The sequence below is a fragment of the Salmo salar genome, chromosome 09 (assembly GCF_965601325.2).
Source record: "Salmo salar chromosome 09, fSalSal1, whole genome shotgun sequence".
Classification (NCBI taxonomy): domain Eukaryota; kingdom Metazoa; phylum Chordata; class Actinopteri; order Salmoniformes; family Salmonidae; genus Salmo; species Salmo salar.
In genome coordinates this window covers 133,252,165-133,396,343 of record NC_138299.1, presented here as the reverse complement: position 1 = coordinate 133,396,343, position 144,179 = coordinate 133,252,165, and the positions used below count along the sequence as shown (strand labels likewise).

General features: G+C 44.2%; 5 protein-coding genes across 6 annotated transcripts; 2 read left to right on the top strand and 3 right to left on the bottom strand.

Annotated features, from left to right (window-relative positions):
• Nucleotides 1–12,699: 12,699 nt before the first annotated feature.
• Nucleotides 12,700–31,008, bottom strand: LOC106612850 (geminin coiled-coil domain-containing protein 1). The gene is made up of 5 exons (XM_014214424.3): nt 30,619–31,008; nt 26,794–26,968; nt 25,827–25,915; nt 20,743–20,859; nt 12,700–14,856 (listed from the first exon to the last, which is right to left on the bottom strand). Exons 1-5 carry the CDS (start codon nt 30,619–30,621, stop codon nt 13,960–13,962), a joined length of 1,281 nt encoding a protein of 426 aa, XP_014069899.3. The 5' UTR covers nt 30,622–31,008; the 3' UTR covers nt 12,700–13,959.
• A 19,645-nt stretch (nt 31,009–50,653) lies between these two features.
• LOC106612851 (beta-crystallin A1-2) lies at nt 50,654–55,184 on the bottom strand. Of its 2 annotated transcripts, none has more exons than XM_014214426.3 (6): nt 55,051–55,184; nt 53,917–53,980; nt 53,579–53,697; nt 52,857–52,998; nt 52,234–52,376; nt 50,654–51,203 (listed from the first exon to the last, which is right to left on the bottom strand). In XM_014214426.3, the coding sequence occupies exons 2-6, from the start codon at nt 53,953–53,955 to the stop codon at nt 51,056–51,058; spliced, it is 591 nt and encodes a 196-aa protein (XP_014069901.1). In that variant the 5' UTR covers nt 53,956–53,980; nt 55,051–55,184; the 3' UTR covers nt 50,654–51,055. The 2 variants fall into 2 exon arrangements, with proteins under 2 accessions (XP_014069901.1, XP_014069900.1); XM_014214425.3 differs by having other exon boundaries at nt 55,042–55,128.
• A 5,342-nt stretch (nt 55,185–60,526) lies between these two features.
• Nucleotides 60,527–65,936, top strand: LOC106612853 (beta-crystallin B2-like). The gene is made up of 6 exons (XM_014214428.3): nt 60,527–60,638; nt 61,687–61,760; nt 61,951–62,069; nt 64,000–64,132; nt 64,454–64,596; nt 64,707–65,936. The coding sequence occupies exons 1-6, from the start codon at nt 60,542–60,544 to the stop codon at nt 64,873–64,875; spliced, it is 735 nt and encodes a 244-aa protein (XP_014069903.1). The 5' UTR covers nt 60,527–60,541; the 3' UTR covers nt 64,876–65,936.
• Nucleotides 65,937–69,011: 3,075 nt separating this feature from the next.
• On the top strand, nt 69,012–99,998 carry LOC106612852 (protein unc-119 homolog A). Its single transcript, XM_014214427.3, has 5 exons — nt 69,012–69,568; nt 94,888–95,001; nt 95,557–95,650; nt 96,451–96,623; nt 96,760–99,998. Exons 1-5 carry the CDS (start codon nt 69,280–69,282, stop codon nt 96,870–96,872), a joined length of 783 nt encoding a protein of 260 aa, XP_014069902.1. The 5' UTR covers nt 69,012–69,279; the 3' UTR covers nt 96,873–99,998.
• Nucleotides 99,999–101,835: 1,837 nt separating this feature from the next.
• LOC106612922 (forkhead box protein N1) lies at nt 101,836–128,501 on the bottom strand. The gene is made up of 8 exons (XM_045687092.2): nt 128,341–128,501; nt 126,934–127,302; nt 126,456–126,563; nt 125,614–125,681; nt 105,130–105,226; nt 103,304–103,511; nt 102,465–102,929; nt 101,836–102,161 (listed from the first exon to the last, which is right to left on the bottom strand). The coding sequence occupies exons 1-8, from the start codon at nt 128,476–128,478 to the stop codon at nt 101,836–101,838; spliced, it is 1,779 nt and encodes a 592-aa protein (XP_045543048.2). The 5' UTR covers nt 128,479–128,501.
• Between the last annotated feature and the right edge of the window lie 15,678 nt (nt 128,502–144,179).

The following is a 144,179-nucleotide window of genomic DNA, read 5'->3' as shown; positions in this document are numbered from 1 at the left end:
ATATTTTTTAAAATCCTGTTTATCTTATTTTCCATAATTAGCTATTCATATTTGTAGTAATGTAGGCAGTTTATGCAAAGGATTTTTACCTCTCACCAGTCTCCCCATTATCAAAATTACATTATGGCAAGCAATTATTATTGTAGCAAACAATTATTGTGATTCATCCTATATTGCCCTTAACATATTTTACTCCAACGCAACAGTTGTGAGATACACACACACACTCATACACACTCAACCCCTTTCCCCCACAACAACCATAGACTCAGATTCTCAACAGTTGCACCATCCCAGAGCCCAACTCAAGAAAGGTCTTGATTTACGAATGCATATACAGTTGCAGCTGTATGAGAAAGTCTGCAAAACTGAGCAAATAAATTGGGCAGAAATGGGGAGATTTCATTAACCATTGTCACGTCCTAGGTGGAGGTCAGATATATCCCCTTACCCCTTACCCTGAAACACCCACACATGGTCCCCCGTAGTGACCATATTCCCAAGCATCTCCGTGCAGTCAGACCTTTGATTTTGTGCCACCATGGCCACAATAATATGCCCCCTCTCTGAATGTCCGAGTGTGACCCCCTCCCCATGGGTTACTGCAGCTAGTGTTGCCCACACTGCCACTGCCTGAGTGGGGACACCCCACCGGAATCCCTACCGGCTAGGTACAAGGTCGTCAAGGTTCTCATTAGCAGCTTTGAGAATTTCCTTGTATATTCTGCTCTCCCATCAGGGGGCTTTGGCTCTGCAGGACCAACCCTGCCAGACAGGCTCAGAATATTGAGGGGGCGGTGCTCCTCTAGAAGGTCTCTGACTGCATTTTGGCTGCATACAAGCCACTTACAGCAGGCCCATAAAACAGATAGGGACCTCTCCTTAGTATCTGGGTCGTTCAGGTGGGTGTCTAGGGTATAGGGTTGTGCACCATTCCATAAATATAGGACCATAAATAAACAAATTAGATGTATAATTTATTTTTAAAATGTAGTTCCCCATGATAGGACAATAACTAAATTAGATGTATAATTTATTTAAAACGCTATTGCACCATGATAGGACAATAAAAAATAAATAATATGTATAATTCATTATAAAATGTATATTCCTCATCTGCACAAAATTGAAAGCTCTCTCACAACCCCTGCTCACAGACATACATTGGTTCTGGGACATGCGACCATTTCCTTTCTCACTCAACCCCACACTTTCCCAAACACCAAAAAACACACACCACACCATCCATCTCAATACATTCACACATACTGTGCCTTCTGTCTGCTGTGTTTTTATCTCTACCATGTTGAATTACTGCTTTTGTGTTCCAATTAGTTATATTTGAGGATAGATAGAAAAGCTATATTTTTTGTTGTATTATTACAATCCATAACATGGCTAGAACTGTGTGTTTCATTATTTGGCTCCTCTATGAGAACTTTGTCATTTTTAGAATAGCCATGGAGTAGTCTTTGTGTCTCTGAACAACTGGTTATTAATATACAGTTTATCGACATGAGAGCTACACGTTTCCCTTTCGATCTATTTTCCTTGAAAATTGGATACAGAAATGTGCGCCTTTCTGCAATTTCCTTCGGGAACTGGTCATTCATGCCTATTTTCGTGCCAGCAAGTCTTTTACCCAGGCTTAACTATTATTTTATCTTTAAAGAAAGCAAATTTGCGAACGATTTGGCGTTCATACCTCTGTCCAAAGCGGTGTACACGTTCGAGTTGGATTTTGTCGATAGCTTTGCATGGGATCTGAAGGGCTGTAAGGAGGAACTCTCTAACTACATATTCAGGAACTTCTCCTTCTTTCTCTTGGATACCTGTAAGTACCAGATTTTCTCTCATGAATCTAGTCAGTGTGTCAAGTAAGGCTTCTCTCAGAACGATGTTCTCCTTTTTAAGTTCATTAACTTCGGTTTCAATCTTATTGACTGTCCCTTTTAGATTGTTTGTATCTTTCTCCAATGTCGCAGCATTTTCACTCCTCTCGAGGTTTGCCTTCAACTCTTTTATATCCTTACTGACTAGTTCAAGTATGCCCAGTTTGTAATTTATTGATTTTAACAGATCGGTTTCAACCTTTACCATTCCCGGTGGTAAAAAGATTAAATCGTCTGTGTCTGTAGAAGAGTCATGATTTCGTTTTGAAATAGCCTTACTCTCCGTCATGTTTGGGTGTTGCTTGTTTTCGTAATATTTGTCGATAAATTTCTCTAGTCTTATGATTTGTTTTGTGGTGTTACCCAGATTGAAAGTTATTACCCACCAGATTGTGTAGTGCGAATATTTAGTCTAACTTACCGATATTGAATATTACGTTTTTATCTTGAGGTGGTCTACATAGCTGAGTTCAGTCCACCATCTTGGTTTTCCACAACCTGTTGCCACAAAGTTGGAAGCACAGAATCGGAGCGTAGAGGTTGGTAATGTTCTCTAGTTGCGCCGTGATTGGCTCAGTGTTCTGTCACTCATGGGGACACTACGTCACCGCAAAATCTACAGGGAGAGCTCGAAAACTCAAGCCCCTTGGGTGCTGCCATAGAGTTACATTAGAAGTGCCCATCCAAGAAGGCTCAAAGTCATTGGCCACAGATAAAATGACGTTAAATCACATTATATCTACAGTAGCTTTGATTGGACTGATCATGTCAACATCATACTTTCAAAATCTTAGCTAGCAAGCTAGCAGTCTTCATCATGAATCAAGTCAACAATCTACTGGCAAAGAGAAATTATGAAGAGAAATTATAGATAAAACGTATCGGTGCTCATCGCAATTAGACAAACATTACACAACAAGTTGGAAATTGAAAATTGAACAATGAGTGGTTTGGAAGGAATCAGTGGCTAACTACAAGCATTGCAAAGCAATCACTAGCCTGCTATTCAGTGGAGTGGATGTGTGGTCCAAGTCTGGGTTTAAGGGTCTCTTTTCCAAGCATAAAATGATAAACATTCAACATTGGCCATGCTGTCATTCCAGCATGACTTCTGCTGCTTTCAAACCAACTGGAAACTCTGAACTGGGAAATCTCAGACTTCAGAGAGTTCAAGACAACCAGGAACTCTGAACAAAACCAGCTTCAACTGGGAAATACATTTAGAAGAGTCATCCAACTCGTAATTCCAAGTCGGGAAATCTGGCCTCTTTTTAGAGCTCCAACCTGAAGATCAATAACGTCATGATTCAACCTTGTTTTTTTACGAGTTCCCACTTGTCTTGAAACCAGCATAAATCCAGAGAATGCCAGACTTTAATGACAAAGTTTGATGAGAACATTTGCCCAAGAAGGACCGCCACGCCACCTTTCTGTTCTACTGAGCACAGCACAACAAGGTTAGTGCAAAAATGTCTTGTATGCTGCTGCACAAATAATGTAATATGCCAGGGAGATATGTATACTGTAGATAAGAAAGTAATACTAAGTGTATGTTGTGTAGTAAGCTGTTAGTAGCCCATGTGCCTCACCCTAATAATTTGGTCCCTTTTCCCCTCATAATTTAGCCTGCTGTTCTGACTCGGTGGTGCACATGTAGCCTATAGTCTGTTTTGGAGAAATTTCATGGTCTAATATTGTAAGAGCTTTCATTGCTTATATGCCTCCTGTCAGCGATTTCTAGGAGTGGTGGTAGGAGTCAGGCGCAGAGAGCAGAGGTAAGGAAAGATGTGTTTATTCCTTAACAACGAAAAAACGGTCGACGCCAACACAACCGGCGTGAATAGCGAAGTGCCCAAATACAACGGGTCCACAGTACGCATATAAAACAACACAAGCAGATCGCCAGCACATCCAACAACAAAAACACTCTGACGAAAATAATCCCGCACAAACCTAGGCGGGCTAAACAGGCTTAAATAACCATAAATCAAGAGACACAAATAAGGAACAGGTGCCAACAATAAGACATACCAAACGAAAAGGAAAAAGGGATCAGCGGCGGCTAGTAGGCCGGCGACGACGACCGCCGAGCGCCGCCCGAGCAGGCAGGGGAGCCACCTTCGGTGGGATTCGTAACAGTACCCCCCTCCTGACGCGCGGCTCCTGCAGCGCGCGGCTCCCGCAGCGCGCCGCCACCGGCCTCGAGGGTGACCCGGAGGACGAGGCGCAGGGCGATCCCCATGAAGGCGGTGGAATTCCCTCAGTAGTGAGGGGTCCAAAATGTCCTTCCTAGGTACACAGCACCTCTCCTCCACGCCGTACCCCTCCCAGTCGACGAGGTACTGTAGGCCCCCCGCCCGAAGTCTGGAGTCCAGAATGGCGTGTATCTTATACGCCGGGGACCCCCCAATGTCCAGCGGGGGTGGAGGGACCTCCGGCACCTCACCTTCCTGCATGGGACCAGCCACCACCGGCCTGAGGAGAGACACATGAAACGAGGGGTTAATACGAGGGGGTAGTAAGATGGAAGTTCTAACCGGTAACACACCTCGTTTATCCTCCTCAGGACTTTAAACGGCCCTACACACTGCGGGCCCAGCTTCCGGCAGGGCAAGCGGAGGGGCAGGTTTCGAGCCGAGAGCCAGACTCGATCCCCTGGTGCAAACACAGGGGTCTCACTGCGGTGCTGGTCAGCGCTCTTCTTCTGCCGTCCACTCGCCTTAGTGAGTGCGTCTTGGACGGCTCTCCAAGTGTCCTTCGAGCGCTGCACCCACTCCTCCACCACAGGAGCCTCGGACTGGCTCTGGTGCCATGGAGCCAGGACCGGCTGGTAGCCCAACACGCACTGAAACGGTGACATATTGGTCGATGAGTGACGTAGGGAGTTTTGGGCTACCTCTGCCCATGGGACGTATCTCGCCCACTCCCTGGGCCGGTCCCGGCAATACGTCCTTAGAAACCTACCCACCTCTTGGTTCACTCTCTCCACCTGCCCATTACTTTCGGGGTGGAAACCCGAGGTCAGGCTGACCGAGACCCCCAACCGTTCCATGAACGCCCTCCAAACTCTGGACGTGAACTGGGGACCCCGATCAGAAACGATGTCCTCGGGCACCACGTAGTGCCGGAAGACATGGGTAAACAGGGCCTCCGCAGTCTGCAGAGCCGTAGGGAGACCGGGCAACGGGATGAGACGGCAGGACTTCGAGAACCGATCCACAACGACCAGGATTGTGGTGTTCCCCTGAGGTAAGGGAAGGTCGGTGAGGAAGTCCACTGACAAGTGCGACCACGGCCGCTGTGGAACGGGGAGGGGGTGTAATTTCCCTCTAGGCAGGTGTCGAGGAGCCTTGCTCTGAGCGCACACCAAGCAGGAGGAAACATAAAACCGCACGTCCTTTACCAAGGTGGGTCACCAGTAATTTCCCCTCAGGTTCCGCACTGTCCTCTCGATCCCAGGGTGACCTGAAGAGGGGAGATTATGGGCCCATCGAATCAATCGATCACGGACACCAAGCGGCACGTACTGAACACCTGCCGGACACTGAGATGGTGCAGGTTCCAACCGTAACGCCCGCTCGATCTCCGCGTCCACCTCCCATACCACCGGTGCTACCAAGCACGACGCTGGGAGGATGGGAGTTGGATCGATGGCCCTCTCCTCGGTGTCATATAGGCGGGACAGTGCGTCGGCCTTCGTGTTCTGTGAACCTGGCCGATAAGAGATAGTGAAACGGGTAAAGAACATGGCCCACCTGGCCTGACGTGGATTCAGTCTCCTAGCTACCCGGATGTACTCGAGATTACGGTGGTCAGTCCAGATGAGGAAAGGTGCTTAGCCCCCTCAAGCCAATGTCTCCACACTTTCAGAGCCTTGACCACAGCTAACAACTCCCGGTACCCCACGTCATAGTTCTGCTCCGCCGGCCCGAGCTTCCTAGAAAAGAAAGCGCACGGGCGGAGTTTGAGTGGTGTGCCTGAGCGCTGTGATAGCACGGCCCCCACCCCAGTCTCGGACGCGTCCACCTCCACTATGAATGCCAAAGAGGGGTCCGGATGAGCCAGCACGGGAGCGTCGGTAAACAGCTCCTTCAGACGACTGAACGCTCTGTTCGCCTCTGCTGACCAGCGCAAGTGCGCCGGACCCCCCTTCAGCAGTGAGGTAATGGGAGCAGCCACTTGACCAAAGCCCCGGATAAACCTCCGGTAGTAATTGGCAAACCCTAAGAACCGCTGCACCTCCTTTACTGTGGTCAGAGTCGGCCCATTACGCACGGCTTTAACGCGGTCACACTCCATCACCACCCCCGAGGTGGAAATGCGATACCCCATGAAGGAAACAGCTCGTTTCAAAAACACACATTTCTCAGCCTTAACGTACAGGTCACGCTCCAGCAGTCGCCCAAGCACCTTGCGCACCAGGGAGACATGCGCGGCGCGTGTGGCGGAATAGATCAGGATGTCATCAATATACACCACCACACCCTGCCCGTGCAGGTCCCTGAGAATCTCGTCGACAAAGGATTGAAACACAGCTGGAGCATTCTTTAACCCATACGGCATGACGAGGTACTCATAGTGGCCCGATGTGGTACTAAATGCGGTTTTCCACTAGTCTCCTCCCCGGATACGCACCAGATTGTACGCGCTCCTGAGATCCAGTTTCGTGAAAAAAACGTGCTCCGTGAAATGATTCCACCGCCGTAGCGATGAGAGGTAGCGGGTAACTAAACCCTACTGTGATGGAATTTAACCTCGATAATCAATGCACGGACGCAGACCTCCATCCTTTTTCTTCACGAAAAAGAAACTCGAGGAGACGGGTGACATGGAGGGCCGAATGTACCCCTGTCTCAGAGATTCCGTGACAAATGTCTCCATAGCCAACGTTTCCTCTTGTGACAATGGGTACACGTGACTCCTGGGAAGTGTAGCGTTTCCCTGGAGGTTTATCACGCAATCCCCTCGTCGATGAGGTGGTAATCGGGTCGCCAACGACACCAGGGGAATCCCTAGCCTTAACGCGAGCCCACAATCCATAAAGTTTCCAGCTGCGCCTGAATCGACTAGCGCCTTATGCTGGAAAGAGGGAGAAAACTCAGGGAAAGTTACAAGTACAAACATATGACCAACAGGGAGCTCTGGGTGAGGTTGGTACTTACTCACCTGGGGTGAACGAGGAGTGCTCCGCCTGCCATCCCGATTCCCAGAGGAGCTCCCCCAGCACCGGTCGGCAGTGTGTCCTCTCCGACCACACCGGGTACAGGAGGAGCCTCCTCCTCCGGTTCCCCTCGACGCGGCCCCCCCTAGCTCCATAGGGATGGGAGGTGGAGGGCCTGGAGGTGGAACCAACAGGACCCGGTCTGGACGCCCGCGGGCAGCCAGCAGGTTGTCGAGACGAATGGACATGTCAATTAGTTCATCCAGTGAGAGGGTAGTGTCTCGACAGGCTAGCTCCCGGCAGACATCCTCCCGGAGGCTACACCGATAGTGGTCCATCAGGGCCCTGTCGTTCCACCCCGCTCCAGCAGCCAAGGTCCGGAACTCCAGAGCAAAGTCCTGTGCGCTCCTCGTCTCCTGCCGCAGGTAGAACAGCCGTTCACCCGCCGCCCGGCCCTCCGGTGGGTGGTCGAACACGGCCCGGAAACGGCTGGTGAACTCGGGGTAGTGATCCCTTGCCGAGTCTGGGCCATACCACACTGCGTTGGCCCACTCCAGGGCACGTCCCGTTAAGCAGGAGACGAGGACGCTCACGCTCTCCTCTCCCGAGGGAGTCGGACGAACGGTAGCCAGGTACAACTCCAACTGTAGCAGGAACCCCTGGCACCCAGCCGCCGCTCCATCGTATTCCCTGGGGAGAGCCAGGCGTAGAGCCCCGGGTCTGGAGGCCGGAGGAGGGGTAGCTGGTGGAGGGGGAGTAGGTGCTGGGGATGCGGTAGGGAGGCCACTCCTCTCCCATCAGTCCATCCTCTCCATCATCTGATCCATCGCTGAACCGATTCGGTGGAGAATGCTGGTATGATGGAGGACCCTTTCCTCCATCAATGGGAGAGGAGGTGCGGCTGCTCCTGCTGACTCCATAATGTGGTGCGGGATTCTGTCAGCGATTTACATTTTACATTACATTTTAGTCATTTAGCAGACGCTCTTATCCAGAGCGACTTACAGTAGTAAATGCATACATTTCATTTCATGCATTTTTTTTTGTTTGTACTGGGCCCCCGTGGGAATCGAACCCACAACCCTGGCGTTGCACACACCATGCTGGCGTTGCAAACACCATGCTCTACCAACTGAGCCACAGTGAAGGCTTAAATAACCATAAATCAAGAGACACAAATAAGGAACAGGTGCCAACAATAAGACATACCAAACGAAAAGGAAAAAGGGATCAGCGGCGGCTAGTAGGCCGGCGACGACGACCGCCGAGCGCCGCCCGAGCAGGCAGGGGAGCCACCTTCGGTGGGATTCGTAACACCTCCTTTATTTATCCTACGGTTATGACTTGGTGTACAGGAAGAATACTGTAAGAACGGCCCACGTTCTGAATTCTGTCGCTGTACATTTCAAAAGTGCTGAACAGATAGTTATATTGACTACGTCCGTCCTAGCTCGCTCATTAATGTCTTAATCGAAATTACAGATTGCCTCTTATCCGCTCGTCGTCCCCTTATGCCATAGTTTGTACATCTCAATGGTCAGTAAAAACCAAATTTGTTTAAGCAAGTCAGCCATATCAGCTATGTTTTTTTAAAAGGCAGTAAATGAGTGAACTGTTTTGCTGCCAGACAAGTCTTCGCTGATAGCCAGGTGTAACAGTGGATAAAGTGATGGGACTGCTGTCGGGACTCTGCTGTAGGCCCTAAATGTTTGTGGGCACCGTTTGTCACCATTATAGTCCATGTCATGTATTGTTTAGTGTTGTGTTGTGTAGTGGCTTTGCTGGCATGCATCTAAAAAAATAGTTTTGAGTTTGCCCCACCAAGATTTACATGCTAAAATCGCCACTGCAAAAGAGCAAAATGAGATCATCAGAAGATAACTAGGTAAGATACTCAAGTGAGAGAGTGGTGTGGAGCCTTCCTCTCTTTCCTTCCTCGAACATCTCTGCAGAACAGCTCGGCAGAACATCTTCGTTACGGCGGCGACAACACCGCTGCTTGACAAGACCGCCACTTACAGCTGCTGCTGAAAAAAACAACAATTGCTGATTGCCTAGCAGAGCACAAAACACCTACGAATTAGCAAGACGATTACACAAATAGCCCTTAAACTAATCTAAGTCCACAGCAACAGTCACAAGTACTAGGCAATCAGACAGTTCAAACAGCAATGATTAAGTAGAGGGGTGTAATGGTTCACCAAACCCATGGTTCGGTATGTATTGCGGTTTTGGGGTAAAAGTTCGATTCGGTTTAAGTACAGCTGGAAAATGAAAAGCCATTCACAGTGTTCAGCATTCACAATGTTCCTTGCATTGTCTGTTGAGAAAGGATTTCTATGTTGGACCTCATACGTTTCCACTCTGATGTTGTGTTTGTAACCATGTGAGAGGTAGGAATTTACCAGTGGTGAAGTCGTAAATACCAGTTGGATTCATTCATGTGATGGGAGAAACGTAATTTGGCAAATGACCAACAAGCTGCGTCAACCAAAAACTAATAGTACAGCTATCATGCTTGTAAACAAATTATAGACTTAAAAAACTACAACAATAGATTGCTTTTTATAGATTATGTTTTGCTGTTGCATTTAACTGCTGAAAATGCTGTTATAGAGGACATTTCCTTAGTAGGTGACATCAGAGGTCAACATGTGGGAGAAGTGGGTGCTCAGGATGATAGATGAGTTGCCCACTAGCAATTACCAGTTGGAGGCCCGTTCAACTGGACTTTCCCACTTTCCATGACAATGCCTCCTTCAGGGCCAGATGCGCAGTTGTTACTGTCATGTAGGGGGCGTGTCTGTAGCACGGTACATTTCCCACTCTGGGGCAATGTGATGGACTGTCACTTAAGTAAACGCAATACTGGGTGCATTGGTGTCACGTCCTGACCAACAGAGGGAGTAGTTGTTTAGTATTTGGTCAGGACGTAGCAGAAGTTGTGTGTTGTATGTAGTTTCTAGTTGTTCTGTTTCTGTGTTAGTCTTGTGACTCCCGATCAGGAACAGCTGGATATCGTTGTTCCTGATTGGGAGTCATATATTAGGTGTGTGTTTTTCTCTTGGGGTTGTGGGTTGTTTTATTTTACACTGCTAGATTTATGTATAGCCTGTAAAACTGTCACCGGTTCATTCGTGTTTATTGTTTTGTCCGTGTACATCATAATTTATTAAAAATGATGTTGAGCATGCAATCCACTACGTATTGGTCCACTTTTTCTGACAGTGATTTTGAGATATCTTCAGACGAAGGAGAATACTGTGACAGAACAACCCACCTTAAAAGGACCAAGCAGTGGAGGAAATCTGGTGAGGACCGGGGAACACGGCTGGTAAGGGAGCCCGAGAGGCAGCCCCAATAATTTTTTTGGGGGGGCACAAGGGTAGTTTGGCTGGGCGTGGATGGAGCCCCAGGCCAGCTCCCCGTACTCTTTTTGGGCAGAGACATACTGGACAGGTCCCGTGCTTTGGGGTGATGGATGCTGTGGCGAGGCCGGGTATTTTCAGGCCGGTACGCGCAGTACCAGCTCCCCGCATGTGCCAGGGGAAAGTGGGCATCCAGCCAGTAGGGGTGATGCCAGTCCTGCGCTAGAGACCGCCAGTGCGCCTCTACGGTCCAGTGTTTCCCGCTACACGCACTAGCCTTGAGGTGCGTGTCTCCAGGCTGGCACGTCCAGTACCAGCCCCACGCATCAGGCTTCTAGTGCATCAGCCCAGCCTCGCCAGTCTGGAACCGCCAGAGCCGCCCGCCAGTCTGGAGCCGCCAGAGCCGCCCGCCAGTCTGGAGCCGCCAGAGCCGCCCGCCAGTCTGGAGCCGCCAGAGCCGCCCGCCAGTCTGGAGCCGCCAGAGCCGCCCGCCAGTCTGGAGCCGCCAGGGTCATCAGCCAGGCCGGAGCCGCCAGGGTCATCAGCCAGGCGAGCGCAGCAAGAGTCGCCCGCCAGCCGGGCGCAGCCAGGGTCGCCCGCCAGCCGGGCGCAGCAGGAATCGCCCGCCAGCCGGGCGCAGTCAGGGTCGCCCACCAGTCCTCCGACGCGGCCAGGGGTGCCACCTAAGTGGGCGACGCCGAGGGTGGAGCGGGGTCCACGTCCCGCACCTGAGCCGCCTCCAATATAGGTGGGTTGGGGAGGGGGGGTGTAGCACAGGTGCCGTCGTTGACGGCAGCCACCCTCCCTTCCCTCCCTTTTTTGTTTAGGGGGTATTTTTTTGTTTTTTTTGTAGTATTGGGGGATTTTTTTTGTGTGTTTTCTTTTAAGGTGCATTCCGGGGTCTGCACCTTTAGGGGGGGTACTGTCACGTCCTGACCAGCAGAGGGAGTAGTTGTTTAGTATTTGGTCAGGACGTGGCAGAAGTTGTGTGTTGTATGTAGTTTCTAGTTGTTCTGTTTCTGTGTTAGTCTTGTGACTCCTGATCAGGAACAGCTGGATATCGTTGTTCCTGATTGGGAGTCATATATTAGGTGTGTGTTTTTCTCTTGGGGTTGTGGGTTGTTTTGTTTTAACACTGCTTTATGTTAGCCTGCTAACTGTTCCTGTCGGTCTATTGTTTCTTGTTTTTTGTGTTAATTTTATTCTAATTAAATAGAAAGATGAGCATTCACATCCCGTCTGCGTTTTGGTCATCCATTCACCACGACAGCCGTGACAATTGGCTAATTCATTGAAAACATAGTCTTTGGCTTGCTTGTATAGAGCGGGTACTACCTGTTTGCTGAAATGGGTGCAAGAGTGAAGTTCGTAACGTCGCTCGAGCACTTTCATGAGGTGCTGAAACCCCCTATTCTCGACCACAGGGAATGGGTATCTATCCACGGCTATAAATCAAAGACTGTAAAAAATATAAACATAGCCTACCTACCGCTCTTGTCATTTATTTTCAAGGGCTGCTTGAATGCAGAGAAGAGGCGATGTTGTGTTGTTTCTTTACGTTTCAGTCTTTCTCCGGTATACTGGGAGTGATGTCAGCGTAAATGTGTCAACATATGAGGTATTGGCAGCTGCATAGGATATTCTCATTGAGCAAAGCAACATACTGTTAAGAGTTTTATCCGCAACTCTCTGGCCATCGTGGTTGTAATCTACTGGGAAGCCAAAAAGTTTATCAAACTAGAGATTTAAACGATGATGGAGGACCCTCCAATTCTGGTTTATTGACCCCACCACTCACCATTGTACAGAACTAGTTCCCGGGTGCGCCTAACAAAAGGACAGTATTAAAGGCGCCAATTAAGATAAAAAATGTGATAACAACAAAAGCGCATAGGCTTTAGTTGTTTTAACAGAATAACCTGAAAAAAATGTTCAGCTCAAATTTATTTAAGAGGCATAGGGTAGGGCTGTGGCGGTCACGAAACTTTCAGCCGGTGATTGTCAAGCAAATAACAGCCGGTCTCATGGTAATTGACTGTTAATTAACATAAACCCATTTAGCATCTACTGGCTTCCACACATAACCTACAAGCCACTGATGCAGACCTTTGGAACATCTACATTTTAAAAAGTCTAATAAATCCATGTAATGTAGCCTACACCTTCACCGAATCACCGTCCCTCCTCTCTCCGCTGAGAAAAGGGGACACAGTCTTCCAGCTTGTTAGCAGTTTATGTTATTCTTCAATAACACAGACCCCAAAGCAAATCAGGGGGAGAAAATAGCTTTATTTGAGAAGGACAAATCATAGATGTTATGCTGAGAAGTAGACGTTCAGTCTTCCCTGTCCTCAGTTTTAATCCACAGAACAAAGAAACAGGATGACACTTATAACGCCCCACCCTAGCCTGGGGTTGACCAATCAGAAGTCCTTGCAGTACAACTGGGCCAATGGCCAAATAACAAGTATCCTGTTCCAGACTCAATGTACAGACCAATGAAAACGTGACACACGTAGCTCTGAGTTCAGGACTGACATTCCACAGATTCTAAACAGCTGTTGAACTGAAAACCAACTATTTCCATTGAGAATTCCCTATTGATCATTCATTCTAGTCCTCTCGTCCTCTGCGTTGTGTATGTATCTACAAAATATTCTTATAAGCTGATGGCAAAACTTAAGTCACACAGTATTATTTCTGCCTCATGCATCAATTCATGTTACTCCTATGAGTGAAATATTCCACGATATTAAAAAAGACAAGCCAAAAATAATAAAAACATAAGTTTATTGAAACACTTTGCTATACTCATTCATTACAGCTGCAGTGCTGGTTGTGGTGTGAGTGGAAGTAGGGATAACACACATTTTATGGCTTATAAAACGTATAAGTGTTGACGGTGCTGAATAACAACTTAAACTTACTCATTTAAAAAAGTTGCTCTTTGCTGTATTTGTTGAGTCTCTCTCTAGTCATGGTTTTTATAGTTTTGAAATATTACATTATCAACTTTGCTGTGTGTTCAAGGAAATTGTGCAGACACTGTGATCTGAGCTATCTGATTGGCCACCTAATAGGTGCACTTGATTTGTTCTCTGGAACTGCTGGGTAGGCGGTGTTCTACCTTCAGACACATTAAATGGTTCAACATGGGAACACTTTGCATTCCTGGCACTAGGGCTGCTGAATCAAGTCAAGATCGTGATCGACTAGTGGGTGAGCACTGATCTAGGGAGTTTTTCCTTGGGTACTGGTTTGATTGAGCTCTGATTGGATGACAGGCTCGGTTTCTGGTCTGTAGAAGGGGAGTAGGATAATAGCTAGGGTCACAAGTCTTTCCTATCCAATTGACCTGACCATGAAAAACTCTGGTCCCTATACAGGAACACAGGAAGTTCTTACCGACATCACTGCTATCATCATTGACACTCAAAATAGGGTTAATATGTTTTTGCTATCCAACTACTTAGGGTCCGCACTTTGCATAGCTAATTGTAGAGCTTGCGTTTGTACGTACGTAGGGTATAAATGAGGCTTACGGGCCTTGTTTGGGGACCCAGGTAAAGTTCCAGCCTCCCTGGGTGTTCTTGCGGACGAAGGCCTGTCCCTGAGGAAAGCTGTGTGTATTGAGTCTGACGCTGCTGGAAGGGTTTAGGGATATGCTGAAGGCCAGCTCTGTCTGGCTACTTGGGGTAGACAATGGGGTAGTCATCACGTCACCCCCTATGGGACTGGAGGGGCTACCGCAGTGCAGGCTGGGAGTGTGGTGCAGTCCGGGACTCCTGTCCTGAGATAGGTTGGGTGAGGAGGCTAAGATGGGCCTGAATGACTGTATTGGATCAGGTGGCGAGAGAGCGTTGACCGATTGGGGCAGTGGAGGTTCATAAGGGTTGACATGGAAATTGGGGGGGACTTCTATGCTAGGGCTGTATAGGACAGACAGCACAGTTCCAGTGAAGTCAGAGCCGGAGTCTGTAGAGACACTGTAGTCACTGTTGGTGTTAAAGCAGTAATCATTGGATAGTCCTATACTGGCACCATTGCACAGGCCATCAGTAGGTGAGTCATAAGCTGTGTTTTTATGATCGGTTGTTTGGCAGTAGTCACCAGAGGAGTCTGTGACGGAGCTACATTTGGTGAGGGAGCTAATGGAGCAGTTGAAGCTGTATTCAGTGGATGATGTATCGATGGTGTCCTCGTCCTTCAGGCCCAAGGTCTGCAAGATCCACAGGTCCACAGAATCGGTGCAGGCTAGCTCCTCTTCGGAACAGAACTCCAGGGACAAGTTCTGGCAGGTCCGTTTCACCTGAGAACCAAGGAGCAGCTGACTGGCACTGAGGTTCCGGAATTCTCCAACACCATGCAGATTCTGGATTTCAGAATTCCGCTTCCGGTTCCTCCTCCCATCGCCACTCTGAGCAGAGAGAAGGCTCTATGGAAAAGGAGGAACACAAGCGAAAGAGACAGTTTGAGAGAAACTATACCTATGTAAAGTGGGAATATGAAGTAAATGCACCATCATGTTGCAGGCAATATTCCCTAAACAAATGTTAGGCACTGACCAAATTTCAGGTCTACTGAGCACAAACTTGAATGTTGTAAAATTCTGTGCAACTTCCAGGGCACATTTACTGTGAACACTGAGGCTGTTCCTGCTTTAAGTTACAGTTAACAGTGGCCTACCTACTAAAACAATGGAGAAAATGCATCCCATAACATTTTAACATGGAAATAGCTGTTCTATAATTCAGCCTACAGTAGTAGCCAATGTGTGGTGTTCAATGTACACCTACATTCCATGAGAAAACATGCAGGGCTTGACATTAACCTGTTTATCCACTTGTTCTTCAGACAAGGAGGTGACTGAAAATGTTGTGTTGTTTGATGCAAGAAACCACTTCACAAAATAAAATGCATTATTATTCCCATACCATTATTTAAGAGAATCAGACAAATTACGCTACCCTCTGCCTATTGGCTACTTAGCTTATTGAAGCCTGTCTCAAAATACACCACTGTCCCTTTAAAAAAAAAAAAGCTTGTTACCTGAAGCAACCACTCCCCTATTGCTGTCACGTCCTGGCCAGTATAAAGGTTAATTAGTATTGTAGTTTGGTCAGGACGTGGCAGAGGGTATTCGTTTTATGTGGTTCGGGGTGGTGTGTTTGTTGAAGGGGCATTTGATTTAGTATTCCGGTTTTTTTTGGCACTGTTTGGTTTCCATGTATTCTATGTTTAGTATGTCTGGTTCTATGTTTGGTTAATTGGGGTTGGGACTCTCAGTTGAAGGCAGGTGTTGTCTATCTGCCTTTGATTGAGAGTCCCATATATTAGGGTGTGTGTGTGTTTGTTATTTGTGGGTGATTGTTTCGTGTTTAGCGTAAGTAAGCCTAACAGGACTGTCAGTTTATCGTGAGTTTGTTTTTGTTATTTTGTATATCCATTTTGAGTTTATTAAATGTTCATGAACTATATCAACTCTGCGCGTATTGGTCATCTTTTTCCGACGATGATTTCGTTATATCGTCCTCTGACGAAGAAATCCCTGACAGAATCACCCACCAAACCAAGACCAAGCAGCGGAGAAAGGAGCAGCACGCTCAGGATACGGACTATGTGGAGAGATGGACATGGGAGCAGGTTATGGCCGGAGAAGGCCCATGGAGTATGGCTGGTAAGGACCGGTAACGTTTCCGAGGATCAAGACTGGCGTTTAAGCACGAGAGGCACCCCCAATAATTTTTTTTGGGGGGGGCACACGGGTAGTTTGGCTAGGCATAGGAAGAGCCGGAAGCCAGCTACCCGTGGTTATATGGAGGAGCGTATGGGGTGGAGAGCGCCATGTTTCGCTGAGGAGCGCACTATCTCACCCATACGCACGCACAGTCCGGTGCGCGTTGTTCCAGCCCCTCGCAGGTGCCGTGCTAGAGCGGGCATCCAGCCTGGTAGGAGGATGCCTGCGCAGCGCATCTGGTCGCCGGTACGCCTCCGAGGACCAGGCTACCCAACTCCCGCTCTACGCACGGCTACCATCAGGCCCCTGCACAGCCCAGTCTGCCCTGTACCAGCACCCCGCTCGTACAGGGCTACTAGTTCCATCCAGCTAAGACGGGTTGTGCAGGAGGTAAGATCAAGACCGACTGTGCGCCTCCATAGCCCTGGGTTTCCAGCTCCTGTCTCTCGTGCGGACCCGGAAGTGCATCAACCCAGTCCGACTCGTCCTGTTCCCGCTCGCCGCACTAGCCTTCAAGTGCGTAAACCCAGCCACGCCAGTCAACAGTCACCAGAGCTGCCCGCCAGTCAACAGTCGTCACCAGAGCTGCCCGCCAGTCAACAGTCGTCATCAGAGCTGCCCGCCAGTCAACAGTCGTCATCAGAGCTGCCCGCCAGTCAACAGTCGTCATCAGAGCTGCCCGCCAGTCAACAGTCGTCATCAGAGCTGCCCGCCAGTCAACAGTCATCATCAGAGCTGCCTGCCAGTCAACAGTCGTCAGAGCTGCCCGCCAGTCAACAGTCGTCAGAGCTGCCCGCCAGTCAACAGTCGTCAGAGCTGCCCGCCAGTCAACAGTCGTCATCAGAGCTGCCCGCCAGTCAACAGTCGTCATCAGAGCTGCCCGCCAGTCAACAGTCGTCATCAGAGCTGCCCGCCAGTCAACAGTCGTCATCAGAGCTGCCCGCCAGTCAACAGTCGTCGGAGCTGCCCGCCAGTCAACAGTCGTCGGAGTTGCCCGCCAGTCAACAGTCGTCAGAGCTGCCCGCCAGTCAACAGTCACCGGAGTGGCCAGACTGCGCTGAACTGCCGGAGTGGCCAGACTGCGCTGAACTGCCGGAGTGGCCAGACTGCGCTGAACTGCCGGAGTGGCCAGACTGCGCTGAACTGCCGGAGTGGCCAGACTGCGCTGAACTGCCGGAGTGGCCAGACTGCCCTGAACTGCCGGAGTGGCCAGACTGCCCTGAACTGCCGGAGTGGCCAGACTGCCCAGACTGTCCCGAGTGGCCAGACTGCCCAGACTGTCCCGAGTGGCCAGACTGCCCAGACTGTCCCGAACTGCCAGACTGCCCAGACTGTCCCGAACTGCCAGACTGCCCAGACTGTCCCGAACTGCCAGACTGCCCAGACTGTCCCGAACCGCCAGACTGGTCCGACTGCCCCCCGGCGATGCCAGAGTGGCCGGACAGCCTGGAACGCCCGGAACCAGAGCCACCTCCAGATATAGGTGGGTTGGGGAGGGGGGGTGTAGCACAGTGCCATCGTTGACGGCAGCCACCCTCCCTTCCCTCCCTTTAGTAGAGGGGAATTTTGGTTTTGTTGTTTGGGGTTGTTTTTTTTATTTTTTTTAAGGTGCTTCCGGGGTTAGCACCTTTAAGGGGGGGGGGGGGTACTGTCACGTCCTGGCCAGTATAAAGGTTAATTAGTATTGTAGTTTGGTCAGGACGTGGCAGAGGGTATTCGTTTCATGTGGTTCGGGGTGGTGTGTTTGTTGAAGGGGCATTTGATTTAGTATTCCGGGGTTTTTTGGCACTGTTTGGTTTCCATGTATTCTATGTTTAGTCTAGTATGTCTGGTTCTATGTTTGGTTAATTGGGGTTGGGACTCTCAGTTGAAGGCAGGTGTTGTCTATCTGCCTTTGATTGAGAGTCCCATATATTAGGGTGTGTGTGTGTTTGTTATTTGTGGGTGATGTCGTGTTAGCGTAAGTAAGCCTAACAGGACTGTCAGTTTATCGTGAGTTTGTTTTTGTTATTTTGTATATCCATTTTGAGTTTATTAAATGTTCAAAATGAACTATATCAACTCTGCTGCGTATTGGTCATCTTTTTCCGACGATGATTTCGTTATATCGTCCTCCGACGAAGAAATCCCTGACAATTGCTGACCACAAATGATCTATAACTGGGCTAATAACTCACGAACTAACAAAGGATATTAACAAAATGTGCACACGTGGCTACATGCTACTCTCGCTTTGATCTCAAAACAAGCGCATCTACTCAAGACTGCTCATGCTTTAAACAGTCCAGTTCAAAGTAAATGGCACAGATCCATATATGGTAATGGTTTATTTGCATTTACAGTGAGGGAAAAAAGTATTTGATCCCCTGCTGATTTTGTACGTTTGCCCACTGACAAAGAAATGATCTGTCTGTAATATTAATGGTAGGTTTATTTGAACAGTGAGAGACAGAATAACAACAAAATCCAGAAAAAAGCATGTCAAAATTGTTATAAAATAATTTGCATTTTAATGCGGGAAATAAGTATTTGACCCCTCTGCAAAACATGACTTAGTACTTGGTGGCAAAACCCTTGTTGGCAATCACAGAGGTCAGACGTTTCTTGTAGTTGGCCACCAGGTTTACACACATCTCAGGAGGGATTTTGTCCCACTCCTCTTTGCAGATCTTCTCCAAGTAATTAAGGTTTTGAGGCTGACGTTTGGCAACTCGAACCTTCAGCTCCTTCCACAGATTTTCTATGGGATTAAGGTCTGGAGACTGGCTAGGCCACTCCAGGATCTTAATGTGCTTCTTCTTGAGCCACTCCTTTGTTGCCTTGGCCGTGTGTTTTGGGTCACTGTCATGCTGGAATACCCATCCACGACCCATTTTCAATGCCCTGGCTGAGGGAAGGAGGTTCTCGCCCAAGATTTGACGGTACATCGTCCCTTTGATGCAGTGAAGTTGTCCTGTCCCCTTAGCAGAAAAACACCCCCAAAGCATAATGTTTCCACCTCCATGTTTGACGATGGGGATGGTGTTCTTGGGGTCTTAAGCAGCATTCCACCTCCTCCAAACACGGCGCGTTGAGTTGATGACAAAGAGCTCCATTTTGGTCTCATCTGACCACATTACTTTCACCCAGTTGTCCTCTGAATCATTCAGATGTTCATTGGCAAACTTCAGACAGGCATGTATATGTGCTTTCTTGAGCAGGGGGGACCTTGCGGGCGCTGCAGGATTTCAGTCCTTCACGGCGTAGTGTGTTACCAATTGTTTTCTTGGTGACTATGGTCCCGGCTGCCTTGAGATCATTGACAAGATCCTCCCGTGTAGTTTTGGGCTGATTCCTCACCGTTCTCATGATCATTGCAACTCCACGAGGTGAGATCTTGCATGGAGCCCCAGGCCGAGGGAGATTGACAGTTCTTTTGTGTTTCTTCCATTTGCGAATAATCGCACCAACTGTTGTCACCTTCTCACCAAGCTGCTTGGCGATGGTCTTGTAGCCCATTCCAGCCTTGTGTAGGTCTACAATCTTGTCCCTGACATCCTTGGAGAGCTCTTTGGTCTTGGCCATGGTGGAGAGTTTGGAATCTGTTTGATTGATTGCTTCTGTGGACAGGTGTCTTTTATACAGGTAACAATCTGAGATTAGGAGCACTCCCTTTAAGAGTGTGCTCCTAATCTCAGCTCGTTACCTGTATAAAAGACACCTGGGAGCCAGAAATCTTTCTGATTGAGAGGGGGTCAAATACTTATTTCCCTCATTAAAATGCTAATCAATTTATAACACATGCGCTTTTTTGTTGTTATTCTGTCTCTCACTGTTCAAATAAACCTACCATTAAAATTATAGACTGATCATTTCTTTGTCAGTGGGCAAACGTACAAAATCAGCAGGGGATCAAATACTTTTTTCCCTCACTGTATAAACTTGGTGGGTTGAGCCCTGAATGCTGATTGGCTGACAGCCGTGGTATATCAGACTGTATACCATGGATATGACAAAACATGTATTTCTACTACTCTAATTATGTTGGTAACCAGTATAAAATAGCAATAAGGCACCTCGGGGGTTTGTGCTATATTGCCAATATACCACGGCTAAGAGCTGTGTCCAGGCACTCCGCGTTGCGTTGGGCATAAGAACAGTCGTTAGCTGTGGTATATTAGCCATATACCACACCCCATCGGGCCTTATTGCTTAAATAAGCCTACTGCAGTTCTGATTGGTTATGCAGCACCGGTCTGTGTAGAGCATGTCAATACTAATATTGTGTTGATTTGATCACAATTGCCACAGTAAATGGAAACGTTGACAGTGTTAACTAACAAGAAAAAATCTAGAAAATTGAGTGAAGTTCAATCTCGTGCATCTCTCCATGGGCTGATACTGTATTTCTTTTATCCCGCAGTCAAAGGGGAGCTGCGCGGCAGTCTCGGGTCTGCTGCGTGCCGGGGCACGCGCGCCGTTTAGAGGGAACATTGGTTGCAGGCTTTCCAAAGGGCAACCTTATTTACTATGCTATGTTTAGAGATGAAACTTTAGAGCAACTCAGATGAAATTAATCAACCAATTCATCTATGAAGTAATTACCTTAGTTTTTTTCTCCAAGGCTTTCACACTTGAGGAGTTTAAGAATTCTTTGAGATTGTTATTTTCCTCTTGCAGTCTTGCCAGTTCCTCCTCTCTTTGTATCAATGTGTCTTGAAGCTTAGGAAAGTTGAGGAAAAATCAGTAAATATCAACAGGACAAATTATATCTTCATTATTTTATTTACTCATTTGAATATATATATATATATATATATATATATATATATATATATATATATATATATATATATATATATATATATATATACACATACATACATACATATACACACATATACACAACCGTTCAAAAGTTTGGGGTCACTTAGAAATGTCCTTGTTTTTGAAAGAAAAGCAAAAAAATGTGTCCATTAATATAACATCAAATTGATCAGAAATACAGTGTAGACATTGTTAATGTAAATGACTATTGTAGCTGAAAACGGCAGATTTTTTATGGAATATCTACATAGGCGTACAGAGGCCCATTATCAGCAACCATCACTCCTGTGTTCCAATGGCATGTTGTGTTAGCTAATCCAAGTTTATCATTTTAAAAGGCTAATTCATCATTATAAAACCCATTTGCAATTATGTTAGCACAGCTGAAAACTGTTGTTCTGATTAAAGAAGCAATAAAACTGGCCTTCTTTAGACTAGTTGAGTATCTGGAGCATCAGCATTTGTGGGTTCGATTACAGGCTCAAAATGGCCAGAAACAAAGAACTTTCTTCTGAAACTCGTCAATCTATTCTTGTTCTGAGAAATTAAGGCTATTCCATGCGAGAAATTGCCAAGAAACTGAAGATCTCGTACAATGCTGTGTACTACTCCCTTCACAAAACAGCGCAAACTGGCTCTAACCAGAATAGAAAGAGTGGGAGGCCCCGGTGCACAACTGAGCAAGAGGACAAGTACATTAGAGTGTCTAGTTTGAGAAACAAACAGACACCTCACAAGTCCTCAACTGGCAGCTTCATTAAATAGTACCCACAAAACACCAGTTTCAAATTCAACAGTGAAGAGGTGACTCCGGGACAGTGTCACCAGCAAAGCACCCTCACACCATAACACTTCCTCCTCCACGCTTTACAGTGGGAAATACACGTGCAGAGATCATCCGTTCACCAATAGCACATCTCACAAAGACACAGCGGTTGGAACCAAAAATCTCCAATTTGGACTCCAGACCAAAGGACAAATTTCCACTGGTTTAATGTCCATTGCTCATGTTTCTTGGCAAAAGCAAGTCTCTTCTTCTTATTGGTGTCCTTTAGTAGTGGTTTCTTTGCAGCAATTCAACCATGAAGGCCTGATTTACGCAGTCTCCTCTGAACAGTTGATGTTGAGATGTGTCTTGTTACTTGAACTCTGTGAAGCATTTATTTGGACTGCAATCTGAGGTGCAGTTAACTCTAATATACGTATCCTCTGCAGAAGAAGTAACTCTGGGTCTTCCTTTCCTGTGGCAGTCCTCATGAGAGCCAGTTTCATCATAGAGCTTGATGATTTTTGCAACTGCACTTGAAGAAACGTTCAAAATATTTAAAATTTTCCGTATTGACTGACCTTCATGTCTTAAAGTAATGATGGAGTGTCGTTTCTCTTTGCTTATGTGATCTGTTCTTGCCATAATATGGACTTGGCTTGTTACCAAATAGGGCAATCTTCTGTATACCACCCCTACCTTGTCACAACACAACTGATTGGCTCAAACGCATTAAGAAGGAAAGAAATTCCACAAAATAACTTTTAACAAGACACACCTGTTAATTGAAATGCCTTTCATGTGACTACCTCATGAAGCTGGTTGAGAGAATGCCAAGAATGTGCAAATCTGTCATCAAGGCAAAGGGCGGCTACTTTGAAGAATCTCAAATATATTTTGATTTGTTTAACACTTTTTTGGTTACTAGATGATTCCATATGTGTTATTTCATAGTTTTGATGTTTCACTATTATTCTACAATGTATAAAATAGTAAAAATAAAGAAAAACCCTGGAATGAGTAGGTGTGTCCAAACCTTTGACAAGTACCGTAAGTATTCAGACCCTTTGCTATGAGACTCGAAATTGGGCTCAGGTGCGTCCTGTTTCAATTAATCATCCTCGAGATGTTTCTACAAGTTGATTGGAGACCACCTGTGGTAAATTCAATTGATTCGACATGATTTGGAAAGACACACACCTGTCTGTATAAGGTCTCACAATTGACAGTGCATGTCAGAGCAAAAACCAAACCACTACTAAAGGAAATAAAGGTGAAATAAAAATAAAAGAGGTCTAAGGAATTGTCCGTAGAGCTCCAAGAGAGGATTGCGTTGAGGCACAGATCTGGGGAAGGGTACCAAAAACATTCTGCAGCATTGAATGTCGCCAAGAACACTGTGGCCTTCATCATTCTCAAATGGAAGAAGTTTGGAACCACCAAGACTCTTCCCACAGTCGTGGCCAAAAGTTTTGAGAATCACACAAATATTAATTTCCACAAAGTTTGCTGCTTCAGTGTCTTTAGATATTTTGTTAGATGTTACTATGGAATACTGAAGTATAATTACAAGCATTTCATAAGTGTCAAAGGCTTTTATTGACAATTACATGAAGTTGATGCAAAGAGTCAATATTTGCGTGTTGATCCTTATTTTTCAAGACCTCTGCAATCCGCCCTGGCATGCTGTCAATTAACTTCTGGGCCACATCCTGACTGATGTTAGCCCATTCTTGCATAATCAATGCTTGGAGTTTGTCAGAATTTATGGGTTTTTGTTTGTCCACCCGCCTCTTGAGGATTGACCACAAGTTCTCAATGGGATTAAGCTCTGGGAAGTTTCCTGGCCATGGACCCAAAATATCAATGTTTGTTCCCCGAGCCACTTAGTTATCACTTTTGCCTTATGGCAAGGTGCTCCATCATGCTGGAAAAGGCATTGTTCGTCACCAAACTGTTCCTGGATGGTTGGGAGAAGTTGCTCTCGGAGGATGTGTTGGTACCATTCTTCATTCATGGCTGTGTTCTTAGGCAAAATTGTGAGTGAGCCCACTCCCTTGGTTGAGAAGCAACCCAATACATGAATGGTCTCGGGATGCTTTACTGTTGGCATGACACAGGACTGATGGTTGCACTCACCTTGTCTTCTCCGGACAGGCTGTTTTCCGGATGCCCCAAACAATCGGAAAGGGGATTCATCAGAGAAAATGACTTTACCCCAGTCCTCAGCAGTCCAATCCCTGTACATTTTGCAGAACATCAGTCTGTCCCTGATGTTTTTCCTGGAGAGAAGTGTCTTCTTTGCTGGCCTTCTTGACACCAGGCCATCCTCCAAAAGTCTTCGCCTCACTGTGCGTGCAGATGCACTCACACCTGCCTGCTGCCATTCCTGAGCAAGCTCTGTACTGGTGGTGCCCCAATCCCGCAGCTGAATCAACTTTAGGAGATGGTCCTGGCGCTTGATGGACTTTCTTGGGCGCCCTGAAGCCTTCTTCACAACAATTGAACCGCTCTCCTTGAAGTTCTTGATGATCTGATAAATGGTTGATTTAGGTGCAATCTTACTGGCAGCAATATCCTTGCCTGTGAAGCCCTTTTTGTGCAAAGCAATAATGACGGCACGTGTTTCCTTGCAGGTAACCATGGTTGACAGAGGAAGAACAATGATTCCAAGCACTACCCTCCTTTTGAAGCTTCCAGTCTGTTATTCGAACCCAATCAGCATGACAGAGTGACCTCCAGCCTTGTCCTCGTCAACACTCACACCTGTGTTAACGAGAGAATTGCTGACATGATGTCAGCTGGTCCTTTTGTGGCAGGGCTGAAATGCAGTGGAAATGTTTTTGGGGGATTCAGTTCATTTGCATGGCAAAGAGGGACTGTGCAATTAATTGCAATTCATCTGATCACTCTTCATAACATTCTGGAGTATATGCAAATTGCCAACATACAAACTGAGGCAGCGGACTTTGTGAAAATTAATATTTGTGTCATTCTCAAAACTTTTGGCCACGACTGTAGACCTGGCCGCCTGGCCAAACTGAACAATCGGGGAAGAAGGGTCAGGGAGGTGACCAAGAACCGGATGGTCACTCTGACAGAGCTCCAGAGTTCCTCTGTGGTGATGGGAGAACCTTCCAGAAGGACAACCATCTCTGCAGCACTCCACCAATCAGGCCTTTATGGTAGAGTGGCCAGACGGAAGCCACTCCTCAGTAAAAGTCACATGACAGCCTGCTTGTAGTTTGCCAAAAGGCACCTAAAGGTCTCTCAGACCATGAGAAACAAGATTCTCTCTTTGGCCTGAATGACAAGCTTCACGTCTGGAGGAAAACTGGCACCATCCCTACGGTGAAGCATGGTGGTGGCAGCATCATGCTGTGGGGATGTTTTTCAGCGGCAAGGACTGGGAGACTATTCAGGTTTGAGGGAAAGATGAATGGAGCAAAGCACAGAGAGATAGATCCTTGATGAAAACCTGCTCCAGAGCGCCTTCCAACAGGACAACGACCCTAAATACACAGCCAAGACAACGCAGGAGTGGCTTTGGGACAAGACTCTGAATGTCCTTGAGTGGCCCAGCCAGAGCCCAGACTTGAACCTGAATGAACATCTCTGGAGAGTCCTGAAAATAGCTATGCAGCAATGCTCCCCATTCAACCTGACAGAGTTTGAGAGGATCCGCAAAGAATAATGGGAGAAACTCCTCAAATACAGGTGTGCCAAGCTTGTAGCGTCATACCCAAGAAGACTTGAGGCTGTAATCGCTGCCAAAGATGATTCAACAAAGTATTGAGTGAAGGGTCTGAATACGTATGTAAATGTAATATTTCAGTTTTCTGAAAAACTGTTTTTGATTTGTCATTATGGGGTATTGTATGTAGATTGATGAGGAAAATAAGAATTGATGAGGAAAATAGAATAAGGCTGTAACGTAACAAAATGTAGAAAAAGTCAAGGGGTCTGAATACTTTCCGAATGCACTATAACAGGGTTAAGTGCCTGGTAAGGGGCTTGAGTGCCTTGAAAGGACCCAACAGCAGGTAGCACATGAGATTCTGATGAAAGAACCCCTCCAGTTTTTTTGTGTAAATACCTGCTTGTTTCTCTGCAAATGTGGCGACAGGTGGTCATTCCAGTTGGGGTCAGGTGGAGAGGTCCCACAGTCCAAGCAGGAGAGGAGTTCTAGGTGGGAGAGGAGACAGAGACATGACCCTAAATATAAAACATATAATTCCAATAACAGCAAATTGCAGTAAAGGCTTTTGATAGATTTACTGACTAAACTCAACCGCATGATGTACATTACATCCATGGAGTTGAGTGGAGACTAACCTCCAACTACTTAGAGTCGCTGTGTGTCCTACGTAGCTGCATGCCTTTCTGTTTGCTGAAACCATACTTTTTAATAAAACGTTAATCAAATACAACCACTGCTGCTGTTGCTCTAAATGGCAACTAAGTGCGAATGTGCCAATTGAATCTCAACGAGCAAACAGTCAGTGGTTGTATTTGATTAACAATTTACTAAAAAGTATGGATTTCAGCAAAGAAAGAAATTCACTCAGCTACAGTGGACCAACATAGGTACACAGTAAGGGTTTAAGAATTTACAATTTTAGAAGTATTGATTGCACAGCGACTCAAAGTAGTCAAAGATTCACTTCACAAACTTTAGTCTCGACTCAACTCCGTGGATGTGATGCACATTTTGGAGTTGAGTTTAGTCAGCAAGAGATAGACAGGCCTACATTAGTAAATAATGTGTACAGTATAAAGAAAAAGAAAGAAAGAAAGAAAGAAAGAAAGAAAGAAAGAAAGAAAGAAAGAAAGAAAGAAAGAAAGAAAGAAAGAAAGAAAGAAAGAAAGAAAGAAAGAAAGAAAGAAAGAAAGAAAGAAAAAGAAAGGAAACAGTCAGAAGACTTAGGACAGGACGTTAGATCAATCATATTCTGTGACATCCAAATGCGGATAATTCCAGTGATAAACGTGCTAGCCCAACGGAGTCTCACGCTGAACATAGCATATTGCTGCTAAGTAAAAATGTATTTCAAACAACTTACCCCTCTGTGTCGGTTCCTGCTGGCAGGCTGTGTTGTCCGGGGAACCAGCGGCCCAAAAGGAGGCCAGAGTCACCGTGGAAACATCAACACTGTCTGCTGACGTTGGGGCGGGGTAAGGGCAGTCGTAGAGTTGGCCCCCTACGAAGCTCAGATCTTGGCAAGTCTGGGCAGTGCGCTGTAAAACAAATAGGCACGAGGGATAGCTCATCAATAAAGTCATAGCTTATCAATTTTTTAATTTTTTTAATTTTTTTTATTTTACAAGGTAAGTTGACTGAGAACACGTTCTCATTTTACAGCAACGGCCTGGGGAATAGTTTCAGGGGATAGGAGAGGGATGAATGAGCCAATTGTAAGTTGGGGATGATTAGGTGGCCGTGATGGTATGAGGGCCAGTTAAAGGCCTTATAGTAGATAGCCTAAAGTAGACCATATTTGTTCAGTCGAACTATCAAAAATGTCATATTGGAAGTATATCATTGTACATTATAACATGTTCATGATCATCAATTGTGACAATAATTGATCACCTAATGCAGATAGATGTAATGAATTGTGATCTGTCTCTCTTGTATGGAACTATCACAAATTGGCTTCAAGGAACCTTAGATGCAACATCCTTATTTGATGTGAATTCCAGTTAGATCGAATAAATTCAACAACCAGATGTGTTTAAAATATAACTAAATAAGTAGATTGTCTCAAGCTATCTGCAATTTCCCATGTCGTAATATGAAATGTGTAGAAGGTTCCTCAACAGTTGTAGCGATCAGCATCATCTACCTGTTTTGTCCAACTTATCCAAACTGTGCAAATTCCTGATCCCTTGGCACGTTCACAAAATCTCAGCACTTCAGTCAACAGTGTAGGCCACGCTATGTTTTATAAAACTTTGAATCAAACTTAAATACGGTGCATTCCGAAAGTGTTCAGACCCCTTGACTTTTTCCACATTTTGTTATGTTACAGCCTTATTCTAAAAAAATTGTTTTTTAATTCTCTCCTGATCAATCTACAGACAAACTTTAATTTGGGGATAATAACATAATAACAAAGTAAAAACAGGTTTTTAGAAATGTTAGCAAATGTGTGTGTATATATATATATATATATATATATATATATATATATATATATATATATATATATATATATATATATAAATATTACATATACATAAGTATTCAGACCCTTTACTCAGTACTTTGTTGAAGCACCTTTTGGCAGAGATTACAGCCTTGAGTCTTTTAGGTATGACGCTACAAGCGTGGCACATCTGTATTTGGGGGCTTCCTCTCATTCTTCTCTGCAGATCCTATCAAGGTCTGTCAGGTCAGATGGTGAGCATCGCTGCACAGCTATTTTCAGGACAAGAGATGTTTGATCGGGTTCAAGTCCGGGCTCTGGCTGGCCCACTCAAGGACATTCAGAGACTTGTCCCAAAGCCACTCCTGCGTTGTCTTGGCTGTGTGCTTAGGGTCGTTGTCCTGTTGGAAGGTGAACCTTCGCCCCAGTCTGAAGTCCTGAGCGCTCTGGAGCAGGTTTTCATCAAGGATCTCTCTGTGCTTTGCGCCGTTCATCTTTCCCTCGATCCTGACTGGTCCCCCAGGCCCTGCCGCTGAAAAACATCCCCATAGCATGATGCTGCCACCACCATAACTTCAAACATGGTTTCATCAGACCAGAGAATCTTGTTTCTCATGGTCAGAAAGTCCTTTAAGTGCCTTTTGGCAAACTCCAAGGAGGCTGTGATGTGCCTTTTACTGAAGGGTGGCTTCCCTCTGGCCACCACCCTGAATGCCTGATTGGTGGAATATTGCAGAGATGGGTGTCCTTCTGGAAGGTTCTCCCATCTCCACAGAGGAACTCTGGAGCTCTGTCAGAGTGATCATAGATTCCAAATTTCTTCCATTAAACAATGATGGAGGCCACTGTGTTCTTGGGGACCTTCAATGCTGCTGAAATGTTTTGGTACCCTTCACCAGATCTGTCCCTCGACACAATCCTGTCTCAGAGCTCTACAGACAATTCCTTAGACCCCATGGCTTGGTTTTTGCTCTGACATGCACTGTCAACTGTGGGACCCTATATAGACAGGTGTGTGCCTTTCCAAATCATGTCGAATCATTTGAATTTACCACAGGTGGACTCCAATCGAGTTGTAGAAACATCTCAAGGATGACCAATGGAAACAGGATGCACCTGAGTGCAACTTTGAGTCATTGCAAAGGGTCTGAATACTTATGTAAATAAGGAATTTCAGTTTTTTTTATTTTAAATAAATGTGCAAACATTTCTAAAAACCTGTTTTCGCTTTGTCATTATGGGGTATTGTGTGTAGATTGTTGACAGAAAACATTCATTTAATCAATTTTAGAATAAGGCTGTAACGTAACAAAATCTGGAAAAGGGGAAGGGGTCTGAATACTTTCCGAATGCACAGTACATCTTTTTAAAATAAAACTAGTCACATGCAAGTCTGCAATAGCACTAAATTGCCGGTGAACACAATCACAATGTGCTGATGAACATTAAAGGCCCAGTGCAGTCAAAAATGTGATTTTCCTATGTTTTATATACAGTACCAGTCAAAAGTTTGGACACACCAACTCATTCAAGGGTTTTCTTTACATTTTTGTATTTTCTATATTGTAGAATAATAGTGAAGACATCAAAACTATGAAATTACACATATGCTTGGAGTGTACAAAGCTGTCATCAAGGCAAAAGGTGGCTACTTTGAAGAATCGCAAATATAAAATATATTTTGATTTCTTTAACACTTTTCTGGTTACTACATGATTCCATATGTGTTATTTCATAGTGTTGATGTCTTCACTATTATTCTACAATGTAGAAATTAGTACAAATAAAGAAAATGTCACGATCGTCGTAATGGATGGACCAAGGCGCAGCGGGTATGTGAATGCTAATTTTATTTAACACGAAAAAAAACAAGAAAACGATGAACAGACGACAAACAGCCTTGTAGGCTCACACAGCAGTACAAAGAACAATCTCCCTCAATCCCCAAAACAAACAAACTCCTAATTATAGGACCTTCAATCAGAGGCAACAATAACCAGCTGCCTCCAATTGAAGACCCCAATCCCAAATACTAAACATAGAAATAAACACCCTAGAAACAGACATAGAACTGTACAACATAGAACTAAACCAAAAACCCCGGAAACATAAATAAAACGACCCTCTACATAAACACACACTCAAAACCATATAAAACAAACACTCCCTGCCACGTCCTGACCAAACTATAATAACAAATAACCCCTTTACTGGTCAGGACGTGACAAAAAAACCCTGGAATGAGTAGGTGTGTCCAAACCTTTGACTGGTACTGTATACTTCCACAGTTAGAATAATACTGTGAAATTGTGAAAACGATGATATTGCACTTTTGAAAAGACTGTTTGAAAAGACTGCCTGAAATTTCAGCCTGTTTTGGTGGGATGACATCACCAGGCAGTAAATTGGTTAATAGACCAATAAGAAAGAGAGTTCCAAACCTCTCTGCCGATAACAGCTAGTTTTCAGTTTTCCCCTCTCCACCCAGACCACTCCCAGACAGTCTTAGCAAAAATCTTCCTTGAGAAATTGATCTTTACCAAGAAGCCATTTTTGTTTCTTTTTGATAATTTTAATTGAAAAAAAAAGAATCGCAGTCACCCAGATATGATTTGACATTGATATAAATACAGCTGTATTGGACCTTTAACTCAGGAAAAAGTTGATTTTAATTAGGAAAATGGACAACAAGACATTCATAAATGTTTAAGTGTCAAATGATGTGACCAGGACACTCACCATTGATCTGGTAGGGTTATACGGAGTAGACTGTGTGGGGCTTCGGGAATGCTCCGAACCTGTAAAGAGAGCTGCTGCTGGGTTGGGGGTCAGTGAGTATGTAGGCTACAACTAATCTTCATTTTGCAGTAGCAGTGACGCCTGAGCCCTATATCCCCTTTTCTCCAAGCAATCTAATTTGAGGATCTAAAGCTGTTAAACTTGTGACGTGATATATTGGACCGTTGGTGTCATTGTAATCCACATCTTTGCCGCCTGTTTCATTAAATCAGAATAAATCAAGTTAAGTTATGCACGTCACTTAATGCAGTAGCATACACCAATACTTATTCTATTTCGCAATGTGTGTGAGTGTATAGCCGAATCATCAAGTCATTCTGCGAAGGAGGAGATATGATGGAGAGATAAAAATCCTCAGAGCGCACCTGTGCGCAGGTCTCTGTCTATTGGATGGCACCGAGTTAACGTTTAAACCAAGAAGAGATAGTTAAGAGACATGAGGAATTAATTTAACCAAATGTGTGTCATGGGTAGACATGCATATACCCACACCTCCACTCAACTTGCAGTTAAATGAAAGGTACCTTTGAGTGACACATTAACATGGTCTTGTATGAGAGATGAGGTGAGAGAGCGCGAGGGGGGGGGGGGGGGGGGAGAGGGTAGGGTTGTACTGTATTAATTGTAATGATGCTGGTGGTATATTTTCTGAATGATTTCTAGCTAAATATGTGCACTCGATCAATGGAACCGTATAAAGTTCGCTACATAATTGTTTATCATTTTTTCACCCCTCAAATGAAGGAAGGTCCTGCGCCCTTTGGGGGGCTCGACCAGGGGTTTAATTGGTCCAGGTCCCACCTATGATCCAAATGAGAGCCAGGCGGAGCTGACACCCGGTACCTTTGGTTAGTTGAATTATCAAATAAAAAATGGTTGTCCACATGTAATTTTCCACAGCCAACAACACAAGTAAGTAACAGCAAAGTCAGACAATCCCACAGTAGAACGAATAGTATACCTATTCAATTGCTCAGCCTGTCGCATTCTATATGAGAAAACAATATTCCTCTCGAGGCTCATTGAAATTGCAAGTGCCGCACACGGAGAGAAATATACATGCCCAGTCATTGTACAATGTTCTTAATGTAGTCGTGGGAAAACACGACTATGAAAGCCGTTTTGATGCCCACTGTTAAAAGAGGAAGATCACAGAGCTTTATTGTGTTAGTAGGCTACACTTATTTCTCAAATCCAAGAAATTAATAAAATACACAATTTTAGAACCTGCATGGTCATGGTTTGTGGGTGTTAGCGCTCACCAATGCCGTTGAATGCGTAGGGAAGACGGGCTAAATCTAACCAGGGTCAGGTGTAACAGGTAGGCCCTAAATTATAATCACAGTACATGATACTTAGTTGGCTGAGTGCCAGTGGAATGTTTTTTGTGGGGGACATTCAACTCATCAATATGTTGCTAACTACACTGCTCAAAAAAATAAAGGGAACACTTAAACAACACAATGTAACTCCAAGTCAATCACACTTCTGTGAAATCAAACTGTCCACTTAGGAAGCAACACTGATTGACAATACATTTCACATGCTGTTGTGCAAATGGAATAGACAACAGGTGGAAATTATAGGCAATTAGCAAGACACCCCCAATAAAGGAGTGGTTCTGCAGGTGGGGACCACAGACCACTTCTCAGTTCCTATGCTTCCTGGCTGATGTTTTGGTCACTTTTGATTGCTGGCGGTGCTTTCACTCTAGTGGTAGCATGAGACGGAGTCTACAACCCACACAAGTGGCTCAGGTAGTGCAGCTCATCCAGGATGGCACATCAATGCGAGCTGTGGCAAGAAGGTTTGCTGTGTCTGTCAGCGTAGTGTCCAGAGCATGGAGGCGCTACCAGGAGACAGGCCAGTACATCAGGAGACGTGGAGGAGCCCGTAGGAGGGCAACAACCCAGCAGCAGGACCGCTACCTCCGCCTTTGTGCAAGGAGGAGCAGGAGAAGCACTGCCAGAGCCCTGCAAAATGACCTCCAGCAGGCCACAAATGTGCATGTGTCTGCTCAAACGGTCAGAAACAGACTCCATGAGGGTGGTATGAGGGCCCGATGTCCACAGGTGGGGGTTGTGCTTACAGCCCAACACCGTGCAGGACGTTTGGCATTTGCCAGAGAACACCAAGATTGGAAAATTCGCCACTGGTGCCCTGTGCTCTTCACAGATGAAAGCAGGTTCACACTGAGCACATGACAGACGGGACAGAGTCTGGAGACGCCGTGGAGAACGTTCTGCTGCCTGCAACATCCTCCAGCATGACCGGTTTGGCGGTGGGGCAGTCATGGTGTGGGGTGGCATTTCTTTGGGGGGGCCGCACAGCCCTTCATGTGCTTGCCAGAGGTAGCCTGACTGCCATTAGGTACCGAGATGAGATCCTCAGACCCCTTGTGAGACCATATGCTGGTGCGGTTGGCCCTGGGTTCCTCCTAATGCAAGACAATGCTAGATCTCATGTGGCTGGAGTGTGTCAGCAGTTCCTGCAAGAGGAAGGCATTGATGCTATGGACTGGCCCGCCCGTTCCCCAGACCTGAATCCAATTGAGCACATCTGGGACATCATGTCTCGCTCCATCCACCAATGCCACGTTGCACCACAGACTGTCCAGGAGTTGGCGGATGCTTTAGTCCAGGTCTGGGAGGAGATCCCTCAGGAGACCATCCGCCACCTCATCAGGAGCATGCCCAGGCATTGTAGGGAGGTCATACAGGCACATGGAGGCCACACATACTACTGAGCCTCATTTTGACTTGTTTTAAGGACATTACATAAAAGTTGGATCAGCCTGTTGTGTGGTTTTCCACTTTAATTTTGAGTGTGACTCCATATCCAGACCTCCATGGGTTGATAAATTGGATTTCCATTGATTATTTGTGTGTGATTTTGTTGTCAGCACATTCAACTATGTAAAGAAAAAAGTATTTAATAAGATTATTTATTTCATTCAGATCTAGGATGTGTTGTTTAAGTGTTCCCTTTATTTTTTTCAAAAAAAAGCTTATTTATTTTTGTTACAAGCCGTGTTTCGTTAAAGCCTATTTATTTTTGTTACAAGCCGTGTTTCGTTAAAGCCTGTGTAAAGTTCATTTGTTTCAATGTACCGGTAGGTACCTGTGGCTTATAGACATGTGCGGCTTATTTATGTTCAAAATAAAAATAAAAAAAATTATTCAGTGGGTGCGGCTTATAAAATTACGGTACTTTTGAATCATGTTCTTTCCATAGAGCATTCTTCCAAGAGTCTTGTTGATCATCCAGGTGCTTCCAGGTGCTTTTTGGCAAACTTGAGTCAACTTTTTGGATGACTTGGGTCCCATTATGCCTTGCGAAAGAGCCTCATACCAATGGTCAAGCATGATGGTAGTGTGATGGTTTGGGGATGCTTTGCTGCCTCAGGACCTGGACGACTTGCCTTAATAGAAGTAACCATGAATTCTGCTCTGTATCAGAGAATTCTACAGGAGAATGTCAGGCCATCCGTCTGTGAGCTGAAGCTGAAGCGCAGCAGGGTCATGCAGCAAGAAATGATCCAAAACACACAATCAAGTCTACAGACGTGGCCAAAAGTTTTGAGAATGACACAAATATTAATTTACACAAAGTTTGCTGCTTCAGTGTCTTTAGATATTTTTGTCAGATGTTACTATGGAATACTGAAGTATAATTACAAGCATTTCATAAGTGTCAAAGACTTTTATTGACAATTACATGAAGTTGATGCAAAGAGTCAATATTTGCAGTGTTGACCCTTCTTTTTCAAGACCTCTGCAATCCGCCCTGGCATGCTGTCAATTAAATTCTGGGCCACATCCTGACTGATGGCAGCCCATTCTTGCATAATCAATGCTTGGAGTTTGTCAGCATTTGTGGGTTTTTGTTTGTCCACCCGCCTCTTAAGGATTGACCACAAGTTCTCAATGGGATTAAGGTCTGGGGAGTTTCCCAAAATATCGATGTTTTGTTCCCCGAGCCACTTACTTATCGCTTTTGCCTTATGGCTCCATCATGCTGGAAAAGGCATTGTTCGTCACCAAACTGTTCCTGGATGGTTGGGAGAAGTTGCTCTCGGAGGATGTGTTGGTACCATTCTTCATTCATGGCCGTGTTCTTAGGCAAAATTGTGAGTGAGCCCACTCCCTTGGCTGAGAAGCAACCCCACACGTGAATGGTCTCAGGATGCTTTACTGTTGGCATGACACAGGACTGATGGTAGCACTCACCTTGTCTTCTCTGGACAAGCTTTTTTCCGGATGCCCCAAACAATCGGAAAAGGGATTCATCAGAGAAAATGACTTTACCCCAGTTCTCAGCAGTCCAATCCCTTTACCTTTTGCAGAATATCAGTCTGTCCCTGATGTTTTTCCTGGAGAGAAGTGTCTTCTTTGCTGGCCTTCTTGACACCAGGCCATCCTCCAAAAGTCTTCGCCTCACTGTGCGTGCAGATGCACTCACACCTGCCTGCTGCCATTCCTGAGCAAGCTCTGTACTGGTGGTGCCCCGATCCCACAGCTGAATCAACTTTAGGAGACGGTCCTGCACCACCCTCCTTTTGAAGCTTACAGTCTGTTATTCGAACCCAATCAGCATAACAGAGTGATCTCCAGTCTTGTCCTCGTCAACACTCACACCTGTGTTAACGAGAGAATCGCTGACATGATGTCAGCTGGTCCTTTTGTGGCAGGGCTGAAATGCAGTGGAAATGTTTTTGGGGGATTCAGTTCATTTGCATGGCAAAGAGGGACTTTGCAATTAATTGCAATTCATCTGATCACTCTTCATAACATTCTGGAGTATATGCAAATTGCCATCATACAAACTGAGGCAGCAGACTTTGTGAAAATTGATATTTGTGTCATTCTCAAAACCTTTGCCACGACTGTACATGAACATGTCTAAAAAGCAACTAATTGAATGTTTTGGAATGACCTAGTCAAAGTCCAGACCTAATCCCAATTCACATGTAACGGCAGGACTTGAAATGAGCAGTTCATGCTTGAAAACCCACAAATGTCGCTGAGTTAAAGCAGTTCTGCATGCAAGAGTGGGCCAAAATTCCTCCACGGAGATGTAATAGACCAATCAAAAACTACAAGAAGCATTTGGTTGCAGTCATTGCAGCTAAAGGTGGAACAACCAGCTATTAAGTTTAAAGGGGCAATTACTATTTCACACATGGGAATTGGGTGTTGCATAACTTAAATAAATAAGTATAAATTTTTTTGTTATTTGTAAACTCAGGTTCCCTTTATCTAATATTAGGTTTTGGTTGAAGATCTGATAACATTCAGTATCAAAAATATGAAAAAGTAGATAAAATTAGAAAGGGGTCAAACCTCTTTACAGCACTGTACACACACAGCGTGATAGTGACAAACCCTCCTCTGTTCTTCGGAACCTCGGGGCCCATAATCTGACCTGATACAAGCCCCGGGCAAAGCCCCCAGCTTTCACAGGTAAGATCTTTACATAATATAAGAAGGGAAGGAGATAGAGGTTGTCTGGGGTTACATGCAAATACACTAAGCCTGTTAGGCCTACTTTCTTTTTACTTACAACCACAGGCTTTGAAGTGGTAGAGGACAGAGAGGTAGGCAAACAGGAATTCATGTAAGACTACTGTTATAAGCCCTTGTAGTGGTTTGTAGGTTTTTGGACATTTTGATTCCGAAACTTGTGAGTGTAAACCAGTTCTGGGTTCTTTCAAACACTTTCTGGGTTCTTTCAAACACTCAACTTGATTTGAGCTTCAATTGATACATTTTCCAATGCTAGTAAAAATATAGCCATAATGCATAACAAATCAGTTAGGCCTATTGTCCAATAGCCTCCCAGGGAGATTTTGTACATTAACTTCATAGCCCGAGTAGATAATTGACTAACTTTGATAATCATAAGAGGGTTCAGGCTTTCTACCAAACCCACTACAAGACTCACAACACAAATGGGAACAGATTATCCGAACAAAATAATAAACATAGAAATTCCACAGAATTGGCCTCATCATACTACCATCCCATATCTAGTTCTCTGTCTGTTTGCATGAATGTTTGTAGCATTAGGCCTACTTAGACCTATTGCTTTTCTCAACTAGCCTGTTCTCATTCGCCAGTAAAGAATTGATTCATTTCAGAATCCAGACAAAAGCTACAAACACATAAATCTGCTAGGCCTATGAATACAGGGTACCTTATCTGGCTTTTAGGAAAACAACCCTACTTTGAATAACACCCAGTTTAGAGCTGGAGCAACCAGGCCTTCAGAAATGTCTGTACGTGAGGCCACATATGGTGGGTATCATAAGTATTCACTCCTTTGGATTTTTTCCACATTTTGTTGCGTTACAAAGTGGTTTTGAAATGGATTTAATTGTGATTTTTTTTGGTCATTGAGCTACACAAAATACTCAATGTCAAAGTGAAAATAAATGTATACAAATTAATAAAAATGAAATAAAACAATTGCTGTTTCATAAGTATTCACCCCCTTTCTTTAGGCATCCCTAAATTAGTTCAGAAGTAAAACGTGGCTTAACAAATCACATAATAAGCTCCATGGACTCACTCCGCGTGAAACAATAGGGGTTGAGATTTTTGTTGTTGGACTAACCTCTGTTCTGTACCCCATACATACAACATCTGTAAGGTCCCTCAGTCAAGTATTACATTTAAAGCACAGATCCAACAACAAAGACCAGTGAGCTTTTCAAAATCCTAATAAAGAAGGTAGAAATTGGTAGATGGGTAACAATAACAAATCAGACATTGAATATCACTTTAAGCATGGTCAAGTTAATAATTATGCTGTGGATGATGTATTAAACTACCCAGACAAATCACAGATAGTCATTGTTCTGAACTGAGCCGCAGGACAGGAAGACAACTGCTCAGGGATGTCACCATGAGGCCATTGGTGATTTTAAAACAGCTACGGAGTTCAATGGCTGTGATGGGTGAACACTGAGGATGGATCAACAACATTGTAGTAACTCCACAATGAGTTTGAGTTTATTTTAATTTTTAAATTACATTAATCAACATTTTAGTAAAAGTGACGGTTTCAACCTCAGTCCCTGGGCATGTTATTCAAAACAATTACAACAACAATACAGACAAACTGTCATGAGTGCTGTCTTCAAATTCCCTGTCATAAAGGAGCCAAGGCGCAGCGTGCCGGTAATTCCACATCTTTATTGAAGGAAACCGAAACCAAAACAATAAACAGGTACGCAGAAAGAAACTTAACGCACTGTGGCGTACACACACATAAATAACAATAACCCACAAACACAGGTGGGGAAAAGGCTGCCTAAGTATGATTCCTAATCAGAGACAACGATAGACAGCTGCCTCTGATTAGGAACCATACTCGGCCCAAAACAAAGAAATACAAAAACATAGAATGCCCACCCCACACCCTGACCTAACAAAATAGAGAAATAAACCGTCTCTCTCAGGTCAGGGCGTGACACAAACAATGAGCAGTGAGCACATGCAGAGCAACATAGGACAAGCAACACGTAGCACGCAGACAGAGCAATAGCACAAAAAGCAGCAAAACAAAATACATAAAGGCAACAAAGTGTTTCCACACCTCACAAGCTACAGACAACAGATAACATGGAAAGTGACAATTCACAGCTAGGGATTATGTTCACAAGTCTGATTGTCCTTTAGCCATGTCTTTATGTTTTATGTGAAGGTGTGATAGGTGGTGCAAGACATGGGAAGCTCTCACAGAGAGCATACTTGCAGACAGTTTTTCTCACATTGAGATGCAAACATGAGTCACTGAGCCACTTTGTAACATGGACCATTAAAGTAGTGGGTTTTTGTGCGGCTTGTCTGCTCTTTGCATGCATATACAGTGCATTCGGAAAGTATTCAGACCCCTTGACTTTTTCAACATTTTGTTACGTTAAAGCCTTATTCTAAAATGGATTAAATCCTCATCAATCTACACACAATACCCCATAATAACAAAGCGAAAACAGGTTCAGAATTTTTTGCAAGTGTATTACAAATAAAAAACAGATATCCCTTATTTACATAAGTATACAGACCCTTTGCTATGAGACTTGAAATTGAGCTCAGGTGCATCCTGTTTCCATTGATGATCCTTGAGATGTTTCTACAACTTGATTGGAGTCCACTTGTGGTCAATTCAATTGATTGGACATGATTTGGAGGTCCCACAGTTGACAGTGCATGTCAGAGCAGAACCCAAGCCATGAGGCCTAAGGAATTGTCCGTAGAGCTCAGAGACAGGATTGTGTCGAGGCACAGATCTGGGGAAGGGTACCAAAACATTTCAGCAGCATTGAAGGTCCCCAAGAACACAGTGGCCTCCATCATACTTAATTGGAAGAAGTTTGTAACCACCAATACTCCTCCAAGAGCTGTCCGCCCGGCCAAACTGAGCAATCAGGGCAGAAGGGCTTTACTCAGGGAGGTGACCAAGAACCCGATGGTCACTCTGACAGAGCTCCAGAGTTCCTCTGTGGAGATGGGAGAACCTTCCAGAAGGACAACCATCTCTGCAGCACTCCACCAATTAGGCCTGTATGGTAGAGTGGCGAGTCGGAAGCCACTCCTCAGTAAAAGGCACATGACAGACGTTTGTAGTTTGCCAAAAGGCACGTAAAGGACTCTCAGTCCACGAGAAACAAGATTCTCTGGTCTGATGAAACCAAGATTCAACTCTTTGGCCTGAATGACAAGTGTCACGTCTGGAGGAAACCTGGCACCATCCCTACGGTGAAGCATGGTGGTGGCAACATCATGCTGTGGGGATGTTTTTCAGCAGCAGGGACTGGGAGACCAGTCAGGATTGAGGGAAAGATGAACGAAGCACAGAGAGATCCTTGGTGAAAACCTGCTCCAGAGCGCTCGGGACCTCAGACTGGGGCGAAGGTTCACCTTCCAACAGGACAATGACCCGAGGCACACAGCCAAGACAATGCAGGAGTGGCTTCTGGACAAGCCTCTGAATGACCTTGAGTAGCCATCCAAAGCCCGGACTTTAATCCGATCTAACATCTCTGCCTAGACCTGAAAATTGCTATGCAGCAACGCTCCCCATCCAATCGGACAGAGATTGAAAGGATATGCAGAAAAGAATGGGAGAAACTCCCCAAATACAGGTGTGCCAAGCTTGTAGCATCATACCCAAGAAGACTCGAGGCTGTAATCGCTGCCAAAGGTGTTTCAACAAAGTACTGAGTAAAGGGTCTGAATACTTATGTAAATGTGATATTTCAGTTTTTATTTTTTTATTAATTTGCAACCATTTCTAAAAACCTGTTTTTGCTTTGTCATTATGGGGTATTGTATGTAGATCATTCCATTTTAGAATAAAGGCTGTAACATAATAAAATGTGGAAAAGGTCAAGGGGTCTGAATACTAATGCACTGTATCATCTGCATACATTTGAATTTCAGACGAAGTACAAAAAGAAAGCAGATCATGAATGTACAGGCTGAACATGAGGGGCCCCAGTACTGACCCTTGGGGCATGCCCACACCATAGCTGGGAGTGGGCAACAGCTCGACAGTCTGCCTTAAAAGTATGATTTCATCTATCTCAAGGCATCTGGGGAAAAGTTGAACTTAAGACAGTTTTGTGATGAGAACCTCATGATTAACAGTATCAAAAGCTTTCCTTAGGTCTAGAAATACAGCCCGAACAACGCCCCCTTTGTCCATCTTGGACTTCACATTTTCCAGAAGAAAGCAGTTGGCCGTTTCTGTGGAGTGTTTTGCTCTGAAGCCAAACTGCATGGAGTGTAATGTGAAGGGGCTGTTGTTGAGGTGGGCAATCAGTTGTTCTGCTACACACTTTTCAACAACCTTCGACACCACAGGTAGTATACTAATGGGCCTGTAGTTACTCACGTCAGCAGGGTCAACTGATTTAAAGATGGGGTTATTATGGCCAACTTCCAGACCCTTGAAAACACCCCCTGACCAATAGATGTGTTGGTGACCTTAGTAATTGGGCCAATGAGTGACTATGTATTTTTTTAAGAAAGGTAGAGTCCAGCCCAAACACATCTTTGGCTTTAGAGTTCTTTAGTGAGCTAATCACCTTGTTCACCTCTGACTCAGAAACCTCCCTTATGATGAAGACAGTTTGAGTGTCATTCACTGGCGCTGAGCACAAGAAACCAGTGGAGGGGTTCTGTGTCAGTACCTTGACAGTCAACAAAGTGTAATTGAAGGCTGTTGCTATTTCGACTGCATCCTGTGTTAGACTGTCATTCACATTTATTTATTGTCTTTCTGCAGTGTTACTATGGTCTTTGCCTGTTAACTTTTTTAGATTCTCACAGATCATTTTAGAATATCCCTTTGCTTCAACAATTATGTTGATAAAAAAGTTTCCATTGGCCTGTCTGATTTCTTTCATCACCTTATTTATCAACATGGTAAACCTACGTCTGTCATGCTCTAATTTGGACTTTAAGGCTGTTTTTAGAGCATGAGCTCGTTCTTTCATCAGTTTCCAGATTTCTCCATTTAGCCAGCCAAGGAAGAGTGCTCTTTTGGCCAGGTTTGGATTTCATTTTCTTTAGGAAGCCATTTATTGTAGTCTGGATTGTGGATAGAAAACCTGGCTATCCGCTTCCACATTTGTATAGGACAAGAGATCATTACAGTTAATTCCCTTAATTATGTTTTCAAAATAATTTAATTCACTCTTACGTATTCTGAGCTGATCAGGCTTTCTAAAAGTAGAGAGGTTAAACCTGTTCTTGGGAAAGCTTTCTGGTTATCTGTGTCAGATTATGATCAGACAGCCAAGTAACCATATTGAATGATTTAGTCACTCTGTCTGGTTTATTACTGAACACCAGATCAATCTGTGTTTTAGAACAACAAGTCACCCTGGTTGGCCCTTTAACTAGCTGTGTAAGGTCAAAAGTATTAGTGATCTGTTGGAGGGTTTTCCTACAAGACTTGTCTTCATAATTCATGTTAAAACCTCCCATTTAAGATTTCCTCTTTCCCAAATCACATTCCATAAGCATGCTATTAAACATATTAAAAAAAAACACTTTTGGTGGAAGGTGGTCTATACATTCCAGTAATCCCTTGGGGTTAGCTCGTGGGTCCCAGATGACTCGAGCGTAATTGCCACGTTGAAAAATGTTCAGTGACCAGTCAGGATTGAGGGAAAGAGGAACGGAGCAAAGCACAGAGAGAATCTTGATGAAAACCTGCTCCAGAGGGCTTAGGACCAAGTTCACCTTCCAACAATGACTCTAAGCTCACAGCCAAGACATAGCCAAGACAACACATGAGTGGCTCCGGGACAAGTCTCTGAATGTCCTTAAGTGGCCCAGCCAGAGCCCGGACTTGAACCCGATCGAACATCTCTGGAGAGACCTGAAAATAGCTATGCAGCGACGGTCCCCATCCAACCTGACAGAGCTTGAGAGGATCTGCAGAGAAGAATGGGAGAAACTCCCCAAAAACAGGTGTGCCAAACTTGTAGCGTCATACCCAAGAAGACTCTCTAGGCTGTAATCGCTGCCAAAGGTGCTTCAACAAAATACTAAGTAAAGGGTCTGAATACTTATGTAAATGTGATATTTCCGTTTTTTTTATTCTTATACATTTGCAAAAAAAAATCTAAAAAACAGTTTTTGCTTTGTTATTATGGGGTATTGTGTGTAGACTGATGAAGAAAAATAAATACTTAATCATTTTTAGAATATGAGCGTAACGTTTACAAAATGTGGAAAAAGTCAAGGGATCTTAAAACCTTCCAAATGCACCGTAACAGCATCTGGAGGAGAAGCAGCACCTGCTGCACCGCCCTCCTTTCGGACTGCCATTGCGATGATTATCAATAATGACTTAAATGACAGAGTGAAAAGAAGAATACAAATATACAGAATAAAAATATTCCAAAACATGCATCCTGTATATGCCAAGAAATAATATAATTTTTGATCTAATTGCAAAGCCTTATGTTTGTGTCAAATCCAACACAACACATGTGAGTAACTGACTACTTATTTTCAAGCATGGTGGTGGCTGCATCATGGTGTGGGTATGCTTGATAATGGAAAAGACTTGGGAGTTTTTCAGGGTAAAAAGAAACGGGATGGAGCTAAGCCTGCTTCTGATGCTTTCCACCAGACACTGGGAGAGGAATTCACCTTACAGCAGGACAATAACTTACAACACAAGGCCAAACCTACACTGGAGTTGCTTACCATGAAGACAGTGAATATTCCTGAGTGGCCAATACAGTTTCAACTTAAATCTGCTTGAAAATCTATGGCAAGACGTGAAAATTGCTCTCTAGCCACGATCCCCAACACCTTGACGGAGCTTGATTAATTTTTTTAAGAATATTGGGCAAATATTGGACAATCCAGGTGTGCAAAGCTCTTAGAGAGTTACACAAGAAGACTCACACCTGTAATCACTGCCAAAGGTGTTTCTAAACATCAAATAAAATAAAATGTTTTTCTCACATGCTTAAATGCTTACGGGCCCTTCCCAATGCAGAGAGAAAGAAAATAGAGATATAATCGATAAGTAAAAACACATAATAATAAATACACAATGAGTAAAGATATCTTGGCTTTTGTAGCTGTCTCAGTTCTGCAATCCAGGAACAGACTGAACTAGTTTCAATGTATGGAATCACTTGGGAGTTTCTGGATTTTGGGTAAACTTCTCATTTAACAAACTGTTCCCTAAAGAGCATTATCAGTGGTCTGATGGTTTAAGCCAAATAGCCTAAGTCAATAAGGAAAAAGTCTTACACTGCCCGGTTGGTGATGTCTCGTCGGGGGTTCAGGGCACTTAGGCTCCCTGGTCCTCATGACGAGGTGGCTCTTGGCGTAGGTCATCGGCATGTGTTTAAACAGGTTGTCGTCCACAGAGCAGCTGTGGTAAATGCAATCATCAAATCAAATGTATTTATATAGCCCTTCGTACATCAGCTGATATCTCAAAGTGCTGTACAGAAACCCAGCCTAAAACCCCAAACAGCAAGCAATGCATGTGAAAGAAGCACGGTGGCTAGGAAAAACTCCCTAGGAAAAACTCCCTAGAAAGGCCAAAACCTAGGAAGAAACCTAGAGAGGAACCAGGCTATGAGGGGTGGCCAGTCCTCTTCTGGCTGTGCCGGGTGGATATTATAACAGAACATGGTCAAGATGTTAAAATGTTCATAAATGACCAGCATGGTCAAATAATAATAATCATAGTAGTTGTCGAGGGTGCAACAAGCACGTCCGTTGAACAGGTCAGGGTTCCATAGCCGCAGGCAGAACAGTTGAAACTGGAGCAGCAGCATGGCCAGGTGGACTGGGGACAGCAAGGAGTCATCATGCCAGGTAGTCCTGAGGCATGGTCCTAGGGCTCAGGTCCTCCGAGAGAAAGACAGAAAGAGAGAATTAGAGAGAGCATACTTAAATTCACACAGGACACCGGATAAGACAAGAGAAATACTCCAGATGTAACAGACTGACCCTAGCCCCCCGACACATAAACTACTGCAGCATAAATACTGGAGGCTGAGACAGGAGGGATCAGAAGACACTGTGGCCCCATCCGATGATACCCCCGGACAGGGCCAAACAGGCAGGATATAACCCCACCCACTTTGCCAAAGCACAGCCCCCTCACCACTAGAGGGATGTCTCCAACCACCAACTTACCGTCCTAAGACAAGGCCGAGTATAGCCCAAAACGATCTCCGCCATGGCACAACCCAATGGGGGGGGGGGGGGGGGGGGGCGCCAACCCAGACAGGAAGACCAGTTGAGTCAGTGACTCAACCCACTCAAGTGACGCACCCCTCCCATGGACGGCATGGAAGAACACCAGTAAGCCAGTGACTCAGCCCCTGTAATAGGGTTAGAGGCAGAGGATCCCAGTGGAGAGAGGGGAACCGGCAAGGCAGAGACAGCAAGGGCGGTTCGTTGCTCCAGCCTTTCCGTTCACCTTCCCACTCCTGGGCCAGACTATACTTAATCATAGGACCTACTGAAGAGATAAGTCTTCAGTAAAGACTTAAAGGTTGAGACTGAGTCTGCATCTCTCACATGGATCAGCAGACCATTCCATAAAAATGGAAAGATAGGTAGGAGCAAGCCCATGTAATGCTTTGTAGGTTAGCAGTAAAACCTTGAAATCAGCCCATGCCTTAACAGGAAGCCAGTGTAGGGAGGCTAGCACTGGAGTAATGCGCTAGGTTGTGGCTGCCAGTAATGCGCTAGGTTGTGGCTGCCAGTAATGCGCTAGGTTGTGCCAGTTACCAAGGGATGTCTGTGTATCGCATACATTTGAGCCCCATCTCACAATCTGAATCAAGCTATAAGAAATCTATGCAAAACAAACACACAAGTCTATGCAAATAGAAATATTTTTTCTCCGGGATCAAATTAATGACAATTGTAACCTCGGGAATGTTGGATGTTGCTGGATGTTGATTTTTGTCAAATTGGTCAGAAAAACTTCTGTTGAGGTCCAATTTCTGGCGTTGTCTTCCACAGAGCAGCGTCCCCCTCTTTGGACCTCTTGTACCCGTCTGGGTTTATACTGGGCATACTGGTACAGTGTTCGTCACTAACTACGTGAATTAGCGGGTCCCCTCCGTTCCTCGTCAGCAGGTACTCCGCAAGGTACACCAATACCTGCCTCGTGATAGTTTTGTCTCATAGAGATGGATAGAGGACTCATCTTTGTATCTGTGCCTTTATAGTGCCTGTGAGTAGTCCATTTTAAAGTAGTCAATTTTCTTCATGATTGTCTGATCCCTCCGGATGACCCTGTTGGACATGACCCAGTTGACTACGTTCAAATGGTGGAAGCCCTCAATTGCGCTGCCCATGCTGAAATAGCCTTTTGGCCACTAGAGGCCTCTATTATTCTCTATGTTTCATTTCCACGATCCCCAGGTATTTACAATTGGGGTTTCATGGTAGCCTACCTCACCGTTGCATTCCATTTGTGATTAGCATAACCCACAAATCCCAGCCCTGCCTATATAGGTCAGGTTGGCGATGTGAGGGTACTTCAGGACCATGGACTTCAGTAGCCGGGTCATTTCCACATAATTGTAGTATTTTTTTTATTGTCTTCTACCCAGTGCGGCCAATTTAGCGAGTTTCCAGGCCGCTCCAGCGACTTCTATTGGTAAAAGAGACCTCGTAAATTGATAAATTCCGCTTAATTTGCAGGCTGCCTTTGGGGAGTTTTGCTACCGGGTTTTTATGGTTTTGATAGCATTTAGCGACTTTTCCCACTCAATTCTGCCGCAAACGAGAGTGTGAGAAGCTGTCTGTACAACATAAGTCACAGAAACGGCGCACACAGTCAGGGAAGCACAAGTGGAGGGGATGTGCGGCTGGAGGGGGCGAAAATGCTACGTTGGGGACCGCAGCTGTGCAGCATCAAGGCTGGTGTTGTGACATCGTCGCGGCAATGGCAAAACGTTATCTAGTGACTTCTAGCGAACAATTAAGGAGCTAGCGATTCTCACGGAAAATATATGGCAACACTGCGTTCTACCTCCACTTTCGCCGCTTAATGCCGCGTTCATGTGCTAGTCAGAACTAGTGGTGCTTTCAAGACAGCTGGAAACTTGGAAATAACCAAGGTTAGGCTAAATCATGACATCGTTGATCTTCAGGTCTGAAATTCGGAAGCTCTAGAAAGATGCTCGAGTGTCCGATTTGGAATTCCGAGTTGGATAACTGTTCAAAAAGAGCTCTCAGTTGTCTTGAATGCTCTGAAGTCGGAAATTTCAAGTGTTCAAATCACATTTTATTGGTCACATACACGTGTTTAGCATATGTTATTGCGGGTGTAGTGAAATGCTTGTGTTTCTAGCCCCGAAAATGCAGTAATATCTAACAAGTAATATCTATCAATTTCACAACATATACCCAATACACACACATCTAAGTAGTCAACTCTAAGACTAAGATACAGTAGAATAGTATAGAATACAGTATATACATATGAGATGAGTAATGCAAGATATGTAAACATGATTAAAATGACTAGTGTTCCCAGTTGTTTTGGAAGCGGAACATGAAACTCAGAAATGTCCGACTTGCTAACTGGTTATAGTTATTCACTTGCCGAGTTCAACCAGTTAGCAAGTCGGAAATGTCTGTTTCCTAGTTTCAACTAGCACGTGACCGTGGCATTATGCCAGGTTAAAAACAAATAGGAACTGATGCCGTGTTCAAAACAACTGGGAACTCGGAAATCTCCGACTTACGATTTCAGTCTGTTCAAGACAATCGGGCACTCTGGAAAAAACAAGCTCAGACTGGGAAAAAACGTTTTGAACAGTCATCCAACTCAGAATTCCAAGTCGGAAACTCTGGCAGAGCTCCAACTTTCCAACGTGAAGATCACTGACCTCATGATTTGACCTCATTTTTGTCTTGAAAGCACCATGAGAACTCGGAAATCTCGGAATTCCAACTTCAGTGCATTCAAGATTGGAAAAACGAGCTCCGACTGGGAAAAATAGTTTTGAACGGTCATCCAACCTCAGAATTATTAGTCGGAAACTCTGGCATCTTTATATGGCTCTGACTTTCCGACCTGGAGATCACTGACATCATGATTTAACCTCTTTTTTTTTTTGTTGAGATCCCAGTTGTTTTGAAAGCACCATTAGTGTTGGTTCTGACAAGCCTCACCGATGCTCAGAGCCGTTATCCCAATGGCCTTAATCAGAAAAAAAAGGAGGAAGATGAAAAGTGAGACTCATACTGTACCAGTCAAAAGTTTGCACACACCTATTCATTCTAAGGTCACAAGCAGCAGGACTGATGGACAGCTTATCGCACTCTCAAAGCTTTATTTTCTCCAATCAGAATTCCCCCATTGCTTCTTATCCCCTAAATTGCAATCCCCTACTCCAGTCTCTTGCAATGACCTCTCAACTTTCTGTGTCTGATAGAGAGTGTTATAGATGTGTACACAGTCTAGCATACATAAACACACACAGACCTTCGCTATGGGACACATCTGATGTGGCCTGATCTAGACAAAATAAATGCACAACCAGTACAGTATATAAGGGCCAGTAACAATGAGTGAGATTGAATGTCTAGTCAGTGTGTTCTCAGTCAGTCAGCTAAAGAGAAAAAGAGAAAGGGAAAGAGAGAAAAGGAGAGACAGAAAAAATGAAAAGAGCGAGAAAAAGAGATAACGAGCATCTGCTTATCTGCACTTCATCTCATTGACATTTACAGTACCAGTCAAAAGTTTGGACACACCTACTCATTCAAGGGTTTTTCTTTACTATTTTCTACATTATAGAATAATAGTGAAGACATCAAAACTATGAAATAACACATATGGAATATGCAGTAACCAAAAAAGTGTTAAACAAAGTAAAATACATTTTATTTTTAGATGTCGATTTTGCTGCACAGAACCACTACTAAAGGACACAAATAATAATAAGAGACTTGCTTAGGCCAATGAACACGAGCAATGGACATTAGACTGGTGGAAATATGTCCTTTGCTCTGATGAATCCAAATTTGAGATTTTTTGTTCCAACCGCCGTGTCTTTGTGAGACGCAGAGTAGGTGAACGGGTGATCTCCACATGTGTGGTTCCCACCGTGAAGCATGGAGGAGGAGGTGTGATGGTGTGGGGGTGCTTTGCTGGTGACACTGTCTGTGATTTATTTACAATTCAAGGCACACTTAACCAGCATGGCTACCACAGCATTCTGCAGCGATACGCCATCCCATCTGGTTCGCGCTTAGTTGGACAATCATTTTTTTTTCAACAGGACAATGACCCAACACACCTCCAGGCTGTGTAAGGGCTATTTGACCAAGAAGGAGATAGATGGAGTGCTGCATCAAATGACCTGGCCTCCACAAACACCCAACCTCAACCCAATTGAGATGGTTTGGGATGAGTTGGACCACAGAGTGGGAAGTCGGGTAGGGACATCCCAAGGAGCTCAGATAGGACTGACTTTTTTAAGGTGGCTTGAAGAAGCTAGAATTTGAGACTGCATATACAGTAGTACAGTGTACAGTATTTTCGTTTTGTACAATGATATTTGTCAACATTAGTCAGTAATATAATATGCAAAAAATAATGCATTGTATGAATATTTCTGAAACGTGGTAGGCTGTAAATTGCCATTGTTGTCTCAATATTACCATAGTCTCAATTTCCCAAACATATTCCTCATACAGTATAGGCTATTGCTACCAAATTGCATGGGATAGCCCTGACAGACACCATGCATTTAGGCAAGATTTTTTCCATAATGGTCAATATTTCAGATGGAGAATGGTACTGAATTGAGACAGACTGGGTTTTTTAGTGTTGCCTGGAGGGCTGTGTTGGATAAACACTTCATGACTTCTTAATGGAGCTAGGTTTAATTGAAACATTTTTTAAAATTCTACTCATGATTGAAGCTTTCTATTGTCTTTTGCATTATGGCAAAAATGCGTTGAGATTTCTGGAATTTGTAATTGTGTGCTGTGGTATAGGGTGTAATAAGGGGTATAATTATGTGTCCGTTTGCTTTCAGTATGAATGTCCATTTAGTAGACACTTGATATTTATATTTCCTACTGTATATTTTTTATAATCAAGGGTGAAATTGGTTTGTTCAAGGTGATGAGACTACTGCACATAAAATTAACTGACATTATAGGGCCATTTCAACTAAGTATTATAGCTACTTGTCTGCCACTGTAGGCTTGTTAGGGTAGGCCTAGAAGTGGTGGAATGCTGTGGTGTAACTCCAGCCCAATTTGCAGTGGTGGAAAAAGTACCCAATTATCATACTTGAGTAAAAGTAAAGATATCTTAATTGAAAATGACTCAAGTAAAAGTTTAAGTCACCCAGTAAAATCCTACTTGAGTAAAAGTGAAAAAGTATTTGGTTTTAAATATACTTAAGTATCAAAAGTAAATTAATTGCTAAAATATACTTAAGTATCAAAAGTTAAAGAAAAAGGATAAATCATTTGTAATTCCTTATATTAAGCAAACCAGATGGCAGTGGTGTAAAGTACTTAAGTAAAAATACTTGAAAGTACTACTTAAGTATTTTTGGGTGGTATCTGTACTTTACTTTACTATTTATATTTTTGACTACTTTTACTTCACTACATTCCTAAACAAAATTATGTACTTTTTTACTCCAAATCTTTTCCCTGACACCCAAAAGTACTCGTTATATTTTGAATGGTTAGCGGGACAGAAAAATTCACACACTTATCAAGAGAACATCCCTGGTCATCCCTACTGCCTCTGATCTTGCAGACTCACTAAACACATGCTTCATTTGTAAATGATGTCTGAGTGTTGGAGTGTGCCCCTGGCTATCCGTGAATTAGAAAAACAAGAAAATTATACCACCTGGTTTGCTTTAAATAAGGAATTTGAAAAGATATATACTTTTACTTTTACCTTTGATACTTAAGTATATTTGAGCAATTATGTTTACTTTTGATACTTAAGTATATTTAAAACCAAATACTTTTAGACTTTTACTTAATGCTAAGCATTCAAAATGTAATGAGTACTTTTGGGTGTCAGGGAAAATGTATGGAGTAGAAAGTACATTATTTTCTTTAGGAATGTAGTGGAGTAAACGTCAAAGTTGTAAGAAATATAAATATTAAAGTACAGATACCCCAAAAAACTACTTATGTAGTACTTTAAAGTATTTTTACTTAAGTACTTTACACCACTGCCAGTTTGACCCCAGTTTATAGTGACCGGGAAACCTGATGCTGAACAGTAGATTATAGCCCTTTTAAATGGTAGGCAGGTGCATATTGACATAACCAACTCTTCTAACCTCTAATACAGATAGTGAAGCCTTCATTACAAAGTAGTAGCCTACAGAGGAAAAGGCTGAGACTGCTGAGAAAAGATGCAAGTGGAGAGTAGAGAGAAAAGACAGTGAAAAGAGTAAAGACACCAGAGCAGGTTAATAGCACTCTTGTATCACTGTTTATTGTTGTTGCTCATTCTCTCTTTATTGATCACTGTGGCTGTGAATTCCCCGTGACAACACTGAAGAACAGCATCAAAGCCTGAGTCGTACCACCCGAGACCCTTCTCTCCACTCGCTGTGGGGCGTATCCGTCACTTTTATTTTCTTTCTTCTCTCGTTCTCTCGTTTTTATACTTTAGGCGATGGAAAAAAACAAAAGTGCTGTAAACATGTTTGTCGCTGTGGAGCACCAGAAGCTTCAGGAACCGTTGGTCTTGGAGGTCTGACAGGACTACTGGCCAAGCTTGGAATGATAGGGTGGAGGAGGGATAAGAGGAGGAGGAGAAGGGAGAGGAGAGGAGGAAGGGTGAAAGAGGGAGAAGGCTGTGGAAGCGCTCACTGTTGGATGCGGCGCAGAGACTGGACCTGGAAGGTCTGAGCGTGGGAGCCCCACTCCCTGTAGTGTTTGTACTCTCCGCCATGACGGTCGCACTCCATGATGTACTGGTAGCCACGGTAACCGGGGAACTGGTAGCACACCCAGCTAATGGGGGAGAGGGAGAGAGGAAGAGAGTGAAGTGATAAAATACCAAGAAATAAGCCCGAGCCATTACCCTGTAGAGCAAGGGTGGGCAAACGGCGGCCACTTTTGTACGGCTGCAGATCAAGTTCCACAAAAATTTGGTGCAATTTCAGCAGTTTTTCTGTTGTTATGTCAGTCACTGACAGTCACTCAATTAGCCCATGTCAGCTAACATATTTTAGATTGGTAAGTTATTCTAGCGGCCAGCTATTTAAACTTGTAGTAATCATGGTCGAATTACCGACCGGTGGTCTCCCATTGATCATCAGATATCATATTAAAAATTGCCATTTTTTTTCTCCGCCCAATGGCAAAATGAGTAGAATTGCAGGAAATTAACTCAGAAACGTTTGTATTCGCTGTCAAGCGGAGGCCGCTAAAATGTTTTGCTCGCAAGCTGGGGGCGCAACAAAATTTCGCTAAGGGCCTAAAAGTGGGGGTATGGATGTGGGTATGCAAAACCCCCAGCCACTATGGTCCCTCATGATGGTGTTCCGATTTTGTTTGTGGCCCCCACCCCCATCAAAGTCGTCCATCCCTGCTCTAGAGTCTAGACACTTGTAGATTAGAAAGATTTGGCCTCTACAGTACATGTTAGTCCTCTGTATAATATCCAGGGACACCATATAATAGCTCATTGTTTCAAATTTTTCACCATAGTGTTCCTTTAACACATTTGACAAAGGGAGGTCAGTAAGGTCACCTGAACTCATTTAGATAATTCATCATTTCAGGCCTGAAATTATTTTTCGCTTAGTTCTATTATGATCAATGACAGAAAGGATTATCCTCTCAAAGTTTATCTAGTTATTAAAATAGATTTGAATTATATAGTTATTACAATGAATTTTGTTCTTACTGCACATTACACCTTTTTAGCAGTTTGTCTTCTGACCTCTAGACACAACTGATTCCTCTATTTCTGATTGTTATGAGCATAATCTTCTGTAGTGTGAAAAAGGAAGCCAGGGCTTTTACTTCTGCTACTTACGCTCCACTCTGGACCTGCATGGATCCGATCTCGTTGTTGCCCCAGCCCATGGCCTGCAGGGAGGGGTAGTCATCGTTCATCTCCCACTGCTTGCCAATGAAGTTCTCCCTTTCAAACACCACAATTTTGGACTCCTTATGGTTCTATGCAGTTCAGAGAGAGGAGTGGGAAATTTCAGGTTACATTTAACCTGTTTCTCTCATAACTATTTACAAAATATACACTGTGTAGAATTATGAGGGAAAGTAGGAAATCTTTATAAAACAGTGTTTTATTCACTTTGTTATTTAGTGCTTTCATTAACGCCGGTAGAGGCTACCAAGGATAGCTACTTGTATCTGTTAAATGTAATAATGTCAGTGTCATTAACATTGAGTAGACCTAGACTCTGTCAGTGTCAGTCACAAGAGCCAGAGACATGGACTGAGGCCAGAACCTGGGCTTCTGTGCCAATATCAGGCCTCTGTTCCATTATCTGTGCTAGCATATTATGTGAATTAATCAATGTGTTGGGCATTCTAAGTGGAATTCTTCAATGGATATTGGAACGTAGCCCACAGAAGAGAGTGTCTGTCTGGCCTGGTCTGGCAGGAACAGGAGGTAGGCTTGACTAGTACACTCACGGCAGAGCAGACTGGGCGGAAGGACATCAACCTCTCAATGTGGTAGGCGTTGCTGCCGCTCCAGGACTCCCAGCGAGGGTACTCTCCACGCTCCAACACAAACTGCTGCCCAGAGAAGCTGGAGTGCTCGTACCCAACCCAGCTACACATACAGAGAGAGAGAGAGGGGGTAGATAGATAGATAGATAGATAGATAGATAGATAGATAGATAGATAGATAGATAGATAGATAGATAGATAGATAGATAGATAGATAGATAGATAGATAGATAGATAGATAGATAGATAGATAGATAGATAGATAGATAGATAGATAGATAGATAGATAGATAGATAGATAGATAGATAGATAGATAGATAGATAGATAGATAGATAGATAGATAGATACAAAGAGTCACAGAGAGACATGGAGAGGGATAGAGAGACAGACAGACAGACAGACAGACAGACAGACAGACAGACAGACAGACAGACAGACAGACAGACAGACAGACAGACAGACAGACAGACAGACAGACAGACAGACAGACAGACAGACAGACAGTTCATGTGGATAGATGCAAGGGTGGGACAAGACTTGTCATGTTTTTTTTTTTTAATTGTGTATGTCCATGATACAGTATATGATACAGTATACAGTATATGTCTATCAGTATCCCTTAGAAATAAATATCCTTCAGTATGTAGATGTCTTTGTATTTTGGGGGGCTGGCTGACTTACGCTCCACACTCGACCTTCAGTGAGCGAATGTTGTCCGCGCCACACTCCATGATGTTCTGGCAGGAAGCAGTGAACTCCATACGCTTTCCCTGGAAGTTCTCCTGGTCGTAGACTGTGATCTAGAACAGAGGATATAGTGCATATTTGCAATTTTCCAACCCACTATTGATGTTTTTTCCTAACTGTTTTTAACACAACCAACCAGTGTCTCTGCTAGAGAACGCACTGCCGTGTGCAAAGATTTCCTTTTCCTCTTACGACTTTTTATGAAAAATGTGAAAGGTTGTGGAACGTAGTTAAATTGTTGTGGAAACATGGTATACATAACATTGACTCACCTTCCATGGTCCCATTGGGTTAGGAGTAGTCAGCGCCATGTTTGATATCTCAGTAAAAATTGACCTGCAGTGCAGAAAGCACACAGTCATGCAGAGTCACATTTCTGTTTGGTCTTACAGGGAGACCAGGGCTGACATGACTAAACCACCATGGACCTCATCCTCAGTCAGCTCTTGCTCTTGCATCAGTCTGTGCCCAGCAGCTATTGCCCAAATATATTAATGTTATGGTTATGCTAATGTGGTAGGGACTATAGACTATGCTAGAGACAAACCCAAACAAAGCACTGCCCTGTGCTGTTGCTGATGATAATGCAATGCACATAGGGGTGAGGGAGGAGAGGCACACCACAAAAACAGCTAGCTAAAGAGAGGCACACCACAAAAACAGCTAGCTAAAGAGAGGCACAACACAAAAACAGCTAGCTAAAGAGAGGCACAACACAAAAACAGCTAGCTAAAGAGAGGCACAACACAAAAACAGCTAGCTAAAGAGAGGCACAACACAAAAACAGCTAGCTAAAGAGAGGCACAACACAAAAACAGCTAGCTAAAGAGAGGCACAACACAAAAACAGCTAGCTAAAGCCAGAGCGATGATAGAAAGCAGGACACAGATACCAACCGAGAAGTGCAAATACTATAGTATAATACTGAAACTCCTCTTTAATACATTGGTCTGGTATCTAACATTGGTATGTAATACCACAAACAAAGTAGTACAATGCAAAGCATCCATCCAAATTTCTGAATGATATGTCATAATGATGTTGTGCTTTATTAGTTGCTATAAATTCTACATGGTGAACCATTGTATCATGTGCCTGTAAGTCATGCCATTGTTACACTCTGAGTGTGTAACGTAAACTATGCTGTTGATGGCGTCACAGCATACATACAGTAGCATTCTAGTGTGATGCATGATGTTGACTGTGATGACAATTGGTGTGTCCATTTAGAGTATGTGTGTGTGTCCTATGTGTTTGTGAGCGTATGACCCTTTCTATACATTCCCAAGACTCAGCAGAAAACAGCAAAGGAAAAAAACAGGACAATGGACAATGTAAATGGACAACAATGCTGGCAAAAGGCTATAGGCTGAACGGTCTAAAGATGGAGGGCTTACCTGACCTACCCCAAAAAATAGCTGTGTAGCGCTCACGGGGGGCTCCACAAAACGATGTCCTGACCCCTGACTAAACGGGCCTATTTATACACAGTGGTGGTGAATGGAGCCCAGGCCTGCTGGACGGGCTAGGAGTCAGCACATTGCTGGGCCCTCCATTGTTCCATACTGAGCCACAGGGCTTTAGGCTCTCCCCCGCCTGCCATGGTGTGTTGGTGTACTGGTCTGGACGCAGGGCACCGTGCCCAGTGCCGATTAACACAAGCCCCTGGACAACTGTCCGGACCCCATGATTATACAGACATAGACTACACCCAGTCCTGGCCCAGCCCTGCCCTGGTCATAGCCCAGCCCCTAACCCACGACATGCTTGCAGTAGTTAATGTATATGCTGTTGAGGAAAAAGATAGGGACACACGTCAGAAGGTAGGATGTACCAAAAATCTAACCATTTAAAAATGTGTTTTTTGGATGACAATTGGTCAATATTGAACATACTGTTATTGTAATGCTGTGAACATAACCATCAGATTAAAATCATCCATCAAAAAAACGAATTAAAAAAAACTCAGCTATACCCTATCAGATGTTCTGTGGCACCTATGACTTACACTTACACTCTCATGATGAGTGATACTAACTTTTATAATTAAAGAAAACACGTGTGCTCAATAAACTAACAAGATCTCCAGTGAACCAAGAATTTCATACTCACTAACAGCGCTGTTCAGAAGCCCTTCCCAAATGAAAAAATACTATAGTATACTATGGTATAAACACTATAGTATTCACTTTAGTGTTTTTGCTAACTTTACTTCAGTATTTTTTTTTACCAGGTAAGTTGACTTTGAACACATCCTCATCTACAGCAACAACCTGGGGAATAGTTACAGGGGAGAGGAGGGGGGGGGATGAATGAGCCAATTGGAAGCTGGGGATGATTAGGTGGCCATGATGGTATGAGGGCCAGATTGGGAATTTAACCAGAACACCATGGTTAACACCCCTACTCTTACAATAAGTGCCATGGGATCTTTAGTGACCACAGAGAGTCAGGACACCCGTTTTAACGTCCCATTCGAAAGATAGCACCCGACACAGGGCAATGTCCCCAATCACTGCCCTGGGGCATTGGGATTTTTATTTCATTTTTTGACCAGAAGAAAGAGTGTCTCCTACTCGCCCTCCAACATCTCTTCCAGCAGCATCTGGTCACCCATCCAGGATCAACCCTGTTTAGCTTGAGAGGCAAGCCAGAAGTTGGATGCAGTGTGGTATGCTGCTGGCTCCATTCACTGTTGTGAGGACAGACGCTGGGAGACGTCCCACCTGGGCGAGCATGACAGGCCGGCCGTGGCGTGGGAGCCGGACGAGCCGGCTGAGGCATGGAAGCCCGACAAGCCGGATAAGGCGTGGGAGCCCGACGAGCCGGCTGAGGCGTGGGAGCCCATCGAACCGGCTTAGGCATGGCGTGGGAGCCTACCAAGCCGGCTAAGGAAGTCTGACGAGCCAGCTGAGGCATCCCCGAGTTCCTTTGGCCGCGGGACCCAGACCCGACGTCGCCAAACAAAACAAAAAAACTCCCTGATGCTTCCAATATGGTGTCAGCATTCTGTGAGGACAGACGCTGGGAGACGAGAAGGTTGAGAACATGTAATGAATAACGGACATGAAACGAAACAAGGACAGCTTCTGGACAAGGGAAACATAATGACAATAATGCTGACACGGGGATGAAACTGAGGAATAGACAGATATAGGGGAGGCAATCAAAACCGTGATGGAGTACATATGAGTCCAATGAAGCGCTGATGCGCGTAACGATGGTGACAGGTGTGCGTAATGATGGGTAACCTGGCGCCCTCGAGCGCCAGAGAGGGGGAGCGGGAGCAGGTGTGACAACTGTAGTGTTTTTGATAACAAAACAGTACAGTGAATACTGTAGTAAAAAAACTGTAGTATATACTATAGTAATTAATGTAGTGTTTTTGCAGATTGTAGTATACTGTAGTATTTACTGTAGTGTTTTTGCTGACTGTAGTATACTATGGTATTACTGTAGTATTTTTGCAGACATTTCTGTAGTATTTACTGTAGTGTTTTTGTTTTATTATCTTTGACATGGAAGTGCAGGATTTCTCCTTGAGGAAACCTACTGGAGAAATACTAAAAGAGAAAATGTTCCTTAAAGGGTAACTCTCAACCACAATTTCATCCTTTGCCAAACACCTTCAAATTTAAAACAAAATGCATTCAGGTGAGAAGTTGTGGGTGGGGGGAATTGTTCATAAATTCCCCTAACCCTAAACATAACCCTTTAACCTAACTCCTAAATGTAATCCTATCCTTAACCCTAACCCCTAGCCTAGCTAATGTTAGCAGCTAGCTAATGTTAGCCACCTAGCTAGAATTCTTAACATATTACATGTTTTGCGAATTCGTAACATATTGTATGTTTTGCATATTCATAACATATAATATGAATTGTAATTCGTAACATATCATATGAAATGGGTGATGGACATCCACAAATTAATACATACCATACGAAACATAACATATCATACTAAATGGAGTGTCTTGGATTTACGTACAGAATAATACAAAATGCTCTGAGACCAGGTTGCTTACCAAGACCTTTGCCAAATAAGGCGCACTGTCATGTGCTTTTATAGTAAGCCTTGAGGTGGTACCACCCAGCACATCTAGAAGGGAGTGTATTTCATACTGAACACCTTCCTTTTGATGACATAGAGGCACCATAACGATTTCAATGGTAGAGTTGAACCGTATGGGCTTCGTCTCAATCCAGCGCATCCACATCTGCGGTGGAAGGTGGTCGAGCTACAGCGGTGTTTGTCAGACCATGAGACATCCCGAAAATCAAACCGTTTGGGCTACAAACTAATATGACTCCATAAATGTCACAGACTCGTCTGAAGGTAACCCATACAAATGAATGGAAGTATGGAGGTAGTTTTGTTCCAACAAAAATAAGGGGTTAAATATGTTATATATATTTTTTAAATATATATATACACTGCTCAAAAAAATAAAGGGAACACTAAAATAACACATCCTAGATCTGAATGAATTAAATAATCTTATTAAATACTTTTATCTTTACATAGTTGAATGTGCTGACAGCAAAATCACACAAAAATAATCAATGGAAATCCAATTTATCAACCCATGGAGGTCTGGATTTGGAGTCACACTCAAAATTAAAGTGGAAAACCACACTACTGGCTGATCCAACTTTGATGTAATGTCCTTAAAACAAGTCAAAATGAGGCTCAGTAGTGTGTGTGGCCTCCACGTGCCTGTATGACCTCCCTACAACGCCTGGGCATGCTCCTGATAAGGTGGCAGATGGTCTCCTGAGGGATCTCCTCCCAGACCTGGACTAAAGCATCCGCCAACTCCTGGAAAGTCTGTGGTGCAACGTGGCGTTGGTGGATGGAGCGAGACATGATGTCCCAGATGTGCTCAATTGCATTCAGGTCTGGGGAACGGGCGGGCCAGTCCATAGCATCAATGCCTTCCTCTTGCAGGAACTGCTGACACACTCCAGCCACATGAGGTCTAGCATTGTCTTGCATTAGGAGGAACCCAGGGCCAACCGCACCAGCATATGGTCTCACAAGGGGTCTGAGGATCTCATCTCGGTACCTAATGGCAGTCAGGCTACCTCTGGCGAGCACATGGAGGGCTGTGCAGCCCTCCAAAGAAATGCCACCCCATACCATGACTGACCCACCGCCAAACCGGTCATGCTGGAGGATGTTGCAGGCAGCAGAACGTTCTCCACGGCGTCTCCAGACTGTCACGTCTGTCACATGTGCTCAGTGTGAACCTGCTTTCATCTGTGAAGAGCACAGGGCGCCAGTGGCGAATTTGCCAATCTTGGTGTTCTCTGGCAAATGCCAAACGTCCTGCACGGTGTTGGGCTGTAAGCACAACCCCCACCTGTGGATGTCGGGCCCTCATACCACCCTCATGGAGTCTGTTTCTGACCGTTTGAGCAGAGACATGCACATTTGTGGCCTGCTGGAGGTCATTTTGCAGGGCTCTGGCAGTGCTCCTCCTTGCACAAAGGCGGAGGTAGCGGTCCTGCTGCTGGGTTGTTGCCCTCCTACGGCCTCCTCCACGTCTCCTGATGTACTGGCCTGTCTCCTGGTAGCGCCTCCATGCTCTGGACACTACGCTGACAGGCACAGCAAACCTTCTTGCCACAGCTCGCATTGATGTGCCATCCTGGATGAGATGCACTACCTGAGCCACTTGTGTGGGTTGTAGACTCCGTCTCATGCTACCACTAGAGTGAAAGCACCGCCAGCATTCAAAAGTGTCCAAAACATCAGCCAGGAAGCATAGGAACTGAGAAGTGGTCTGTGGTTACCACCTGCAGAACCACTCCTTTATTGGGGGTGTCTTGCTAATTGCCTATAATTTCCACCTGTTGTCTATTCCATTTGCACAACAGCATGTGAAATTTATTGTCAATCAGTGTTGCTTCCTAAGTGGACAGTTTGATTTCACAGAAGTGTGATTGACTTGGAGTTACATTGTGTTGTTTAAGTGTTCCCTTTATTTTTTGGAGCAGTATATATATATATATATATATATAATCCTGAGCTATCTTATGTCTCCTAGATATAGGACAGACACTTCAAAACCTTATTCCTTATGATACATGTTTTACTGTCTTTATTTCCATTTATGAATGTGTTATTCAATGCGTCCCCCCCAACGGCTTAGACTTTTAGAGTATATTAAGCATCATTATCAATAGGCCCTATTTTTATCCTAATCCACTTGACCACTTATCTTTGATATGATGTACTGTAGCTATTATATAATGTGACACCTTTACCAAACATGCTTTCTTCACCGTAATGTACCTGATGATTTCAACTTAGGCCAGGAAAATAATAGCTATGTCATGCCTCCAGCAGACCGGTTCTGCCTGTTTCACTGTAAACCATTCTAGGATTGTAAAATGACATGGGAGTCAAGTCCTTTTGCTGTGTTCCTCTCACTGTACTATATGTTAGCAGTCTGGCAGACACTACTGTCCCGTTGAGGTGTCCCACACTATAGCAGAAAACAAAACCTAGCAAACACCTAACTGTGTGTAGTTTGTGTGCGTGCGTGCGTGCCTGCCTCCCTGCATGCAGCTTCCAACTGAACAGTAGCCTGCCTGCCCGTTCGCATTACACACAATAGGTCAGCACATTGCTTGCTCAGAGAGAGAGAGACAGAGAGAGAAAGAGAGAGAGAGAGTGAGTGCGTGTAGTTGGGTACATTCTGCTGATGATGGTGGCTGTGTGTCCAGGACCCCACAGTAGCGCAGGACAACAAAGCGAGCAGCCGACTCAGCACGGCTCAGTGGAGATCAGCATACATGACCCCTGACCCGCCCTCCGCACCTAAAGAGAACCCCGCTCATCCAATGACGAGGTGGGATCCCGGCCCAATAGTCGGCGTGGGGATGTAAATGTATATATATCCCTACTCTGGGGGCCTGATTCCAACTCTTAGGCTTATCCATCTGGACGTCCGTTCCTCACCTGTACCTGACAACCAGCCGCTTGGTGAGATTCACGCTCAGGGAAGGGGGTTGTGAGCGAGAGAGATGGGGGGCAAAGGTGGGGTCTCTTCGTCCCTTGACCTAAATCAAGGACTGTCATAAAGCTTTTAACTTCAATTAACTCTGGGAATACTCTATCTTATATCAAGAGAGCGATGTTTTGCATTACTTTTACATTCTGTCTGTTCTGTGGTTCATTTAATGGGGAAATGGCAGTCAGATAGATGCGAGGCCATGTTAGATTGTGATCTCCTTTCAGCTCAGTAATATTACATGACAAGCCTCCCTGCATCTGGCAGATGAAAGTGTGCTAGGTGCCACTGAATTTAGTAATTGTAAGAAAAATATGCTTGAACACTTTGTTTAAAAAGGATTTTTGGAGATTGCATTTTTTCACAGAGCAATTGCTATTTACGGAATAGATATAATATTTAGTGGGGGTAAATTGTGCAGGCAAGTCTCTTAGAACAGGCTTTAACATCAAAATGGGTTTTGGAGTAGAGTTAATGAGAGACAAAAATCCTCTAAACCAGTATAGACTAAATACTTGAGTGACAAGATAAAAGTAGATTATGTTCTTATTAACAGTTTGGGTGGATAAGTGAGTTTTAATATGGATTTTTGCCAAAAGACGAATATAAAAATTTGGTTGGTATTTTTTTCTCTGGTAGGAAACATTCTTCTTTACAATCTCTCATTGATATCTATTCAGCTGTACAGATATATGACGCTAGGGGGCCGGGGGCCTGTTGAATAGATACACAGCTGGGGGGTGGGTTGCAAGTAGCTTAGCATTTAAGGGCATTGTGCCATTAACCGAAAGGTTGTTGGTTCGAATCCCTGAGCCAACTACGTGAAAAATCTGTTGATGTTCCCTTGAGCAAAGCACTTAACCCAAATTGCTCATGTAAGTTTCTCTGGATAAGAGTGTCTGCCAAATGACCAAAATGAGTATCACAATATGGATGTCAAATGAAGTTGTTTTTCCAAGAGGCTTGGCTTTAACCTCTCTCCCTCTTTATTTCTCTCAATCTCGTCCTGTTTGGCCACAGATTCGACCATGTCCCACTCCGGAACACAGGGCAGCATTGGGAGCCACCCAGCCATGGGGCTGCGTGCCCACAAAGTAGGTCTTCACATTTATTTTACAAACTACTCTAATAATGCAATCTCTAGCGAAGATACAGCATTTCCAGTTGTTTTAAAGACCCTAGACAGGCGTCTTGATCAATGATATCCATATCAAATAATTAACAGTGTTATATTATAGCTTATTACAGTAAATAACCATACTGTGATATTGTCTATCTTTTCAGATGTACCTGTTTGAGTTTGAGAACTTCCAGGGTCGTATGATGGAGTGCACCACTGAGTGCCGTAACCTGTGTGAGAAGGGCTTCGAGAAGATCGGCTCCATCAGGGTGGAGTGTGGACCGTACGTCATGCCTAACTGCATCTGTTTACATAGAAGATAGAAAGTATTCAGTGGGATTCATACACTATATATACAAAAGTATGTGGACACCACTGTGTATTTGGCTATTTCAGCCACACCCGTTGCTGACAGCTGTATAAAATCGAGCACACCACCATGCAATCTCCATAAACAAACATTGGCAGTAGAATGGCCTTACTGAAGAGCACAGTGACTTCCAACATGGCACAGTCATAGGATGCCACCTTTCCAACAAGTCTGTTCGTCAAATTTCTGCCCTGCTAGAGCTGCCCCGGTCAACTGTAAGTGCTGTTATATTGAAGGGGAAACGTCTAGGAGCAACAAGAGCTCAGTCGCGAAGTGGTAGGCCACACAATCTCAAAGCTGTATGGCCTACCACACAAAATGAAGTGCGTTGCGTTTAAAAATTGTCTGTCCTCGGTTGCAACACTCACTACCGAGTTCCAAACTGCCTCGGGAAGCAACATCAGCACAATAACTTTTTGTTGGGAGATTCAAGAAATGGGTTTCCATGGCCGAGCAGCCGCACAAGCATAAGATCACCATGAGCAATGCCAAGCGTCAGCTGGAGTGGTGTAAAGCTCGCCACCATTTGACTGGAGCAGTGGAAATGCGTTCTCTGGAGTGATGAATCACTCTTTACCATCTGGCAGTCCAACGGACAAATCTGGTTTGGTGGATGCCAGGAGAACACTACCTGCCCGAATGCATTGTGCCAACTGTAAAGTTTGGTGGAGGAGGAATAATGGTCTGGGGCTGTTTTTCATATTTCGGGCTAGGCCCCTTAGTTCCAGTGAAGGGAAATCTTAATGCTACAGCATACAATGACATTGTAGGCGATTCTCTGCTTCCAACTTTGTGGCAACAGTTTGGGGAAGGCCCTTTCCTGTTTCAGCAACCTTACTAATGCTCTTGTGGCTGAATGGAAGCAAGTCCCCGCAGCAATGTTCCAACATCTAATGGAAAGCCTTCCCAGAAGAGTGGAGGCTGTTATAGCAGCAAAGGGGGGACCATCTCCATATTAATGCCCATTATTTTGGAATGAGATTTTCAGTGAACAGGTGTCCATATACTTCTGCTCATGTAGTGTATTATTTGAGTATTAGAGTAAAGTTGTTAGCTGCAGCGTGTCCAGAAGAAAGCCTGCAGAATCATTCTTAGCAGGTCGTACACCAGCTACCTCGAAACACTCAGAATCATATCCTTGGACAGAAGATGGGAGCAGATCTGCCAGACATTTGCTAAATCCCTGCAGAATTCCCAGTTTGCAGACCTGGTCCCCCCTACCAGATACCAGATTACTGCACGGGCAACCCGCAACAGCCACAAACTGAACACTCCCATGACACGTACAGGCCACTATCAGGACTCGCCCATTCCATACTTCACCAAACTGATCAATGCACACACCATATAGCCCAGGGGCATTAGAAATGCCTTCATAAGAACTCTAAAGATGCCTTTTCTAAAGCTACAAACCTTGTCATAGTATTGTTGTTTTGTATACAGTATATTGCACATTTTAAGATATTAATATATTAAGTGTTTTGCAAGTTTAGGATTTTACTATTTGATAATTATATGTGATTGATGTTATGATTGTAAATTGGTTGACAATTCAGTCTATGACTGCGAGAAACCAATAAAACCTACAACTACTACTACTATTAAAGTTATCTTAGTCCAATGAGACACTTGAAACATAGTTCATTTACAACATGCAATCTCCAATGAATCATAACTTTTGCAATGAACATGTGACATCTAATGTGATGTCACCTAAGAACCTTGAAATCACTTAGCTATCCCTAGCCTTAAGGCTCCTGATCATGTTTATAAGAGAGTTGTGTTAATTCAGTATAAGTGTGTTATAGTTGTGCTGTAACACTTGTATAATGTCCCCATACAGCTGGGTGGGCTATGAGCAGCAGAACCTGAGTGGAGAGATGTTCATGCTGGAGAAAGGAGAGTACCCCCGCTGGGATACCTGGAGCAACAGCTACAGGTGTGACCGCTTCATGTCCGTCAGGCCTGTTCGCATGGTGAGTCCATCCATTCATTAATCCATCCATCCATCCATCCATCAATTCATCCTTCCTTCCTTCCTTCCTTCCTTCCTTCCTTCCTTCCTTCCTTCCTTCCTTCCTTCCTTCCTTCCTTCCTTCCTTCCTTCCTTCCTTCCTTCCTTCCTTCCTTCCTTCCATCCATCCATCCATCCATCCTTCCTTCCTTCCTTCCATCACTACATCACTACATCAATACTCTAGTCTAAGTGGCTTCCCCTCCTCGTCTGAGGGCTGTGGCTGAATAAGTGGGTAAACTCTATTGCTGACGTCCCTCTCTCTGTCCCTCTATACCTACAGGACACCCAGGACCACAAGATATGCCTATTTGAGTGTAATAACTTTGAGGGCCGTAAGATGGAAGTTTGTGATGAGGATATCCCCAGTCTGTGGTCCTACGGCTTCCAGGACCGTGTGGCCAGCATCCAGGTCACTGGTGGAACGTGAGTTGACACATTAACTTATCAATCAATCTACCCATCCATTTGATTTAAGGCGTTGTTAACTTCCATTGCTCTCTCTCATTTTCTCCATCCATCTCTCTGGGTGACAGTTGGGTTGGCTATCAGTACCCCGGTTACCGTGGCTACCAGTACGTGTTCGAGTGCGCCGTCTTCAAGCATTGGAACGAGTGGGGCGCCCAACATCCCCAGATCCAGTCCATCCGTAGAGTGAGGGACATGCAGACACATCGCAGAGGCTGCTTTGAGTGGACCGCCTAGAAGGGGCCAGGCAGGCGATGGGTTGTGGGCCAGCAAGACAGAGTGGAAGGGGTCTGGCTAGCCCTGGAGCTAACCAGTCCAGAGTCTGGAGTTCCATCTTGGATCTCCACACAGCCAACATAAGCTAACAGCTAATAACATAACATCACTGGCTCCACCTCAATCACTTACTAGTTGTAACATTCAGGGTGCATGTAATGTAATGCACAATCCCTGAATGAAGACTTTGCCACCTACTGGGAAAAGGTTGTTACTGCAGTTCACCTGCAGCTCACTTCCACAATGCCTGAATATAATAATACTGGTGAAACTGATAGCTGTACTCTCTGTTCCAAGACCAGATAGAATTATAGCATGAGAAGATTTATGATGGGGATTTTAATGGGGGAAAGGGAATTAGTTAACAAAGATTTTAATAAGTTATATAGCTTCATTAGTTTGTGTTCACTAGTTTGTTTCCATATCTGCAAACCCATTGATTTTATACATCTTACTTACTTGTTTCTTAGCTATATACCAAATGATGCCGAATAAGCCTGTTCATTACAATGCTCTACCCTCCTGCAATCTGTGAATGATTTTAGAGAGTAGAGATACTAGACACTCCACTCAAGCCAGTCCCTAAACTACCATGGACAACTACCATGGACAGCTGCCAGCTCTCTGTGCTCTGTCCGTGCCCTACAGTGAGCTCAATCATCCACAGGGAGACACTGTTTACCAATGTACTCTCCCCATGGCCACCATCTAGTCTAGGGATTCCACCTCAACCATAACTTCCCTAATGACATTCTACCTTCAAGTCTTCAAAGCTATTCCCATGACACACTCAGTTTAAGGCAGTGAGGATGTCTGAAGGAGGATGTGAGCTAGGGGGTATGATTGGGAGACAAGCTGCTGTAGGCTACCTGGTAGTGTTTTTCTGGACATGCCAACCTTTTGGGAGACCCCTCCCCTTCTTAATGATGGGGTTGCAGAGGAATGTTGTTATATACACTATATATTTCTCAGGGATGCTGGCATCTGGAAAGCAACTTTCCAATAAAAAAAATGAAATGAAATGGATAAAGCTTCCTAACCTCAGTGCTGGACATGCAGTCAGTGGCTCATGTCAAGTTACTTGTTTAACTTTTTGTTCTCTTGTGTTTTATGATTGTCTGTGGTGTTTGTCCCACATTTTAATTTAAACTATGCTGAACATTCAAACAATTATTATACTCAATATAGATATCCTCACAAAGGCAATCCTGCATCAACATCAACAGAGACAAATTGTAACCATGTCATGTTCATGCAATCAGACAAATAGTCCATGAGCCAGACCCCAAAATTTAAGCCGTCGGGCTTGTTGGGCTGATGATTTCTCATAGTGATTTTCTGGAAAGTCTATGTCCATAGAGTTGGAAAATGTGTGATAGTGCAGCACTGGTAGCTTTCTGTGTGTTGTTACTCTATCTTTCATCCCTCCATCCCAATAATTGTTTTCCCATTGGGAATTTACCATATGACAAACAATGTAAGTATACAACAAGCTATTTCTCGCTTATACCCTTTTAATCATATATAATTGGAAAGCTTATTCACAGTTATCCATCAGACACATTTTCACAAAGGTCAGGTCAACAGACATTTGACATCTGTCCTCTATTGTACATTTCAGAATTAATTACCTGTATAAATGGCTTTAAAACAGGAACCCTGATACATTTTAAACTTTGTTTGACAAGTGGTTCTGAAAGGCCACGAAATTACCATTCAAATTATATATAATATAACCAAATTAGAAAGAATCAGCTGCAACTATTGTTTAAATATCACCCATATTGTGCCATTGACATTAGAATGTTGGAAGTTTAGCCATAGAATTCCATGAAATGGGGCAGCTACACTACAGGTCAAAAGTTTAGAACACCTACTCATTCAAGGGTTTTTCTTTATTTTTACTGTTTTCTACATTGTAGAATAATAATGAAGACATCAAAACTATGAAATAACACATATGGAATCATGTAGTTACCAAAAAGGTGTTAAAAAAAATCAAAATATATTTTATATTTGAGATTCTTCAAAATAGCCACCATTTTCCTTGATGACAGCTTTGCACACGCTAAGCATTCTCTCAACCAGCTTCACCTGGAATACTTTTCCAACAGTCTTGAAGGAGTTAGCACATATGCTGAGCACTTGTTGGCTGCTTTTCCTTCACTCTGCGGTCTGACTCATCCCAAACCATCTCAATTTGGTTGAGGTCAGGGGATTGTGGAGGCCAGGTCATCTGATGCAGCACTCCATCACTCTCCTTCTTGGTCAAATAGCCATTACACAGTCTGGAGGTGTGTTGGGTCATTGTCCTGTTGAAAAACAAATGATTGTCTCACTAAGCCCAAACCAGATGGAATGGCGTATCGCTGCAAAATGCTGTGGCAGCCATGCTGGTTAAGTGTGCCTTGAATTCTAAATAAATCGCAGACAGTGTCACCAGCAAAGCACCCTCACACCATCACACCTCCTCCTCCATGCTTCACTGTGGGAAATACACATGCGGAGATCATCTGTTCACCCACACCACGTCTCACAAAGACATGGCGGTTGGAACCAAAAATGTCCAATTTGGACTCATCAGACCAAAGGACAAATTTCCACTGGTTTAATGTCCATTGCTTGTGTTTCCTGGCCCAAGGAAGTCTCTTATTATTATTGGTGTCCTTTAGTAGTGGTTAATTTGCAGCAATTAAACCATGAAGGCCTGATTCACACAGTCACCTCTGAACAGTTGATGTTGAGATGTGTCTGTTACTTGAACTCTGTGAAGCATTTATTTGGGCTGCAATTTCTGAGGCTGGTAACGGTAATGAACTTATCTTCTGCAGCAGAGGTAACTCTGGGTGTTCCTTTTCTGTGGCGGTCCTCATGAGAGCCAGTTTCATCATAGCGCTTGATGGTTTTTGCAACTGCACTTGAAGAAACTTTCAAAGTTCTTGAAATGTTCCGTATTGACTGACCTTCATGTCTTAAAGTAATGATGGACTGTAATTTCTCTTTGCTTATTTGAGCTGTTCTTACCATAATATGGACTTGGTCTTTTACCAAATAGGGTTATCTTCTGTATACCACCCCTACCTTGTCACAACACAACTGATTGGCTCAAACGCATTAAGAAGGAAAGAAATTCCAAAAATTGACTTTTAAAAAGGCACACCTGTTAATTGAAATGCATTCCAGGTGACTAACTCATGAAGCTGGTTGAGAGAATGTCAAGAGTGTGCAAAGCTGTCATCAAGGCAAAGGGTTGCTATTTGAAGAATCTCAAATATAAAATATATTTTGATTTGTTTAACACTTTTTTGGTTACTACATGATTCCATATGTGTTATTTCATAGTCTTGATGTCTTCACTATTATTCTACAATGTAGAAAATAGTAAAGATAAAGAAAAACCCTTGAATGAGTAGGTGTTCTAAAACTTTTCACCGGTAGTGTATGTTCTTGGATTGTAACTTTGGTGATAGAGGCACCAACTTGCACACATACAGCTAGAACAGGGTTTTACAAAGATTTGTACATATAGGGCCCTTTTCCAAACAACTTAATGGCGTCTTACTGGACAATTTCGCATGACCATACCTGTATGAAATTGTGTATGAAATTGTAGTATGGCCAGAAATATCTTCAAATCTTCATGGTGATGTAGAATACACAACCACATGAGCCAGATATATAAGGATGTTACATTATTCACAGAATTAATTATGGTAAGAATGTGCCCAAAAAGCTGTCTGAATCGCTGATTTCTGTAGATATTATAAATAACTGCAATAGTTCACCTTCAAACATGTAAAATGGATATGAACATGTGGACAGTAATGGATGTGAGCTGATTAAAAAGGGACAAACTGCTTGACATAACCTACACTGGCTAAGTGGCCGTTTTTACAGTTTCTGGGAATCTTGTAATGATCATGTCATAAATCGATTGGAAGTTACAGTAACAAATACATTAGTCATAGGCTGTTCAATGCGGGAGCGCATTTCCATGTGCTGGTTGGCCACAGCAGACATGCATGCAGGGTGAAACCATTCCGTTTGTGAGAATATCTTGCTCTCAATTGAGTTGATATGTATTTGCATGAACGGCTTATGTGCTTTCGTATGAGCGCTGACGACCCACCGCATCCTTCCTTCCTCTCTCGTTCTGCATTATGTAAACCGTCATCACCACCGCACGCGCGCTCCAAGCGCAAGGGCTATTCAGCCGCCGCACACAAACAGTCACGGACCGACGGGTTTAAAGAACTGAGGATTTAAATTAAATACCGAGTGTGAGAGACGTTGAGCCTTGGGTGAGGGAGGGAAAGAGACTGATTTGTATCTTCCCCAGATCGGGAGGGGGAGGAGGCACGGAGAATGAGCTATTATTGTACCAGCACAGAGGCTGTGTGTAATAGCCAGGACGCACCTAACGCCAGTGCGAGGAAAGCAGCTACTAATAATACGAACCGTGGCAGCGAAGGTCTCGAGAGCAGCAGCACCACTAGTTCACGGCAGTCGCAACCCCAACCGCTCGTGGCCATGAAAGTGAAGAAAGGCTGCAACTCGACAGATGCTGGGGTCCCGGTTACAAGTGAAGACGAGTTGCTAAGAAACCCAGTAATATCGCCTGAGGATGTACTTGGGTTACAGAAGATCACCGAAAGTAAGTAGGCTACTAATTGGTATTAAGGGTAGCTTCATAGCTACCTGAACCGTTCTGGGCGCAGCGCACCTGCTGTTGCTCTGTCGCCTGGCATTAAGCATCCGGTCCACAGCGACAACGTTACATTGTTAACGGGTAGCCATCCATCCATTTATCCATCCGCGTAGTAACATATTAGTTGCCCTAGTGCCAGGTTTGTCATTTTTCAAGGGTCTACTTCCAGTGCATTGGACAACGACATAGAGGGACATTAGGCTACAGTAGGATATTTGTGGGGGTGGAAATACAGATTATATAGGCTAGTGGAATTATAGTCTAACTAAATGTATACTTGAATGTTTCTGTGTGGGCAATCTGGGCATAATAGATAATGATATGAGACAGGAGAGTAGGCTATCAGCCTCTAGCTCAGACAGGTTTAGTAGACGGTACATAGGTATGCACACAACCCTGTGTGTGTGTGTGAGAGAGAGGGGGGGGGGGGGGAGAGAAGGAGCTAGAAAGAGAGATAAAGAGAGAGAAGGTTGCAGGAAGCAAAAGGGAGAGTGTGTAAATATTCCTTTTAAACCAGACAGGCAGGTATTAATGTGATTGTTCTTTCTAATGCCCCCTGTTGTCCAAGTTGATGAAAAAATGAAAATCGGACTTTTATTAAATCCTTTCCTGAACCTGAAGAATCTGTTTCCTCTTAGGTAACAGGTGATCAGTGCTCTGTGCCTGCGACTGAGATTGAGACAGTCAGAACCTGTTTAAAGATCTGCATTATATTGTTACAGCACATAACAACACAGCTACAGTCACGCAATAGATCCATCTCAAATGCCACCCTATTACCTAAATAATGCAAAACAATGTACCAGAACACTACAGCCCTGGTCAAAGTAATGCACTATAAAGGGAATAGGGTGCCATTTGAGTAGCAAAATATGTATGTTTTGTAGTTATTGTATAAAACACATCCTCACTCTGTTCCTTCTGCATTCACACTAGGTTACTGGTGACTGGTGAGCTGTAAAATACATTTAATGTGGTCATCTTCATGTCAACCACCTGAGTGCATCCTGGTTCTATCAAGTGTCTTTTGTCCTGACTGCTCCTCAGGTTAAAAGCAGTTGCGTCAGCCTCACAAAGTATATAGCCAGATGGCTGTTATATTGCTTTCATCAATTCGCCTTTCACATCAGTAGAGGATATACAGTACAATAGAACGAAGGCCAGGTATACTACGGTACTACTCTGTATGCACCTGACGTCTAGGCCACTTTGAAGACTTGGGATGCATCCATATTGACACTCTAGTTCTATCTTATATCACAAACTAATGTCCTATGGCTGTTGGTTAGCTAGATGGTAATAAAGCCTTTATCCTTAGCCTCCATGTACGAAGAGTCATTTCAATATACATACAGACTTGTGTCTGAATGATTTGGTTACTATCCAGAGTCTCTGCTATAAGCAAAGGGCATTTCTCATCATCTGGAGCAGTACTCATCCCAAAAGGCACACTAGCCCGCCGACATCATCCCTTTAATCCATGTTGTTGTCCGATAGAGTTAGCTGTTTGGTTCTGTAACCTCCAGAGGTAGAGCAGAAGAGCAGTATCGGGCTGCAGTGGCGAGATAATACAGAAATCACTGATGATGGCTGCCTAGTGGTAATCTCTGCTCTCCGCTGACATGTAATCTGGATTATGTCAGAAAGGAAGGGAATGTGGCGCTTCAACGACCTGATAGACTCTAGTTAATTAATGCTTCAGAGTCAAGCAGCATGCAACCAAACACTCAATGAAGAACGCATCCGGACATTTGTTTACAAGGCATATCATTTCTGATTAGAAAGCAAGTTTAGCTGATACTGTATGTGTTACATTTGCTGTGTTCACTGTCTCTGACATTGTGTTTTGGTCTCTATTCCCCATAGCTGCAGTGTAGGATACATTCAGGAAACCATAGATCAAATGGCATTAATGGCATTTCCCTCACAAATGCTTTATGATAGCCACCTGCTATGGCATGATAATTATTTGATTTATGATCATTGTATAGAATATCATTCTCCTCTCTTTCACCCCGTCCTTTATGACATGCAGTCGTATTGAATTTGGTCCTATGGTTGCCTTACCGTACTCCTTTTGTATCAGCATTAATGAACCAAATCGGTATTCAGTCGATACAAATGCTACATGTATACCAAGACTGTAAAGAGATCCATTTTGTAAATATTTTGCTCAACTGCCAGTATATGGAGGAGAAATAAACAGTGAAAGACTGAAGGAGAAAATGACAAGGCTTGCTGTGTAAATGACTTTCATGGCAGTGCTTTGGGAGGAAACTGCGTCCATTTTGGGGCGGCAGGGAGACACAGTGGCTCAGAGCTGGTAAGAGAGGGAGACAAACTGTTTCTCTGAGACAGGCATGATGAGGAAAATAAGTGTAATCTAGCCCATGGAGAGAGAGGGTTTTGTGAAATGAGAAATGGTTTCTTATCAGTGCATGTGCATGTGTATGTGTATGCTGCATGTGGCGTATGATATAAGGGAATGAACAGGGATCATAGTATATGTAGAAGGCACATCAAATACAGTATTCACAGCAGGAATTTATTCAGCTGATGAAACAGTAGTTTACATACACTTAGGTTGGAGTCATTAAAACTTGTTTTTCAAACACTCCACAGATTTCTTGTGAACAAACTGTAGTTTTGGCAAGTCGGTTAGGACATCTACTTTGTGCATGACACAAGTAATTTTTCCAACAATTGTTTACAGACAGATTATTTCACTTATAATTCACTGTATCACAATTCCAGTGGGTCAGAAGTTTACATACACTAGTTGACTGTGCCTTTAAACAGCTTGGAAAATTCCAGAAAATTACGTCATGGCTTTAGAAGCTTCTGATAGGCTAATTGACATAATTTGAGTCAATTGGAGGTGTACCTGTGGATGTATTTCAAGTCCTATCTTCAAACTCAGTGCCTCTTTGCTTGACATCATGGGAAACTCAAAAGAAATCAGCCAAGACCTTAGAAAAAAATGTCTGGTTCATCCTTGGGAGCAATTTCCAAACGCCTGAAGGTACCACGTTCATCTGTACAAACAATAGTACGCATGTATAAACACCATGGGACCATGCAGCCGTCATACCTCTCAGAAAGGAGACGCGTTCTGTCTCCTAGAGATGAATGTACTTTGGTGCGAAAAGTGCCAATCAATCCCGGAACAACTGCAAAGGACCTTGTGAAGATGCTGGAGGAAACAGGTACAAAAGTATCTATATCCACAGTAAAACGAGTCCTATATCGACATCACCTGAAAGGCCACTCAGCAAGGAAGAAGCCACTACTCCAAAACCGCCAACAAAAGCCAGACTACGGTTTGCAACTGCACATGGGGACAAAGTTCGTACTTTTTGGAGAAATGTCCTCTGGTCTGATGAAACAAAAATAGAACTGTTTGGCCATAATGACCATCGTTATGTTTGGAGGAAAAAGGGGGATGCTTGCAAGCCGAAGAACTCCCTCCCAACCGTGAAGCACAGGGGTGGCAGCATCATGTTGTGGGGGTGCTTTGCTGCAGGAGAGACTGGTGCACTTCACAAAATAGATGGCATCATGAGGCAGGAAACTGATGTGAATATATTGAAGCAACATCTCAAGACATCAGTCAGGAAGCTAAAGCTTGGTCGCAAATGGGTCTTCCAAATGGACAATGACCCCGAGCATACTTCCAAAGTTGTGACAAAATGGCTTAAGGACAACAAGTTAAGGTATTGGAGTGGCCATCACAAAGCCCTGACCTCAATCCTATAGAAAATGTGTGGGCAGAACTGAAAAATCATGTGCGAGCAAGGAGGCCTACAAACCTGACTCAGTTACACCAGCTCTGTCAGGAGGAATGGGCCAAAATTCACCCAACTTATTGTGGGAAGCTTGTGGAAGGCTACCTGAAACGTTTGACCCAAGTTAAACAATTTAAAGGCAATGCTACCAAATACTAATTGTGTGTGTATGTACATTTCTGACCCACTGGGAATGTGATGAAAGAAATAAAAGCTGAAATGAATAATTCTCTCTACTATTATTCTGACATTTCACATTCTTAAAATAAAGTGATGATCTTAACTGATCTAAGACAGGAATTGTGAAAAATTGAGTTTAAATGTATTTGGCTAAGGTGTATGTAAACTTCCGACTTCAACTGTAAGTATTCAGACCCTTTACTCAGTACTTTGTTGAAGCACCTTTCAGCCATTACAGCCTCAAGTCTTCTTGGGTATGACGCTACAAGCTTGGCACACCTATATTTGGGGATTTTCTCCCATTCGTCTCTACAGATCCTCTCAAGCTCTGTCAGGTTGAATGGGGAGAGTCGCTGCACAGCTATTTTCAAGTCTCTCCAGAGATGTTCCATCGGGGTCAAGTCCGGGCTCTGGCTGAGCCACTCAAGGACATTCAGAGACTTGTCCCAAAGCCACTCCTGCATTGTCTTGGCTGTGTGCTTAGGGTTTTGGAAGGTGAAACTTCCCCCCTGTCTGAGGTCCTGAGCACTCTGGAGCAGGTTTTCATCAAGGATCTCTCTGTACTTTGCTCCTTTCATCTTTCCCTCAATCCTGACTAGTCTCCCAGTCCCTGCCACTGAAAAACATCCCCACAGCATGATGCTGCCACCACCATGCTTCACCGTAGGGACGGTGCAATATTTCCTCCAGGCATGAAGCTTAGCATTCAGGCCAAAGAGTTCAATCTTGGTGTCATCAGATCAGAGAATCTTGTTTCTCATGGTCTGAGAGTCCTTTAGGTGCCTTTTGGCAAACTCCAAGCTGGCTGTCATGTGCCTTTTGTGTGAGGAGAGGATTCCGTGTGGCAACTCTACCATAAAGGCCTGATTGGTGAAGTGCTGCAGAGATGGTTGTCCTACTGGAAGGTTCTCCCATCTCCACAGAGGAACTCCTGAGCTCTGTCAGAGTGACCATCAGGTTCCTGGTCACTTTCCTGACCAAGGCCCTTCACCCCCGATTGCTCAGTTTGGCCGGGCGGCCAGCTCTAGAAAGAGTCTTGGTGGTTCCAAACTTCTTCTATTTAACAATGATGGAGGCCACTGTGTTCTTGGGGACTTTCAATGCTGCAGAAATGTTTTGGTACCCTTCCCCAGATCTGTGCCTCGACACAATCCTGTCTCAGAGCACTACGGACAATTCATTCGACCTCATGGCTTGGTTTTTGCTCTGACATGCACTGTCAACTGTAGGACCTTATATAGACAGGTGTGTGCCTTTCCAAATCATGTCCAATCAGTTGACTTTACCACAGGTGGACTCCAATCAAGTTGTAGAAACATCTCAAGGATGATCAATGGATGCACCTGAGCTCAATTTCGAGTCTCATAGCAAAGGGTCTGAATACTTATGTAAATAAGGTATTTCTGTTTTTTATTTTTTTATAAATGTGCAAACATTTCTAAATACCTGTTTTTGCTTTGCCATTATGGGATATTGTGTGTAGATTGATGAGGATTTTTTTATTAAATTAATTTTAGATTAAGGCTGAAACGTAACAAAATGTGTAAAAAGGGAAGGGGTCTAAATACTTTCCCGAATGCACTGTATATCTGCCTCACTGTCAGAGAAAGAAGTAGTGCTGCTAGGTTTTACACAGTCAATTGAATAAATAACTACATTTTTATTAAATGAATGTACAAATGATACTGTACATTTATGAAATCGATATAAAAAAATATAAAAACATTCAATACAGTAATATGAGATCTGTGTGTAAAACATTTACATTTGATACTTATCCAGAACAACAAGTAAGTGCATTGATGTTAAGATCGCTAGGTGGGAAAACCACATCACAGTCAAATACACAGGATACGAGCATTCCATTCCAGCTAAACAACTGACATATACAGTGGCAAGAAAAAGTATGTGAACCCTTTGGAATTACCTGGATTTCTGCATAAATTAGTCATAAAATTTGATCTGATCTTCATCTTAGTCACAACAATAGAGAAACACAGTGTGTTTAAAACGTCTTCGGGATAGGGGGCAGTATTTTCACGTCCGGATGAAAAGCGTGCCCAAAGTAAACTGCCTGTTACTCAGGCCCAGAAGATAGGATATGCATATGCATGGTAGTATTGGATAGAAACCACTCTAAAGTTTCTAAAACTGTTAGAATAATGTCTGTGAGTATAACAGAACTGATTTGGCAGGCGAAAGCCCGAACACAATCCATCCAGGGAAACATTTCTTTGAGGTCATTGTGTTTTCCAATGCTTTTCTATGGGAAACCTGATTTATTAGGGCCCAGATTGCAGTTCCTATGACTTCCACTAGATGTCAACAGTCTTTAGAAATTGTTCGATGTTTTTCTTTTGAGAAATGAAGAAGTAGTCCTATTCTTTCCATGTGTCACTCAGATGGACTCAAGTCTTTTGGTGCGTGTGAACAGGAGCGCGATCCTCGTTATTTTTCTCCAGTATGAATGGTCCAAAATTCCTCCTGACCGTTATGCAGGTCTGATCTGCAACTACAGAAAACGTTTGGTTGAGGTTATTGCTGCCAAAGGGTTCTTTACTCAATACTTTGTTGAAGCACCTTTCAGCGAGTTCACATAATTTTTCCACCCTACACTGTGAATGTTTACACGGTGTGTTCAATAAAGACATGAAAACATATAATTGTTTGTGTGTTATTAGTTTAAGCAGACTGTGTTTGTCTATTGTTGTGACTTAGATGAAGATCAGATCAAATTTTGTGACCAATTTATGCAGAAATCCAGGTAATTCCAAAGGGTTCACAAACTTTTTCTTGCCACTGTAACGTTTAGCAAAATAACACATTTTCATACACATCTAAAATCGATGAATAAAAAATCTGAGATCTGTAATATTTTACACACACAAAAGCAATCATTTCTGAGGAAAAACACAAAGGTGAAACATTTGTGAATATAGTGTTTTGGAAAATCTTAATGTACAGTACCAGAAACATCTACTCATTCAAGGGGTTTTATTTATTTTGTAGAATAATAGTAGAATAATAGTGAAGACATCAAAACTATGAAATAACACATATGGAATCACCTAGTAAGCAAAAAGTGATCAACAAATCAAAATATATTTTACATTTCAGATTCTTCAAAGTAGTCAACCTTTGCCTTGATGACAGCTTTACGCACTCTTGGCATTCTGTCAACCAGCTTCACCAGGAATGCTTTTTCAAAAGTGTTGAAGGACTTCCCACATATGCTGAGCACTTGATGGCTGCTTTTCCTTCACCCTGCGGTCGAACTCATCCTATACCATCTCAATTGGGTTGAGGTCAGGTGATTGTGGAGGCCAGGTCATCTGATGCAGCACTCCATCACTCTCCTTCTTGGTGAAATAGCCCTTACACAGCCTGGAGGTGTGTTGGGGCATTGTCCTGTTGAAAAACAAATGATAGTCCCACTAAGTGAAAACCAGATGGGATGGCGTATCGCTGCAGAATGCTGTGCTAACCAAGCTGGTTAAGTGTGCCTTGAATTCTAAATAAATCAGTGACAGTGTCAAGCAAAGCACCATCACACCTCCTCCTCCATGCTTCACGGTGGGAACCACACATGCAGAGATCATCTGTTCACCTAATCTGCGTTTCACAAAGACACGGCGGTTGGAACCAAAAGTCAAACATTTGGACTAATCAGCGCTTGATGGTTTTTGCAACTGCACTTGAAGACATTTTCAAAGTTCTTGAAATTTTCTGCATGGACTGACCTTCATGTCTTAAAGTACTGATGGACTTTGTTTATTTGAGCTGTTCATGCCATAATATGGGCTTTTACCAAATAGGGCTACCTTCTGTATACCACCCCTACCTTGTCACAACACAACTGATTGGCTCAAACACATTAAGAAGGAAAGAAATTCCACAAATTAACTTTTAACATGGCACACCTGTTAATTGAAATGCATTCCAGGTGACTACCTCATGAAGCTGGTTGAGAGAATGCCAAGAGTGTGCACAGCTGTCATCAAGGCAAATGGTGGCTACTTTGAAGAATATCAAATATAACATATATTTTGATTTGTTTAACACTTTTTTGGTTACTAAATGATTCCATATGTGTTATTTCATAACTTTGATGTCTTCCCTATTATTCTACAATGTAGAAAATAGTAAAAATAAAGAAAAACCCTTGAATGAGTATGTGTCTAAACTTTTGATTGGCACTGTATATTTCATACTGTTATGAGTAACGATCTCTAAAGGAACCTGGAGACAGATTCACATTATCTATTTGGCACATGCACACATCGAACAGATACATTTTTTACATTTGATGTGGTTAGTTCACACAATCTTGGATGTCATGCTATTACTCAAATGTAGTCAGGTGGCCGACTTTGTTGTGATAGTATTAGTCATAATTGCTTCAGATTGTTCACCAGGTAGAATCTGTCCTCAGGAATAGCTCATTCCACTCTAGTCAGCCAACACTAACCCAACAGTCTTTTGGCACGCAGGAAGTGTCTCACCACACAAGCAATTGCTTGAATATAGACCGCCACTCTTGAAAAATCATCCTAGGTAGCTAAACAATAGAACAACAGGCTTTTGGCAGGCGGACTGGGCTGCTCTTTGTGTGTAGGGTGAAGTGGGGAACCAGCCTGTATACTGGCAGGTCTCCATCTCAACACATCAGATTCAGACTGACTGAATACAGGCCATTTCAATCAGTTGTCTTTGGGTGACATAATGAGATGCTAAAAATAGAATTATAGCATTTTTTCTCACACTTAATGACTTCTTTCTGTAGTTGCCGAGCCACATCAAAAAGGAACAGTACTATGCTGTATATTAGCTATTGCTTGTTATTTATTACACCTACTCACCTCGTTGTCCAGTCCTCATCACTCATTGTGTGTTTATTTGTCTGCAGTGTAATTGTCTTTTCTTTAAATGAGCATATGAAAGACATTACTGTAAGTATATTAATGCAAATATATTAATTCTCCAGTAATGAATCTGTTATTCAGTGAGTCCAGCCCACTTCACATCCAGCTCCTATACAGTCTCTCGGTGTCTCCATCTATCACAGAGACATTGAATTAAAGCCAGAGAAACACTGCATCACTGTCTGTCTGATAAACAACAACCTTTCCTTCTAACTGTATTTTCCCCTGACTGTATTTACAGTCTCTGGACTTGACTGTGACCACAATTGCTGGAGCTTTAATTAAAATTGATCTGTGTGGCTGGCCTAATTTAAATCTGCTCTTTGCATCTGTCACAAGGTAAGCTACTGTTCTATGGGGGTCATTCATCTGATGTCAATGGGCAAGACAGTCCTCTCCTGTCTTCTCTTTTATTCTCCTCTCCTCCCCTGTCCTCTCTTCTCCTCTCCTGTCCTGTGCTTTTCTCTCTTCTCCTCTCTTCTAGTTTTTGGAGGTGGATAGATGACTTGTGGTGGGGATATTGTTCCTCACTTGGGTCAAAGCAACTCCAATCTGATTAAACAAGTGTTATCTATAGTATAACAAAACAGTTGTGATTGCCTGTTGATTTGAAGGTTAACAATTAATGCAAGTCATTGACTGTCAATGTTTTGCATTTGCTGTGAAACTCGTCAATGGATAGGCCTAAGTAATACAAAATGCATTATCTATTGAGTGGCACATTGGGGTATTGAGAATGCATCATTCCTTGTGCCGGCGTGGACTCCTTTGGTCAGGGACACACAACCCTCGGCCCTATGGCTGTATCCAGCCCACCATGACATTTCCAAGTGGCCCTCAACATTATGTATTACAAAAGCAAAACCACAAAAAATAATAAGCAATAATAATAATAATAAGAAACAAAAAAATATATATGCTATCGTAATTTGCATAGTAGAAGATACAGTGGTAAAAACATGTATTACTAAGCCTTTATTGTCGGACAGACCATTGTTATACCAGTCTGATGATATGTGTTACTATGATGCAGGCCTGAAAAAAGGTTCACATGATATTTGAATGTATCTGTGCCTTAAGTGCTAGGGTAGGGGAATCTGTTTCCAGACAGACCTGTCAGGGCTACTCTAAATAACAGGAGGGCGAAGTCAAGCGCAGGAGACCGAGGTACGTGAAAACACACGTTTAATAAATATGTCCACAAAATGCCAACACAAGGCAGGGTAAACAACACTCCCAAAATAACAGGAACCAAAATAATCCTGAAGAGAGTCGGGACGCAGCCCAGCAACCCTAATGCCCAAACTGACAACAGCAGATGAAGAACAAAAATCCCCAACCTACTAAATAAGACGACACGAATATAATCCTGCACAAACCCCAACAAAAACAGACTAAATACCCCACTAACGACTTAACACATAACAGGTGCTAACCAAGACAGACATAACCAAACGACACAGAAACAGAGATCGGTGGCAGCTAGTAGGCCGGCGACGACGACCGCCGAGCGCCGCCCGACCGGGGAGAGGCGCCACCTTCTGTGGACGTTGTGACAAGACCGGTAAACTCAGTATGCCACATAGTGGAAAGAGAGCCTGGAGGAATATATGAGCTTAGTCATACCGCTATGAGTGTGAGTGTGTTAAAGTGTGTGTGTGTGTGTGTGTGTGTGTGTGTGTGTGTGTGTGTGTGTGTGTGTGTGTGTGTGTGTGTGTGTGTGTGTGTGTGTCTGTGTGTGTGCATGCATGCGTGTGTTCACCCTCTGAATGGGATGACGTGATGAACTGAGACAATTCACATTCAAGCTAAAACAGCCCTACGGTACAATAACACATAACAGACAGTCTTTCTAAATTACCCAGCCATGTTCATTTCATTTGCCTCCATTCTTTGTGACGTTTGGCACAGAATCCTATCAACATAGAGCAGAGTTTAAAATGGCCGCTGGCCTTTTCGCTCTCAACTGGTAGCAGTGTGACCCTGGGGGCCCAGTGAAGTACTTTGGTGGTAGATGGTAGATATCAGTGGAAAGCTGTCAGAGAGATGTGCTACTGCAGTGTACCTGGAGCTCCCTGGTGTAAGGGCTGTCGTCGTAATAAAACCAAGGTGCAGCGGAGGATGTGTATTCATTTTGAATATTTTATAAAATGAACCACTATAAACAAAACACTAAACAGCAACGACAGCAAACAGTCCTGTCTGGTCAAAAATGAACGAAACAGAAAACACTAGACAGAAACAATCACCCACAAAAACCCAAAGGAAAAACAGGCTACTTATGTGTGACTCCCAATCAGCAACAACAAACTACAGCTGTGCCTGATTGGAAGCCACACGGCCAAAATCAACGAAACAAACCAACCTAGAAAAAAGAACATAGAACGCCCACCCAATGTAACACCCTGGCCTAACCAAAATAAAGAACAAAAACCCCTCTCTATGGCCAGGGCGTTACACCTGGGCTTTGTTTATTTTGCCTATGGCCCTAAAACATGGCTCCAACTAGGACTACATGGCCAAGCTGCAAAGTCAAACTTGGCTATAATGTGACAATTGTTTTGCCCTACAATATGCTTATTTTAAGCTTAAGGGTAGGGTCAGAGCCTTTCCTTTGATCCTCCACTTCCTAGTATGTGTCTGTGGTTGCTCCTGGTTGGCTGAAGCAGTGTATTAACCTGTAGCAGCCTATACTGTGGCCTCTAAAGCTCCGCCTCTGATATAATGGATTTCATTCTCAAAGTTCTAAAGCAGATGAATAAAGGAGGATGTAACTTATTTATAAATGTTTCACTTCATTCTACAGCTTGTTCTGGGGGTGAGGGATTGACTGCTAAATACAAGCCAATGTAGGACCTCAAATTATGACCAGTAAACAAACCGCTTTCATCAAAACACCATAGGAAGGTTTGTTAGAATCAAAACAAAATGATAGACATTTTCTATCACTTAGTAGGTCTATCTTGTGTGTGTTTAAAATAGGCCTATTTTTATAGTCAACATCTTACCGTCACATATTGTTGTTATAGGCTACTGTAGACATACAGTTGGTCCACTTCCTCTATCTTTTTGAAGTGGGACACAGTTAACGGTCTGTTGAAGATGCATCTGTGTGTGTGTGTGTGTGTGTGTGTGTGTGTGTGTGTGTGTGTGTGTGTGTGTGTGTGTGTGTGTGTGTGTGTGTGTGTGTGTGTGTGTGTGTGTGTGTGTGTGTGTGTGTGTGTGTGTGTGTGTGTGTGTGTGTGTGTGCGTGAGATAGTGTAGGTGTGTTTGTGTTTGTGTTGGGGTCCATCTGGAATGCATTTTTTTTTATAGATGTGGCAATCGATTGGTTACCCTAGTGTGTGTGGTTAGCATGATGTAGCGCCTAGGACAACATAACATTGTGTTCACTCACAGGGCTTGTGAACAGAGCTAGTGTGTTCTGCAGCGCAACCACACAGCAACACTTCTCTCACAGCCAATTGCAGCTCAAATTCAGACATTAACGCCTCGATCACACCGACAGCTTCATTGCATTTTGGTACATCAGAAGTACATTCAATTCAATGGAACGCTGCGTTTGCTTTACAGCATTGCATTGCAGAGGAAGTTGCAGTGCGTTCCGTGTGGGGCATACGTTGGATTTATCGAACATATGCGTCAAACTGTATGCGTAGGCTGCTTGACAGAAATGGTAGCAGAGGGTGAATGTTGACCTTTTGTTGCACACATATTGAGATGATGCTGCGTACCATTTTGCGCAATGACACTGTCAGGGTGATTAAGGCGTAAACCCCTCCTGATAACCCCTCTCCCCCAGACCATTATACACACAAACAGACACAAGCTCTCTCACTCACGCCCTTGAAAAAATCAAGCTGCTTTTTCACTCCGACCGAACGGCAGACCGAGCGGGGGCTGAGGAGGAAGATAAGAGGACGGAGGAAATCTAATCTGCATTCAGCTGTTAAATAAAAACACAACCTTTCAATAAACCTCACAGCCAGCCAGCCAATCACCTCACAGTCAGCCAGGCTGCAAGCCAGCAGCCTACAGGCAGCATATTTTAGACATGTTGTGTGAAGAAGCATAATAAAAAGCCTATTACTATCAACCTAAAATTAACAGCCATTTAAAATGTAGATTTGTTCCTGTGGGAGACTGTCAAATGTTTTGGACATGTCCTGTAAACAGGTGTCCTTGGGTATTTTATGGGCCATATTTTATTTATTCTATTTAATAGCCTAATAACATTAATTAATTATCCACATTGATTGACAGCTCAATTCAAATCAAAATAAAGAAAAAGGTAGATGTGAACAAAGCTTGTGGCTGAGAAGTCTTCTAACTCCTCCTGGCTAATCTGGGGGATTAGGAGCTATAAATGGCTGCCAGTCGCTTGCTGATGATGAATGCCATAAACAGACATCTTGTGTCAAAACAGGTCCATTTCTATAAGAACTATATATGGCAGTCGCTTGCTGTTGATGAATGCCACAAACGACCATCTTGTGTCAAAACAGGTCCGTTCTGTAAGAACAGCATGACTCAAGACTGAGTCTAATTTTACTCCTCCGCAATACTTCTGTGAGCTTTGAAGCACTAGAGGCAAGAAATGCAGATCAGTGTCAGCCCATGCTGTTGTGTCCAGTTTTGGAATAACCTGAGGCTCTATCATATCCTGTAGCCTTGTCGTCTACTGTGTATGAATATAAGGACTGTACATAAAGCATAGAACCTGCATAAAACCCACATTCCTATTACGTCGAGTTCATGTCACTGCACCATGTTGTATGTTGACACATCTGTTCCAAGACATATCTGAAAGTGTTCTGCATCACACTGTACTGTATTACAGGCAGAAGCCTCAGGCAGTAACAGCCAAATGGCTTTCTCATCTATTTCTTTTACATTTGAGTCATTTTGTCAGACGCTCTCATCCAGAGCGACTTACAGGAGCAATTAGGGTTAAGTGCCTTGCTCAAGGGCACAGACCGATTTTTTCAGCTAGTCGGCTCAGGGATTCCAACCAGCAGCATTTTGGTTACTGGCCCAACGCTCTTAACGACTAGGCTACCTCCCGTTAAGTACCAGACAAAGAAAGACACACAGACACGAGGACACACACACGGACGAACGAACACACGCGTACGTACACATACACACACACTCACACACACTCACAGCAGGAGGCCCAGTGGTCTGACACCACTTTATCAGATCACTGTAATGTAGCATTTCATCGCCCTGATCCCAGATCTGTTTGTTTTTTCATGACAACGACCATATCTATACAGCATTAACAGATCTGAGGCCAGCTGATAGCGTTTCATTACCATTTGAATGAACCCTAACATGAGCCGTTCTGCTCTGCTTTGTTTCGTGTTTTGTTGTATTTTGTTCATGCAAAGTGGGCAGGTGGAGGGGAGGAAAGGTAGAGCAGGAGGAGAGGTGGGGGAGAGATGAATGGAGGGAGGGAGGGGTGGGTGGGTGTATGGGGGGAGGGAGGGATGGAGGGAGGGGTGGGGGGAGGGATGGAGGGAGGGGTGGGGGGGTGGATGGATGGAGGGAGGGAGGGAGGGGTGGGTGGGGGGGAGGGAGGGAGGGATGGAGGGAGGGAGGGGTGGGGGAAAGGATGGAGGGAGGGAGGGAGGGAGGGAGGGAGGGAGGGAGGGAGGGAGGGAGGGAGGGGTGGGTGGGTGGGTGGGTGGGGGGAGGGAGGGATGGAGGGAGGGAGGGGTGGGGGAAGGGATGGAGGGAGGGGTGGGGGGGTGGATAGAGGGAGAGATGGATGGATGGAGGTGGAGCAGAAAGCAAAATGTCCTGGCACAGCATCAGAACGAGCGTTGCTAGGTGATGCTGTTAAAGGAAAAGGAAGTGAAGAGGTGTGCTCCTCTCAGGGAGAGTGAGGGAGAGAAAAAGAGGGAAAGCGAAAGAGGGAGGGAGAGAGGGATAGGAAGATAGGGAACCTGGGTGAAGCTGACACTTCAGAGCCTTCCGGCAACTCTCTGCCACCGAGCTGCCGACACACAAACGAGCATGCACACAGACACACACAGTCGCGCAGGAACACACACACACGCATACACACACAGCGCATGGCCACATATTAGTCCTAAACATTCAAACACTCATAGAGCAGGGTCCCTTACACTCACACATGCACAGACAGAACCACACATAGGAATCACAACCAGATCCCTTTCACCATATGGAGCAGCAGCAGCCCATAGAACACAGACTGAGAGGACAGTCACACCCTACTGAACATACACATACACCCTCCATAGATGCGTAGATCCCCTGGGCCACCTTGCTCAATGATATCAATAGGCTGTCTCTACTGAGGCGGTTATGTATTGTAACATGCAGTTCAACTCCCGGTGGGATTGCAGAAATGTATTTTTCATGTTTTTCTCTGTAAATTAAGCCATAGCTTGATTAGCCAAGTTACTCCAGGGAATACTGGTAAATGTCATCATGGACCAGGTTGTTGCCGTGATGCGGTTAATGAACAAAACTGTTTTAACATTCAATTACAATGTATAATCTTCCTCTTCTCTCCTCTCCTCCTCTCCTCCCACCTCTCCCCTCATCCTCTCCTTTCCTTTCCTCTCATCCTCCTCTCCTCTTCAAGGATAACCATTCAGATGAATAGGAAGTGGAACCTCTTCATGTTAAATCCGATGATTCATGACATATTTGTCATCTTTCTGTCCCTCTCTCAATGTTTTAGGCGTAAATCACAATCTTGTGTTGTCGTTCCCTGTGATGAAATATACACAATGATCATTTAAATCACCCGAAAAGTACAGCGGATGAGGTCTGTTAGGATTTTAACAGCGGCTATGACGTATGTCCATCTATCATCTACATGCAGGCCTTACTCAGCGAGGAGAGAGAATGGAGAGACGTTTAGGAGCTGTGATTGCAGGGCTTTTTGGTGACTCGTTGGGTGTGACATTTGTTTCGTAGAGTACATTTATTTCTAGGAAACTTTTCACACCGTCTGGGTCACGATGAGAGAAATCTGATGACATTCTCCCTCCATCTGTAATTCTGGCTGACTTGGCGTGTGTGTGTGTGTGTGTGTGTGTGTGTGTGTGTGTGTGTGTGTGTGTGTGTGTGTGTGTGTGTGTGTGTGTGTGTGTGTGTGTGTGTGTGTGTGTGTGTGTGTGTGTGTGTGTGTGTAACTTGGCGTGTTGCCATCCCTCCTCTGCAGGGCATCTGTCGGTTCTCTGTCCAGTTAGCTTCGGATTTATAATCACACACGCATTTTGCAGTGCAGCGTTCACGGGGCCAAAGATTCAATTTAATGTTAGGCAGCCATGTAGTGTATTCTCTCCCTACCTACCTGCCCACTGGACTGGATGAGTGGGAAAAGCTAAAACTACAACAGAAATCAATCAGAAAGTAGGATTCCCATTGAGGAAATTGGTATGATCACTTATATGATGTGCAGTGTACAGTGTATTGTGATGTGTATCGAAGGGAATACGATATTTAGGCTACATGAATAATCAGGAGTGGCCGATAGATTTTGTCCACGCCATGTTAGCTGAAATGATTGAATAGCTCATGCTCATACAAGCTTTACGGTGAGTCGTCATGACTGTCTCTGATGGAACAGGCTAGGGTCTTTTGTCCTTTTGTCCATGTGCCTTTTGGCATTACCTGCACAAAGGTCTCTGATGCTATCTTACTCTGAGCCTTCAACATTTCAGAGCCTGTTTCTTCAGATGGCTCAATGACTATTGGACCTATAGTAGTTGTTGGACCTATAGATAATGTTGTGGTATTATCTGTGTTATCTTTTGTGGTGAGTAGTGGAGTGTTGGTTGCTTTGGGTGTGTCTCAATAGTCTCTCCTCGTCTCCGACAAGTGTTTTTTATTTGTATTTATTTCACCTTTATTTAACCAGGTAGGCCAGTTGAGAACAAGTTCTCATTTTACAACTGCGACCTGGCCAAGATAAAGCAAAGCAGTGCGACAAAAACAACAGAGTTACACATAAACAAATGTACAGTCAATAACACAATATAAAAATCTATGTACAGTGTGTGCAAATGTAGAAGAGTAGGGAGGTAAGGCAATAAATAGGCCATAGAGGCGAAATAATTACAATTCAGCATTAACACTGGAGTGATAGATGTGCAGGTGATGATGTAAAAGTAAAGATACTGGGGTGCAAATGAGCAAGAGGATAAGTAACAATACGGGGATGAGGTAGTTGGGTGTGCTATTTACAGATTGGCTGTGTACAGGTACAGTGATCGTTAAGCTGCTCTGACAGCTGATGCTTAAAGTTAGAGAGGGCGATATAAGACTCCAGCTTCAGTGATTTTTGCATTTCGTTCCAGTCATTCGCAGCAGAGAACTGGAAGGAAAGGTGGCCAAAGAGGTGTTGGTTTTGGTGATGACCAGTGCAATATACCTGCTGGAGCGAGTTCTACGGGTGGGTGTTACTACGGTGACCAGTGAGCTGAGATAAGGCGGGGCTTTACCTAGCATAGACTTATAGATGACCTGGAGCCAGTGGGTTTGGCGACGTATATGTAGTGAGGGCCAGCCAACGAGAGCATATAGGTCGCAGGGGTGGGTAGTATATGGGGCTTTGGTGACAAAACGGATGGCACTGTGATAGACTGCATCCAGTTTGCTGAGTAGAGTGTTGGAGGCTATTTTGTAAATGACATCCCCGAAGTCAAGGATCAGTACGATAATCAGTTTTACGAGGGTATGTTTGGCAGCATGAGTGAAGGAGGCTTTGTTGTGAAATAGGAAGCCGATTCTAGATTTAATTTTGGATTGGAGATGCTTAATGTGAGTCTGGAAGGAGAGTTTACAGTCTAACCAGACACCTAGGTATTTGTAGTTGTCCACATATTCTAAGTCAGAACCGTCCAGAGTAGTGATGCTAGTCGGGTGGGAGGGTGCGGGCAGCAATCGTTTGAAGAGCATGCACATAGTTTTACTAGCATTTAAAAACAGTTGGAGGCCACGGAAGGACTGTTGTATGGCATTGAAGCTCGTTTGGAGGTTTGTTAGCACAGTGTCCAAAGAAGGGCCAGATGTATACAGAATGGTGTCATCTGCGTAGAGGTGGAACAGAGAATCACCAGCAGCAAGAACGACATCATTGATATATACAGAGAAAAGAGTCAGCCCAAGAATTGAACCCTGCGGCACCCCATAGAGACTGCCAGAGGTCCGCATAACAGGCCATCTGATTTGACACACTGAACTCTATCTGAGAAGTTTGGTGAACCACGCGAGGTAGTCATTTGAGAAGCCAAGGCTGTTGAGTCTGCCGATAAGAATGCGGTGATTGACAGAGTTGAAAGCCTTGGCCAGGTCAATAAATACAGCTGCACAGTACTGTCTTTTATCAATGGCGGTTATGATATCTTTAAGGACCTTGAGTGTGGCTGAGGTGCACCCATGACCAGCTCGGAAACCAGATTGAATAGTGGAGAAGAAAATCTACACTGACATGAATGAACTGAACAGGTGAAAGCAATTTCCTGGTTCAGTTGATATCTTCCATAATTTATTTTGTCTGTGTGTTCAGATCAGTAAAGGGGAGGAAGCCACTTTAGACTATTGAGATGCGGCCTTCTTTGTACTATGGGTTGTGGGGACGACTATTGAGATGCAGCATTTGCACTGCAGTATGGGTAGCGGGGCTGATACAATTTGTTCATGGCGCTCCTGTTTAGCTAGCTGATCGGTAGCTGTCTCATGTTCTGAGAACATCACTCTTATCAGACATCACAGTCACAGTAAAGAAGGCACGGCTGCCGTGTGCCAAGAATATAGTGCCACTGTTGCCAGAGTAACAGCGGCTTCCTTTCCAACATACTGTGGTTGTCATGGCTGTAAAAATGTGGGTGGAGCCTTTAGGTTTGACTGACAGATTGGAAAAGGTTTTCACAGATTTCAACCAGAGATTGACTTTTCCAACACTGTATTTAAATGTCGCTGCGTTGCAGCATGGTTGTACTGTGTGTTGATGAGGATTTACTGGCCGCACTAGCCTGCTCTACCACTTGTTAGCCGATGCCTGGACACAGCTTTGGCCTCTGATATAACGTGTTAGGTAGTTACATGACATCTAATGTGCCATATGGCGTCAGAGTGCACATTAAGGTCATTCAGTCACTACACACATAACTGACCTACAATAATGTTATAGAGCTGTAATAGTCTATAGTGTTTTGTTATGAATATCTACATTATAACACTGTAGGTCTGTTCTATATTTCTTTGTTTATTATTGAGGGGACAGCAACATTTGAATTTGAATAGTATTATTTTACACTGATTTGAACCTGAATGACCTGTGCTGCCAAAGTAGCAAAAGGTTAGCCTAAGTGCTGTAAGTTAGTGTTTGAACTCAATGGTCATTGACAATTATTTAAGATATACTGTACTGTACAACGCTCAATATTGCTACCGTTTATTTACCACATTTACCACAAAATCACTGTGTTATTCACATACAGGTACACTATATATAGAAAAGTATGTGGGCACCCCTTCAAATTAGTGGATTCGGCTATTCCAGCCACACCAGTTGCTGACAGGTGTATAAACTCTAGCACACAGCCATGCAATCTCCATAGGATCTCCATCTGGCAGTAGAATGGCCTCACTGAAGAGCTCAGTGACTTTCAACGGAGCACCGTCATAGGATGCCACCTTTCCAACAAGTCAGTTTGTCAAATTTCTGCCCTGCTAGAGCTGCCCCGGTCAACTGTAAGTGCTGGTATTGTGAAGTGGAAACATCTAGGAGCACCAACGGCTCAGCCTCGAAGTGGTAGGCCACACAAACTCACAGAACGGGACCGTCAAGTGCTGAAGCACGTAGTGTGTCCTCGGCCGCAACACTCACTACTGAGTTCTAAACTACCTCTGGAAGCAGCTTCAGCACAATAGCTTCATGAAATGGGTTTCCATGGCCGAGCAGCCGCGCAAACATAAGATCACCATGCACAATGCCAAGCGTCGGCTGGGGGGTGTAAAGCTCGCCGCCATTCGACTCTGGAGCAGTGGAAACGCATTCTCTGGAGTGATGAATCACGCTTCACCATCTGGCAGTCCGACGGACAAATCTGGGTTTGGTGGATGCCAGGAGAAAGCTACCTGCCCAAATGCATACTGCCAACTGTAAAGTTTGGTGAAGGAGGAATAATGGTCTGGGGCTGTTTTTCATGGTTCGGGCTAGGCCCCTTAGTTCCAGTGAAGGGAAATCTTAATGCTACAGCATACAATGACATTCCAGACGATTTCATGCTTCCAACTTTGTTGCAACAGTTTGGGGAAGGCCCTTTCCTGTTTCAGCAACCTTACTAATGCTCTTGTGGCTGAATGTCAGCATGACAATTCCCCAGTCCACAAAGCAGGTCCATACAGAAATGGTTTGTTGAGATTGGTTTTGAAGAACTTGACTGGCCTGCACAGAGCCCTGTCCTCAATGCCATCGAACGCCTTTGGAATGAATTGGAATGCCAACTGCGAGCCTGGACTAATCGCCCAACATCAGTGCCCAACCTCACTAATGCTCTTGTGGCTGAATGGAAGCAAGTCCCCTCAGCAATGTTCCAACATCTAGTAGAAAGCCTTCCCGGAAGAGTGGAGGCTGTTATAGCAGCAAAGGGGGACCAACTCCATATTAATGCCCATGAATTTGGAATGAGATGTTCAAGGAGCAGGTGTCCACATACTCATGGTAATGTAGTGTATCTACCTCAATACTCCAGTATCCCTGCACATTGTGAATTTGGTATTGACACTGACCCTGAATATAGCTGACATTGTTCTGTTTTTGTCTTACTTCCTATTTCTTGTGTTTTTGGGGGGGTTTTTACGTTTTTTTTTATACTAGTTTGAAATTGAGTACAGCACTGTTGGATTGGGCTTTCAAGTAAAGCATGTCACTGTACTTGTGCATTTGACAAATAAAACTTGAAACTTGCCATAGTTCAATAGTATAGATAAGCCTCACATCAATTGGAGTTATTTTGTGATGCACTGTAACCCTCAGAGCTTACAGTATGTTGGCCTCAGAAGTAGAAATCACAGTTTGTGGTTGCTGGTTGAAGTTGGAGAGCTGCTTACATGTACAGTAAATCTGTTGACTGGCCTGTTATTCCAGCAGGCATGTGATGTGGTGTGGCTGGACTGACTTCTGGTTATGTCCCAGTGCTAAGTGCTTTCCCATCAACTGTACTCTCATCTGAGATAACCTTTCTGTCATTAGACATAGACCCCTGGCCTTACCTATTAAAAATGGCCATTGCGCCACCAGTAGAGAATCTACACGCACGCACACACACACACATACAGTATACACCATTTTTACTATCTATCTGAAGGTGTAGTAGTACTGTGGTGTGGATTATAATGATAGGTGGGTAGTAGGTGAGATGGAAAGTAGCCAGGAGACCCAGTCACAACTTACAAGGGAATTACTGCCATCTGCACAGCACACACACACACACACACACACACACACACACACACACACACACACACACACACACACACACACACACACACACACACACACACACACACACACACACACACACACAGAAGAGTCCAAAGCCTGCTGCCAATTATATTAATGACCCTAACAACACCAGGGCCGGAGCAGGGAACAGGGGGCGTCGCCTTAAGACCTCAGCAGATTTGTGTGAAAGCCCTTTGAATCCAACACTCCCTCCTCCTCCACTCACCCACACACACACATCACTCACACACACACACACACACACACACACACACACACACACACACACACACACACACACACATACATACACTCACACACACACACACACACACACACACACACACACACACACACACACACAACACACACACACACACACACACACACACACACACACACACACACACACACACACACACACACACACACAAAACCATGCATACTCACATACACATACAGACACCTCCCCTCTCTCCATGCAGCACAGCTAGGTAACACGAAGGCTAAAAATATCTCCTTGCCATTGGCTAGCCAGTTTGGTCCATCTGGTTCCTAACCCTTAGGTAAGTAGAGAACTGAAGGGAGAGGGAGGGAGAGAGTGTGTGTGTGTGTGTGTGTGTGTGTGTGTGTGTGTGTGTGTGTGTGTGTGTGTGTGTGTGTGTGTGTGTGTGTGTGGGGGGGGAGGGCTCACTAAAGTCTTACTAGAATGTGCTCTTACTATTCTACCTCAGTACAGTTTTGACATGAAGCAATATCAAAGGCTTAGAGGCAGGTGCCCACCTGTAGTTTTTAATAGGATGCAGGTAGGGAGGGTGTATGAAAGGGGTGCAGTGGTCAATTTGTGGGGTGGTGTCGGGGGAATGGGGGTTACAGTACAGCAAAACCTATAGTTTCCCTAAATCCCCTTAGCGTCTTCCAATCTGTCCATGTGACGGTGAAACAATGTAAGCCTCTTAGTCTTAATCCACAGCCTGTGGGGAGGTGAGTGTATGTCACAGGGCTGTAGCTGCTGTCCCTTGGGCACAGATCAGCAAAAAAGGGTGCTATCTAGAACCTAAAAAGGTTCTTAGCCTTTCCCCATAGGAGAACCCATTGAAGAACCCTTTTTGGTTCCAGGTAGAACTCTTTTGGGTTTCATGTGTTACTATTTCCACAGAGAGGGTTCTACATGGAACCAAAAAGGGTTCTACCTGGAACCAAAAAGGGTTATTTTATGGGGACAGACAAAGAACCTTTTGGAACCTTTTTTCTAAGACTGTGGGATCAGCGTACAGTACCCTCGACCCAAACCTTAGGTTAAGTTGGCTGGCACCTTGGTGTTGCCCTGGTTTTGCCAACACCATGCTCCAACCAACTGAGCCGTATTGGAACCACAAGTGTTGGTTAGTGTTCCATTTCTGTCCTAATAGTTTTGCCTGTCCACATATTCCAAACAGTCAGTTCTGTGAGAGGGCCTTATAGAAGTGTCTCGTATTCCAAACAGTCAGTTCTGTGAGAGGGCCTTATAGAAGTGTCTCATATTCCAAACAGTCAGTTCTGTGAGAGGGCCTTATAGAAGTGTCTCGTATTCCAAACAGTCAGTTCTGTGAGAGGGCCTTATAGAAGTGTCTCATATTCCAAACAGTCAGTTCTGTGAGAGGGCCTTATAGAAGTGTCTCATATTCCAAACAGTCAGTTCTGTGAGAGGGCCTTATAGAAGTGTCTCATATTCCAAACAGTCAGTTCTGTGAGAGGGCCTTATAGAAGTGTCTCGTATTCCAAACAGTCAGTTCTGTGAGAGGGCCTTATAGAAGTGTCTCGTATTCCAAACAGTCAGTTCTGTGAGAGGGCCTTATAGAAGTGTCTCGTATTCCAAACAGTCAGTTCTGTGAGAGGGCCTTATAGAAGTGTCTCATATTCCAAACAGTCAGTTCTGTGAGAGGGCCTTATAGAAGTGTCTCGTATTCCAAACAGTCAGTTCTGTGAGAGGGCCTTATAGAAGTGTCTCGTATTCCAAACAGTCAGTTCTGTGAGAGGGCCTTATAGAAGTGTCTCGTATTCCAAAGAGTCAGTTCTGTTAGTGTGACACAAAACACTGTGGGCCTGCATGTTATCACAGAGCAGTTCTCCAGTGACTATAACAGTGTGGGCCTGCATGTTATCACAGAGCAGTTCTCCAGTGACTATAACACTGTGGGCCTGCATGTTATCACAGAGAAGTTCTCCAGTGACTATAACACTGTGGGCCTGCATGTTATCACAGAGCAGTTCTCCAGTGACTATAACACTGTGGGCCTGCATGTTATCACAGAGCAGTTCTCCAGTGACTATAACACTGTGGGCCTGCATGTTATCACAGAGCAGTTCTCCAGTGACTATAACACTGTGGGCCTGCATGGTTATCACAGAGCAGTTCTCCAGTGACTATAACACTGTGGTTATTGTCAGTGTCACATCTTGGCAGATGCAAAGATTAGAGGAGTAAAAATAGCTCTTTCTGTCTCTGTTAGGTGAGGATCTGACAGGCTGGCCAAGTGGCTAGATGGGGCAGGGTCAGAGTGCTTAGTGAAGGGGCATGTTTTGGAATAGCTGAATCAGTGTGCACAAGGCTGTAACAACTGCATAATTGTCTTATAACATAGATATCATTACTTGTAGTCCAGGTGTACAAGTGTACCAAGTTTCATGCTTTTATATTCCTTTACTTGATACAAGTGAACTTTTATACTAATATGTTAAACAGTTCTGGTCTATTTGTATGCAAGAGGTTGACAATTCTAGAATGTTCATGAATGTAAACAAAAATATTGTAAAAGTATACATACCGGTAGTCTTTCTACTGTTCATTCTTTTGACTAAAAGGTGTTCTGTTGAGTATGTAGCTCTCCTGTATTCAGACTGAAAGGTGTTCTGTACAGTATGTAGCCCTCCTGTAGCCCTCCTGTATTCAGACTGAAAGGTGTTCTGTACAGTATGTAGCCCTCCTGTAGCCCTCCTGTATTCAGACTGAAAGGTGTTCTGTACAGTATGTAGCCCTCCTGTAGCCCTCCTGTATTCAGACTGAAAGGTGTTCTGTACAGTATGTAGCCCTCCTGTAGCCCTCCTGTATTCAGACTGAAAGGTGTTCTGTAGAGTATGTAGCCCTCCTGTAGCCCTCCTGTATTCAGACTGAAATGTGTTCTGTACAGTATGTAGCCCTCTTGTAGCCCTCCTGTATTCAGACTGAAAGGTGTTCTGTACAGTATGTAGCCCTCCTGTAGCCCTCCTGTATTCAGACTGAAAGGTTTTCTGTAGAGTATGTAGCCCTACTGTATTCAGACTAAAATATGTTCTGTAGAGTATGTAGCTCTACTGTATTCAGACTAAAATGTGTTCTGTAGAGTATGTAGCCCTACTGTATTCAGACTGAAAGGTGTTCTGTAGAGTATGTAGCTCTTCTGTAGCCCTCCTGTATTCAGACTAAAATGTGTTCTGAAGCGTATGTAGCCCTACTGTATTCAGACTAAAAGGTTTTCTGTAGAGTATGTAGCCCTACTGTATTCAGACTAAAATGTGTTCTGTAGAGTATGTAGCCCTACTGTATTCAGACTAAAAGGTTTTCTGTAGAGTATGTAGCCCTACTGTATTCAGACTGAAAGGTGTTCTGTAGAGTATGTAGCCCTTCTGTAGCCCTCCTGTATTCAGACTAAAATGTGTTCTGTAGAGTATGTAGCCCTACTGTATTCAGACTAAAATGTGTTCTGTAGAGTATGTAGCCCTACTGTATTCAGACTGAAAGGTGTTCTGTAGAGTATGTAGCCCTACTGTATTCAGACTGAAAGGTGTTCTGTAGAGTATGTAGCCCTTCTGTAGCCCTCCTGTATTCAGACAAAAATGTGCTCTGTCCCCTTTCTGTTTCAGACTACCTATGTTCCCCAGAGGAGAACGTTCACATGATCGACTTCACACGGTTCAAGATCCGAGACATGGAGACAGGGACGGTGCTGTTTGAGATCACCAAACCCCCTGTACCAGGTATGGGATATGTCAAAACTACCGTATTAAACAGCACAGATATTAGATGCATGTACTGTGTATGAGCTATATGTTGGTAATGTATTTAATCAAGACATGGAGACAGGGACGGTGCTGTTTGAGATCACCAAACCAACAGCACCAGATCAGTAATAGGCCTGTTCTGTGCTAAATATAACCATTAGTATTTGTGTTCCCTAACATAATCATATTCATATATACATGTCAACAATATTCTCTCTTATTAGAGCCTAGGATATATGACTTGTGGCACTAAACTAAAGGTCATAGCCTCTGATAACGAAGAGGTTTTAAGACCTACAATATGTGTGAGCAGCATATACCTCTGGGTTAACTAGGCCCAGGCAGTAATATGCATGATTCATCAACAAATGACTCCTATTAGCTAGGTCTCTACTGAGAAGGTGTTATTTCGCTGTGTGAGGATCATCTAAGGCTCTGAAACAGTGTCTATTCAGAGAGGTACACAGCAGAGAGACCGTGCTTCAAAACAGCAGGCTTGTTAACGTGGTCTGTTTTGTGACACTGTGGCAGCGGGCGAAAAGAAGGATTTTGACCCCAACGGAGGCCGCTTCGTCCGTTACCAGTTCACCCCTGCCTTCCTGCAGCTGCGCCAGGTCGGCGCCACGTAAGTCACAGCTAAGATGGCCGCCTGTGTGGGTGTGTAAGGGTGGTGGAGCGGTGGCCATTCAGTGCCCTGCTGTTCTCTTCTGAGAGGAGACAGATGGGGAGGGCTATTCTCAGAGAGTGAGAGGTGGTGTGTGTGTGTGCGTGCCTACGTGCTTGCGTGCATGTTTGTGTGTGACAGATACCAAGGAGGCAGGAAGGCTACACAGTAGGGGGAGAAAGAGAGGGAGAGAGAAAAAAAAGGAGGCAGAGAGGGCGAAAGAGGGAGAGAAAGAGAGATGAGAAAAAGGACAGTCAGGCCAGATGTTATTAATGAACTGCAGTGGGCTAAACCAGGGTCTCACAGAGTGGTTATTGGTAGTCTAAAACACATCTACATAGAAACCAACGTCTACACCTCACACACATGGTGATGGGCTTAATTAAAGAAGACACCTGTACCATGTCAGATATAGAGTTGAAATGTATTGCATTTTTACATTTGGAGTTTTCATCCCAATATTACACTTTATATACATCACAGAAGACTGAAACATAGCAAAACAGTTTGGCATAGAAACACCAGATTTTCTGCTGTTTATTTAAATTAATGTTTATTATGAAATTATGAAAAATGTGAATAACATTCCACACAAGGCCACTAGTCATTTGAATGCAAGAAAGGGCTACTGTAGAGGGGGGAAATGAGGAAACATGGAATTACACTTTGGTTCTGCAACAAACTATAACAAACAAATGATGTGTAAGTGTGTTTCCAATAGTTTATCAGATCACTCTGTCCCCCTGTCCTCTCTGACACAGTGTGGAGTTCACAGTGGGAGACATGCCCATCAACAACTTCAGGATGATTGAGAGGCACTACTTCAGAGAGCAGCTCCTCAAGAGCTTTGATTTTGAGTTTGGTTTCTGTATGCCCAGCAGCAAGAACACCTGTGAACACATCTACGAGTTCCCCCCTCTATCAGAGGACATCAGTGAGTATAGACACACATAGAAACAGAGACACAGACATAGCATGCATGCACGCACTTCCTGTACCCATACGACACAGTTCGACACACACACTCACTCAAACACACACACTGACGTGTCCTTCCTCTTCTTCCTCAGTGCGTGAGATGATCCTGAACCCATACAAAACGCAGTCCGACAGCTTCTACTTTGTGGACAACAAGCTGGTGATGCACAACAAGGCAGACTACTCCTACAGTGGGAGTCCGTAGGAGCACAGGACTTCCCTAGACACCTAGACCCACCCCCCCATGGGACCATGGACAGACAGACAGACAGACAGACAGATAGACAGACAGACAGACAGACAGACAGACAGACAGACAGACAGACAGACAGACAGACAGACAGACAGACAGACAGACAGACAGACAGACAGACAGACAGACAGACAGACAGACAGACAGACAGACAGACAGACAGACAGACAGACAGACAGGCAGACAGACAGGCAGGCAGACAGACAGACAGATGACGAACGGAGAGACGTATGGACAGGTCACAAGCAACAGGACTGATGGACAGCTTTTTTTCTCCAATCAGAATTCCACCATTGCTTGTTATCCCCTAAATTGCAATCCCCTACTCCAATCTCTTGCAATGACCTCTCAACTTTCTGTGTCTGATAGAGAGTGTTATAGATGTGTACACAGTCTAGCATACATAAACACACACAGACCTTCGCTATGGGACACATCTGATGTGGCCTGATCTAGACAAAATAAATGCACAACCAGTACAGTATATAAGGGCCAGTAACAATGACTGAGATTGAATGTCTAGTCAGTGTGTTCTCAGTCAGTCAGCTAAAGAGAAAAAGAGAAAGGGAAAGAGAGAAAAGGAGAGACAGAAAAAATGAAAAGAGCGAGAAAAAGAGATAACGAGCATCTGCTTATCTGCACTTCATCTCATTGACATTTACAGTACCAGTCAAAAGTTTGGACACACCTACTCATTCAAGGGTTTTTCTTTACTATTTTCTACATTGTAGAATAATAGTGAAGATATCAAAACTATAAAATAACACATATGGAATCATGTAGTAACCAAAAAAGTGTTAAAAAAGTTGCCACCCTTTTCCAGTATGACAGCTTTGCACACTCTTAGCATTCTCTCAACCAGCTTCATGAGGTAGTCACCTGGAATGCATTTCAATTAACAGGTGTGCCTTGTTAAAAGTTCATTTCTGGAATGTCTTGCCTTCTTAATGCGTTTGAGCCAATGAGTTGTGTTGTGACAAGTTAGGGGTGGTATACAGAAGATAGCCCTATTTGGTAAAAGACCAAGTCCATATTATGGCAAGAACAGCTCAAATAAGCAAAGAAAAACAACAGTCCATCGTTACTTTAAGACATGAAGGTCAGTCAATGCAGAACATTTCAAGAACTTTAAAAGTTTCTTCAAGTGCGCAAATACCATCAAGTGCTATGATGAAACTGGCTCTCATGAGGACCGCCACAGGAAAGGAAGGCTCAGAGTTACCTCTGCTGCAGAGGATGGGTTCTTTAGAGTTACCAGCCTCAGAAATTGCAGCACAAATAAATGCTTCACAGAGTTCAAGTAACGGACACATCTCAACATCAACTGTTTAGAGGAGACTGTGTGAATCAGGCCTTCATGGTCAAATTGTTGCAAAGAAACCACTACTAAAGGACACCAATAATAAGAAGAGACTTGCTTGGGCCAACAAACATGAGCAATGGAAATTAGATCGGTGGAAATTTGTCCTTTGGTCTGATTAGTCCAGATTTTAGATTTTTGGTTCCAATCGCCATGTCATTATGAGACGCAGAGTAGGTGAATGGATGATCTCCGCATGTGTGGTTCCCACCATGAAGCATGGAGGAGGTGGTGTGATGGTGTGGGCGTGCTTTGCTGTGATACTGTCAGTGATTTATTTAGAATTCAAGGCACACTTATCCAGCATGGCTACCACAGCATTCTGTAGCGATACACCATCCCATCTGGTTTGCGCTTAGTGGGGCTATAATTTGTTTTTCAACAGGACAATGAGCCAACTCACCTCCAGGCCGTGTAAGGGCTATTTGACCAAGAAGAAGAGTGATGGAGTGCTGCATCAGATGACCTAGCCTCCAAAATCACCCGACCTCAACCCAATTGAGATGGTTTGGGATGAGTTGGACCGCAGAGTGAAGGAAAAGCAGCCAACAAGTGCTCAGAATATGTGGGAACTCCTTCAAGACTGTTGGAAAAGGATTCCAGGTGAAGCGTGTTGACAGAATACCAAGACTGTGCAAATTTGTCATCAAGGCAAAGGGTGGTTACTTTGAAGAATCAAAAATATATCATATATTTTGGTTACTACATTATTTCATGTGTTATTTCATAGTTTTGATGTCTTCCCTATTATTCTACAATGTAGAACATTAAAAAATAAAGAAAAACCCTTGTAGGAGTAGGTGTGTCCAACCTTTTGACTGGTACAGACAGACAGACAGACAGACAGACAGACAGACAGACAGACAGACAGACAGACAGACAGACAGACAGACAGACAGACAGACAGACAGACAGACAGACAGACAGACAGACAGACAGACAGACAGACAGACCAGCTGTCTGTTGCATTACCAAGTGACACCGACACACAATTCTCTGACATAATCAAAACATGTATTCTATTCGAGCAAGCAGAACCTATATATTTCTACTAGGGTTCTGCTACTTTTTTTTTACTCTTAAAGAAAGTCAAAAAAGTTTCTTGAATTTCTAATAAATAGCCATTAGCTCTGAATGACTCGTTGTCCCTGAAAGGAACAGTAGTACCGTTTGATGAGGTTCTTTGTTGATCACCATTCCAGTAGAAACCAGTTGAATGCCATTAGTGTACATTACATCGTAGAATGGGACAGGTACTCTTTTAATGTGAATGTGTCGTATTTAGGGTGGGAAAATTCTAGCTTTTCTAAAATTCCCTGGTTTTTCAGAAGTCCCTTTTGGAGGATTCCTGGATTTCTTATTCCAGCCTGATTCCAGGAATTTTCCAACATGGATTTTTGGAAAAACTGGGAATTTTAGGAAAGTTACTGGAATTTTGCAACCCTAGTCGTGTTTATTTCCATATACTCATAGTTTTATCTTCTAAAGTATTTTTTTAAGTAGCCACTTTGATGAGTTAAAAGTAGGCGAAGGATAGTCATATATGAACTCAAAACCAGATATTCATTTTGATATCCAGCACATATTTAGTCTCAAGAGATCTGCAGATGTATTTATAAGAAATGTGGTTATTGTAAATTAAAATGATGTAAAGTTTGGACAGTTGAAATGCCACTCAGAGAAATAAATATATGTGATTTTTTTGGGAAGTCTTGAAATGCGACTTGTGGTCTTTTTTCACTTGATACCCAAGATGGTAAAACAATGACACCAGCTACAATATGTGGGAACAGCCAATTATAACAAAGGTTATTTTACAATGTCTGGATAGATCTGTGATGGACAGAAATTAGATAGACGCAGAACAAATTGTCTAGACTAGAATATCAAATCATGAATCAGTTCAAGCACTATAAATCAATCAGTTCCAGCGCTATAAGTTTACTATACACAGTTATTCCATACAAGAAAAAGGGCCTTTTCACACATGCTATGACTAAAATACACTCTCGAAATATGTTCCTGGTAAGGTGATGTCACCTTATTCATTTTCATAATTATGGAAGCTAAGTTATTAGATAGGGCTGATAGGAACCAGAGGAAGTTCTGAGAACAGTTGTCCGGCTCTGCCTTGATATTGACTTCCATCTTCAATGGTAATTTAGCTAAAAAGCTTTGAAAACTATTTCTAGAAAGAAAATGTATTGAGTTAACAGTGAGTATGTTCCCTGTTTCGTATCAGAAATTATGCTAAGACAAATTTTGTAATTACATTCATTAGCTTTGAGCTAAAAACCAGATGGCTTGAATCATCTCGTCACCATAAACTGAATAAAATGCAAATTGAAAAAGCGGGAACATATCACACCAGAGGGCTTATTCAGGAGAATGAGACTTCACAAAAGGTTCAACATAGAAATGTGTTGTGTAGAACAGATATGATTCTCTGTAGTGTAGAATAAGGAAGAAATGTCACCAGCTCCCTGCCTGTGCCATCAAACCCCTACAACTTATCCAGAACGCCGCAGCCCGTCTGGTGTTCAACCTTCCCAAGTTCTCTCACGTCACCCCGCTCCTCCGCACACTCCACTGGCTTCCAGTTGAAGCTCGCATCTGCTACAAGACCATGGTGCTTGCCTACGGAGCTGTGAGGGGAACGGCACCTCCGTACCTTCAGGCTCTGATCAGTCCCTACACCCAAAGAAGGGCACTGCGTTCATCCACCTCTGGCCTGCTCGCCTCCCTACCTCTGTGGAAGCACAGTTCCCGCTCAGCCCAGTCAAAACTGTTCGCTGCTCTGGCACCCCAATGGTGGAACAAGCTCCCTCACGACGCCAGGACAGCGGAGTCAATCACCACCTTCCGGAGACACCTGAAACCCCACCTCTTTAAGGAATACCTGGGATAGGATAAAGTAATCCTTCTAACCCTCCCCCTACCCTTCCCCCCCAAAAAATATATAGATGTACTATTGTAAAGTGGTTGTTCCACTGGATATCATAAGGTGAATGCACCAATTTGTAAGTCGCTCTGGATAAGAGCGTCTGCTAAATGACGGAAATGTAAAATGTAAATGCTGTATTTCTATCAACAACTCTAACGTTCCATTAAATAAGTCACTACTGCTCTCTGCTGCCATCTTGTGTGAAGTTAGGTGGTACTGCACTCTACTCCTAATCACTGAACAATCAGGTGTGTCATGAGCTTTTGGATCCATTCATTCTCATGAATGTCAAGTTTTGAATTTGACCCAGCCACAGTCAATGATATGAATATAAACATATTGTTAACGCAACTGTGATAAAACCTAAACCCCTACTCACTCACACATTTGATTAAGGCTAATTGTAGACAAATTGAGCCAACGAGCTCTGCAGGTTCAAAGCAAAGCAAAATATGATGTTTGATTGTGATCAAACTGTGCACAATATTGTCACTGTTTCATTGCTACATTGTGATAAGTCTTGACTTTCACAACCCCAGTCTTGAGTTGTCCTGGAGGTCCAGGGGGAAGGTCTTGGTGAGATTTCACGAAGGGAGCCCTTTTCCTGGGCTTCAAAGCAAAGGTATGGGGGTGTTCCCCATGGAAGTGAGGTAACCAGCTAAACTCTCCACACCTGTGTAGGCTGTGTGGTACTGTCCATTAATATGTAGGTCTGATGGACCTCCACATCCTCCGTCCATCTCCTCATCTTCCTCCTCTTCCTTCCCCAGCCCGACAGAGATCAACTCTGATGTCTGATTGACAAGACAGGTGCTCCTCAGACTTGACCCCAGGAGGAAGAGTGTTGGCTGGGAAGATGAGGGGGACGGGGAGGGACTGATTGCCACCAGCGAATCAGGAGCCAGGCTGTCCTCTCTCAGCTCCTCCCACAAGTAACCTGAGAGGAGAGTGAACAGGGTTGCAAATCTTGTTGTAGAGTGTATAAAAATATTTCCTGAATATGGTTCTCTCTCTCTCTCTCTCTCTCTCTCTCTCTCTCTCTGTCTCTCTCTCTCTCTCTCTCTCTCTCACACACTCTCTCTCTGTCTCTCTCTCTCTGTCTCTCTCTCTCTCTCTCTCTCTCTCTCTCTCTCTCCTCTCTCTCTCTCTCTCTCTCTCTCTCTCTCACACACTCTCTCTGTCTCTCTCTCTCTCTCTCTCTCTCTCTCTCTCTCTCTCTCTCTCTCTCTCTCTCTCTCACCATGGAGCTGCAGGTCAGTCAAGCTTGGGTTGAGCGTGTCGATATCGTTACTAGCATCTCCCTCTAGCTGTAGCTCCTGCATGCTCCTGGGCCCAACGTCATACTCTGCCTGTATGGTGGCGCTACAGCTGGAGGGTGTCTGCCCCGCCAAGGGGGAACCCAAGGTACCCACATTGGGAGGGATACCTGATGGAGGCTGCTGTCCGCAGGGGGAGTAGAAGGAGAAGGGGTGGGGGGTGGTGGGGGACATGTAGCGGGGGTGCTGGTTGACTGTCAGGGTGGAAGGGGGGACGTGGGGGTAGAGGAGACGTTGGAGAGGGCGACAGGGCTCTGGAGGCTGGGATGAAGTAAAGGAGGAAGGGGTAGGGTTGTAGTTTGTGGTGGATCTTGCCAGTGGGGTCTGGTGGTAAAAAGGTAAAGATTTCAGATTCTCTGGTCTTTCCCCCAACAGGCGATCCAGGTCCTCTGAGAAAACAGAGAGAGAGCGCGCGAGAGAGAGAGAGAGAGAGATAGAGAGAGACTGTGGGTAAATTGAGATGACCTTACATTTATCTCCTGTAACAGCTGCCAAAAAGGCTGAGTGGATAGAATCACCAGAATGCTGGTGTTGCTCGGTCTCCAAGGTAACATGCCCTGTCTGTAGCAACACAAGCTGTACTTGAATCTTTCTGAATAACATAGAACCATCTTATTTAGGGTGTCATTTATGCCATGACGGACCTGAGGATTGCCAAGCTTACAGTCCATTAAAACACTAGCATCTGAACTTTGAGGAAGTGCAAATAAAACATAGCCCAGGTCTAAGGGGAGTCCTGGTCTGTGATGTATAGACCACCTACCTGGCCTGGCCATGCTCTTGCGGACAGTGAGGGGGTCTTTGCGGCGCCACTTGTGTAGCTCCTCCTGCATCTTCTCTATCTTGGCTGGGTTGAGGGCCCACAGGCAGCCCTTACGGGAAGAGTTGCCAATCTTATTCTCCACCTTCTCAAAGCACTTATTCAGAGACAGGTTGTGGCGGACCGAGTTCTTCCATCCATCTGGAGCCGTCTGAGACAGAAAGGAGAGGAAAAATGTACAGTAACAGTATTTTCATTTTCCATGGGATACTTTTTTCCCTCCAATTTTTAATTGTTCAATTTTGATATACTACTGTATAGTTTGTGGCTATGTAAATAATCAAGGTATTGCATTGAATTATATTTAACATATTTATGAATTTCTTAAAGGGGCTATCTGCGATTGATGCATCCATTTTTTGACATTTCAATGAATGATATTTACCCACTCATCCTTGAAGAATATAGCTTAGAAGTTAGTTCAGAACCCAACATATACGCTTGTTTTACTCCACTGTTTGTAAACATTCAAAGTAAATAAACAATATACAGCTTAAAATATAATGTGATGTCATGGATGGTCAGTCTTTGCATCCATAGCTCTGTCCAGCCCCAAACCTCAGCTTTTTACCCAAATAGGGGTTAAAAGTAATTAAAAATCAAGTCAAAAGTCAAGAGGAACCAAAGCAGGGGTAGTGCCACGTTGCACACACACAAACAAACACATACACGCCACACACACACACACACACACACACACACACACACACACACACACACACACACACACACACACACACACACGCACGCACGCACGCACACACACACACACACACACACCCAAGAGGCAGTCTCTCAGTCATAGGTCCTACACAATGTTCGGCTGAAGAGGAGCCAAAGCTGTTGCAGTGCCACGTTGTACATTCCTCCTCTTCCTACGCCAGACAGACAGACAGACAGACAGACAGACAGACAGACAGACAGACAGACAGACAGACAGACAGACAGACAGACAGACAGACAGACAGACAGACAGACAGACAGACAGACAGACAGACAGACAGACAGACAGACAGACAGACAGACAGACAGACAGACAGACAGACAGACAGACAGACAGACACAACCACTTCCTGGGTCTATAAGCACCGTGATGGATGGGAAGACACTGATCAAGCCTTAACGGGTATCAGCCGGGTTGACCCACGGCTAGCCTCGTTAAACACAGGCTGGGTCCCAAATAGGACCCTGTTCCCTAGTGCACTACTTTTTACTAGGTCCTAGAGGCCACGCCTGTATTCTCTATAGAACAGGTAGGGGTTGATGATACCTAACAAACGGCTGGGGACGAGGCTAGTCTACGGCAAAGGCTGCTTCTGCTTTGGCACACCGTTGGATCTATATGCACTATTATAGTATCATTCATCATTCAACTATGGAGGCTCTAAAGACAATATATGGTTTCTCTCTCTCTCTCCATGTCCTTCTATAAAGGGCTTGTCGCCAGATATGAGAGGATTGAAGATCAGCAGGCGTTGATCTCTCAGTGATTGAGTCATTCAAACCACATGTAAATACATTTAATTACAAGGTATTTACTTTACAAGTGTGGTTAAGCCCAATGCATGTCACTTGTGTGTCCTTGTATTCATTCGTTTTGGAAAGTTAGGTGACGCAAAGTTCATACAAGGATGTATAGCAATAGTTACAACAACTCTGCCTGTGACATTGCACAGATAAAATACATAGGATGAGAATAATGAAAGAGTTAAGAAGACACAGAGATGACTGTTGGGTCAGTGAGAAGACATAACGTCCTCCTGCTGTACCTTGAAGTAGGGGAAGTGTTCAGTCATGAACCTGTAGATCTCACTAACTGGGAGACTCCCTGTCTTACTGTTCCTCAGAGCCATGAAGATCAGAATGCTATGGATTGAAGACAAACATTGTAGTCAGTGTAGTCAATCAGTTGTAGTCAATATTATATTATTATTGTATATTATAACATATATTATATTATTTAACATCACAGTGTTGTTTATTCATTACATATACAGTACACTCTTATAAAAAATGGTTCCAAAAGGGTTAATCGACTGTCCCCATAGGAGAACCCTTTTTGCTTCCAGGTAAAACCCTTTTTGGTTCCAGGTAAAACCCTTTTTGGTTCCAGGTAAAACCCTTTTTGGTTCCAGATAGAGCCCTTTTTGATTCCAGATAGAGCCTTTTTGGCTTCCATGTAGAACCGTCTGTAGAGAGAGTTCTACCTGGAACCAAAAAGGGTTCTCCTATGGGGACAGATAGCTAAGATTCTAAGAATGTACATCCTTCATGACAAGGATCCATGTTGACATCCACAAAACACTAAAAGGAAACAAGTTGTTATTATCATATTAACTCAGCCTCTGAGGAAAAAGTCAGAAAATAGGTATGGTAGATAGAAATGACAATAACCACTGTAGATCTAGGGCATGGGGCTGCCTCACACACACACTCCATCCACCTCACACACATCTCATCCACCTCACACACACTCCATCCACCTCACACCTCACACCACCATCCCCCCCACCTCCACCACCTCACACCCACACCCCCCCATCCACCTCCACCCTCCACCACCTCACACCCACACACTCCATCCACCTCACACACACTCCATCCACCTCACACCTCACACACATCTCATCCACCTCACACACACTCCATCCACCTCACACCTCACACACCCTCCATCCACCTCACACCTCACACCTCACACCACCCCATCCAACTCACACCTCAAACCGGACACCTCATCCCCCCATCCACCTCACACCTCACGCCGCACACCTCACACCCCCCCATCCACCTCACACCCCCTCCATCCACCTCACACCTCACAACTCACCCCCCCCCCATCCACCTCACACCTCACACCCCCCATCCACCTCACACACACACTCCATCCACCTCACACCTCACACACACTCCATCCACCTCACACCTCACACACATCTCATCCACCTCACACACACTCCATCCACCTCACACCTCACACACACTCCATCCACCTCACACCTCACACACTGCTCATCCACCTCACACACACTCCATCCACCTCACACCTCACACACCCTCCATCCACCTCACACCTCACACACCCTCCATGCACCTCACACCTCACACACCCTCCATCCACCTCACACACACCCCATCCACCTCACACCTCACACACCCTCCATCTACCTCACACCTCAAACCGGACACCTCATCCCCCCATCCACCTCACACCTCACACCTCACATCCCCCCATCCATCTCACACCTCACCCCCCCCATCCACCTCACACCTCACGCCGCACACCTCACACCCCCTCCATCCACCTCACACCTCACAACTCACACACACCCCATCCACCTCACACCTCACACCCCCCCATCCACCTCACACCTCACACCTCACATCCCCCCATCCACCTCACACCTCACACCCCCCATCCACCTCACACCTCACACCCCCCCATCCACCTCACACCTCACACCTCACACCCCCCCATCCACCTCACACCTCACACACCCCATCCACCTCACACCTCACACACACCCCATCCACCTCACACCTCACACACACCCCATCCACCTCACACCTCCCACACACCCCATCCACCTCACAACTCACACACACCCCATCCACCTCACACCTCACACACACCCCATCCACCTCACACCTCACACACCCCATCCACCTCACACCTCACACACACCCCATCCACCTCACACACCCCATCCACCTCACACCTCAAGTCTCACACACCCCATCCACCTCACACCTCACACACATCCCATCCACCTCACACCTCACACCCCCCATCCACATCACACCTCACACCTTACTAACCTCACACCCTTCTGCTAGCTTAATAGCCCCGACCTGCTAGCTGTCTGAATTGCAGTGTCTCCAGCCAGCCCAACCACTCACTGGACTCCTGTCATTACTCGGCTACGCATGCCTCTCGTTAATGTCAATATGCCTTGTCCATTACTGTCCTGGTTAGGGATTATTGTCTTATTTTACTGTAGAGCCTCTAGCCCTGCTCAATATACCTTAGCCAACCCTTTAGTTCCACCTCCCACACATGTGGTGACATCAGCTGATTTAAATGTTGCTAGAGACAATATCTCTCTCATCATCACACAACGCCTAGGTTTACCTCCAATGTATTCACATCCTACCATACCTTTGTCTGTACATTATGCCTTGAATATATTCTATCGTGCCCAGAATCCTGCTCCTTTTACTCTCTGTTCCGAACGTACTAGATGACCAGTTCTTATAGCCTTCAGCCGTACCCTTATCCTACTCCTCCTCTGACCCTCTGGGGATGTAGAGGTTAATCCAGGTGTGAATAGGAGTGCCTAGCTCCACTTCTATTCCCCGGGTGCTCTCATTTGTTGACTTCTGTAACCGTAAAAGCCTTGGTTTCATGCATGTTAACATTAGAAGTTTGTTTTATTCACTGCTTTAGCACACTCTGCCAACCCGGATGTCCTAGCCGTGTCTGAATCCTGGCTTAGGAAGACCACCAAAAACCCAGACATTTCCATCCCTAACTATAACATTTTCCGACAAGATAGAACTGCCAAAGGGGGCAGAGTTGCAATCTACTGCAGAGATAGCCTGCAGAGTTCTGCCTTACTATCCAGGTCTGTACCCAAACAATTCGAGCTTCTACTTTTAAAAATCCACCTTTCCAGAAACAAGTCTCTCACCGTTGCCGCTTGCTATAGACCACCCTCTGCCCCCACCTGTGGCCTGGACACCATATGTGAACACCTCTGCTGTTTTCAACCAAGATCTCAGCGATCACTGCCTCATTGCCTGCAACTGTAATGGGTCTGTGGTCAAACGACCACCCCTCATCACTGTCAAACGCTCCCTAAAACACGTCCGCGAGCAGGCCTTTCTAATCGACTTGGCCCGGGTATCCTGGAAGGATATTGAGGATGCCTGGTTATTCTTTAAAAGTGCCTTCCTCACCATCTTAAATAAGCATGCCCCATTCAAAAAATGTAGAACCAGGAACAGATATAGCCCTTCACTCCAGACCTGACTGCCCTCGACCAGCACAAAAACATCCTGTGACGTACTGCATTAGCATCGAATAGCCCTCGCGATATGCAACTTTTCAGGGAAGTTAGTAACCAATATACACAGGCAGTTAGGAAAGCTACGGCTAGCTTTTTCAAACAGAAATTTGCATCCTGTAACACAAACTCAAAAAGGTTCTGGGACACTGTAAAGTCAAAGGAGAATAAGAGCACCTCTTCCCAGCTGCCCACAACACTGGGAAACATTGTCACCACCGATAAATCCACTATAATTGAGAATTTCAATAAGCATTTTTCTACGGCTGGCCATGCTTTCCACCTGGCTACCCCTACCCCTACCCCGGTCAACTGCCCTGCACCCCCCACAGCAACTCGCCCAAGCCTCACCCATTTCTCCTTCACCCAAATCCAGATAGCTGATGTTCTGAAAGAGCTGCAAAATCTAGACCCCTACAAATCAGCTGGGCTAGACTATCTGGACCCTCTCATTCAAAAATTATCTGCCGAAATTGTTGCAACCCCTATTACTACCCTGTTCAACCTCTCTTTCGTATCGTCTGAGATTCCCAAAGAATGGAAAGCTGCCGCGATCATCCCCCTCTTCAAAGCGGGAGACACTCTAGACCCAAACTGCTACAGACCTACAGTTGGTAGAGCGTGGTGTTTGCAACACCAGGGTTGTGGGTTCGATTCCCACGGGGGGCCAGCAAAAAAAAATAAAAAAAATAAAGAAATTGTATGAAATGTATGCATTCACTACTGTAAGTCGCTCTGGATAAGAGCGTCTGCTAAATGACTAAAATGTAAATGTAAAAGTATTTGATCCCCTGCTGATTCTGTACATTTGCCCACTGACAAAGAAATGATCAGTCTATAATTTTAATGGTAGGTTTATTTGAACTGTGAGAGACAGAATAACAACAACAAAAAATCCAGAGAAACGCATATAAAAAATGCTATAAAATGATTTGCATTTTAATGAGGGAAATAAGTATTTGACCCCTCTGCAAAACATGACTTAGTACTTGGTGGCAAAACCCTTGTTGGCAATCACAGAGGTCAGACGTTTCTTATAGTTGGCCACCAGGTTTGCACACATCTCAGGAAGGATTTTGTCCCACTCCTCTTTGCAGATCTTCTCCAAGTCATTAAGGTTTCGAGGCTGCCGTTTGGCAACTCGAACCTTCAGCTCCCTCCACAGATTTCCTATGGGATTAAGGTCTGGAGACTGGCTAGGCCACTCCAGGACCTTAATGTGCTTCTTCTTGAGCCACTCCTTTGTTGCCTTGGCTGTGTGTTTTGGGTCATTGTCATGCTGGAATACCCATCCACGACCCATTTTCAATGCCCTGGCTGAGGGAAGGAGGTTCTCACCCAAGATTTGACGGTACATGGCCCCGTCCATCGTCCCTTTGATGCGGTGAAGTTGTCCTGTCCCCCAAAGCATAATGTTTCCACCTCCATGTTTGACGGTGGGGATGGTGTTCTTGGGGTCATAGGCAGCATTCCTCCTCCTCCAAACACGGCGTGTTGAGTTGATGCCAAAGAGCTCCATTTTGGTCTCATCTGACCACAACACTTTCACCCAGTTGTCCTCTGAATCATTCAGATGTTCATTGTCAAACTTCAGACGGGCATGTATATGTGCTTTCTTGAGCAGGGGGACCTTGTGGGTGCTGCAGGATTTCAGTCCTTCACGGCGTAGTGTGTTACCAATTGTTTTCTTGGTGACTATGGTCCCAGCTGCCTTGAAATCATTGACAAGATCCTCCCGTGTAGTTCTGGGCTGATTCCTCACCATTCTCATGATCATTGCAACTCCACGAGGTGAGATCTTGCATGGAGCCCCAGGCCGGGGGAGATTGACAGTTCTTTTGTGTTTCATCTATTTGCGAATAATCGCACCAACTGTTGTCACCTTCTCACCAAGCTGCTTGGCGATGGTCTTGTAGCCCATTCCAGCCTTGTGTAGGTCTACAATCTTGTCCCTGACATCCTTGGAGAGCTCTTTGGTCTTGGCCATGGTGGAGAGTTTGGAATCTGATTGATTGATTGCTTCTGTGGACAGGTGTCTTTTATACAGGTAACAAGCTGAGATTAGGAGCACTCCCTTTAAGAGTGTGCTCCTAATCTCAGCTCATTACCTGTATAAAAGACACCTGGGAGCCAGAAATCTTTCTGATTGAGAGGGGGTCAAATACTTATTTCCCTCATTAAAATGCAAATCAATTTATAACATTTTTGACATGTGTTTTTCCAGATTTTTTTGTTGTTATTCTGTCTGTCACTGTTTAAATAAACCTACCATTCAAATTATAGACTGATCATTTCTTTGACAGTGGGCAAATGTACAAAATCAGCAGGGGATCAAATACCTTTTTCCCTCACTGTATATCTATCCTACCCTGCCTTTCTAAGGTCTTCGAAAGCCAAGTTAACAAACAGATTACCGACCATTTAGAATCCCACTGTACCTTCTCCACTATGCAATCTGGATTCAGAGCTGGTCATGTGTGCACCTCAGCTACGCTCAAGGTCCTAAACGATATCATAACCGCCATCGATAAGAGACATTACTGTGTCGCCGTATTCATCGACCTGGCCAAGGCTTTCGACTCTGTCAATAGAGCTCCATTTTTATGGAATGGTCTGCCTACCCATGTGAGAGATGCAGACTCGGTCTCAACCTTTAAGTCTTTACTGAAGACTCATCTCTTCAGTGGGTCCTATGATTGAGTGTAGTCTGGCCCAGGAGTGTGAAGGTGAACGGAAAGGCTCTGGAGCAACGAACCGCCCTTGCTGTCTCTGCCTGGCCGGTTCCCCTCTCTCCACTGGGATTCTCTGCCTCTAACCCTATTATAGGAGGGGTGCGTCACTTGAGTGGGTTGAGTGACTGACGTGGTCTTCCTGTCTGGGTTGGCGCCCCCCCTTGGGTTGTGCCGTGGCGGAGATCTTTGTGGGCTATACTCGGCCTTGTCTCAGGATGGTAAGTTGGTGGTTGAAGTGATCCCTTTAGTGGTGTGGGGGCTGTGCTTTGGCAAAGTGGGTGGGGTTATATCCTTCCTGTGTGGCCCTGTCCGGGGGTATCGTCAGATGGGGCCACAGTGTCTCCTGACCCCTCCTGTCTCAGCCTCCAGTATTTATGCTGCAGTAGTTTATGTGTCGGGGGGCTAGGGTCAGTCTGTTATATCTGGAGTATTTCTCCTGTCTTATCCGGTGTCGTGTGTGAATTTAAGTATGCTCTCTCTAATTCACTCTTTCTTTCTTTCTTTCTCTCTCTCGGAGGATCTGAGCCCTAGGACCATGCCTCAGGACTACCTGGCATGATGACTCCTTGCTGTCCCCAGTCCACCTGGCCATGCTGCTGCTCCAGTTTCAACTGTTCTGCCTGCGGCTATGGAACCCTGACCTGTTCACCGGACGTGCTACCTGTCCCAGACCTGCTGTTTTCAACTCTCTAGAGACAGCAGGAGCGGTAGAGATACGAACAATGATCGGCTATGAAAAGCCAACTGACATTTACTCTTGAGGTGCTGACTTGTTGCACCCTCGACAACTGTGATTATTATTATTTGACCATGCTGGTCATTTATGAACATTTGAACATCTTGGCCATGTTCTGTTATAATCTCCACCCGGCACAGCCAGAAGAGGACTGGCCACCCCTCATAGCCTGGTTCATCTCTAGGTTTCTTCCTAGGTTTTGGCCTTTCTAGGGAGTTTTTCCTAGCCACCGCGCTTCTACACCTGCATTGCTTGCTGTTTGGGGTTATAGGCTGGGTTTCTGTACAGCACTTTGAGATATCAGCTGATGTAAGAAGGGCTATATAAATACATTTGATTTGATTTGAATCACCACATTCTTATCGGCAGACTCAACAGCCTTGGTTTCTCAAATGACTGCCTCTCCTGGTTCACCAACTACTTATCTGATAGAGTTCAGTGTGTCAAATTAGAGGGCCTGTTGTCCGGACCTCTGGCAGTCTCTATGGGGGTGCCACAGGGTTCAATTCTCAGGCCGACTCTCTTCTCTGTATACATCAATGATGTCACTCTTGCTGCTGGCGATTCTCTGATCCGCCTCTACGCAAATGACACCATTCTGTATACATCTGGCCCATCTTTGGATACTGTGTTAACCTCTCTTGGGTAGGGGGCAGTATTTTCACGTCCGGATGAAAAGCGTGCCCAAAGTAAACTGCCTGTTACTCAGGCCCAGAAGCTAGGATATGCATATAATTGGTAGAATTGAATAGAAACCACTCTAAAGTTTCTAAAACTGTTACAATCATGTCTGTGAGTATAACAGAACTGATATGGCAGGCGAAACACCGAGGACAAACATACAGTGCCTTGCGAAAGTATTCGGCCCCCTTGAACTTTTCGACCTTTTGCCACATTTCAGGCTTCAAACATAAAGATATAAAACTGTAATTTTTTGTGAAGAATCAACAACAAGTGGGACACAATTATGAAGTGGAACGAAATTTATTGGATATTTCAAACTTTTTTAACAAATAAAAAACTGAAAAATTGTCCGTGCAAAATGATTCAGCCCCTTTACTTTCAGTGCAGCAAACTCTCTCCAGAAGTTCAGTGAGGATCTCTGAATGATCCAATGTTGACCTAAATGACTAATGATGATAAATAGAATCCACCTGTGTATAATCAAGTCTCCGTATAAATGCACCTGCTCTGTGACAGTCTCAGAGGTCCGTTTAAAGCGCAGAGAGCATCATGAAGAACAAGGAACACACCAGGCAGGTCCGAGATACTGTTGTGGAGAAGTTTAAAGCTGGATTTGGATACAAAAAGATTTCCCAAGCTTTAAACATCCCAAGGAGCACTGTGCAAGCGATAATATTGAAATGGAAGGAGTATCAGACCATTGCAAATCTACGAAGACCCGGCCGTCCCTCGAAACTTTCAGCTCATACAAAGAGAAGACTGATCAGAGATGCAGCCAAGAGGCCCATGATCACTCTGGATGAACTGCAGAGATCTACAGCTGAGGTGGGAGACTCTATCCATAGGACAACAATCAGTCGTATACTGCACAAATCTGGCCTTTATGGAAGAGTGGCAAGAAGAAAGCCATTTCTTAAAGATATCCATAAAAAGTGTCGTTTAAAGTTTGCCACTAGCCACCTGGGAGACACACCAAACATGTGGAAGAAGGTGCTCTGGTCAGATGAAACCAAAATCAAACTTTTTGGCAACAATGCAAAACGTTATGTTTGGCGTAAAAGCAACACAGCTCATCACCCTGAACACACCATCCCCACTGTCAAACATGGTGGTGGCAGCATCATGGTTTGGGCCTGCTTTTCTTCAGCAGGGGCAGGGAAGATGGTTAAAATTGATGGGAAGATGGATGGAGCCAAATACAGGACCATTCTGGAAGAAAACCTGATGGAGTCTGCAAAAGACCTGAGACTGGGACGGAGATTTGTCTTCCAACAAGACAATGATCCAAAACATAAAGCAAAATCTACAATGAAATGGTTCACAAATAAACATATCCAGGTGTTAGAATGGCCAAGTCAAAGTCCAGACCTGAATCCAATCGAGAATCTGTGGAAAGAACTGAAAACTGCTGTTCACAAACGCTCTCCATCCAACCTCACTGAGCTTGAGCTGTTTTGCAAGGAGGAATGGGCAAAAATTTCAGTCTCTCGATGTGCAAAACTGATAGAGACATACCCCAAGCGACTTACAGCTGTAATCGCAGCAAAAGGTGGCGCTACAAAGTATTAACTTAAGGGGGCTGAATAATTTTGCACGGCCAATTTTTCAGTTTTTTATTTGTTAAAAAAGTTTGAAATATCCAATAAATTTCGTTCCACTTCATGATTGTGTCCCACTTGTTGTTGATTCTTCACAAAAAATTACAGTTTTATATCTTTATGTTTGAAGCCTGAAATGTGGCAAAAGGTCGAAAAGTTCAAGGGGGCCGAATACTTTCGCAAGGCACTGTAAAAAAAAACATCAGCCTACCACTACTTTCAATGGCTGTCACTTTTATTATAAGGCGAAGTCCTCCCAGATTGCAGTTCCTAGGGCTTCCACTAGATGTCAACAGTCTTTAGAAAGAGTTTCAGGCTGGTTTTTGAAAAAATTAGCCAGAAATTGTAGTTTTTCTAGGTTGCTTCCATTTTGGCTGTAGTGTTTCCAAGCTCGTGAATCAGAGTGCGTTCTTTGGTATTTTTCTCCGGTAAAGACAATAATGATTCTCCGTCTTAAATTTTATGGTTTATTTACGTATTAGGGTACCTAAGGTTTGATTATAAACGTTGTTTGACTTGTTTGGAAAAGTTTATTAGTAACGTTTGGGATTCAATTTGTATGTATTTTGATGGAGGGAAAGTGGGTGGATTATTTTTTATTTAGATGTAAAGCAATGGGTGACTATATGCATATGATGTTAGAGAGAATAAATACATTTTTCATTTTGAGAGAACTTACAAATGTTATGCAGCAAATTATTGAAAATAAAGTGAACAATGTATCGTTCTACACAACCCACAATACATGGGTTAATGCAGAGCGTGTGCTAAAAATGGAGCAAATCATGAACCATGTAAGACATACGGGGGAGAGTCTAGAATGGACACAACTGGTATCCCGTTTAGTGGATGATTCTGAAGAACTAGAAACACCCTTGTCTAAGGTTTTAGTTTATTTGTTTGAAACACCATTTAATTCTAAGATGTATCATATTTGTTGTTTATATACTTATATAACGGATGTGTGTGTTTTAAAAATTCAGCGATACAAGCCTGTAAATGTAAACCAAGTATACAAGGTGTTGCATGCTTGGGTCGTTGAGAAAACGGGTACTAATATCCTGCTAAGTATCCTGAATTGTCTGTATACGTAATACTTCATGTTTGCAAAAATAAAAATGAAAAATAAAAATGAAATGTTCTCGTTATTTGAAAGGGGCTCATTAATGTTATTGTACATCAGAGAGGCAAGAAGGATGGCGGAGTAGATGTTGAAAAATATTTATTATACCCCCTCTAACCCAGGGTCTTATGGGGGAAGGAGAGGTTCCAGAGAGCTATAGCTGAAGAAACAGGTAGCCGGTCAGGCGTTGCTCAAGTGAATGAATGGCTAGCAGAGCAGGAGGCATACACTGCATAAACCTGTGCCAAAACAATTTCCACGAAATAGAGTTTTTTCCACTCATCCCTTGTCCCAGTTTCAGGCGGATCTATGTGACATGCAGGCCCTTGCAGATAAAAATGATGGAAATCGCTACATGCTACATGCTAACGGTTATAGATATTTTCTCTAAAATAGCATGTGTAAGGGTCTTAAAAAATAAGAGTGGGGCAGCGATGACCCGGGCCTTTGACTCTATCTTGAAGGAAGGAGGAGCACCCAAGAAAGTGCAGACTGACGGCGGTAAATAATTTTTTAATAGTACTTTTCAGAAACTCATGAAGAAGCACAATAGCGTACATTTTGCTAAAGGTTCTGATTTGAAAGCTTCAGTTGTTGAACGCTTTAACAGAACTTTGAAGGAGAGGATGTGGAAATACTTTACGGCTCACAACAGCCATAGATATGTGGATATAGTTCAAGATTTAGTAAAGCGTTACAACTCCAGCTACCATACAAGTATACGGATGAAGCCCTCCGAGGTCTCTTCTGAAAACTCTTTTCAAGTTTTTAAAAATCTGTATGGTTTGTTCCCCCTTCGCCGTAAGATTTTTTTTAATTTTAAATTCATAGTGGGGGACTTGGTACATATATCCAAGTTGAGGGGTGTTTTTGACAAAAAATATGAGCAAGGTTACAGCGATGAGTTGTTCACAGTTACCGAATGTCTACCACGTATACCCCCTGTCTACAAGTTAAAAGATTATGATGGGGAGCTTATAGAGGGTTCCTTTTATGAGAAGGAACTACAGAAGGTACAGATGGGTAAAGACAAAGTCTTTCACGTGGAGGAGATTCTGGATCAAAAGAGAGAAAAGGGTAAAAAATGGGTGTTGGTCCGTTGGAAAAACTGGCCCCAAAAGTTCAACAGTTGGGTATTAGAGCACGATGTGGTGGAGGCAGCAGGGGCTAACTTAAACCCTCATGCATGATAAAAACACCATCATTTGAGTGTACACAGGAGTGCATCATGGAGCACAATGGATTCTACCTGACTCTCCCCAGTAATGCGCCTGCACATATATATATATGAATAACCAAAGTTCGAATTATACAACCAATTTTCCAAAGCCTATAGAGTTATCAGAGGCCTGGGAAGTAGGTCTCAGCGAGATTCCATACCCCCATAGTTGGTATAATATCAAAGATAAGGACTGGGATTTGTATTGCAAAAGGATATCGGAATCCCCAAAACTTATAAAGATTAAAAAAGGGTTCTATAGAACTGTAGAGAGGATCATCTCAGAGTTGAACAAACTCAAAACCCTGAACAATATGGAAATACTCTTGAACTACAACCCTATTCATAAATGTGTACAAATCTCAGGGGATGCTGATGGGGGTGTAAAGACCAGTGGTAATTTAGCCTACATGTTGGGGATGAGTTCCAGTAAATGGACGTATGTGAGAGATAAATTATTTCCATTCCCTGTGGATATACATGCAGGGTTTTACAACATATTTGTGTATACCAACATCATATCCTATCAAAGGGTAGGAGAAAGTTATGTGCCCCTCCTGAGAACAGTTCATATAGAGGGAAAGGATGGTGATGTAGTCACTGTTAACTATGACAAGCCACACTATGTACCTGTAAGCAAGAAATATATTGGAAACATTCTGGTTGAGCTTAAAACAGATCAGAACGAAAACATCGAATTTACTTATGGTAAAACGATTGTAAAACTCCACTTTAGACCCACCAAAACCTCTCTACATATCTAATATATTATTAGTATTTGTAACGCCCTGGCCATAGAGAGGGGGTTTTGTTCTTTATTTTGGTTAGGCCAGGGTGTTACATTGGGTGGGCGTTCTATGTTCGTTTTCTAGGTTTTTTGTATTTCTTTGTTTTGGGCCGTGTGTGGCTCCCAATCAGGCACAGCTGAAGTTCGTTGTTGCTGATTGGGAGTCACACATAAGGAGCATGTTTTTCCTTTGGGTTTTGTGGGTAATTGTTTCTGTTGAGTGTTTTGCACCTGACAGGACTGTTTGGCTGTCAGTTTTCTCGTTTTGTTTTGTGTAGTGTTCTTTATTAAATTAATATCATGATGAACACTAACGCCGCTGCGCCTTGGTCTACTCTCTCTCCCGACAGCCGTTACAGAATTACCCACCAAAAACAGACCAAAGCGCACGGTGTCCCCAGTACGCGTGGAGAGCCCGGTGCATTACATCGCAGCTCCAAACATCTACAGGGGGAGATTGGGCATCGAGCCAGGATGGGTTGTGCAGGCCGTGCGCTCTAGACCTCCAGTGCGTCTTCAGGACTCGGTCTATCCTGTGCCGCTTCCACGGACCAGGCCTCCAGTGGGTCTCCCCATCCTGGTCAGTCCTGTGCCTGCTCCACGGACCAGGCCTCCAGTGGGTCTCCCCATCCTGGTCTCTCCTGTGTCGCCTCCACGGACCAGGCCTCCAGTGGGTCTCCCCATCCTGGTTAAGCCTGTGCCTCCTCCACGGACCAGGCCTCCAGTGGGTCTCCCCATCCTGGTCTCTCCTGTGCCGCCTCCACGGACCAGGCCTCCAGTGGGTCTGCCCATCCTGGTCTCTCCTGTGCCGCCTCCACGGACCAGGCCTCCAGTGGGTCTCCCTATCCTGGTCCGTCCTGTGCCACCTCCCAGGACTAGGCCTCCAGTGGGTCTCCCCATCCTGGTCAAGCCTGTGCCTCCTCCACGGACCAGGCCTCCAGTGGGTCTCCCCATCCTGGTCCGTCCTGTGCCGCCTCCTAGGACTAGGCCTCCAGTGGGTCTCGCCAGTCCAGAGCCGCCAGAGCTGCCCGCCAGTCCGGAGCCGCCAGAGCTGCCCGTCAGTCCGGAGCCGCCAGAGCCGCCCACCAGTCCGGAGCCGCCAGAGCCGCCCGCCTGTCCAGAGCCGCCAGAGCCACCCACCTGCCCGGAGCCGCCAGAGCCGCCTGCCTGCCCGGAGCCGCCAGAGCCGCCCGCCTGTCCGGAGCCGCCAGAGCCGCCCGCCTGTCCGGAGCCGCCAGAACCGCCCACCTGTCCGGAGCAGTCAGAGCCGCCCACCAGCCCGGTGAGTCCTGTGCCTGTGCCTAGGGCCAGGCCTCTTGCATGTCTCCTCTGCCCTGGTGAATCCTGGGTCAGTGCCGCCGGAGCCGCCAGGGACGCCCGCCAGCCGGGTGCAGCCAGAGCCACCCGCCAGTCCGGAGCCGCCAGAGCCGCCCGCCAGTCAGGAGCCGCCAGAGCCTCCCGCCAGTCAGGAGCCACCAGAGCCGCCCGCCTGTCCGGAGCCGCCAGAGCCGCCCGCCTGTCCGGAGCCGCCAGAGCCGCCCACCTGTCCGGAGCCGCCAGAGCCGCCCGTTAGTCCGGAGCCGCCAGAGCCGCCCGCCAGTCAGGAGCCGCCAGAGCCGCCCGCCTGTCCGGAGCCGCCAGAGCCCGCCAACCAGATCACAGTGAGGTACAGTTACCCGCTACCTCTCTTAGCCAGTGCAATAGAGTCAATGCATGGTGCGCGCTTCTTCACAAAATTGGATCTCAGGAGCGCTTACAACCTGGTGCGTATCCAGGAGGGAGACGAGTGGAAGACGGCTTTTAGTACCACCTCAGGGCACTATGAGTACCTCGTCATGCCGTACGGGTTGATGAATGCTTCATCAGTCTTCCAGGCCTTTGTAGATGAGATTTTCAGGGACCTGCACGGCAGGGTGTAGTGGTGTATATTGATGACATTCTGATATACTCCGCTAAAATATCTGTGCAAGACTTTTACAATCTATTCCTGGCTACCGGGAGGCATCTAAAAGAGCTCTCTTTACCTATTGACAGAAATGATTTTGCAGAGGGTTACACATTGTATGCATTCAATTTATCACCTGATGATGACACCTCAGGAAATCTGTCTGTGGTGTCCCAAGGTAACCTCAGGCTGGAAATGCGTTTCCGTACACCTTTAGCCTGGACAGTTAGCATGATTGTTTTTGTATGCTCTGATTCAATCTTGGAAGTGAATGCCCGAAGACAAGTCTTAGTGGATTATTATTAATTAAGGATTTTTGAGCAAAGACATGAATACCCAAGAGCTAGAAGGTCTCATGAGCCGCTTGATTGGAAAACAATTTTGTGTAGTGTGGGCTGATTGAGTCGGTAATACCGACATGTTTCAAGCAGACCACCATAGTCCCTGTGCCCAAGAACACAAAGGCAACCTGCCTAAATGACTACAGACCCGTAGCACTCACGCCCGTAGCCATGAAGTGCTTTGAAAGGTTGGTAATGGCTCACATCAACTCCATTATCCCAGTAACCCTAGACCCTAGTAACCCTAGACCCACTCCAATTTGCATACCGCCCAAACAGATCCACAGATGATGCAATCTCTATTGCACTCCACACTGCCTTTTCCCACCTGGACAAAAGAGAATGAGAATGCTATTCATTGACTACAGCTCAGCAATCAACACAAGCTCATCACTAAGCTAAGGATCCTGGGACTAAACACCTCCCTCTGCAACTGGATCCTGGACTTCCTGACGGGCCGCCCCAGGTGGTGATGTTAGGTAGCAACACATCTGCCACGCTGATCCTCAACACTGGAGCTCCACAGGGGTGCGTGCTCAGTCCCCTCCTGTACTCCCTGTTCACCCACGACTGCATGGCCAGGCACGACTCCAACACCATCATTAAGTTTGCAGACGACACAACAGTGGTAGGCCTGATCACCGACAATGACGAGACAGCCTATAGGGAGGAGGTCAGAGACCTGGCCTGGTGGTGCCAGAATAACAACCTATCCTTCAACGTAACCAAGACTAAGGAGATGATTGTGGACTACAGGAAAAGGAGGACCGAGCACGCCCCCATTCTCATCGACAGGGCTGTAGTGGAGCAGGCTTAGAGCTTCAAGTTCCTTGGTGTCCACATCAACAACAAACTACAATGGTCAAAACACACCAAGACAGTCATGAAGAGGGCATGACAAAGCCTATTCCCCCTCAGAAAACTAAAAAGATTTGGCATGGGTCCTGAGATCCTTAAAAGGTTCTACAGCTGCAACATCGAGAGCATCCTGACTGGTTGCATCACTGCCTGGTACGGCAATTGCTCGGCCTCTGACCGCAAGGCAGAGGGTAGTGCGTACGGCCCAGTACATCACTGGGGCTAAACTGCCTGCCATCCAGGACCTCTACACCAGGCGGTGTCAAAGGAAGGCCCTAAAAATTGTCAAAGACCCCAGCCACCCCAGTCATAGACTGTTCTCTCTACTACCGCATGGCAAGCGGCACCGGAGTGCCAAGTCTAGGACAAAAAGACTTCTCAACAGTTTTTACCCCCAAGCCATAAGACTCCTGAACAGGTAATCAAATGGCTACCCGGACTATTTGCATTGTGTGCCCCCTCTTTTTACACTGCTGCTACTCTCTGTTTATCATATATGCATAGTCACTTTAACTATACATTCATGTACATACTACCTCAATTGGGCCGACCAACCAGTGCTCCTGCACATTGGCTAACCGGGCTATCTGCATTGAGTCCCACCCACCACCCGCCAACCCCTCTTTTACACTACTGCTACTCTATGTTCATCATATATGCATAGTCACTTTAACCATATCTACATGTACAGTGGGGGAAAAAAGTCTTTAGTCAGCCACCAATTGTGCAAGTTCTCCCACTTAAAAAGATGAGAGAGGCCTGTAATTTTCATCATAGGTACACGTCAACAATGACATACAAAATGAGAAAAAAAAATCCAGAAAATCACATTGTAGGATTTTTAATGAATTTATTTACAAATTATGGTGGAAAATAAGTATTTGGTCACCTACAAACAAGCAAGATTTCTGTCTCTCACAGACCTGTAACTTCTTCTTTAAGAGGCTCCTCTGTCCTCCACTCGTTACCTGTATTAATGGCACCTGTTTGAACTTGTTATCAGTATAAAAGACACCTGTCCACAACCTCAAACAGTCACACTCCAAACTCCACTATGGCCAAGACAAAAGAGCTGTCAAAGGACACCAGAAACAAAATTGTAGACCTGCACCAGGCTGGGAAGACTGAATCTGCAATAGGTAAGCAGCTTGGTTTGAAGAAATCAACTGTGGGAGCAATTATTAGGAAATGGAAGACATACAAGACCACTGATAATCTCCCTCGATCTGGGGCTCCACGCAAGATCTCACCCCGTGGGGTCAAAATGATCACAAGAACGGTGAGCAAAAATCCCAGAACCACACGGGGGGACCTAGTGAATGACCTGCAGAGAGCTGGGACCAAAGTTACAAAGCCTACCATCAGTAACACACTACGCCGCCAGGGACTCAAATCCTGCAGTGCCAGACGTGTCCCCCTGCTTAAGCCAGTACATGTCCAGGCCCGTCTGAAGTTTGCTAGAGAGCATTTGGATGATCCAGAAGAGGATTGGGAGAATGTCATATGGTCAGATGAAACCAAAATAGAACTTTTTGGTAAAAACTCAACTCGTCGTGTTTGGAGGACAAAGCATGCTGAGTTGCATCCAAAGAACACCATACCTACTGTGAAGCATGGGGGTGGAAACATCATGCTTTGGGGCTGTTTTTCTGCAAAGGGACCAGGACGACTGATCCGTGTAAAGGAAAGAATGAATGGGGCCATGTATCGTGGGATTTTGAGTGAAAACCTCCTTCCATCAGCAAGGGCATTGAAGATGAAACGTGGCTGGGTCTTTCAGCATGACAATGATCCCAAACACACCACCCGGGCAACGAAAGTGTGGCTTCGTAAGAAGCATTTCAAGGTCCTGGAGTGGCCTAGCCAGTCTCCAGATCTCAACCCCATAGAAAATCTTTGGAGGGAGTTGAAAGTCCGTGTTGCCCAGCGACAGCCCCAAAACATCACTGCTCTAGAGGAGATCTGCATGGAGGAATGGGCCAAAATACCAGCAACAGTGTGTGAAAACCTTGTGAAGACTTACAAAAAACCTTTGACCTGTGTCATTGCCAACAAAGGGTATATAACAAAGTATTGAGATAAACTTTTGTTATTGACCAAATACTTATTTTCCACCATAATTTGCAAATAAATTCATTAAAAATCCTACACTGTACATTCCCCACTGTACATACTACCTCAATCAGCCTGAATAACCAGTGTCTGTATGTAGCCTCGCTACTTTTATAGCCTCGCTACTGTATATAGCCTGTCAATTTACTGTTGTTTTATTTCTTTACCTACCTATTGTTTATCTAGTACCTTTTTTGCACTATTGGTTAGAGCCTGTAAGTAAGCATTTCACTGTTTTATTCGGCGCACGTGACAAATAAACTTTGATTTGATTTGACTGAGGCCTATTTATTGCCTTATCCTACCTCATTTGCACACACTGTATATATACTTTTTCTATTGTATTATTGACTGTATGTTTGTTTATTCCATGTGTAACTCTGTGTTGCTGTATGTGTCGAACTGCTTTGCTTTATCTTGGCCAGGTTAAATAAAGCATCCACCTCACACCTCACACCCCCCCATCCACTTCACATCTCACACTGTCACGTCCTGAACAGTAAAAGAGGTTATTTGTTAGTGTAGTTTGGTCAGGACGTGGCAGGGGTGTGTTTGTTTTGTGTTGTCGGGGTTTTTGGGTTGTGTTCTATGTTTTGTATTTCTATGTTCTATTTTCTATTTTTTCTATTTCTATGTCTAGTTTATTGTTTTGACCTTCAGTTGGAGGCAGCTGTTCCTCATTGCCTCTAATTGAAGGTCCTATTTAGTAGGGGTGTTTTTTCTATGGTATTTGTGGGTAGTTGTTTCCTGTTTAGTGTTTGTTGCACCTGACAAGACTGTTTTCGTCGTTCTTTTTGTTCAGTGTTCATTTTTTTGTTTAATAAAGAAGATAATGAGCATTCACATTCCCGCTGCATTTTGGTCCAATTCATACGATGCCCGTGACACACACACCCCTCATCCACCTCAAACCTCACACAGCCCCCATCCACCTCACACATCACAACCCCCATCCATCTCACACCCCCACATCCACCTCACACCCCCACATCCACCTCACACCTCATGCCGCACAACTCACACACACCCCATCCACCTCACACCTCACACCTTACACACACCCCATCCACTTCACACCTCACTCCCCCATCCACCTCACACCTTACACACACCCCATCCACCTCACACCTCACACCCCCTCCATCCACCTCACACCTCACACCTTACACACACCCCATCCACCTCACACCTCACACCTCACACCCCCTCCATCCACCTCACAACTCACACACCCCCATCCACCTCACACCTCACACCCCCTCCATCCACCTCACAACTCACACACACCCCATCCACCTCACACCTACCACACACCCCCCATCCACCTTACACCTCACACCCCCATCCACCTCACAACTCACACCTCACACCCCCCCATCCACCTCACACCTCACACCCCCTCCATCCACCTCACACACACCCCATCCACCTCACACCTCACACCCCCCATCCACCTCACACCTCACACCCCCTCCATCCACCTCACACACACCCCATCCACCTCACACCTCACACCCCCCATCCACCTCACACCTCACACCCCCTCCATCCACCTCACACCTCACACTCCCTCCATCCACCTCACACCCCCCATCCACCTCACACCTCACACCCCCTCCATCCACCTCACACCCCCCCCATCCACCTCACACCTCACACCCCCTCCATCCACCTCACACCTCACACCCCCTCCATCCACCTCACACCTCACACCCCCTCCATCCACCTCACACACACCCCCTCCATCCACCTCACACCTCACACCCCCATCCACCTCACACCTCACACCCCCTCCATCCACCTCACACCACACACCCCATCCACCTCACACCTCACACCCCCCATCCACCTCACACCTCACACCCCCTCCATCCACCTCACACCTCACACCCCCTCCATCCACCTCACACACCCCCCCATCCTACTCACACCTCACACCCCCCATCCACCTCACACACACCCCATCCACCTCACACCTCACACCCTCTCCATCCACCTCACACACACCCCATCCTACTCACACCTCACACCCCCTCCATCCACCTCACACCTGCAAGCCTGAGGGATAAAGGAGGTAAAACACTCCATGAACAAGGTATTTGTATTATGCAACATTGATACTTGATAGGAGTTTACGTTAAATCATTATTGAAATATATACCATCTGGTCCTCAGAGGACCAGAGTACAAAATGTGCAGAAACTAACTGAAATCATAGCTGAACACCGAATATATATACTTTGGTTCCCTTTCAATCTAAACTGGTAAACTGGTTTTGGGGGTTATTAAAGAACTGACATGCTTACAGTTCAAATTATTTGTGTTTCACCTTGTAAACATTATTTCAAACATGCAGAGAAAGAAGAGTAATTAATATTGAGAAATGGGTTTGATTGAATAAGGTCTTGATTAAATAAGGTCTTGATTGAATACGGTCTTGATTAAATAAGGTCTTTAATATTGTCACGACACCTACGGAAGGTGGCGCCCCTCCTCGCCCGGGCGGCGCTCGGCGGTCGTCGTCGCCGGCCTATTAGCTGCCACCGATTTATGTTTCACGTTCTGTTAGTTAGGCGTAGGTTAGTTATGCACCTGTTTTGTGTTAATTGTTAGTGGGGAAGGGTATTTAGGCTAGCTAGTTAGGTTTGTGGTTTGTGCGGGATTGTTCGTTGTCAGGGTTGTTTGTTTGTTTGTTTGTTTGTTTGTTTGTTTGTTTGTTTGTTTGTTTGTTATGAAGTTCTGAAGTTCTGTGTTTTTCCCCTCTTGGAGTTACGTGTTGTTTTTGGGCTGCGTCCCTGGTGAACGTTCTTTAAAGGGTGGTGCCTTTATTTTTGCACACCCTGCACTTCGTTCTTTGCATATTTTTCTGTGTGAATATTTTATTAAACTTTATTCCCGGAATCATCCGTCTCCTGCGCCTGACTCCACCTCTCCTGATTACTCATCCACCCGTTGTGATAAATATATAATTAATGTTACACCAAATTCCAAAACCTGATTGTAATAGATTGTGATTATGCACATGTATGGAGTATCAAAGTAGCGTGTTCACCTGTATGAGTAGATGGGCTTGGGGAAGGACTGCATGCTACTGTCCTGATGGGTTGGAGTGGAGAGGCACTGGAGAGAGAACCGAGAACTTTTAGATTTTCCACTGGTAGAATACACACCTGGTGAGAACTAGAGAGAACACAAACACACATGGGTGCGCGCATACATACACACATTGTTACACCAGAACTTGTATTACTTTAGCAACAAAGTGAGTACACAGTGAGGTTTTCCGAACCGCACAGCTGTGTTCTGCAAACCCTATCCTGTTACAAGTTCACGGTATGATATAACCAAGCCCTGTTGGCAAAGTGTTATTTTCCTTGGCAAGGTATTTGACAAGTTATTTGGCAGAGTGGCACTAACCCTTGAAAAGATATGCAGTACCGTAGGTAGTTTCTGTGTCAACCAACTTATACAGTGCCAAAATCCCACCCAAACCAACAGTTTGTAGTCCTAAAAAATAGAAATTAGTTTTGTTCTTTGAGAGAATATTAGTCAGTTAACTGGACATTTATGAATTATGAAGCCTTAAAGTGCTTTGTGTGCTTGTTTTGATAACATAAATGCATGAAAATTCAAAAATTTTTACGTTAGCAGATTAAGATTATCTCATAGAACAAAACATATACTATAAGATCTCCTAAACCCGTGTTACCGTAGACCTTATTTTCTGCGTTTATCCAAAAACCCTACAAAACCCCCTCCGTTAGTGCCTACAAAAAAGACACCATTACTATTGCGCTCTATAGCCTACCAAAACCACCCTATTGAGTTAAGCGCCTCTAAGAACCTCCCCCTTAAGTTAACCCCTCCCCCTGTACTTTGGTCCTGCCCACTCACCTGCTGCAGTGGGACTAGGGGGCTGTAGGAGGCATGGCCTTGGGACAGGAAGCAGGAAGGTTCCTTGGGTGCAGCCAGTGGTTCTGGGTAAGAGTGCTGGGAGCCCTGCTGTGTTGAATGAAGGGAATGAATGAAGATAAATGTATTATACAAGTAATGAAATCTGAGGAAACTCATTGGCAGCATTGGTATCATTGTGATGTGTGTGTGTGTGTGTGTGTGTGTGTGTGTGTGTGTGTGTGTGTGTGTGTGTGTGTGTGTGTGTGTGTGTGTGTGTGTGTGTGTGTGTGTGTGTGTGTGTGTGTGTGTGTGTGTGTGTGTGGATAGGAGCAGTAGGTATGATTGAGAGATCTGTCTATGGGGAACTGCTTACGGGTGGGGCTCTCCTCAATGGCCATGTACATTTGGGTATGGTACTAATGTTAGTGTGTACTATGAATGAATAGCCAATTAGAGTATGAGTATCACTGTATCATACCATCAGTCTGGAAGCTTGGAAACTCCCGTTGTATGGATCCCAGCATGTCTGTTCCTCACTGGTAGATGTGTATGTGTCAGTGAAGCTATCTGGAGCCTCCACCTCTCTGAGACAGATGAAGGGATGAGACCCAGGGGGACCAGGGGCCAGGCAACCCGTGGCAACCCCACCATTGCTGAACTGACGACGGTAGGGGTGGAAGCGGTCAGCTGACACTGACCCTAAGTTTGACCTTTGACTCTGTGTTACCATGGCTCCATCAATGCTGTGTCTCCTACAGGTCTCTGCAGCGACATTTCTCTGTCTGTAGGTGGCGCTTTCTCTCTCCCGCTGGGCAGTGGTAAATGACACAGCACTGCTCTCATCACACTGAGGAGAGATTAATATACAAATTGTTAGCTGGTTATTTAGCAACATCCAGAATCTCCTGGCTGGCATCTGCAATCATGAAACAATGCAAGGAAATAGCCAAGAAACACATACATTTTATCTCCTGGCATTGCCTGTGTCCCAAATGACATCCTATAGGGCGCTATTTGGGACGCAGTTTTCCTTTGGGTTTAAACACATCATGCCTGTTTTGGTGGGGGGGGGGGGGGGGATTTACATCTCCTGATAGATAGAGATCTCCAGTATTTACTGGCACATTGCTGCCCCAGGGGTGGGTAATTCATTAGTCCAAAATAAGAGAAACATGATTAATATCAGGATAAAACTTAACACATTTCCTCCAAGGCATCTTGTCCTTAAAAAGGTCCTGTGTGTGTGATAAGTAGATAGGTTACTTAAGCAATAAGGCCCGAGGATGTGTGGTATATGGCCAATATACCACGGCTAAGGTCTGTTCTTAGGCACAATGCAACGCGGAGTGCCTGGATGCAGCCCTTAGCCGTGGTATATTGTCCATATATCACAAACCCCTGAGGTGTATTACTGCTATTATAAACTGGTTACCAACGATACCTGTGGTATACGGTCTGATATACCACGGCTGTCAGCCAATCAGCATTCAGGGCTCAAACCACCCAGTTTATAAATCCTTTTAGATTCACTCATAAACAATCTCCATGTTGCAAGCAGACCTGGGTTCAAATAGTATTCATTTTCTTTCAAATACTTTATCTGTCACAATGAAAATTACCAATGAAAAGCAACCAATGGAACCAAAAAATACTACTTGAACCGAGGTCTGGTTAGTCAAACAGCTATGGGCTTATGCACTAAGATCACAATGTGGATTCTGGAATTACCTCTGGAAGAACAGCAGCCTAATGCAGGTGCAGGAAAGGAGATGAGATGGGTAAAGCATGCATTGCTTTGGGCTGAATCAAAATGGAGGGAGTGTTTCCATCTGGAGTATTTCTGGGTGAAACTGTAAAATAAACTGTTTTCAGTGGATTCTGGTACCTGTGAGTGCACCATCTGCTGGAGGGAGGACCCTGGAGGCTCACAGGTGCGTACGGAGGAGATCTGAGGGAATGGTGTCATTGTCAGGGACCTGTTGGCACTGTGAGTACACGTGGAGCTGGGAGATTCTGTAGACATGATGATGTGCCTATAAGGAAATCTGCACCTGGGAAGAATAGAAACGTGTTTGAGTTTGGGGCGTGGTATACACTAAGGTTATACATATTAGGAACACCTTCCTAATATTGAGTTGCACCCCCTTTTGCCCTCAGAACAGCCTCAATTTGTCGGGCATGGACTACAAGGTGTCGAAAGCACTCCACAGGGTTGCTGGCCCATGTGAACTCCAATGCTTCCCACAGTTGTGTCATGTTGGCTGGATGTCCTTTGGATGGTGGAACGTTCTTGATACACATGGGAAACTGTTGAGCATGAAAAACCCAGCAGCATTGCAGTTCTTGACACACTCAAACTGGTGCACCTGGCACCTACTGTTCAAAAGCACTTAAGTATTTTGTCTTGTACATCCATGTCTCAATTGTCCCAAGGCTTAAAAATCCTTCTTTAACCATCTACACTGATTGAAGTGTATTTAACGGCTGACATCAAAAAGGGATCATAGCGTTCACCTGGATTCACCTGGTCATGGACCGTGTTTTGTGCACTCAGGGTAGTTGAACATGTGTGTTATGAGTAACAATCCCATTTCTTGTGTTTTTATCTATATTATTTGGAATTGTAAATGTGTCATGCCTAGCTTTCACAGGTTCATGACATGTACTGTATGCACAGTGGCTTGTATGATTAATCTGTGTGTGGTTGACGCTTGCCAGTGCCATCCATGCGTTACATCATATCCTTATTGTATCTTTCATAGTCTGGATCATTCATAGTATGAATGTGCCTTTCAGGTAGGCTACAGCATTTAACCCCAGTGTAACATCTCAGTGGTCTTCTGTGCGTCTCTGAGTTGTCATTGTTAACAGACCAGGGGCTATACAGTATGTGATCTTTTAGTGTACAGTTATGGGTACTGCAGGCTCGATGGAACCGTTTCCCGGACACAGATTAAGCCTAATCTTGGACTAAGAAGCACTTTAAATGGAGGAACAGGACTAGGTTTAAAGCGATACTGTGAGATTCTGGCAATTAAGCATTTTTTTACTTAGCTAGTTAGCATTGGCTCGTAAAACTACAGTTGAACTCGGAAGTTTACATACACTTAGGTTGTGAACAAACTATAGTTTTGGCAAGTCGGTTAGGACATCTACTTTGTGCATGACACAAGTAATGTTTCCAACAATTGTTTACAGACACAAATACATTTAAACTCAGTTTTTCACAATTCCTGGCATTTAATCTTAGTAAAAATTCCCTGTCTAAGGTCAGTTAGGATCACCACTTTATTTTAAGAATGTGAAATGTCAGAATAATGGTAGAGAGAATGATTTCTTTCAGGTTTTATTTCTTTCATCACATTCCCAGTGGGTCAGAAGTTTACATACACTCAATTAGTATTTGGTAGCATTGCCTTTAAATTGTTTAACTTGGGTCGTTTCAGGTAGCCTTCCACAAGCTTCCCACAATAAGTAGGTTGATTTTTGGCCCATTCCTCCTGACAGAGCTGGTGTAACTGAGTCAGGTTTGTAGGCCTCCTTGCTCGCACACGCTTTTTCAGTTCTGCCGACAAATTTTCTATAGGATTGAGGTCAGGGCTTTGTGATGGCCACTCCAATACCTTAACTTTGTTGTCCTCAAGCCATTTTGCCACAACTTTGGAAGTATGCTTGGTGTCATTGTCCATTAGGAAGACCCATTTGCGACCAAGCTTTAACTTCCTGACTGATGTCTTGAGATGTTGCTTCAATATATCCACATCATTTTCCTACCTCATGATGCCATCTATTTTGTGAAGTGCACCAGTCCCTCCTGCAGCAAAGCACCCCCACAACATGATGCTGCTACCCCCGTGCTTCATGAATGGGATGGTGTTCTTCGGCTTGCAAGCCTCCCCCTTTTTCCTCCAAACATAACGATGGTCATTATCGCCAAACAGTTCTATTTTTGTTTCGTCAGACCAGAGGACATTTCTCCAAAAAGTACAATCTTTGTCCCCATGTGCAGTTGCAAACCGTTGTCTGGCTTTTTTATGGCAGTTTTTGAGCATTGTCTTCTTCCTTGCTGAGCCCCCTTTCAGGTTATGTCGATATAAGACTCATTTTACTGTGGATATAAATACTTTGCACCTGTTTCCTCCAGCATCTTCACAAGGTCCTTTGCTGTTGTTCTGGGATTGATTGGCACTTTTCGCACTAAAGTATGTTCATCTCTAGGAGACAGAACCCGTCTCCTTCCTGAGCGGTATGACAGCTGTGTGGTCCCATGGTGTTTATACTTGCGTACTACTGTTTGTATAGATGAACGTGGTACCTTCAGGCATTTGGAAATTGCTCCCAAGGATGAACCAGACTTGTGGAGGTCTACAAATTTTTTTCTGAGGTCTTGGCTGATTTCTTTTTATTTTCCCATGATGTCAAGCACAGAGGCACTGAGTTTGAAGGTAGGCCTTGAAATACATCCACAGGTACACCTCCAATTTACTCAAATTATGTCAATTACCCTATCAGAAGCTTCTAAAGCCATGACATCATTTTCTGGAATTTTCCAAGCTGTTTAAAGGCACAGTCAACTTAGTGTATGTAAACTTCTGACCCACTGGAATTGTGATACAGTGAATTATAAGTGAAATAATCTATCTGTAAACAATTGTTGGAAAAAATGACTTGTGTCATGCACAAAGTAGATGTCCTAACCAACTTGCCAAAACTATAGTTTGTTAACAAGTAATTTGTGGAGTGGTTGAAAACAAGTTTTATTGACTCCAACCTAAGCGTATGTAATCTTCCGACTTCAACTGTAAGTTGGCTCTATGGAAGGGACAAGGTGCTTTTCCATCTTCATCAGTTTACAGTTCTGTTATCAGATCCCAGCAGAGGTGTGAGACACGTGGCAGAGGTTCCAGGAAGGGTGACCTCATACACACACACTTATACACACAAACGCACGCACAGACGCACGCACACACACCTCAAAGCTCATTAAAATGGGCAACAAACCGTGAAGATTAGATCACTCACAACCAGCTATTGCTGAGTTGGGTTGAAGGGTGAAATCAAGACCCTTGTGTGTGTGTGTGTGTGTGTGTGTGTGTGTGTGTGTGTGTGTGTGTGTGTGTGTGTGTGTGTGTTTGTGTGTCAAAAGGTAGAATAGGGGGTGCTAATATTTGTCCTGTTTACCTGCATGTGGGGAACCTATACGTGTGTAAAAGATATGAAATGGAAATGTGTTTTTTGCATATCCCAACTCCCTCTGAGACACCCTCGGAGAGTGGGGTCACGGGCGAGAGAGAGCGCGCGAGAGAGAGCGCGCGAGAGAGAGACCGCGCGTGAGAGAGAGAGAGAGTCCATACAAAAGTAAAAAAGGAAGTGAAATGTCAGAGTTGAGACAGCCTTTGTTCTGTTGCAGCAACAGCTCCTTTGACCTGCTTGACACAAACCTCTGATTGGCCGTTTGGAGTTGCACTGACGAGGAATAATGGTTGATCAAGAGAAAAAAACACTGTGCTGTCATTTCTTTGGCCATAGAAGGTTAACTGGATTCAAGGAGGAGCGGGACCTGTGGGAGGTTAAGGACTATAGTGTGACATCCCTGTTTGTGTGTGCACTGTGACCTCTGACAAAAGGGCTGGACCTTCATGGCATAGGTGAAGTGTACTTGCCATGTAACAAGTACACCTTCACCTTCACCTCATGTGCATGTATGGCTTTTTCAAGTTTTATGTGTGCTTGTTTTTTAAAATGGTCAAATTAAATAAACTAAACTAAAACTAAAAACAGCAGGGTCATTTGTTGGGAACTAACCAATATACTGCAATACATCTACCTTAATGTCAAAATGATTTAACTCTAGGAACTGTGTATTGATAATGCTCCCCACAACCAGAAGCTAATACTGACAAATGTATGTGCCATTCAGATGAACAAAAGCTGCTATTTTCTGTGAATTGACATGTGGGAAAAGGAATGGCACCAGTCTGCCAACTCTGCCATGTTATCATAACTCTACAAAAAACGACCCATTTAAAAATCAGATATTAGAATGTCCACAGTTTGTCCTGGGGATATTCCCACAATTTACAAGCCAAAATCTATGAATGAATGGTTCCCATCTGATTTAAAAGAAAAATATATATGTGAATAATTTGATACACCAATGTTTAGTGGTGTTGGTTTTCCTCTAAGTGTCCAGTTCCTCTTTAAAGCTCCTCCAAAGCTGAATGGTGTGTTGGTTTCTGACAGACCTGGGTTCAAATAGTATTTGACAAAATTACAGGTACTTTATCTGTGCTTGATTGAGTATGCCTGGTTTAATGGACCAATAGAATAGTTCCAAAACTGCAAAACCCACCCATCTGGCACTCAAGGCAAGCTAGAGTAAACGCTCAATGTATTTCAAAGGTTTTAAATAGTATTTGAACCCAGGTGTGCTTGTTACTGAGCATGTTTCAGCAGTCCCAGTCCTGAGGTGTTGCCATAACTAACTCTCACCTTTACACCATTTGATTGGCAGTTCTAATGGACCAAGAACGTCTACCTTTTCACTTTCATCCATCATGTAATTAGGAAGTACTTCTTTTCATCTCCTTCTTTTCTTCTCCTTTGCTCTGTCAGTTGCTGTGTTGTTATAACTAAAGCCCTGAGTGCCAGCAGTGAGATGAGGGGAGAAAACGAATATTATCACAAAGAACAAATACTAGGGACTTAACCCTCGTTCACTTTACTTACAGTTTAGTGACCTGTTGATATTCGAAGTCCTCCATCACAGACGTTATAAGCTTCTGTGCATTATCTCTATGCTCTATGTCATGTCACAGACAGTAAGACATGGGTGGGCAACTTCTGACTCAACGCTAACACAACTGTTTCAGCTAATACAAGTTTAAAATGAAGATCCTGATTAGTTGATCTGTTGAATCAGGTGTGTTAGAGCTGTGCTGGAACCTAAGCCTGCAAATACTGTGGCTACTGTTTCCTGCCCTTTAACTATATGCTTTTCTCAAGGAATTTAGATATACATTAAATACAGTATATATATGTAGGGTGCTCCTCCGACCTGTTTACCATGAATTAGTCCTTTTGGGGAAGTTTTTCCTGGGTAAACCCTATCACTGAATTAGTGTCATTATTGAAACATACCATTGGGTAGGATCATGAAACCAGGTAAAAACATAATCCCAGAGCCTCTCCTCTCTGTACAGGCTCTTATGCCTGCATGTGAATGTGCTGGCTGGGCTGTTGTCAACCATGTGATACAGTAATATATGCAAATCACAGCGCTCCTGTTAGGTCTTTGTTTGACTAATATTTAGTCAAACAAACACTGGCAGTGTTCCAAAAGGCATACTTGTGTTCTATCTAGAGCGTATAGCGAGTACGGAAATCCACTGTCATTTTTCAAGTGCGATTCCAAACATAAGAACGTGAAAGACAAGTATGTGCTAAGTTTACCGGAAGTTCTATAAGCGTACTTGGGAGGTCTGGAAAACAAAGTACACATGGGAGCATACTTTTTTGTTCTTTTCGCCAGGGAGGCTATCCCATAACACCTTGCGACACAGCGAAAATGACAAAAACTTCTGAATTAATGGTGGACTGAAGTCCCCGCTTGGGAGAAAATGTTCCAGTTCAATCTCGGCTTGCTAGCCAGCCAAGTTATTTGTGCATTCTTACATGATCAGTCAATACATACATGTAGTGTCTGTTTAGCTAGATAACTTTGTTCTTGTCACTTTCCCCTCCCCTTGTGTTTCACCATTGCATATAAAGAAAATGTATGTGGAATAATGATATGATAAATTAACAGTAAATCGGTGACAACTTGATCAAGCCTATGAATATGTAACACTGTACAAAGCAATTGCACATTAAAAAAGGTCGTTGTGGTTCTCAGCAACTTGAACCAGCACTGCAATTTGAACAGTGAGGTTAATGTATCCTCCTTGGCCTTATGTTTCTGCTCTGTTCTCCTCAGGTTGAAGCACATCCCACCCCATCGCCCAGACGGATGGAAAGAACTTGGGAACCTCCCGTCCATCAGGAAAATCACCCTATCACAGGACTTTAGTCAGGAATTTATTCAGCAGTGTGCAACATTAATATGTTAGAAGTAGATCCACACATTGTTCTCTATCATGCAAAATTGTCAGCTCATTGTAATATATGACGGTCATTCTAAAATACAGACATGGGTGATTTCTGCCCCAGTTTACTGCACTGTGTGCAAGTTTTTATTCCTGCCCCCAACTATTCATCGTCTACAATTTAGACCACAATAAGCTGAATGAGGTGTTAGTGAAAGGCTGGAACAAAAACTTGTAAACTCCTGTCCTGTGTATAAACAACCTGTAAACTCCTGTCCTGTGTATAAACAACCTGTAAACTCCTGTCCTGTGTATAAACAACCTGTAAACTCCTGTCCTGTGTATAAACAACCTGTAAACTCCTGTTCTGTGTATAAAAAACCTGTAAACTCCTGTCCTGTGTATAAACAACCTGTAAACTCCTGTCCTGTGTATAAACAACCTGTAAACTCCTGTCCTGTGTATAAAAAACCTGTAAACTCCTGTCCTGTGTATAAAAAACCTGTAAACTCCTGTCCTGTGTATAAACAACCTGTAAACTCCTGTCCTGTGTATAAACAACCTGTAAACTCCTGTCCTGTGTATAAACAACCTGTAAACTCCTGTCCTGTGTATAAAAAACCTGTAAACTCCTGTCCTGTGTATAAAAAACCTGTAAACTCCTGTCCTGTGTATAAACAACCTGTAAACTCCTGTCCTGTGTATAAAAAACCTGTAAACTCCTGTCCTGTGTATAAACAACCTGTAAACTCCTGTCCTGTGTATAAACAACCTGTAAACTCCTGTTCTGTGTATAAAAAACCTGTAAACTCCTGTCCTGTGTATAAACAACCTGTAAACTCCTGTCCTGTGTATAAACAACCTGTAAACTCCTGTCCTGTGTATAAAAAACCTGTAAACTCCTGTCCTGTGTATAAAAAACCTGTAAACTCCTGTCCTGTGTATAAAAAACCTGTAAACTCCTGTCCTGTGTATAAACAACCTGTAAACTCCTGTCCTGTGTATAAACAACCTGTAAACTCCTGTCCTGTGTATAAACAACCTGTAAACTCCTGTCCTGTGTATAAACAACCTGTAAACTCCTGTCCTGTGTATAAACAACCTGTAAACTCCTGTCCTGTGTATAAAAAACCTGTAAACTCCTGTCCTGTGTATAAAAAACCTGTAAACTCCTGTCCTGTGTATAAACAACCTGTAAACTCCTGTCCTGTGTATAAACAACCTGTAAACTCCTGTCCTGTGTATAAACAACCTGTAAACTCCTGTCCTGTGTATAAAAAACCTGTAAACTCCTGTCCTGTGTATAAAAAACCTGTAAACTCCTGTCCTGTGTATAAACAACCTGTAAACTCCTGTCCTGTATATAAAAAACCTGTAAACTCCTGTCCTGTGTATAAAAAACCTGTAAACTCCTGTCCTGTGTATAAACAACCTGTAAACTCCTGTGATGATCAAATTTGCCCTCATGAACAAGCTTTTGAATGTTAATCTCCTTGATGTCCCTCATTTCAGGATGCTAAAATGTTTGTTCTACTGAGCTATTTGCTTTATGTTTGTATTCTTATCTTTTGTTATTTCTTATTGTCACCGCTAAAAAAAGCATCCATAACATTACTTGCCAATTACATTTTCAGGCTCAAGATTAATGTTATGTAAGTGTTTCAAAATAAGAAGTCTGTTTATTCTCTGTAAACTACAGAAACCTTCAGTTCCCAGGCACCATGTCATTATGTCATTATGGAACCTGTCATTCATCTGTCGTAAAGATGTCGTTATAACCTTTCCCCCTTGGAGATTTATTGACAGCTGTCATGCTAACAATTCTAACCTCTCGGGACTTCTCTAGATTATCTGATTGTCTCTGCGCCTCCCTCTGACCTAGATTACCTTGCCTCTAACTTTGTTATGCTATATAACCCTAGCCTCTGTCACAGGCTTTCACCTCACCATCGGTAGCAGAGCCTGGTAGCAGAGGATAATATATCCTGAACCCTGACATGATACATATATTTGCTTACAAGAGCTTATCATTTAGCATTTGGCTCTACAACACCTAATCCATATATTTGAAAATCACAGATGCTTGGATGACAGTAATGACTGAAATCTGTTAAATATTTTATCATGAGTTATTTGATCATACAGTAGGGATAGTTACTCAGTCCATTGTGGCTGACACAGAGCCAGAGGGCCACTAAAGTCATTAGTCGGTGTCCTTTCAACCGTTAAACATCAGAGATGCAGGTAAGAAGACAAGACTCATCTTTGTTCAACGACACAGCTTTTCTTTTGACACTAGTGTCACCCCAGCAAACACACAACCACCACACAAGGTCCCCTCCTTGTGGGCCTTAACATGCTGTACATTAGGTTTTTCAGTGTAATTTCACAGGCATGTCACATTTAATAAAGAAACAATAGCTGCTTGGAAGCACAGACAGGTGTAATGCCATAGGTTCGCCATACTTGCTCAAAAGTTTCCAACCTTTTCACATTCTTGACTATTTAGAGATGCTCAACTCACCCTTGTTGACTCGACAACAATCTTGTTCTGTCTTATACAGTAGGCTTCAGAATCTTATTTAAATCCCGTAGTGTCAATCAATCATTCCAGTCCAGTCTGATGAAGAAGAAGAATTTATTAAATTCACTTGGCTTAGCCTACACACTTGGAACACTTTCCAGCAGAACGATTCTTCTGTTGGGGAATACTGTTGATGTGATATTGAGTCAGAAGAGTGTGGTAGTTGGAAGCAGAGCTGAAGGGCTGGTTCCAGCCTTCAGAGCATTAATCTCATGCTCATTCTCTCTCTTTTTTAACTGTCTCTCTCTTTTTCTCTCTTTCTGTCTGGCCCTCAGCCAACCCAAGGCAGCCCAGCAGAGCGCTATGAGATACATGGAAGGAAACCTGTCACAACAAGTTCCAAAGGCCTAGCTACTGTACTGCTGAAGTCACCACTTCTGTGTCTCTCTCCTTCTCTCTTTCTTTACCTGACTCAAAGAAGGGGACTTGTGTGAATGGGACATCAAATACACCTTAATCCCATCCCCAATCCACTGGCAGAGAGTGGGTACTTAGCCCTGGTTTCAGAGCTAGACTAAGGCAAGAGGACCTGTAGGATCGGACCACTTCTCTCTGTGTAATTGCACCAATCATAAGAGCCTGTATAGCACATTAGGTAAATTAGCTAGTTTGGTCTATTGACACTAATTTCTGTTCTTTGAATGCATCAAAGCTCTCATTTTCTATGGCAATATATTATTATTTGATATCCTTTTTTTGCAGATTTAACATTTTTGACAGTTTGATGCACCTGCATAAAAAAATCATCACCTTCATAAAAGAGCATTAGCTCACTAATGAAACCACTGGATTAGACATACCCAGGAGTGTCCAGGTGTGTCGCGGACGCGGTGCCAGGCAGTCAGGTGCTGAGCAGACGGCACAGGGTCAGAGAAGAAGTGCCAGGTGTGTCCCACTGTGAGGCCGGTCACATGCCAAGGGTTAGATAGACTGAGCTGCTCTGGGTAGAGGAGAGATGTCGACCCTTTGAGCCTCTCATTGACAGAAGACCTCTCAATGAGAAAGGAAATGATGGACTGAACCGCTGAAGACCTCTTCCAAACTTTTATACTGACAGATGGACCAAGATCCACACTTGAGCCTAGAGAGGGAAAGAGGGGGAGGAGGGGGGAGGGAGCTGGAGAGAGGTGGGGAGAGGGAGAGAGAGAGACAGTAAGAGAGAGGAGTGGAAGAGGTATGTCAATACAGGTAAATTCCTATCCTACCCTTCAAGTGAACCAGGGAAGTAGCACCCTCGCTCTCTCTCTCTCTCTCGCTCTCTCTCTCTCTCTCAGTTACCTTATTATTCAAACCATGTCCACATCAGGAGGGCAAGGCTGAGGTGAATGATAGATAGACAGAGGGATAAATTACTGATGAATAATCTCTTAGGTTACAGTGGGAGGTCTCAGCCAACCTCTCAACACAGTCAAGTAGCCGCAGGGGGCGCCTCCTGACAGAAACAGGGGTTTCTGAAGAGGTGGAATGTGGGAAAATGTTCTGAAGTGCACTTTATTGAAATGACACCAAAACCCACTACCGTCTGGGTAAAAAAAAAATGTCCTGGAGCACTGAGGTGTCCTTGTTTGCTGTTGTTTTACTAGAATGGTCTCTTTTCGGGCAATGGAAGGGGGGTGGAGTGAATTCAAGTCTTGTATCATTCTCCGTTGAATGCCACCTTGGCACATGCTCCAGACAGGCTCATCAAAACAAACTGACCCTGCAAATCTCTGAAATGATTAATGTTGCAAAATGTGTAACAAAATTTGCCCATATACCTATGTGTAAGTGCTATGTTATTACATGGTAACAGAGTGTAGTGGGTGCTAAAGAGAAACAGACATGTCTGTGAAGTGAATTATACCCTGTTCATGGTTACAACTGTATCAACCAGATCCTAGACAACTAAGATCCTTAGATCAGGATTCTATCAACCCTGGGATTCCACTTGTGTTACATATCTACAGTGTGTTACATAGGTATAGGGGCTACTGAGGGTAAAGTGTTGCCAGTTAACTCTGAAATGATGTGTGTTTACATTTACCTGCCTGTGTAATTTCCATGTCATCCCTACAGTACATAGTTCATTTTTATCCAACACACATTATTTTTCTCAATGTAGTGTCGGTGCCAATGATGAAATCAAGCTATACCAACAAACACCACTTGAACATCAGAAGACAAAGGAAACCATCAGATGGTTGTCTCCACGGGAGATAAATGACAACAGGCGGACTTACTGTGACCTAAACCTCTTGTTGTGTTGCTTGGTTGCTGCCTCTGCAACAGAGATTGGTTGGAATAAGTGGGCTATGTCATCAGAATGACTCATCCTGCCTCTGGAACTCTTATATGAATCAGTTCACCATACCAGTTTGGTTGAGGCTCTGCATAGATCATTTTCATAATTCCCTATTAAGATCACTTTAGCATTTTATTGGTCACAAGGTTCACACAAGGTCCAACCAAAATCTGACTTCCGCTTTTAACCCAACCGCTCCAAAAGACACACATACACTACCGTTCAAAAGTTTGGGGTCACTTAGAAATGTCCTTGTTTTTTAAAGAATAGCACATTTTTTGTCCATTAAAATAACATAAAATTAATCAGAAATACAGTGTAGACATTGTTAATGTTGTAAATTACTATTGTAGCTGGAAACGGTATATTTTTTATGGAATATCTACATAGTGTACAGAGGCCCATTATCAGCAACCATCACTCCTGTGTTCCAATGGCACGTTGTGTTAGCTAATCCAAGTTTATCATTTTAAAAGGCTAATTGATCATTAGAAAACCCTTTTGCAATTATGTTAGCACAGCTGAAAACTGTTGTACTAATTAAAGAAGCAATAAAACTGGCCTTCTTTAGACTATTTGAGTATCTGGAGCATCAGCATTTGTGGGTTTGATTACAGTCTCAAAATGGCCAGAAGCAAATAACTTTCTTCTGAAACTCAGTCTATTCTTGTTCTGAGAAATGAAGGCTATTCCATGCGAGAAATTGCCAAGAAACTGAAGATCTCATTCAACGCTGTGTACAACTCCATTCACAGAACAGCGCAAACTGGCTCTAACCAGAATAGAAAGAGGAATGCGAGGCCCACTCTGAGCACAACTGAGCAAGAGGACAAGTTCATTAGAGTGTCTAGTTTGAGAAACAGACGCCTCACAAGTCCTCAACTGGCAGCTTCATTAAATAGTACCCGCAAAACACCAGTCTCAACGTCAACAGTGAAGAGGCGACTCCGGGATGCTGGCCTTCTAGGCAGAGTTGCAAAGTGAAAGCCATATCTCAGACTGGCCAATAAAAATAAAAGATTAAGATGGGCAAAAGAACACAGATACTGGACAGAGGAAGACTGGAATAAAGTGTTATGGACAGACAAATCTAAGTTTGAGGTGTTCGGATCTCAAAGAAGAACATTCATGAGAAAAAATAAAAATATCCTGGAGGAGTACTTGACGCCATCTGTGAAGCATTGTCACGGTTGTCGTAAGGAGAGGACCAAAACGCAGCAGGGACACGTATACTCATCTTCTTTATTGACGGGAAAAGAAGGGAAAAACCAAACAAACACGTATACAAAAATAACAGAACGATGAACGACAAAATAACAGTCTTGAAGGCAACACAGCATCCAAGAACAATCTCCCACAAACACTTAACCAAACACATACCCATATATAGGACCTCAATCAGAGGCAACTAGAAAACACCTGCCTCCAATTGAGAGTCCAACCCCAATCAACTAGACATAGAAATACCACAGACTAGAACCACATAGAAATGTGGTTGTAAATGACTCAAATGTAGAAATACAAACATAGAACATAACCCCAAAAAACCCGGAACTAACTAAACAAACACCCTACTAAATAAATCACCACCCCGAACCACATAAACAAAATACCCTCTGCCACGTCCTGACCAAACTACAATAACAAATAACCCTTATACTGGTCAGGACGTGACAAGCATGGTGGAGGCAATGTGATGGTCTGGGGGTGCTTTGGTGGTGGTAAAGTGGGAGATTTGTACAGGGTAAAAGGGATCTTGAAGAAGGAAGGCTATCACTCCATTTTGCAATGCCATGCCATACCCTGTGGACGGCGCTTAATTGGAGCCAATTCCCTCCTAGAACAGGACAATGACCCAAAGCACAGCTCCAAACTATGCAAGAACTATTTAGGGAAGAAGCAGTCAGCTGGTATTCTGTCTATAATGGAGTGGCCAGCACAGTCACTGGATCTCAACCCTATTGAGCTGTTGTGGGAGCAGCTTGACCGTATGGTACGTAAGATGTGCCCATCAAGCCAATCCAACTTGTGGGAGGTGCTTCAGGAAGCATGGGGTGAAATCTCCTTAGATTACCTCAACAAATTGACAACTAGAATGCCAAAGGTCTACAAGGCTGTAATTGCTGCAAATGAAGGACACAATTATTATTTCAATTAAAAATCCTTATTTATAACCTTATATTTCCTATTCATTTTGCAACTAATTTCATGTATGTTTTCATGGAAAACAAGGACATTTCTAAGTGACCCTAAACTTTTGAACAGTAGTTTACATTTCCATCTCTCTTTGGTGAATGAGAACTTTCAATCAATCCCAGACTCTATTGCTGTGAGTTTCTGCTGTGGTTATTTGGCTCAGGTGCTGACAGGGGTGCTCCCTGGACACACCTGCTTACCTGAGAAAGCCTGACAACAGCTGCCCTGGAAATAATACAGAGCTGCCAATCAGAGCTCTGCTCTCACTAGGCTGGTAACCTAGGTAAGAGATGCTCGGTGAAGATGCCACACACAGCCAGGTCAGGCAGGGTAGCTTGACTACAGACAATCTTGATGCCAGTGACCTGGCAGAGAGCTGGAAGCTAAAGTTGTGTAAACTGCCAATACTGTTATTACAAAGTGATGTTTAGAATCCATGTAAAACATCATGTTTCTTATAGAACAAGACTGTGGGTACTGTATTGGTAGCTTGATGATGTTTGATGCCAATGTGAGAGGCAGGTGAGAGAGGTAACATATTGATGACCTGCTTTACTCAGAAAGAGAGGAAAAATCATATTCCAGATTCCAGTTATTGTGTCCTTATACATTATGATTTATGACTTTAAACTCTGGCGAGAACATACCCAGCCCGCAGGGCAACCTATACAGATGTATAACTTAGTGATTCCACTCTTGGCTCATGGTAAAGGAATATAAATTATATATTTATTTACCCTCCCAGTGATTTAATGGGAACATCCAAAGTGGCACCCTATGTGCTTTTTGATCTGAGCCCTATCAAAACTAGTGTACAATGTAGCAAATAGGGTGCCATTTAGGACAGATCCAATATGCTATTAAACAGCAGCTGTCTACCCAGCAGACATATTAGAACAATATTATGCAGGTTTCTTATTTTACCTCTCTCTTTGAAAAGAAAAATGTGCATAAAAACACACCGTAAAAATATATTGTGTACCTTGTCTTAAACAGAGTGCTCCACACAGGGTAAAAGGGTTTAAAAGTCAAGTAAGTCCATTTATGAAGCTTGCACCACCAGAAATACGCTAAACGTCATAAAAAAAGACATATATGCTACCTTTATTTAACTAGGCAAGTCAATTAAGAACAAATTCTTATTTACAATGACAGCATACCGGGAAACAGTGGGTTAACTACCTTGTTCAAGGGAAAAATGTCAGATTTTTACCTTGTCAGCTTGGGGATTCGATCCAACAACCTTTCGGTTACTGTCCCAATGCTCTAACTAGGCTACCTGCCACCCCATCAATAATCATCATCAATCCATAATCAATGACTCATTTCATAAGCTCTTTCCAGTAACACCTGCACTGTCTGAGATGACAGGGAGAAAATATATTGCATATATTACAAACATATAGGAGGATAAATATATGGCTAGTTAAACACCACTCAGAAGGGGGTGTGGTGGACCTAAAACTAAAATGTATATTTTGTTCATTTATGAATAAATGAATGAATCAATCAAATGTATACAGCCCTTTCTACATCCGCAGTTGTCACAAAGTCAGTTCCAAGTAATCCAGCCTACTAGTGGCCTGACTGACCAAAAAGTATAGAAATAAACCCAAAGTGCCCCTCTTTGGAAACAAAGTAGGAGATCTATTGAGAGAGAAAGAGAGAGAGGGAGAAAGGGAGAGAGAGAGACAAGGAGGGAGAGAGAGAGAGAGACAAGGAGGGAGAGAGAGAGACAAGGAGGGAGAGAGAGAGAGACAAGGAGGGAGAGAGAGAGAGACAAGGAGGGAGAGAGAGAGAGACAAGGAGGGAGAGAGAGAGAGACAAGGAGGGAGAGAGAGAGACAACGAGGGAGAGAGAGAGAGACAAGGAGGGAGAGAGAGAGAGACAAGGAGGGAGAGAGAGAGAGACAAGGAGGGAGAGAGAGAGATATCTGCTAAAAGGGTCTGAAAGACGATGATGATGACTCACCCGTTATGGGAACTGTGGTAGTTAGTCGTCCGGCACACTCCTCAATTCTCCGCAAGACAGAGTTGCTGGAAGGAACAACCCTACCACCTGACTATACATGGAACCATCCTACCACCTGACTATGCATGGAACCATCCTACCACCTGACTATACATGGAACCATCCTACCACCTGACTATGCATGGAACCACCCTACCACCTGACTATACATGGAACCATCCTACCACCTGACTATGCATGGAACCACCCTACCACCTGACTATGCATGGAACCACCCTACCACCTGACTATGCATGGAACCACCCTACCACCTGACTATGCATGGAACCACCCTACCACCCGACTATGCATGGAACCACCCTACCACCCGACTATTCATGGAACCACCCTACCACCCGACTATGCATGGTACCACCCTACCACCTGACTTTGCATGGAACCACCCTACCACCCGACTATTCATGGAACCACCCTACCACCCGACTATGCATGGAACCACCCTACCACCCGACTATGCATGGAACCACCCTACCACCCGACTATGCATGGTACCACCCTACCACCCGACTATTCATGGAACCACCTTACCACCCGACTATGCATGGTAC

What these genes read in the sequence shown, in the direction of transcription:
- LOC106612922 (XM_045687092.2), bottom strand. Translation starts at nt 128,478, where the DNA reads ATGTCTACAGAATCTCCCAGCTCCACGTGTACTCACAGTGCCAACAGG. An exon ending in AACACTTCCCCTACTTCAAG is followed by an intron (nt 103,512 to 105,129) that starts GTACAGCAGGAG and finishes TTTCTGTCTCAG; the next exon opens with ACGGCTCCAGATGGATGGAA. An exon ending in CAAGAGCATGGCCAGGCCAG is followed by an intron (nt 102,930 to 103,303) that starts GTAGGTGGTCTA and finishes CTGTTTTCTCAG; the next exon opens with AGGACCTGGATCGCCTGTTG.
- LOC106612851 (XM_014214426.3), bottom strand. Translation starts at nt 53,955, where the DNA reads ATGGCGCTGACTACTCCTAACCCAATGGGACCATGGAAG. An exon ending in CTGAAGGTCGAGTGTGGAGC is followed by an intron (nt 52,999 to 53,578) that starts GTAAGTCAGCCA and finishes CTGTATGTGTAG; the next exon opens with CTGGGTTGGGTACGAGCACT. An exon ending in TCCGCCCAGTCTGCTCTGCC is followed by an intron (nt 52,377 to 52,856) that starts GTGAGTGTACTA and finishes TGAACTGCATAG; the next exon opens with AACCATAAGGAGTCCAAAAT.
- LOC106612853 (XM_014214428.3), top strand. Translation starts at nt 60,542, where the DNA reads ATGTATATATATCCCTACTCTGGGGGCCTGATTCCAACTCTTAGGCTT. An exon ending in ACCTGACAACCAGCCGCTTG is followed by an intron (nt 60,639 to 61,686) that starts GTGAGATTCACG and finishes GTTTGGCCACAG; the next exon opens with ATTCGACCATGTCCCACTCC. An exon ending in TGGGGCTGCGTGCCCACAAA is followed by an intron (nt 61,761 to 61,950) that starts GTAGGTCTTCAC and finishes CTATCTTTTCAG; the next exon opens with ATGTACCTGTTTGAGTTTGA.
- LOC106612852 (XM_014214427.3), top strand. Translation starts at nt 69,280, where the DNA reads ATGAGCTATTATTGTACCAGCACAGAGGCTGTGTGTAATAGCCAGGAC. An exon ending in GTTACAGAAGATCACCGAAA is followed by an intron (nt 69,569 to 94,887) that starts GTAAGTAGGCTA and finishes TTTCTGTTTCAG; the next exon opens with ACTACCTATGTTCCCCAGAG. An exon ending in CACCAAACCCCCTGTACCAG is followed by an intron (nt 95,002 to 95,556) that starts GTATGGGATATG and finishes ACACTGTGGCAG; the next exon opens with CGGGCGAAAAGAAGGATTTT.
- LOC106612850 (XM_014214424.3), bottom strand. An exon ending in GCAGGAACCGACACAGAGGG is followed by an intron (nt 25,916 to 26,793) that starts GTAAGTTGTTTG and finishes TCTCCCACCTAG; the next exon opens with AACTCCTCTCCTGCTTGGAC. An exon ending in CCTTGGAGAAAAAAACTAAG is followed by an intron (nt 14,857 to 20,742) that starts GTAATTACTTCA and finishes CCTTTTCCATAG; the next exon opens with AGCCTTCTCTCTGCTCAGAG.